Here is a 144179-nt window from a genome sequence, read left to right on the forward strand (position 1 = left end):
GTGGTGTGAAACAGACAGCCACGCTGGCGCAACGTGCTCAGCAGAGCTATTCTGAAGAGTAATGACTGTCAGCAGAAACAAAGAGCTCCTGAAGGCAGTAACGTTAAACTGTGGGTCAACACCCTTTTGTTGCTTTGTAAGCTGAGCAGACGAGCTCAAGCACAATCATGCTTTCAACCTCGGTTTCACAACAACAGCTCCAACTAAACTGCCTGAAGAAACAGTTTACTTCCAGTTTAAATGAGAAGCAAATGCAGCGAAGTGAATACTGAGGAGTTCAGTCATAGAGGTGAGAACATGAAGAAACTGTTGAGGGAAAATATGACAGCATGAATGTTGACAGCTTCAGTGCTTTCCAGACCGTGTCCCAACTGGTTTGGATGGTGGAGTTTGGATAAGCTACCTGCTAGTGAGACACAGTGAATGAATCATGCTGCGACTTCTCCAATCAGAAGTCAGACCAAGTGAGTTCATGAAGCTCATTTCTGGGAAATATCAGCTTTTCTAAAAACAAACAAAAGACAAATGCTTGTGTTTCAGGCTGCACTGACACCAGAACAGCCGAGAAACGCGACTGGCTGCAAAATATTTCACCTCCGTGACCATGCTACAGCCACTTTATTTATTTATTTTTATTATGTCATTGCATTCATGTTTTTTGTTAATTATCTATTTAACATTTAATTGTATCGCCATTCATTCTGGGGGGGGGTTTTTGTGGCAGTTTCCCCTCAATTTTTTCTTCTGTATTTTTTTTTTTTATATTTCTGGAAATAAATGTTTATAATTGGAAACAAATGTTGGCATTAAAGACAAAGATGTCATCAGACTATGAATTGTTTTAAAATTTACTGCTCTGAAGAAGCTGAAAGACCACAGTTCTTTACAATCTGTCCCTGAAAAGTATTTCTTTAACTTTTTGATGATTCTTTGGTGGAGTTTAGCAGGAAGTAGTGAGACATGAATCATTTTAACTTGGAAAGACTTAACCTTTCTTGGGTGTTCCTTTTGTACCCAATCCTGACACCCTAACCTGTTACATTAACATGTGTAGCAGTTTCATACGAGTGTGTTGCGCAACAAGTTCTAGATTTGTTTGTATTTTCTCAACGGGTTGTCCGGTGAAGACTTTCCCACTTTCTTCTTTGTGTGGGTTTCTGATGAGCCAAGGACCCTAAATTAATTTGTATACAGTATCACTGACAGGACGGCCAGACTCTGCAGGTCAGTAATCAAAGGCAAACTAACACAAAGGCTCTTTCTTCCACATTCCCCACCTACAAGGACACAAGACATGCACACACAATGAGAACCATTCAGTAGACATCCTCTCAAAGTGATGCTGCTTCATCCTGCAGTTTCATCATCATCTCATCAGTGACCATAATTGGGGTCAAATGTGTCAGGAAGCAGAATTTCAACCACTTTAGATGTAAATGACACAACAGCATGATGAGCCTAAATAGATGCTGAAAACTAAGTGATTAACAATAACGGCTAATCTTCCATGGTGATTATGATTTAATGGCTCTAAACCATTCAGTGTGTTCAGCAAACTTTTCTGAATTGTTTGTACTACAGGAACAAAACTTTGAGATGATAAATTCAGAAAAGGATTCGTCCAGATTGTTGTTTATTTTTCTGGATCCTTACGCATCACTGAAACTGGATATTTTCACTTTCATAACTTCCACCCAAAGAAGTCTTTTCTTTCTATCGCCATTTGGTTCTGCAGAGTAAATCCTCAGCAGCTGCTGCCTAGGAGTCAGCATTTTTTCCTCTTTCAGGCTTTTATTCCAGGTAAGGTGTCTGGTTTCAGTGCCGTTAAATCAGCACCGACTGAGCTGAAAGCCGCTGAAAGCCAACACCCTGCTGGCCTCCACAAAGGGACGGAGAATCAGCTTTTTCCTTTAAACTACACTGACGGTCGTCACTTCCAAGCTAGGTTAATACAGTTAGCCACACACACACACACACACACACACACACACACAGCCAGTTACTGTACTACTGATTAAGTTTATCTTAAACAGGTCAAACAGGATAAAGGAGACTTTAAACAACTTTAATTTTTACAAATCAGGATAAAAAAAAGACATCTGTTCCAGTTTATTTCAATCTTAATTGGGTATTAATATTGATCCTGTTTCATTATTTGAACATGTGTCTGTGTAAAACTAAGTCTCTTCTTTGCTGCAGCAGCTTGCAGAATCACCTTATCAGCACTGAGCTAAAGTAACACACCTCTGTGCGACGCTATCAGCCATTCACATGCTTGAGGAGGATTTTGCGCCACCTTCTCATTGGTGTTAAAGAGCATATTGCATTTATTCTTTTTAAGGGTAATAAAAAATACACCAATGCAAACTTCCAGCAGGATGATGCACCATGTCACAAAGCTCACAACATCTCCACCATGACGATTAGTTCACTGTCCTCCAACGGCTCCAGAGTCACCAGATCTACATCCAGCAGAGCAGCTTTGGGATGAGGTGGAACGGAAGATTCTCATCATGATGTGGTGGAACGGGAAATTCTCATGGTGATGAGGTGGAACGGAAGATTCTCATGGTGATGTGGTGAAACGGGAGATTCTCATGGTGATGAGGTGGAACGGGAGATTCTCATGGTGATGAGGATGGAATAGGAGATTCTCATGGTGATGAGGTGGAACAGGAGATTCTCATCATGATGAGGTGGAACGGGAGATTCTCATCATGATGAGATGGAACGGGAGATTCTCATCATGATGTGGTGGAACGGGAGATTCTCATCATGATGCGGTGGAACGGGAAATTCTCATGGTGATGAGGTGAAACGGGAGATTCTCATGGTGATGAGGATGGAATAGGAGATTCTCATGGTGATGAGGTGGAACGGGAGATTCTCATGGTGATGAGGATGGAATAGGAGATTCTCATGGTGATGAGGATGGAATAGGAGATTCTCATCATGATGAGGTGGAACGGGAGATTCTCATGGTGATGAGGTGGAACGGGAGATTCTCATGGTGATGATGTGGAACGGGAGATTCTCATGGTGATGAGGTGGAACGGGAGATTCTCATGGTGATGAGGTGGAACAGGAGATTCTCATCATGATGTGGTGGAACGGGAGATTCTCATGGTGATGAGGTGGAACGGGAGATTCTCATCATGATGAGGTGGAACGGGAGATTCTCGTCATGATGAGGTGGAACGGGAGATTCTCATCATGATGAGGTGGAACGGGAGATTCTTATCATGATGCGGTGGAACAGGAGATTCTCATGGTGATGAGGTGGAACTGGAGATTCTCATGGTGATGAGGATGGAACAGGAGATTCTTATCATGATGCGGTGGAACAGGAGATTCTCATGGTGATGAGGTGGAACTGGAGATTCTCATGGTGATGAGGTGGAACAGGAGATTCTCATCATGATGCGGTGGAACAGGAGACTCTCATGGTGATGAGGTGGAACTGGAGATTCTCATGGTGATGAGGTGGAACAGGAGATTCTCATCATGATGTGGTGGAACGGGAGATTCTCATGGTGATGATGTGGAACGGGAGATTCTCATGGTGATGAGGTGGAACGGGAGATTCTCATGGTGATGAGGTGGAACAGGAGATTCTCATCATGATGTGGTGGAACGGGAGATTCTCATGGTGATGAGGTGGAACGGGAGATTCTCATCATGATGAGGTGGAACGGGAGATTCTCGTCATGATGAGGTGGAACGGGAGATTCTCATCATGATGAGGTGGAACGGGAGATTCTTATCATGATGCGGTGGAACAGGAGATTCTCATGGTGATGAGGTGGAACTGGAGATTCTCATGGTGATGAGGATGGAACAGGAGATTCTTATCATGATGCGGTGGAACAGGAGATTCTCATGGTGATGAGGTGAAACTGGAGATTCTCATGGTGATGTGGTGGAACGGGAGATTCTCATGGTGATGCGGTGGAACAGGAGATTCTCATGGTGATGAGGTGAAACTGGAGATTCTCATCGTGATGTGGTGGAACGGGAGATTCTCATGGTGATGAGGTGGAACGGGAGATTCTCATGGTGATGAGGTGGAACGGGAGATTCTCATCATGATGAGGTGGAACGGGAGATTCTCATCATGATGAGGTGGAACGGGAGATTCTTATCATGATGAGGTGGAACGGGAGATTCTCATCGTGATGAGGTGGAACGGGAGATTCTCATCATGATGAGGTGGAACGGGAGATTCTCATGGTGATGAGGTGGAACAGGAGATTCTCATCGTGATGTGGTGGAACGGGAGATTCTCATGGTGATGAGGTGGAACGGGAGATTCTCATCATGATGAGGTGGAACGGGAGATTCTCGTCATGATGAGGTGGAACGGGAGATTCTCGTCATGATGAGGTGGAACGGGAGATTCTCATCATGATGAGGTGGAACGGGAGATTCTCATCATGATGAGGTGGAACGGGAGATTCTTATCATGATGAGGATGGAACGGGAGATTCAGTCTTTTATACCATTAATTAGGCAGTTCTGGAGGGAAAAAGAGGTCCAGCTAGTATACAAAGTGGCAGATGAGAGTATGATGTCAGAATTATATAAATAGATATGCTTTTTAAGGTATTGCAGCGCTTTCAAAAACCTTTTCACCTTGTTTAGACCTGAGGAGCTTTGACTGTCAAATCTGAAGCCATCTCAGCATTTTTCCAGGGCCAATTTGATTTTTCCACAGGGTCAATCAGAAAGTGCGGAGCTGCTTTAATGGGAGAAATGGATCTGAAAATGTCATGGCAACTCCCCCAGACGGATTAAATAAAAACAAGAAAATGCTTCTGAAGGAAAAAAAAGAATAATCTGCAACTCTGAAAAGGTCAGAAGCGCTTCACAAACACATACGGTTGCGTTGAGAAGGTTTATTCAGGGACACAGGTTGATATTCCTCCATTCATATTTCCAGAAAGAGAACAGCTCCGTCACCTTGTCTCGGAGTTTAGAAGGAGTTCTGTCGTGTTCGAACCTGCAGTTACTTTCATCCCCATCCGCTGCAGTGGTAATTCCACACCTCAGACATGTTAAATGCTCCTGCTCGCTCTTTGTTGAAGCTGTGATTGATTGCTTCATGTTATAACTGCTGGGTGGTGTCGCTGTGCTTTGCCAGCGAGCTTGCAGAATTAGTGCAGATGACAGCCAACATCATTAAAAAAATCCCTCTGGAAGTATTTCTGTGTGTTTGGGTGAAGCAGAATGTGTGTCATGGCATGTTGAATATGAATCTTCCACATCTAAGTCACAAAGTTCTGTAACCAGACCTCCTGGAAAGAAAAAGAACGTCCAGGATGGAAGTCTGTGCTTCTGGCGGATCGGTGAAACAGCTTCATCAAGGAATTTATGTCTGAATAAAGCAGAGCTGCTGGCTAACAGCTGGTAATCCATGATGTTGTTCTGTCCAGACTTACAGAAAGGTGAAGTCCAGACTGCAGAGGTCTAGCCAGTCAGAACTGAACTGGTTATTGATCGCTGACAGGTTTCACTGTGCTCCAAACCTGAACTGAATGAATTCTACCGTCTCCCCTTCCATTCCTGAGAGTGTGTCTTCGTTTCTACTGCAGACATGTGACTAAGATGTGTCTGAACATACAGAGAAGACTGCAGCCAGCCTGACCCCTGGACAAACTGTTTAAAGCAGACATCGCCGGTGTCCTGCAGGTATTAGATGGGTCATTAACTTGACAAAAAGCTGTTTAATTTGAATCAGGAGTTTCAGAAGGGAAACATTCAGCAAACTGATGCACCAAAGGGGGAAGAAGACCAAGGAATGACATGTGGATCTCACTGCAGGGTGGAGATGTTTCCAAAGACTGTCAAGCAGCTGAAAGCCGGCGTCCATGCGGACGCAGGTCAGCCCAATGGACTTCTTACATAGTCCCCGACTAAAATCATCAAATCTGTACACTTTTATTCTTTTATTTATTTTTGGAGCTCAAGAAGAGAAAATTTCCATTTGTTTCCATGTGTTTCTGTTTCTAGAGCTCACAGCCTGCTTCACTTCCTCACACAGCTTCTGTTTAAGTCATCTCTTCATTGATCAGGTCTGGAAGTGATCAGGTCTGGACATGTTCAGCGAAACAGAATTTTCCTTATCAGGCCTGGAAAGCTCTGAGACATTTTGTTTCTTAATAAATAAAATCACCTTTTAAACACTGCATTTGTATTTACTCAGGTTATGTTGGTCTGATCAGGAAAGAGGCAAAAGTTTTTTCACAGCACTGTGAGTCCTGCCGCCGGTCATGCAGCTCATTTTGTCTACAAATGGACATCTGATGACTCCAGAGATATCCTACGTCTGCAGACATGAAGGGACAGTTGAGAGACTCAAGTAAGAGGCTGCAGCGAGTGAATCGCTGGGAGACTGTCAAGGTAAGCACTTGGTGCCCACCATGTTTACTACTTCTCTTTTCTTCAATCAGATTCTACTTTGGAAAATACAATGCAAATATCCTCTCCTGGCTGGCTTTGGTAGTGATGAGCATGCACAAGTGACTTACAGTCAGGGAAAAATTATTAGCTTATCTTTAAGGCCCTGTACAACTAGAGGTACATTTGTTATAAAAAAAATTCAGGTGGTCTTATGAAAATTTCAGTGGTTGTATTAATTACAAAAGGGTCTTTCAGTGATAATGATGTGTTTTTATATTTTCCAAGTTTAACACAGGTTCTTTCATATCTATTACATCACTATTATATATTTTATTTGCTATAAGAAACTTTAGTCATCTTAATTTCTGCTCTAATTATTTTATTATTTGGGAAAGATTCATTTTCATTGTATTTTTTATTTTGATTTAAATATTTTAATGTTAAATATTTGATATACTAATCTGAGGTAATACTGGAACTAAACTGTTGGCCAATTCGCTGTGGCTGTTGTTTGTATGTCTGTAACATGTAATTCCTATGTTTTTTGCATGATACAGCTTATTGCTTAAGAAAGTCAAGGAGATCTGGGAGGGGATGGAAACGTTGTGTTTCCATGTTGCTGTCAAACTTAACGTGGTGCAACAAGTCCTGTTGTTATGCTAGTTGTTGCTAATAGACTATGGAAACATTCACATCAGCCTTTTTGATCCGAATCCGACTCCGTTTGCTCAGAAAATCCGCTTCGTTTGGGGAAATGTGAACACGCTAAACGAATCCTTATCCGGACCAAAGAAGCGTACTCGGTCCGGCTATAAATGCAGGTCTCGGCTCGTTTCAAGCGGACCAAATACAGGAAGCGGACTACAAATCAAGTCCCTTCCTGCATGTGGCGTAGCATTGCATTGTGGGTAAATCCATTGTGATGGCGTTAAGGGTCCTCTGCCTCGTCTGGTGTTCATACTGTGTCCATTGTTGCAGTGGATTTCTGCAGGATACTTGCATAAGACACAATAAAAACCCAAAACAGCCATAGTTTGGTCTCCATGTTTAACTGGCAGGTTAGAGTTTTCTTCTTCACACCGGTCTTGTCCTCTCTTCTGCTAAATACTAGTGCAGCGCCACCTCTGGTGGGAATGGGGAGATATTATTCTATTGGTTTGGCTCGTTCCTTTAAGGCAGTGTTTCTCAAATCCAGTCCACAGTTCCCCCTGCCCTGCATGTTTTAGACACGTTCCTCCTCCAAAGCACCAGTCAGATTATTTGCAGCCTGTTAACGAGCCTTTATTTCAGTCAGGTGTGTTAAGGTAGGGTTGCCTATAAAACATGCAAGGTAGGGGGGCCTGAGGACCGGAATTGAGAAACACTGCTTTAAGGGGTCAAACATGAAAGAACTGTTTGTGGTATCGTCCATCTTAACCAACACTGAGGACACAGTGGAGCCACTGGAACCAACAAAACTTTCCCGCTTCATGAAGCTTATGATGGTGCAAAAGAATAAAGACATGATCAAAAAGCCTGTCAGTTCACAGGAGTTATCCTGACGCATTATATTTATTATATTCTGATACATTATATTTGTTCTTCTTTTAGTGAAGAACATATCTTACAGTAACATTCGGTGTGTGTAGTCATGTCACCGCCACTCTTCTTTTTTGCCCTATGGCCTCATAAAACTCATGTGATGCAATACTCACTGTCTGACTTCCTGCTGTCTGTCTACAAAGCATGAGAACAAGTCTGGTCTCGCCTTCAGATGGACTAGTTACATCAAGCCAGAGGCTAAAGGAGATTTACCGTTAGTTCAGGTTCTGTCTGCATGCGGTGATGTATTACTTTCCTGCCCTGAGGTGCTGCAAGTCAGGAAATCAGGAGTCAAACAGAAAATCAGTAAAGATGTAAAGAAAACCACTTCAACACCATTCAAACGTCAGAATTTGCATGTTTACATGAGCACCAGACCACACGCAGTGCGAGGATTTAAAAGAAAATCTGTGTTTTTCCGGTTCACTTCAACAATGTTCTTATCTGTCTGAGAGCAAAACTGGAAGAAAATCTGGTTTTTAATGCGATTTTTTTGCAGCTGATATTAGCGCCTGAAATGTCAGGTTTAAGTTGTGTTGGCATTAAGTTCATAATCAGATTTTAGTGCGAACATAGTAGCAGTAAGTGAAGAGTTAGCTAAGAAGCTAACAGTACAACTGAAAAGTGTCCATGTGTAGCTTCTCCAGCTGCTAAGAAACCAGGGCAGTGTCCGGATGTGCACCCTATACCCTACATAGTGCCATATATATAGTACTCACGTCAATATCTAAGGATGACCGAATATCCAGAAAGAAAAAAAGGAATGCACTAAAAATTACCCACAATGCTTCTTAAAAAGTAGTGAGCATCGATGGTCACGAGACGGGTCCATGTCAACCACAATGCATTGCGGGCAGGAGCCCAAAGCGGTGAATATATATGCAACGAAGAAAGAATGAAATTCAATATAGAAAAAACATTTTTTTCACATGAATTTGGATTGGATTTGGAACAACGTGTGGTGGTTGCTGTGGTGACAGCTGGTAGTCACGTGATCTGCGATGAGGAGAAAATAGCCAGCTTTGTGTTCGAATTGTCAACAAAATGAGTGCACCATGTAGTGTGCTATATAGTTTAGCCCTGCGTAGTAAATGAGGTGTTATGGAATAGGGTGGACATTAGCCATATTGCTATCAACTCCCCTGCACTTTACCATCTGTTTACAAAGAAAGAACATTAGCAACCTGGCTGTAGGCTAACAGTGGGCTAACTGCGGGGGGAGCATTAAGCACCACCTCCTTTCTTGATTTTGAAAGTAGCTGGTTTTGAGTGGAAGGTTTGTGTCTCAGTTAGCATTTTAGTAAGCTTCTCCCATCCAGAAAGGTGATAAAAGCTGCACGACAGCAGGTCATGGTCGATGTAGCCGTGTTAGGATTTTTCAGCTCGGAATGAAGCGTTGCACAAGAGCGCGACAACAACTAACATGATGCTACAAAGAAAAAGTGGAATAAAACAGCTATATCCTGACAGAGTTGAGTAGTCCATTCTGTTGTTAGCAGGAGTCCTTTTCTTTCTTCTTTCCAGCCGATGGAAACAGAGACCTGCTGCTTTAACACGTGCAGCTACCTGTTAGGCTTTTCACCACCATCTGAACCTGAAACGTACCACTGGATTTGAGGTGATGTTAAGCTTGCAAACGTAGAACTTTTGTTCAAGGTTTTTACAACATGTAAGTGCTGTAGTAGTTTGTTGATTTGTGACTGAACAAATGCATGTTTGAGTCCTTTTCAACACAACTCAGCAAGCCTAAAAGGAACTCCATCAGTTGAGACACTTCTGGCTGAATCGTTTGGTTTTCAGGTCTGCGGTTCCTGAAGAGAAAGCTCCTGATGGGTGTAAAGCCAGTCCTAAAGGTACCAGTGATTACAGATTGAATGACTGAAAATGTTGAGGTCTGATCAACTTCAGAGTCTTCAAAGTCGTTTAAAGTCTGACGTTGAAAATCTCAACAATGTGAAGACAAGAGCTCCGGCTCGGATCCCAGACATGACACTCCTCTGATGCTACATGGAAAGCAGATGTTATTTGAGGTCATGAAGGAAACTTTTTTTCCTGCCCTCTCCTGAACCAGGTGTTCCCTCAGTTGCTTCCTCGCAGATATCTTTGTAGGTGAGTAAGTTGTTATCTGTGAGCGTGTGCCTGTGGGGTCCTTCCAGGATGTCCTTGCAAAAACAAACCACCACCTACGCAGTCTACAACAGCTCCTGTACTCTCCATTGTTGTTTACCACAGGGGGCAGTGATACTGGTGACCAGTGTGAGCAGCAGTACCAGTCAGTGAATCTACTGGGAAAGTGTTTCCAAACATTTGATTGGAAGCGTACGTGCAAAGTTTTGACCTGATGCTGCCTTTTAATGTTTACACCACCAGTGTTGTGGAAGCTTGTGGTGCTCCTGAACGTTCAGTTCAGGACTCCTGAAACCTGGAACTAACCAGCTGACCTGTTGCTGGGAAGCCTTACCCCTGAAGGCTGCAGGCAGTGGGTGGCCTGGGGCTGTTAGCAGGGGTCTTGACCTTTTCTAATAGTGTTTTTTTTAACGGCAAAGACTTTCAGATATCCTCTCAAACTGGACGGACTCCATGTCTTCCAATTAGAAGTGGATGACACTGAGATTGTAACTTGCAAGTGGACAAAAACTGTGTAGAAATATTTTTACTATCAGAAATTCTGCCGACACTACGTAATATTCCCAGAAGTAATCATAAGCTAACAAAGCATGTGATGCTAGCAGCTGCTTGCCTTTCACCTCCACTTGCTGTTTTGTACAGGAATGCACCAACGTTGCCATGAAGCGTTGTTGGTTTGTTTTGCTGGAGTGTGCAGTGCATGGTGGGTAACAATGTAAAAGGCAGTGACTGTTACAGGAGGGCTTTCCATAATCCAAACCAGTTCACGTTTAAGGTTTTTATTTACAAATGCGTTGTCTTCAGTTGAGCATTTACAGAAAAATGAAGGTTTTCTTCACTTCAGAATAAGTTATTTTTACAGTTATGTGAAAAATAACTCAACATACATCAGTAATGTGTGAAGTCCATCCTGTTTTACTTCTACAGGAGTTTATTTCATTAACATCCAGGTTCAGATGGGGCTCAACATCAATGTCAGCTGCTGGTTCTGTTAGTTTGCAGGTCTGCAGCATCCTGCTGTGACTCAACACCATGCCAAGGAGGAAAGACATCAGCAATGATCCTAGAGAAGCAACTTCTCCTGCCCATCAATCTGGGAAGGGTAGTAAGGTGACTTCCAAACAAACTGGAGTCCATCAGAGAAAAGATTATTTACATGAAGAGCTTCTTCCTAGGAGTGGCAGGAACACACAGGCAGCCGTGATACGTTCGTGGACACTTTGCTAGCAGGAAGTAGAAGTAAACTTCACACTTCTTTTGCTGTGTGAAGGGCTTTTGGTTTTACTGAAAGAGGTCACAGCCATTATAAGATATTGTTTGAAGAGGTGGAAGTGCTGTGAAACACTGATACAAGTCAAAGTATCGTCCTCCTGAATGCCAGGACCAAAGTCCCGCTGCTTCTCCCAGCTTTTCTTAGCGCATCATTCTGCAGTGACGCTGCGCTCTACGTAACTACATCATGTCCTCTCCTGCATCACAGGCCAGTTTTAAAGCACTGCAGCTTCTGCAGCACGATGACAGGGCTCAGCATGGTACTGCAAACTGGGAGCAATGGCTGGGATTTTATATGACCGAAACAAAAGTTTTCACCTGTGTTCATCTGTTTATCTACCTTCCAGCTGTCAGACCTGCTCAGTCATCCAGCTCTCATACCATGACAGAAAATGCTTCTTCAGAAGGCATTTTATTCACAAGCAAACCTTCACCTGAACTGGTTTATCAGTGAAGAGATTCCCTCTCCTTGTCAAGTCACAATCCGCTTCAGGGGGAAGATCTGAAATCTGAACTTCTTATCACAACAGAATCACCAAACCCTCTAAATCCTGACACGTTTAAGCATCGGCCCACTTGAACCACACTTTGATATTAAATGTCTAAAACATACAGCACAGGTAGATGAACACAGGGAACACGCAGCCAGCTTGGTTTTTTTTGTCTTACCTGTAAAATCCCAGACTCTCCCGGTGCCCTCGTTGGTTTAGTCCAAGCAGCGAAGCACTTCCTACACCTTCCACCTTCCCTCTGTAACAACCCACAAGCAGCTGCCAAGTTAAACGGAGGAGGGAAAGGAAGCACCTTAGCTCCTCCTCTCTTCTCTGAGAGCAAAGTTCAGCTTCCTGGTGTGTAGGATGGCGGGCAGGCCATCCAAGCATTCATACGAGCGCAGAGGAAGGCCCCAGTGACAGGATGGGAGGGGGCTTATACTGGGATGTTTAGCGTGGAGATTATGACAAAGAAACTGGTTCTGCAGCTTTCCTAGCAGATCAGAGCAGAGCTGTCTCAGGTGTGAATGAATACATGAATGAACATACTTAACCCACTTCCACAGGCAGAGAAGCGCTTTTCTTCACACACTAAGGCAGCAGCTCAGGTTTCCTGGTTTTCTCCATCTGATCAAACATGTAAATTAAAACAGATCAATCAGATACACCAAACGAAACTGAACGTATTTCCTCCATGATGCAGAATGATTACCAGTCTGTCGTCAGAAAGCAGACACAGGTTCAGTGATACAGTTTCGTTGCAGATGCAACAGAAATGTCACAGGACTGGAAAACAGTCAGGTTTGGACGAGGATGTGCAACCTGTTTATGACTGAATAAACTCTCATGTTGTCATTTATGATTTTCTTTTCTGTTCCTACAGTTTGCTTGTTATCGTCAGTATCCATGCTCTATTTTTATGTGTTTAACAGAAGTTCATGTTTGGTCCCCGAAAAGCACACTGGTGAAAATTTCAGATCTTTTTTGTTTAAACAAACCTGATTCTGATAAATGAGTCACTAAGCAGAACTTTAAACCAGCTGTGTTAGAAAAGGGACACATAGAAAACCTGTGGGACTGCATGCACACAGACCACAGCCATGCTATGCTAGGTTGTGTTGTGCTATGCTGCACAACACTATGCTATGCTGTGCTGTTCCATGCTATACTGTGCTATTATATTTTATGCTATGCTATGTTATGCTATGCGATGCTATGCTAGACTATGTTGTAGGTTTAATAAAACATCAGGTTTACTTTCATGACAACTGTGGGGGAGTGAATTTTTTCCTAACTCCTCCGTTTAGAAGTCATTTTATGTCAAAATTCAGCATATTTAGGGACGTGTCCTTTTGATTGACAGGTTCCCAATTTCCCACTTCAAGAAGGAGGAATGTAGAATAACTGCTGTTTTTAGCCGGTTAACAACGTGACTTAGCTTTAGGCCGTTTACCTCCGTTAGCTAGTTGTCTCCTGTTAGCTATCGGTTTGTTCAGTTAGCTCTTAGCTACAGGCAGCTCAGAGTTCGCTCGATGTCAATCATCTACCATGATGCTCACAGCCCCCCTATCGGCTCTATCTCTTTGCTCATATTTGTATTTTCCAGACAAGACGACATGCATCACGCTGTCAAGATGGTGATGGTAGGTAGAAGCTAAATACCATTGTTGTTCTACATTCCTCCTGTTTGAAGCAGGAGGTTGGGTACCTGTCAGTCAAAAGGACACATCCCTAAATAAAAGAACAATTAACAGTTATTTTGATAAAAGGTGGCAATTAAAATAAAGTTTTCAATCTTGATTTTGCAGCAGCTGAGATTGGACTTATATGAGCCACTCTCCTGGTCTTAGTGAGGACTTGAGCAGTGTTCTGGACTAACTGCAGCTGTCTGATAGACTTTCAGGAACACCTGTAAGGACAATGTTACAGTAGTCTAGTCTGCTAAATGTAAATGCATGAACAAGTTTTTCTAAATCCTGCTGAGTCATCAGTCCTTCAACCCTTCATAAGTTCTTTATGTGACTAAAGGTGACTTCAAAACTGTTGAATGTGATGCTGAAGGTCAGGTCTGAGTCCATCAATACACCCAGATTTCTGGCTTTGTCATTAGTTTTTAACATCGCTGTCTGAAGCTGATTACTGACTTTAATGAAAACCAAAAAACATTTTTTTAGTTTTATCTTCAGTTAACTGAAGAAAATTCAGGTACATCCAATCCCTGATGTGATCAATTCCTCTGATCAGAGTTTGGATTCAGACTATTAATCCCCTGTTGAGAAGGTTATGTAGATTAGTGTGTCGTCAGTGTAAGTATGGTGACATATTTATTATTTTTTATCATTTGTGTGAGTGGGAGCATGTTGAAAAGCAGGGACCCCAAAAAAGAGCCTTGAGGAACTTCACAGGTTTAGTTTGCTCAGATTTATAGTTACCTGCAGACACAAAGGGGGGAGCAGAATTATCAATAATGCTTCTAGTTTTCCAGTTAAATGATCCATAAGCTGATTAACTGAAGGCCAAGTGAGGAGCAAGGTGGATGAAGACAAAGATGAAGACGATCAGGTGGACGAAGACGAAGACGATCAGGTGGACGAAGACGAAGACGATCAGGTGGATGAAGACGATCAGGTGGATGAAGACGATCAGGTGGATGAAGATGAAGAAGATGAAGTGGATGAAGATGAAGAAGATGAAGTGGATGAAGATGAGGACGATCAGGTGGATGAAGATAAAGACAATCATGTGGATGAAGATGAAGACGATCAGGTGGATGAAGACGATCAGGTGGATGAAGACGATCAGGTGGATGAAGACGATCAGGTGGATGAAGATGAAGACGATCAGGTGGATGAAGATGAAGACGATGAGGTGGATGAAGATGAAGACGATGAGGTGGATGAAGATAGAGACAGTCAGGTGGATGAAGATAATCAGGTGGATGAAGATGAAGACGATTAAATGGATGAAGATGAAGACGATCAGGTAGATGAAGATGAAGACGATCAGGTAGATGAAGATAATCAGGTGGATGAAGATGAAGACGATTAAATGGATGAAGATGAAGACGATCAGGTAGATGAAGATGAAGACGATCAGGTGGATGAAGATAAAGACGATCAGGTGGATGAAGACGATCAGGTGGATGAAGATAAAGACGATCAGGTGGATGAAGATAAAGACAATCATGTGGATGAAGATGAAGACGATCAGGTGGATGAAGACGATCAGGTGGATGAAGATAAAGACGATCAGGTGGATGAAGATAAAGACGATCAGGTGGATGAAGATAAAGACGATCAGGTGGATGAAGACAATCAGGTGGATGAAGACAATCAGGTGGATGAAGATGAAGACGATCAGGTGGATGAAGATGAAGACGATCAGGTGGATGAAGATGAAGACGATCAGGTGGATGAAGATGAAGACGATCAGGTGGATGAAGATGAAGACGATCAGGTGGATGAAGATGAAGACAATCAGGTGGATGAAGATGAAGACAATCAGGTGGATGAAGATGAAGACAATCAGGTGGATGAAGATGAAGACAATCAGGTGGATGAAGATGAAGACAATCAGGTGGATGAAGATAAAGACAATCATGTGGATGAAGATGAAGACGATCAGGTGGATGAAGATAAAGACAATTATGTGGATGAAGATGAAGACGATCAGGTGGATGAAGATGAAGACAATCAGGTGGATGAAGATAAAGACGATCAGGTGGATGAAGATAAAGACGATCAGGTGGATGAAGATAAAGACAATCAGGTGGATGAAGATGAAGACGATCAGGTGGATGAAGACGATCAGGTGGATGAAGACGATCAGGTGGATGAAGACGATCAGGTGGATGAAGACGAAGACGATCAGGTGGATGAAGACGAAGACGATCAGGTGGATGAAGACGAAGACGATCAGGTGGATGAAGACGAAGACGATCAGGTGGATGAAGGTGAAGACGATCAGGTGGATGAAGGTGAAGACGATCAGGTGGATGAAGGTGAAGACGATCAGGTGGATGAAGGTGAAGACGATCAGGTGGATGAAGATAAAGACGATCAGGTGGATGAAGATAAAGACGATCAGGTGGATGAAGATAATCAGGTGGATGAAGATGATCAAATGGATGAAAATAAAGACGATGAGGTGGATGAAGATGAGGACGATCAAGTGGGTGAAGATAATCAGGTGGATGATGATGAAGACGATGAGGTGGATGAAGATAAAGACGATGAGGTGGATGAAGATGAAGACGATCAGGTGGATGAAGATGAAGACGATCAGGTGGATGAAGATGAAGACGATCAGGTGGATGAAGATGAAGACAATCAGGTGGATGAAGATGAAGACAATCAGGTGGATGAAGATGAAGACAATCAGGTGGATGAAGATGAAGACAATCAGGTGGATGAAGATGAAGACAATCAGGTGGATGAAGATAAAGACAATCATGTGGATGAAGATGAAGACGATCAGGTGGATGAAGATAAAGACAATTATGTGGATGAAGATGAAGACGATCAGGTGGATGAAGATGAAGACAATCAGGTGGATGAAGATAAAGACGATCAGGTGGATGAAGATAAAGACGATCAGGTGGATGAAGATAAAGACAATCAGGTGGATGAAGATGAAGACGATCAGGTGGATGAAGACGATCAGGTGGATGAAGACGATCAGGTGGATGAAGACGATCAGGTGGATGAAGACGAAGACGATCAGGTGGATGAAGACGAAGACGATCAGGTGGATGAAGACGAAGACGATCAGGTGGATGAAGACGAAGACGATCAGGTGGATGAAGGTGAAGACGATCAGGTGGATGAAGGTGAAGACGATCAGGTGGATGAAGGTGAAGACGATCAGGTGGATGAAGGTGAAGACGATCAGGTGGATGAAGATAAAGACGATCAGGTGGATGAAGATAAAGACGATCAGGTGGATGAAGATAATCAGGTGGATGAAGATGATCAAATGGATGAAAATAAAGACGATGAGGTGGATGAAGATGAGGACGATCAAGTGGGTGAAGATAATCAGGTGGATGATGATGAAGACGATGAGGTGGATGAAGATAAAGACGATGAGGTGGATGAAGATAAAGACAGTCAGGTGGATGAAGATGAAGACGATCAGGTGGATGAAGATAATCAGGTGGATGAAGATGAAGACGATCAGGTAGATGAAGATGAAGACGATCAGGTAGATGAAGATAATCAGGTGGATGAAGATGAAGACGATTAAATGGATGAAGATGAAGACGATCAGGTAGATGAAGATGAAGACGATCAGGTGGATGAAGATAAAGACGATCAGGTGGATGAAGACGATCAGGTGGATGAAGATAAAGACGATCAGGTGGATGAAGACGATCAGGTGGATGAAGATAAAGACGATCAGGTGGATGAAGATAAAGACGATCAGGTGGATGAAGACGATCAGGTGGATGAAGATGGAGACGATCAGGTGGATGAAGATGAGGACGATCAGGTGGATGAAGATAAAGACGATCAGGTGGATGAAGATAAAGACGATCAGGTGGATGAAGACGATCAGGTGGATGAAGATAAAGACGATCAGGTGGATGAAGATGAAGACGATCAGGTGGATGAAGACGATCAGGTGGATGAAGATGAAGAAGATGAAGTGGATGAAGATGAGGACGATCAGGTGGATGAAGATGAAGACGATCAGGTGGATGAAGATGAAGACGATCAGGTGGATGAAGATGAAGACGATCAGGTGGATGAAGATGAAGACGATCAGGTGGATGAAGATGAAGACGATCAGGTGGATGAAGGTGAAGACGATCAGGTGGATGAAGGTGAAGACGATCAGGTGGATGAAGGTGAAGACGATCAGGTGGATGAAGGTGAAGACGATCAGGTGGATGAAGGTGAAGACAATCAGGTGGATGAAGATGAAGACGATCAGGTGGATGAAGATGAAGACGATCAGGTGGATGAAGATAAAGACGATCAGGTGGATGAAGATAATCAGGTGGATGACGATGATCAAATGGATGAAAATAAAGACGATGGGGTGGATGAAGATGAAGACGATCAGGTGGATGAAGATGAAGACAATCAGGTGGATGAAGATGACGATGATCAGGTGGATGAAGATGAAGACGATCAGGTGGATGATGATGAAGACGATCAGGTGGATGATGATGAAGACGATCAGGTGGATGAAGATGATCAGGTGGATGAAGATGAAGACGATCAGGTGGATGAAGATGAAGACAATCAGGTGGATGAAGATAAAGACGATCAGGTGGATGAAGATGAAGACGATCAGGTGGATGAAGACGATCAGGTGGATGAAGATGAAGACGATCAGGTGGATGAAGATGAAGACAATCAGGTGGATGAAGATGAAGACGATCAGGTGGATGAAGATGAAGACAATCAGGTGGATGAAGATGAAGACAATCATGTGGATGAAGATGAAGTCGATCAGGTGGATGAAGACGATCAGGTGGATGAAGATGATGACGATCAGGTGGATGAAGATGAAGACAATCATGTGGATGAAGATGAAGACGATAAGGTGGATGAAGACGAACAGGTGGATGAAAATAAAGACAATCAGGTGGATGAAGGTGAAGACGATCAGGTGGATGAAGATGAAGACAATCAGGTGGATGAAGATGAAGACGATCAGGTGGATGAAGATGAGGACGATCAAGTGGATGAAGATGAAGACGATCAGGTGGATGAAGATGAAGACAATCATGTGGATGAAGATGAAGACGATAAGGTGGATGAAGACGATCAGGTGGATGAAGATAAAGACGATCAAGTGGATGAAGATAAAGACGATCAGGTGGATGAAGATGAAGACAATCAGGTGGATGATGATGAAGACGATCAGGTGGATGAAGATGATCAGGTGGATGAAGATGAAGACGATCAGGTGGATGAAGATGAAGACAATCAGGTGGATGAAGATAAAGACGATCAGGTGGATGAAGATGAAGACAATCATGTGGATGAAGATGAAGACGATCAGGTGGATGAAGACGATCAGGTGGATGAAGATGAAGACGATCAGGTGGATGAAGATGAAGACAATCAGGTGGATGAAGATGAAGACAATCAGGTGGATGAAGATGAAGACGATCAGGTGGATGAAGATGAAGACAATCATGTGGATGAAGATGAAGACGATCAGGTGGATGAAGACGATCAGGTGGATGAAGATACAGACGATCAGGAGGATGAAGATGAAGACGATCAGGTGGATGAAGATGAAGACAATCAGGTGGATGAAGATGAAGACAATCAGGTGGATGATGATGAAGACGATCAGGTGGATGAAGACGATCAGGTGGATGAAGATGAGGACGATCAGGTGGATGAAGATAAAGACGATCAGGTGGATGAAGATGAAGATGATGAAGTGGATGAAGATGAGGACGATCAGGTGGATGAAGATGAGGACGATCAGGTGCATGAAGATGAGGACGATCAGGTGCATGAAGATGAGGACGATCAGGTGGATGAAAATGAGACGATCAGGTGGATGAAGATGAAGACGATCAGGTGGATGAAGATGAAGACGATTAAACGGATGAAAATGAAGACGATCAGGTGGATGAAGATGATCAAATGGATAAAAATAAAGACGATGAGGTGGATGAAGATGAGGACGACCAAGTGGGTGAAGATAATCAGGTGGATGATGATGAAGACGATGAGGTGGATGAAGATAAAGACGATGAGGTGGATGAAGATGAAGACGATTAAACGGATGAAAATGAAGACGATCAGGTGGATGAAGATGATCAAATGGATAAAAATAAAGACGATGAGGTGGATGAAGATGAGGACGACCAAGTGGGTGAAGATAATCAGGTGGATGAAGAGGAAGACGATCAGGTGGATGAAGATGAAGACGATCAGGTGGATGAAGATGAAGACAATCAGGTGGATGAAGATGAAGACGATTAAACGGATGAAAATGAAGACGATCAGGTGGATGAAGATGATCAAATGGATAAAAATAAAGACGATGAGGTGGATGAAGATGAGGACGACCAAGTGGGTGAAGATAATCAGGTGGATGATGATGAAGACGATGAGGTGGATGAAGATAAAGACGATGAGGTGGATGAAGATAAAGACAATCAGGTGGATGAAGATAAAGACAATCAGGTGGATGAAGATGACGATGATCAGGTGGATGAAGATGAAGACGATCAGGTGGATGAAGATAATCAGGTGGATGAAGATAATCAGGTGGATGAAGATGAAGACAATCAGGTGGATGAAGATGAAGACAATCAGGTGGATGAAGATGAAAATGATCAGGTGGATGAAGACAATCATGTGGATGAAGATAAAGACAATCATGTGGATGAAGATGAAGACGATCAGGTGGATGAAGATAAAGACAATCATGTGGATGAAGGTTAAGACGATCAGTTGGATGAAGATAAAGACAATCATGTGGATGAAGATGAAGACAATCAGGTGGATGAAGATTAAGACGATCAGGTGGATGAAGATAAAGACGATCAGGTGGATGAAGATGAAGACGATCAGGTGGATGAAGATAAAGACAATTATATGGATGAAGATGAAGACGATCAGGTGGATGAAGACGATCAGGTGGATGAAGACGATCAGGTGGATGAAGATGAAGAAGATCAGGTGGATGAAGATAATCAGGTGGATGAAGATAATCAGGTGGATGAAGATGAAGACAATCAGGTGGATGAAGATGAAGACGATCAGTTGGATGAAGATAAAGACGATGAGGTGGATGAAGATAGAGACAGTCAGGTGGATGAAGATAATCAGGTGGATGAAGATGAAGACGATTAAATGGATGAAGATGAAGACGATCAGGTAGATGAAGATGAAGACGATCAGGTAGATGAAGACGATCAGGCGGATGAAGATGAAGACGATTAAATGGATGAAGATGAAGACGATCAGGTAGATGAAGACGATCAGGTGGATGAAGATAAAGACGATCAGGTGGATGAAGATAAAGACGATCAGGTGGATGAAGATGAAGACGATTAAATGGATGAAGATGAAGACGATCAGGTGGATGAAGATAAAGACGATCAGGTGGATGAAGATGAAGACGATCAGGTGGATGAAGATGAAGACAATCAGGTGGATGAAGATAAAAACGATCAGGTGGATGAAGATGAAGACGATCAGGTGGATGAAGATGAAGACGATCAGGTAGATGAAGATAATCAGGTGGATGAAGATAAAGACGATCAGGTGGATGAAGACGATCAGGTGGATGAAGATGAAGACGATCAGGTAGATGAAGATAATCAGGTGGATGAAGATGAAGACGATCAGGTGGATGAAGATAATCAGGTGGATGAAGATAAAGACGATCAGGTGGATGAAGACAATCAGGTGGATGAAGATGAAGACGATCAGGTGGATGAAGATGAAGACAATCAGGTGGATGAAGATAAAAACGATCAGGTGGATGAAGATGAAGACGATCAGGTGGATGAAGATGAAGACGATCAGGTGGATGAAGATGAAGACAATCATGTGGATGAAGATGAAGACGATCAGGTGGATGAAGATGAGGACGATCAGGTGGATGAAGATGAAGACGATCAGGTGGATGAAGACGATCAGGTGGATGAAGACGATCAGGTGGATGAAGACGATCAGGTGGATGAAGATAAAGACGATCAAGTGGATGAAGATAAAGACGATCAGGTGGATGAAGATGAAGACAATCATGTGGATGAAGATGAAGACGATCAGGTGGATGAAGACGATCAGGTGGATGAAGATGACGATGATCAGGTGGATGAAGATGAAGACGATCAGGTGGATGAAGATGAAGACAATCAGGTGGATGAAGATGAAGACAATCAGGTGGATGATGATGAAGACGATCAGGTGGATGAAGATGAAGACAATCATGTGGATGAAGATGAAGACGATCAGGTGGATGAAGATGAAGACGATCAGGTGGATGAAGATGAAGACGATCAGGTGGATGAAGATGAAGACAATCAGGTGGATGAAGATGAAGACAATCAGGTGGATGAAGATAAAGACGATCAGGTGGATGATGATGAAGACGATCAGGTGGATGAAGATGAAGACAATCAGGTGGATGAAGATGAAGACGATCAGGTGGATGAAGATGAAGACGATCATGTGGATGAAGATGAAGACGATCAGGTGGATGAAGATAAAGACGATCAGGTGGATGAAGATGAAGACGATCAGGTGGATGAAGATGAAGACAATCAGGTGGATGAAGATAAAGACGATCAGGTGGATGAAGATGAAGATGATGAAGTGGATGAAGATGAGGACGATCAGGTGGATGAAGATGAGGACGATCAGGTGGATGAAGATGAAGACGATCAGGTGGATGAAGATGAAGACGATCAGGTGGATGAAGATGAAGACAATCAGGTGGATGAAGATGACGATGATCAGGTGGATGAAGATGAAGACGATCAGGTGGATGAAGATGAAGACGATCAGGTGGATGAAGATGAAGACAATCAGGTGGATGAAGATGAAGACGATTAAACGGATGAAAATGAAGACGATCAGGTAGATGAAGATGAAGACGATCAGGTGGATGAAGATGATCAAATGGATGAAAATAAAGACGATGAGGTGGATGAAGATGAGGACGACCAAGTGGGTGAAGATAATCAGGTGGATGATGATGAAGACGATTAAACGGATGAAAATGAAGACGATCAGGTAGATGAAGATGAAGACGATCAGGTGGATGAAGATGATCAAATGGATGAAAATAAAGACGATGGGGTGGATGAAGATGAGGACGATCAAGTGGGTGAAGATAATCAGGTGGATGATGATGAAGACGATGAGGTGGATGAAGATAAAGACGATGAGGTGGATGAAGATGAAGACGATCAGGTGGATGAAGATAATCAGGTGGATGAAGATGAAGACGATTAAATGGATGAAGATGAAGACGATCAGGTAGATGAAGATGAAGACGATCAGGTAGATGAAGATAATCAGGTGGATGAAGATAAAGACGATCAGGTGGATGAAGATGAAGACAATCAGGTGGATGATGATGAAGACGATCAGGTGGATGAAGACGATCAGGTGGATGAAGATAAAGACGATCAGGTGGATGAAGATAAAGACGATCAGGTGGATGAAGATGAAGATGATGAAGTGGATGAAGATGAGGACGATCAGGTGGATGAAGATGAGGACGATCAGGTGGATGAAGATGAAGACGATCAGGTGGATGAAGATGAAGACGATCAGGTGGATGAAGATGAAGACGATCAGGTGGATGAAGATGAAGACAATCAGGTGGATGAAGATGAAGACGATTAAACGGATGAAAATGAAGACGATCAGGTAGATGAAGATGAAGACGATCAGGTGGATGAAGATGATCAAATGGATGAAAATAAAGACGATGAGGTGGATGAAGATGACGACGACCAAGTGGGTGAAGATAATCAGGTGGATGATGATGAAGACGATGAGGTGGATGAAGATAAAGACGATGAGGTGGATGAAGATGAAGACGATCAGGTGGATGAAGATAATCAGGTGGATGAAGATGATCAAATGGATGAAAATAAAGACGATGGGGTGGATGAAGATGAGGACGATCAAGTGGGTGAAGATAATCAGGTGGATGATGATGAAGACGATGAGGTGGATGAAGATAAAGACGATGAGGTGGATGAAGATGAAGACGATCAGGTGGATGAAGATAATCAGGTGGATGAAGATGAAGACGATTAAATGGATGAAGATGAAGACGATCAGGTAGATGAAGATGAAGACGATCAGGTAAATGAAGATAATCAGGTGGATGAAGATAAAGACGATCAGGTGGATGAAGATGAAGACGATTAAATGGATGAAGATGAAGACGATTAAATGGATGAAGATGAAGACGATCAGGTGGATGAAGATGAAGACAATCAGGTGGATGAAGATAAAGACGATCAGGTGGATGAAGATGAAGACGATCAGGTGGATGAAGATGAAGACGATCAGGTGGATGAAGATGAAGACAATCAGGTGGATGAAGATGAAAATGATCAGGTGGATGAAGACAATCAGGTGGATGAAGATGAAGACGATCAGGTGGATGAAGATAAAGACAATCATGTGGATGAAGATTAAGACGATCAGTTGGATGAAGATAAAGACAATCATGTGGATGAAGATGAAGACAATCGGGTGGATGAAGATTAAGACGATCAGGTGGATGAAGATAAAGACGATCAGGTGGATGAAGATAAAGACAATTATATGGATGAAGATGAAGACGATCAGGTGGATGAAGGTGAAGACGATCAGGTGGATGAAGGTGAAGACGATCAGGTGGATGAAGATGAAGACGATCAGGTGGATGAAGATGAAGACGATCAGGTGGATGAAGATGAAGACGATCAGGTGGATGAAGATGAAGACGATCAGGTGGATGAAGATGAAGACGATCAGGTGGATGAAGATGACGAAGATCAGGTGGATGAAGATGAAGACAATTAAACGGATGAAAATGAAGACGATCAGGTGGATGAAGATGATCAAATGGATAAAAATAAAGACGATGAGGTGGATGAAGATGAGGACGACCAAGTGGGTGAAGATAATCAGGTGGATGAAGATAAAGACGATGAGGTGGATGAAGATAAAGACAATCAGGTGGATGAAGATAAAGACGATCAGGTGGATGAAGATGACGATGATCAGGTGGATGAAGATGAAGACGATCAGGTGGATGAAGATGAAGACGATCAGGTGGATGAAGATAATCAGGTGGATGAAGATGAAAATGATCATGTGGATGAAGATGAAGACGATCATGTGGATGAAGATAAAGACAATCATGTGGATGAAGATGAAGACGATCAGGTGGATGAAGATAAAGACAATCATGTGGATGAAGATTAAGACGATCAGTTGGATGAAGATAAAGACAATCATGTGGATGAAGATGAAGACAATCAGGTGGATGAAGATTAAGACGATCAGGTGGATGAAGATAAAGACGATCAGGTGGATGAAGATAAAGACGATCAGGTGGATGAAGATAAAGACAATTATATGGATGAAGATGAAGACGATCAGGTGGATGAAGACGATCAGGTGGATGAAGATGAAGAAGATGAAGTGGATGAAGATGAGGAAGATCAGGTGGATGAAGATGAGGACGATCAGGTGGATGAAGATAAAGACGATCAGGTGGATGAAGATGAAGACAATCAGGTGGATGAAGATGAAGACAATCAGGTGGATGAAGATAAAGACGATCAGTTGGATGAAGATAAAGACAATTATGTGGATGAAGATGAGGACGATCATGTGGATGAAGACGATCAGGTGGATGAAGACGATCAGGTGGATGAAGACGATCAGGTGGATGAAGATGAAGAAGATGAAGTGGATGAAGATGAGGAAGATCAGGTGGATGAAGATGAGGACGATCAGGTGGATGAAGATAAAGACGATCAGGTAGATGAAGATGAGGACGATCATGTGGATGAAGATGAAGACGATAATGTGGATGAAGATGAAGACGATCATGTGGATGAAGACGATCAGGTGGATGAAGACGATCAGGTGGATGAAGATGAGGACGATCAGGTGGATGAAGATGAAGACGATCAGGTGGATGAAGATGAAGACGATCAGGTGGATGAAGATGAAGACGATCAGGTGGATGAAGATGAAGACGATCAGGTGGATGAAGGTGAAGACGATCAGGTGGATGAAGGTGAAGACGATCAGGTGGATGAAGATGAAGACGAGCAGGTGGATGAAGATGAAGACGATCAGGTGGATGAAGATAAAGACGATCAGGTGGATGAAGATAATCAGGTGGATGAAGATGATCAAATGGATGAAAATAAAGACGATGGGGTGGATGAAGATGAGGACGATCAAGTGCGTGAAGATAATCAGGTGGATGATGATGAAGACGATGAGGTGGATGAAGATAAAGACGATGAGGTGGATGAAGATGAAGACGATCAGGTGGATGAAGATAATCAGGTGGATGAAGATGAAGACGATTAAATGGATGAAGATGAAGACGATCAGGTAGATGAAGATGAAGACGATCAGGTAGATGAAGATGAAGACGATCAGGTAGATGAAGATAATCAGGTGGATGAAGATAAAGACGATCAGGTGGATGAAGATGAAGACGATTAAATGGATGAAGATGAAGACGATCAGGTAGATGAAGATGAAGACGATGAGGTGGATGAAGATAAAGACGATCAGGTGGATGAAGATGAAGACGATTAAATGGATGAAGATGAAGACGATCAGGTGGATGAAGATAAAGACGATGAGGTGGATGAAGATAAAGACGATGAGGTGGATGAAGATGAAGACGATCAGGTGGATGAAGATAAAGACAATCATGTGGATGAAGATTAAGACGATCAGTTGGATGAAGATAAAGACAATCATGTGGATGAAGATGAAGACAATCAGGTGGATGAAGATTAAGACGATCAGGTGGATGAAGATAAAGACGATCAGGTGGATGAAGATAAAGACAATTATATGGATGAAGATGAAGACGATCAGGTGGATGAAGACGATCAGGTGGATGAAGATGAAGAAGATGAAGTGGATGAAGATGAAGTGGATGAAGATGAGGAAGATCAGGTGGATGAAGATGAGGACGATCAGGTGGATGAAGATAAAGACGATCAGGTAGATGAAGATGAAGAAGATGAAGTGGATGAAGATGAGGAAGATCAGGTGGATGAAGATGAGGACGATCAGGTGGATGAAGATAAAGACGATCAGGTGGATGAAGATGAAGACAATCAGGTGGATGAAGATGAAGACAATCAGGTGGATGAAGATAAAGACGATCAGTTGGATGAAGATAAAGACAATTATGTGGATGAAGATGAGGACGATCAGGTGGATGAAGATAAAGACGATCAGGTGGATGAAGATGAAGACGATCAGGTGGATGAAGATGAAGACGATTAAATGGATGAAGATGAAGACGATTAAATGGATGAAGATGAAGACGATCAGGTGGATGAAGATGAAGACGATCAGGTGGATGAAGATAAAGACGATCAGGTGGATGAAGATAAAGACGATCAGGTGGATGAAGATGAAGACGATCAGGTGGATGAAGATGAAGACGATCAGGTGGATGAAGATGAAGACAATCAGGTGGATGAAGATGAAAATGATCAGGTGGATGAAGACAATCAGGTGGATGAAGATGAAGACGATCAGGTGGATGAAGATAAAGACAATCATGTGGATGAAGATTAAGACGATCAGTTGGATGAAGATAAAGACAATCATGTGGATGAAGATGAAGACAATCGGGTGGATGAAGATTAAGACGATCAGGTGGATGAAGATAAAGACGATCAGGTGGATGAAGATAAAGACAATTATATGGATGAAGATGAAGACGATCAGGTGGATGAAGGTGAAGACGATCAGGTGGATGAAGGTGAAGACGATCAGGTGGATGAAGATGAAGACGATCAGGTGGATGAAGATGAAGACGATCAGGTGGATGAAGATGAAGACGATCAGGTGGATGAAGATGAAGACGATCAGGTGGATGAAGATGAAGACGATCAGGTGGATGAAGATGACGAAGATCAGGTGGATGAAGATGAAGACAATTAAACGGATGAAAATGAAGACGATCAGGTGGATGAAGATGATCAAATGGATAAAAATAAAGACGATGAGGTGGATGAAGATGAGGACGACCAAGTGGGTGAAGATAATCAGGTGGATGAAGATAAAGACGATGAGGTGGATGAAGATAAAGACAATCAGGTGGATGAAGATAAAGACGATCAGGTGGATGAAGATGACGATGATCAGGTGGATGAAGATGAAGACGATCAGGTGGATGAAGATGAAGACGATCAGGTGGATGAAGATAATCAGGTGGATGAAGATGAAAATGATCATGTGGATGAAGATGAAGACGATCATGTGGATGAAGATAAAGACAATCATGTGGATGAAGATGAAGACGATCAGGTGGATGAAGATAAAGACAATCATGTGGATGAAGATTAAGACGATCAGTTGGATGAAGATAAAGACAATCATGTGGATGAAGATGAAGACAATCAGGTGGATGAAGATTAAGACGATCAGGTGGATGAAGATAAAGACGATCAGGTGGATGAAGATAAAGACGATCAGGTGGATGAAGATAAAGACAATTATATGGATGAAGATGAAGACGATCAGGTGGATGAAGACGATCAGGTGGATGAAGATGAAGAAGATGAAGTGGATGAAGATGAGGAAGATCAGGTGGATGAAGATGAGGACGATCAGGTGGATGAAGATAAAGACGATCAGGTGGATGAAGATGAAGACAATCAGGTGGATGAAGATGAAGACAATCAGGTGGATGAAGATAAAGACGATCAGTTGGATGAAGATAAAGACAATTATGTGGATGAAGATGAGGACGATCATGTGGATGAAGACGATCAGGTGGATGAAGACGATCAGGTGGATGAAGACGATCAGGTGGATGAAGATGAAGAAGATGAAGTGGATGAAGATGAGGAAGATCAGGTGGATGAAGATGAGGACGATCAGGTGGATGAAGATAAAGACGATCAGGTAGATGAAGATGAGGACGATCATGTGGATGAAGATGAAGACGATAATGTGGATGAAGATGAAGACGATCATGTGGATGAAGACGATCAGGTGGATGAAGACGATCAGGTGGATGAAGATGAGGACGATCAGGTGGATGAAGATGAAGACGATCAGGTGGATGAAGATGAAGACGATCAGGTGGATGAAGATGAAGACGATCAGGTGGATGAAGATGAAGACGATCAGGTGGATGAAGATGAAGACAATCAGGTGGATGAAGATGAAGACAATCAGGTGGATGAAGATAAAGACGATCAGGTGGATGAAGATGAAGACGATCAGGTGGATGATGATGAAGACGATCAGGTGGATGATGATGAAGACGATCAGGTGGATGAAGATGAAGACAATCATGTGGATGAAGATGAAGACGATCAGGTGGATGAAGACGATCAGGTGGATGAAGATAAAGACGATCAGGAGGATGAAGATGAAGACGATCAGGTGGATGAAGATGAAGACAATCAGGTGGATGATGATGAAGACGATCATGTGGATGAAGATGAAGACGATCAGGTGGATGAAGACGATCAGGTGGATGAAGACGATCAGGTGGATGAAGATAAAGACGATCAGGTGGATGAAGATAAAGACGATCAGGTGGATGAAGATAAAGACGATCAGGTGGATGAAGATAAAGACGATCAGGTGGATGAAGATGAAGATGATGAAGTGGATGAAGATGAGGACGATCAGGTGGATGAAGATGAAGACGATCAGGTGGATGAAGATGAAGACAATCAGGTGGATGAAGATGACGACGATCAGGTGGATGAAGATGAAGACGATCAGGTGGATGAAGATGAAGACGATCAGGTGGATGAAGATGAAGACGATCAGGTGGATGAAGATGAAGACAATCAGGTGGATGAAGATGAAGACGATTAAACGGATGAAAATGAAGACGATCAGGTAGATGAAGATGAAGACGATCAGGTGGATGAAGATGATCAAATGGATGAAAATAAAGACGATGAGGTGGATGAAGATGAGGACGACCAAGTGGGTGAAGATAATCAGGTGGATGATGATGAAGACGATGAGGTGGATGAAGATAAAGACAATCAGGTGGATGAAGATAAAGACGATCAGGTGGATGAAGATAAAGACGATGAGGTGGATGAAGATAAAGACGATCAGGTGGATGAAGATAAAGACGATCAGGTGGATGAAGATGACGATGATCAGGTGGATGAAGATAAAGACGATCAGGTGGATGAAGATAAAGACGATCAGGTGGATGAAGATGAAGATGATCAGGTGGATGAAGATAATCAGGTGGATGAAGATAATCAGGTGGATGAAGATAATCAGGTGGATGAAAATGATCAGGTGGATGAAGATAAAGACAATTATGTGGATGAAGATGAAGACGATCAGGTGGATGAAGATAAAGACGATCAGGTGGATGAAGATAAAGACGATCAGGTGGATGAAGATGAAGACGATCAGGTGGATGAAGATAAAGACAATTATGTGGATGAAGATGAAGACGATCAGGTGGATGAAGATTAAGACGATCAGGTGGATGAAGATAAAGACAATCATGTGGATGAAGATGAAGACGATCAGGTGGATGAAGATAAAGACGATCAGGTGGATGAAGATAAAGACAATCATGTGGATGAAGATGAAGATGATCAGGTGGATGAAGACGATCAGGTGGATGAGGACGATCAGGTGGATGAAGACGATCAGGTGGATGAAGATGATCAGGTGGATGAAGATGAAGACGATCAGGTGGATGAAGATGAAGACGATCAGGTGGATGAAGATAAAGACGATCAGGTGGATGAAGATAAAGACGATCAGGTGGATGAAGATAAAGACAATCATGTGGATGAAGATGAAGATGATCAGGTGGATGAAGACGATCAGGTGGATGAGGACGATCAGGTGGATGAAGATGATCAGGTGGATGAAGATGATCAGGTGGATGAAGATGAAGACGATCAGGTGGATGAAGATAAAGACAATCAGGTGGATGAAGATGAAGACGATCAGGTGGATGAAGATAAAGACGATCAGGTGGATGAAGATAAAGACAATCATGTGGATGAAGATGAAGATGATCAGGTGGATGAAGACGATCAGGTGGATGAAGACGATCAGGTGGATGAAGATGATCAGGTGGATGAAGATGAAGACGATCAGGTGGATGAAGATGAAGACGATCAGGTGGATGAAGATAAAGACAATCATGTGGATGAAGATGAAGATGATCAGGTGGATGAAGACGATCAGGTGGATGAAGATAAAGACGATCAGGTGGATGAAGATGAAGATGATGAAGTGGATGAAGATGAGGACGATCAGGTGGATGAAGATGAGGACGATCAGGTGGATGAAGATGAGGACGATCAGGTGCATGAAGATGAGGACGATCAGGTGGATGAAGATGAAGACGATCAGGTGGATGAAGATGAAGACGATCAGGTGGATGAAGATGAAGACGATCAGGTGGATGAAGATGAAGACGATCAGGTGGATGAAGATGAAGACAATCAGGTGGATGAAGATGACGACGATCAGGTGGATGAAGATGAAGACGATTAAACGGATGAAAATGAAGACGATCAGGTAGATGAAGATGATCAAATGGATGAAAATAAAGACGATGAGGTGGATGAAGATGAGGACGACCAAGTGGGTGAAGATAATCAGGTGGATGATGATGAAGACGATGAGGTGGATGAAGATGAAGACAATCAGGTGGATGAAGATAAAGACGATCAGGTGGATGATGATGAAGACGATCAGGTGGATGATGATGAAGACGATCAGGTGGATGAAGATGAAGACGATCAGGTGGATGAAGATGAAGACAATCAGGTGGATGAAGATGACGACGATCAGGTGGATGAAGATGAAGACGATTAAACGGATGAAAATGAAGACGATCAGGTAGATGAAGATGATCAAATGGATGAAAATAAAGACGATGAGGTGGATGAAGATGAGGACGACCAAGTGGGTGAAGATAATCAGGTGGATGATGATGAAGACGATGAGGTGGATGAAGATGAAGACAATCAGGTGGATGAAGATAAAGACGATCAGGTGGATGATGATGAAGACGATCAGGTGGATGATGATGAAGACGATCAGGTGGATGATGATGAAGACGATCAGGTGGATGATGATGAAGACGATCAGGTGGATGATGATGAAGACGATCAGGTGGATGAAGATGAGGACGATCAGCTGGATGAAGATGAGGACGATCAGGTGGATGAAGACGATCAGGTTGATGAAGACGATCAGGTGGATGAAGACGATCAGGTGGATGAAGATGAAAACAGTCAGGTGGATGAAGACGATCAGGTGGATGAAGATGAAGACGATCAGGTGGATGAAGATGAAAACAGTCAGGTGGATGAAGACGATCAGGTGGATGAAGATGAAGACGATCAGGTGGATGATGATGAAGACAATCAGGTGGATGAAGATGAAGACGATCAGGTGGATGAAGATAAAGACGATCAGGTAGATGAAGATAATCAAGTGGATGAAGATGAGGACGATCAGGTGGATGAAGATGAGGACGATCAGGTGGATGAAGATAAAGACGATCAGGTGGATGAAGATGAAGACGATCAGGTGGATGAAGACGATCAGGTGGATGAAGAAAAATACGATCAGGTGGATGAAGATGAAGACAATCAGGTGGATGAAGATGAAGACGATCAGGTGGATGAAGACGATCAGGTGGATGAAGAAAAATACGATCAGGTGGATGAAGATGAAGACAATCAGGTGGATGAAGATGAAGACAATCAGGTGGATGAAGATGAAGACAATCAGGTGGATGAAGATGAAGACGATCAGGTGGATGAAGATGAAGATGATCAGGTGGATGAAGATGAAGACGATTAAATGGATGAAGATGAAGACGATCAGGTAGATGAAGATGAAGACGATCAGGTAGATGAAGATGAAGACGATCAGGTGGATGAAGACGATCAGGTGGATCAAGATAATCAAGTGGATGAAGATGAGGACGATCAGGTGGATGAAGATGAGGACGATCAGGTGGATGAAGATGAAGACGATCAGGTGGATGAAGATGAAGACGATCAGGTGGATGAAGATGAAGACGATCAGGTGGATGAAGACGATCAGGTGGATGAAGATGAAGACGATCAGGTGGATGAAGATGAAGACGATCAGGTGGATGAGGACGATCAGGTGAATGAAGACGATCAGGTGGATGATGATGAAGACGATCAGGTGGATGAAGACGATCAAGTGGATGAAGATGAAGACGATCAGGTGGATGAAGATAAAGACAATCAGGTGGATGAAGATAAAGACGATCAGGTGGATGAAGATAAAGACAATCAGGTGGATGAAGATAAAGACAATCAGGTGGATGAAGATAAAGACAATCAGGTGGATGATGATGAAGACGATCAGGTGGATGAAGATGAGGACGATCAGGTGGATGAAGACGATCAAGTGGATGAAGATGAAGACGATCAGGTGGATGAAGATAAAGACGATCAGGTGGATGAAGATGAAGACAATCAGGTGGATGAAGATAAAGACGATCAGGTGGATGAAGATAAAGACGATCAGGTGGATGAAGATGAAGACGATCAGGTGGATGAAGATAAAGACAATCAGGTGGATGAAGATAAAGACAATCAGGTGGATGATGATGAAGACGATCAGGTGGATGAAGATGAGGACGATCAGGTGGATGAAGACGATCAAGTGGATGAAGATGAAGACGATCAGGTGGATGAAGATAAAGACGATCAGGTGGATGAAGATAAAGACGATCAGGTGGATGAAGATGAAGACGATCAGGTGGATGAAGATAATCAGGTGGATGAAGATGAGGACGATCAGGTGGATGAAGATGAAGACGATCAGGTGGATGAAGACGATCAGGTGGATGAAGATGAGGACGATCAGGTGAATGAAGACGATCAGGTGGATGAAGATGAAGACGATCAGGTGGATGAAGACGATCAAGTGGATGAAGATGAAGACGATCAGGTGGATGAAGATAAAGACAATCAGGTGGATGATGATGAAGACGATCAGGTGGATGAAGATAAAGACAATCAGGTGGATGATGATGAAGACGATCAGGTGGATGAAGATGAGGACGATCAGGTGGATGAAGACGATCAAGTGGATGAAGATGAAGACGATCAGGTGGATGAAGATAAAGACGATCAGGTGGATGAAGATAAAGACGATCAGGTGGATGAAGATAAAGACGATCAGCTGGATGAAGATGAGGACGATCAGCTGGATGAAGATGAGGACGATCAGCTGGATGAAGATGAGGACGATCAGGTGGATGAAGACGATCAGGTGGATGAAGACGATCAAGTGGATGAAGATGAAGACGATCAGGTGGATGAAGATAAAGACGATCAGGTGGATGAAGATGAGGACGATCAGGTGGATGAAGACGATCAGGTGGATGAAGATAAAGACAATCAGGTGGATGAAGATGAAGACGATCAGGTGGATGAAGACGATCAGGTGGATGAAGATGAAGACGATCAGGTGGATGAAGATAAAGACAATCAGGTGGATGATGATGAAGACAATCAGGTGGATGATGATGAAGACAATCAGGTGGATGATGATGAAGACAATCAGGTGGATGATGATGAAGACAATCAGGTGGATGATGATGAAGACAATCAGGTGGATGATGATGAAGACAATCAGGTGGATGAAGACGATCAAGTGGATGAAGACGATCAAGTGGATGAAGATGAAGACGATCAGGTGGATGAAGATAAAGACGATCAGGTGGATGAAGATGATCAGGTTGATGAAGACGATCAGGTGGATGAAGACGATCAGGTGGATGAAGATGAAGACAGTCAGGTGGATGAAGACGATCAAGTGGATGAAGATGAAGACGATCAGGTGGATGAAGATAAAGACGATCAGGTGGATGAAGATGAAGACGATCAGGTGGATGAAGATGATCAGGTTGATGAAGACGATCAGGTGGATGAAGATGAAGACGATCAGGTGGATGAAGACGATCAGGTGGATGAAGATGAAGACGATCAGGTGGATGAAGATAAAGACAATCAGGTGGATGATGATGAAGACAATCAGGTGGATGATGATGAAGACAATCAGGTGGATGATGATGAAGACAATCAGGTGGATGATGATGAAGACAATCAGGTGGATGATGATGAAGACAATCAGGTGGATGATGATGAAGACAATCAGGTGGATGAAGACGATCAGGTGGATGAAGATGAAGACAGTCAGGTGGATGAAGACGATCAGGTGGATGAAGATGAAGACAATCAGGTGGATGAAGACGATCAGGTGGATGTAGATAAAGACGATCAGGTAGATGAAGATGAGGAGGATCAGGTGGATGAAGATAAAGACGATCAGGTGGATGAAGATGAAGACGATCAGGTGGATGAAGATGAAGACGATCAGGTGGATGAAGACTATCAGGTGGATGAAGACGAGCAGGTGGATGAAGATAAAGACGATCAGGTGGATGAAGACGATCAGGTGGATGAAGATGAAGATGATCAGGTGGATGAAGATGAGGACGATCAGGTGGATGAAGATAAAGACAATCAGGTGGATGAAGACGATCAGGTGGATGAAGATAAAGACGATCAGGTGGATGAAGATGAAGACGATCAGGTGGATAAAGACGATCAGGTGGATGAAGATGAAGACGATCAGGTGGATGAAGATGAAGACGATCAGGTGGATGAAGATAATCAAGTGGATGAAGATGAGGACGATCAGGTAGATGAAGATGAAGACGATCAGGTGGATGAAGATGAGGACGATCAAGTGGATGAAGATGAGGACGATCAGGTAGATGAAGATGAAGACGATCAGGTGGATGTAGATGATCAAATGGATGAAAATAAAGACGATGAGGTGGATAAAGATGAGGACGATCAAGTGGGTGAAGATAATCAGGTGGATGAAGATGAAGATGATCAGGTGGATGAAGATGAAGACGATTAAGTGGATGAAGATGAAGATGAAGACGCTCAGGTGGATGAAGATAAAGGCGAAGAGGTGGACAAAGATGAGGATGATCTGATGGATGAAGATCAAGACAATCAGGTGGATGATAAGGACGACCAGGTGGATTGGTCACTGGCCCCTCAGCAGTCCCATCATCGTTGTCGCCATCATCGTTGTCGCCATCATCGTTGTCGCCATCATCGTCAGCGTCAGCTTGTTCCATTTTCCAGCAGCCCTGTCTCCTTCCTTGTCCTGCTTCTTCTGCTCTTCTCTCTTGTCTTCACACCTCTTGCCCATCTTTTAAATAGTCTGTCCAGACACTCACAGGTGTTCCCACTTAACAATTAAGGATGAGTTCATTAGGCCTCCAGGGGGGGTTAGTAGTCAAACAGCAAAGATAAAAACACATGCAAGAAAACAATTTCATTTAAAACCCATGCTTTTGACCCCATCACACCAGCATACCCAAAGGGACTTCCCAGAGCCAAAAAACTCAGTCCACCTCGACCCCCTGACAACCGCCAGAGTGCGTAGGTTTGAAACCTTCATGCTGATGAGATTGAGGGCCCTCTTTCCCAACGCCTCAAACTCCCCCAGCTCTGGTGTCTGAAAAGTCAGTAGAAGTTCCTGGTTCTCCTGCCACTGCTCTATTGCAGGAGAAACTACCAGAGCAGGAAAAACATACTCATACTCATCATCCCACTGGTCAGACAAAGTACAGTTCTCAGCAAATGCTCTCAGTGGTTCTGGTAAAGAAGTACAGACCTCTTGTACCAGTCTGTTAAGAAGTCTGTCCGAGTGCATCCGTAGCAGACCAGCCAGAGTAGATGCCGAGGATTTCAGGAGGTGGCCCAGTTTAACACAGCCTGCCTCCCTAAAACGGGAATGTAGAGTGAGCGATGTGAGTATCCGAGAAGAAAATAGCTTGTTTCCAAACAGGGGCTCCTCAAACAACCAGAACCCAGGAGTACAGACAAGTTCCGAAGGAGAAGACTGCAACACTGATCGGTAAAAAGGTGTCAAACCCGTCAGATCCAGAGACTGTGGTTGGAGCAGGAACAAATGTTTGTTGTAGCCAAGGCTTCCTGCCTTCCTTAGCAATAAACAGGCGGTGTCCATCCACGGTGATCCAAAACTATAGAGCAGTCTCTGCGCTGTCTGTAGTCTGAAAGCTGTCACGGGAGACATGATGTCAATCAGGCCCTGTCCCCCCTCCTGGACTGGGAGGTACAGAACCGCTGCTCTCAACCAATGATGCCCCGACCAAAAGAAGTCCACAAGCTTTCTCTGGATGTCCTCCAGCGAGGCCAGCACAATCAATCTGTGCCAGAGGGTCAAGGCAACCAGATTGTTAGCCACTAGGACCCTCCCCCTGTACGACAGTTGAGGCAGGAACCACTTCCAGTTGGACAACCTAGCACACACTCTCTCCATGACGCCCTCCCAATTCTTTTTCTGCCTCCTCAAATAAACACCCAAAACCTTTGGCCCCTGGTTCCCCCATCTGAGGCATTCAGGCAGAATAGGAGTGGGATTGTCAGCCCACTGTCCAACCAGCACAGTCTCACTCTTGCTCTAGTTAACCTTAGCTGAAGAAGCCTGAGGATATAAGTCCAGACTGCTCTTAAGATTATCCACATCCCTCTGGTTCCTGATCAACACCGTGATGTCATCTGCATAAGAGAAGAGAACCAGTGAAGGGCGATGAGATAAACCCGGTAACAAGAGACCCGATAACTGAGAGCGTAACCAATGTAATAGTGGTTCAATAGCGATAGTGTACAGGTGTCCAGACAGCGGACACCCCTGTCTAGTCCCTCTCTGAACCTTGACTGGACAGCTCAGCCCCCCACCCACTTTGATCAAACCAAAAGCATCTTTGTACATCAAGGTCAGTAAAGAGACAAAACCATTCCCAAAACCAAATGCTCTTAAAGTAGAAAAAAGAAAACCATGATCGACTCGATCAAAGGCCTTCTCCTGATCTGGAGAAATAAGACATACATCCAAGCCAAACAATTTACAAGCATCAAACAAGTCCCTGAACAGAAAAAGATTACCCATAATTGATCCGTCCGGTATTCCATATGACTGGTCTCGATGGATGATTAGTCCCAAGGTGTGTTACAGCCAGTTAGCAAGAACTTGTGCACAGCAATGCAACAGGTCTCCAGTTTTTAATCAAAGTCAAGTCACCCTTCTTAGGTAACAGTGAAAGAGCGGCGTGGCGGCAGGAAAAAGGCAGAACTCCATTCCGTGAACATTCCTTTAACACCGCCAACAAGTCTACTCCCAAGAAGCTCCAAAAATATTTATAAAAGTCCACAGGTAATCCATCCAACCCTGGAGCCTGGCCAGGGAAGTCATCTGGCCAACCGCGGTAGTCAGTTCCTCCAGAGAGACGGGGACCTCAAGATGAGTTTTGTCTGCACAGCTCAGCTGAGGAAGCCCCTCCAGCAGTTCCACCATACAGTCTTTCTTACAGTCCTCCTGGCTGTAGAGGGTGCTGTAGAAGGACACAGCATGCTGCCTCATCATCATCATCGGGTCAGTGGTCAAGGAGCCATCAGAGAGGCGGAGACAGGTCATCTGCTTACTCTGAGAGATAGATCTCTCCAGGTTGAAGAAGAAGGAGGTGGTAGCATCCATGTGTCTAACTGTGGTGAACCTGGACCTGACCAGGGCTCCCTTAGCTCTCTCATGGACAAAAGAACCCAGCTCCTTCCTCTTCTGATGAAGGTTATCACTGCCAGTAGTGTTTGAAGCTAAAATACCATCTTCCAGATCCTGAATTTCTTTTTCTAACTCATTGATGACCTTTTTAATTCTAGCTGTAGAGTGACTACTGTGCTGTTGACAGAAGACCCTGATCTGGGCTTTACCCACTTCCCACCACTGACTAAGAGACTGGAAATCTCCCTTCTTCCCCCTCCAAATCTCCCAGAAGTCCTGGAAACTCTGGCAGAAGGAACTATCCTGTAGTCACTTAATATTAAAGTGCCAGTAAGAGCTGCACCTGGAGAAACCTGGAAGTCCAGGGTAACTAAGTGATGGTCAGTAAAACCTACAGGATAAATAAAACTGGTAAGTAACCTGTTTCTGAAACTGTCTGTTAGGTAAAGCCTGTCCAGCCTAGCTGCACTCCAGGTAAACTGCTTCTTCTGTGGGTTCTTAACCCTCCAGGCGTCTACCAGGCTGAACTCTGATAGCAACCTGGATGGAGCAGTGGATGACTGGAGGTGTGGTTCTAGTCCCTTCCTGTCCAGAATGAAATGGACGGTTCCAGTCTCCCCCATCACTACACACTCATTCTGATCACACTGCTTCAGGAAAGTTCTGACTTGATTAAAAATGACAAGCCTGTCAGCTCCCACATTTGGAGCGTATACGTTAAGGAAACGAAAAAAAATATTCTGAATTTCTGCCCTAACTACTAAAACTCTGCCTATAACCAGCTCTGTGGTGGAAATGATGTTGACACTAAGAGCTGGAGAGAAAAGAACAGCGACTCCAGCAGAGAGGTTTGTTCCATGAGACAGAACGTACTGCCCTTTCCACCACAAACCCCAGTCCACCTCCTTCTCTGCATCACGATGGGTTTCCTGCAGACAAACTACATCTAAGCCCTTCTGGGTGATTGTTTCTAAAACAACTGCTCTTCTCTGACGATCCTTCCCTCCATTTGTGTTCAGGGAGCCTATCCTCACCTTCTGCATACAGGGGAGAGAGAAAAAGACGACAGAAGTAGAAAGCAACAGAAGAAGCATCACCCAGTGAATTGCCATGATTCTACTTCCGGAGTTTCAGTTGTTTGGTACCTTGGTCTTTACCGACTTTTAACTGTTTTCGAAATGCTCGTCACAAGTTTACTCAGAACAAACCATTTCTTTTCATCCAACAAGTCCACACCCGCCACCTTCAGCAGAGTCCTCAAGCTCTTAACAAACTTCTCACCATCAGCAAAATACTCAGACAGACTTCCTAAAGGTTTCCTCCAAATCATTCATTTCCTCCAAAGTATAAAGATCCCCACGGAAGATTGTGAACCAGTAACAGATGTACCATCAGAATCAGTATCATAATCCACGTTTTCTCCAGTGTCAGATGAGGCAACAGCCTCAGACAGAGGTTGCTTCAGTGACATCAGAGACCTACTCATCACTCCTGTCTTCATCTGGAACACTCAGAAAATCAGTCTGTTTACCATCCGTGTGACCGCTGTCCTGTCTGTTACACCCCTCTCCTGGGCTTATCTCCCCTTCCTGACACCCAACAGGTTCTGCAGGAACCTCCACCTGTTGCTCCATACACTCCTCCTTCTCCACATACTGCCCACGGTCCACAGCTGACTCTTCAGCTGACCTATGAGGGCAGAAAGCTCACTTATGTCTCACATCCCCACACTAAAAACACTTAATGCTCCCTGTACTAACATAGACCATGTATTGACCATCATCGTGCTTAACTCTGAAGGAAACCTCCAGAGACTATGATGGAGAATTTAGGAACATGAACACCTGCCTTCTGAGAGACTGAACATGTTTCAGTTTCTTGCTCCTACAGCCCAGACCGCCTGAACGGAAAGCACTCGCTATTTTACCGAAACGCTGCAGCTCCCGCTCCAGTGTCTCGTTAGGAATAAAGGCGGGAACCCCGGTGATCGTAACCCGGCTAGACGGCACATGACAAGCGGCCAAACCTGCAGGTAAACCCCGCTGAGCGTGACGCCACTAACTATTAGATCAGTAACAAGCCGCTCTTCCTTCAGAAAAACCACCACAGCTTTATTCATCCTGGAGGCATAAACTAGGTTATCATGACCCACATGTTCCCCCACGGCTAACAGAACAGTCTCCACAGGTGTGGAAGGATCAGGTTGTAGACGAACCCCATGTTTCAACGACAAAGCGGGTGTCTCTATCGACGCCATCCCGGCAGAAAAACTGCCTAACGCCAGCGAAACAACCCAATGACCGGCCGATAAATCGATCAATAACAGTAAATAGTGTAAGAAAGACAGAAAAAGAAGAAACTTTTCAATCGCACTCACCACACTCCCCTCAACCGAGCTCACCGCCACACACAGAGAGAGAAGACGGAGAGACCTTCAGTGGAGGGTGCATGGGGCCATAGCCACTAACAGGTACCTGGCACCCCTCGATCCAAACATAGGGCCTGGGTGTCCTTTTTGTTCCCACTCAGAAACGCTTCACCATCTTTTTGTTCAGTGTTCACGGCTGACGGGTTTGTTTGAACTTCTGAGCGGTTTGGTTCAGAGGTTTGGGGCAAAGTTTTCTCTCAGTTATTTTAATTTTGGTCTTCAGTACACAGCATGCAGAAAATCTGTTCACTCACTGTTAAACCTGATCTTTGGTGAGGCTAAGTTGGCCATTTGGAAGACCAGAAGGAACAGGATCAAAGATCAAGGGTCAGACGCTCTCCTGGTTTTCACCAGGCTGTTGGCGGCTCGGCTCAGGATGGAATTTGATTTTTTTAAGCTCACAAACAGGTTGGAGGAATTTGAGGATCTTTGAGGTCTGCAAAACGTTCTGTGTTCATTTACGGAGAATTGTTTGGTTTTCAATTTTTGTTCCCCTCCTCCCGCTCCCCTTTGGCTGTTGTACATGTAAATTATTCTCCTTTGTTTGTGTAGGCTGAAATAAAAGACCTTTTAAAACGCAACTCAAAACTCTATCTGTCCGTCCGTCCGTCCATCCATCTATCTGCCTACATTGTAGCTGGAATGAACATTTAAGCAAGCTGTATTTAAGCTAACTCAAGAAGACAAAGAGAGGTTCAATCAACCATTTGTTTCATACAGGAGAAATGCTGAATCAAATAAATTTGATGTCTGGAGGCATAGAACATGTCATAATCAAATGTGATAAATATATTTAGATAAAATAGGAAGGAAATTAGAAGGATTCTTAAAATAGGTGAGGACATAAGGAGGTGGTTTAATGCTGTCTTTACTTTATTTAGAAATATCAGAGTAGGATAGAATATCATATTTATACACAGAGGTTTTTTTTTTTTTTTTTAATTATCTTTAGTATAAAAACTAAACTTCTAAAGCTCTGATATTTATTACACACGTTTGTACAGCAGGTGGCAGTGTTCATTTTTCTTTGCGAGCCGCATTTATATCTGAAGAAGAAGAAAAAACGTCTGCAGGCAGCAGCAGAAGAAGAAAGTGCTCCATGTCTATTTATCTGTAACAGTTTTGTTAGACATTCGCCGTGTAGAAGTTACACAGCATATGGGTTAGAAGGTAGTTTTCTCTGAACTCTCTCTGCTTCTGGCGGGTTAATCTGCTGTTAAAACTCAGGCCATGACAGTAACACGTGCGCGGATCTCCTCCTGCAGCCACGGCGGACCTGCAGCTCCCTGTGATCCGGTGTGGAGGTGTGGGATGTCAGCCTAAAATGCCCCTCGCTCCTGCTAACCAGGCCCAGCTGATCCGCTCCAGTCAGAAGGACGAATATTACCGATCCGTGCTGAGAAACAACGCAAATGAAGCTTTCCACACACTCGCTGGTCAGTTTGCGTGGATTTAACCTCCGTGTTTATGTTCGCAGACTCCACGGAAACAGCTGGTTTTCATCCAGGGGTGAAGTAAAGTCTTAAAGTTAGAGATAATTTTCATTTCTGTGCATTAAAAGGAGCATAGCAGAAGATTTTAGCTACTGATGTAAGGCTCTCTCAGCTCATGTCTGTGTTTCTGGAAGGAATTGTGGGAATGGAGGATTTCTCTTCTCATCATGAAGAATGCTCAAGCTGAAGGAGGTGTTGAAACTCATCTTTCCACCTTTAGAGAACTAAAGCATCTCTTATCAGAGCTGCCACTTGAAGGCCATCTCAGTGCTGATTGAACCAGCCATTCCCTTATACCGGATCATCTCTTAGCCCTGCATGTCTTCATCAGACATCCACCACACTGAGTGGCATCAGGTCTGTGGATGAGCTGCTTATCTTCAGCCTGAAATACCTAAAGCGTGTTTCTTACAGGATCCAAGCGATGGCTGGACTGGAGGAGAGAGATCGAGCTGCTGTCAGACCTGGCTTACTACTGTTTAACTACATTCTCAGGTGATTTTCAGATGAAAACCAGCTTCTCTTTGCTGCACCAGGGTTAGGAAGTTACATTTCTCTCATCATACTCTGCAGGTTATCAAACTCTAGGTGAGGAGTACGTCAACATCATCCAGGTGGACCCCACGAAACGTCAGATCCCCTCCCGGGCCCGGCGTGGCCTCTTCGTCCTGTGCCACGCGTTCCTTCCATACCTCCTGGAGAAGGTCCTGGTGTGCTTGGAGAACGAGCTGGAAGGCGAGCAGGGGCACCGTGGCGGCGTGAGCCGGCGCCAGGCGGCGACTGGGTGGTGGAGTCTGGAGTGTTGGCTGAGGCAGTGGGTGCAGAAGGGCGTGGCGCTGCTGACGGACCCCCAGAGGAGAGCCTGCCTGCCTGCCGTGCTGGTCGCCCAGCAGGGCGTGACGCTTCTGCACCGACTCCACGTGGCTCTGTTCTACATCAGCAGCTCCTTCTATCATCTGTCCAAGAGAGCAGCTGGTATCAGCTACGTAAGTCCTCCATGTGTCTCACAGGCAGAACGAATAGCGTCAGGAAAATGCAGGAAGCTGCTTTTATTTCAGAAGAAGTTTTTATCACCAGTATGCTTAATGGTTTATCTTGTATCCTGATGGTGTCAGCAGTGGAGCAGAGATGAGATCTGGCTGCAAACCTGAGGAATGTTGTCAGAGAATCTGCAGTCGTCAAACCTGATCCATGCAGACGCTGCTTGCAGCATCTGCGTGCAGCGACTCGTTACAGCATCTGCTTGCATGCGACTGCTTGCATGCGACTGCGTGCAGCGTCTGCGTGCATGCGACTGCGTGCAGCGTCTGCGTGCATGCGACTGCGTGCAGCGTCTGCGTGCATGCGACTGCTTGCATGCGACTGCGTGCAGCATCTGCGTGCATGCGACTGCTTGCATGTGACTGCTTGCAAGCGACTGCGTGCAGCGTCTGCGTGCATGCGACTGCGTGCAGCGTCTGCGTGCATGCGACTGCGTGCAGCATCTGCGTGCATGTGACTGCGTGCAGCATCTGCGTGCATGCGACTGCTTGCATGCGACTGCTTGCATGCGACTGCGTGCAGCGTCTGCTTGCATGCGACTGCGTGCAGCATCTGCGTGCATGCGACTGCGTGCATGCGACTGCTTGCATGCGACTGCGTGCAGCATCTGCGTGCATGCGACTGCGTGCATGCGACTGCTTGCATGCGACTGCGTGCAGCATCTGCGTGCATGCGACTGCTTGCATGCGACTGCTTGCATGCGACTGCGTGCAGCATCTGCGTGCATGCGACTGCGTGCATGCGACTGCTTGCATGCGACTGCGTGCAGCATCTGCGTGCATGCGACTGCGTGCATGCGACTGCGTGCATGCGACTGCGTGCAGCATCTGCGTGCATGCGACTGCTTGCATGCGACTGCGTGCAGCATCTGCGTGCATGCGACTGCGTGCATGCGACTGCGTGCAGCGTCTGCGTGCATGCGACTGCTTGCATGCGACTGCGTGCAGCATCTGCGTGCATGCGACTGCTTGCATGTGACTGCGTGCAGCATCTGCGTGCATGCGACTGCTTGCATGCGACTGCGTGCAGCATCTGCGTGCATGCGACTGCGTGCATGCGACTGCTTGCATGCGACTGCTTGCATGTGACTGCGTGCAGCGTCTGCGTGCATGCGACTGCGTGCATGCGACTGCTTGCATGCGACTGCGTGCAGCGTCTGCGTGCATGCGACTGCGTGCAGCGTCTGCGTGCATGCGACTGCTTGCATGCGACTGCGTGCAGCGTCTGCGTGCATGCGACTGCGTACTGGACTGGATCAGATCCGTTGGTGGAGACGAAGAGTGTGTGTTTTAATGGGGTCCAGTCCTGGTCTGGAGACCGACCATCCTGCAGAAACAAATGGCTGAACTTTCTCATCGGCCTGCTGACGACACGTTGAGTTGGAGCCGGGATGCATCTAAAAGCTGCAGCATGGTAGATCTCCGCGACCAGAACATCCCTGGACTGCATGGAACCAGTTAAACACAGTAAATCCAGCTGCAGGAGGTGTGGAAGCAGCTCATACGTGGTGCATACACACCACAACACACACCGTAGACACATGGATCAAACCAGTCGTGTTTAAAAAGAAACCGTTGTTTCATCTGAGCTGTGTGTGTGTGTGTGTGTGTGTGTGTGTGTGTGTGTGTGTGTGTGTGTGTGTGTGTGTGTAGTTGCGTGTGATGGGGCCGGGCGGTGACGACGACGCCGCCATCAGGACCAGCTACAGGCTGCTGGGCGCCGTCTCCCTCCTCCAGCTCATCATCACCGTCAGTCTGCAGCTCAGCAGCTTGAGGCGAAGGCAGCGAGCCAGGCAGGAGTGGAAGCTCTACAGGACGCTCAGGTAACGGCGAGCACGTCCGCTCACACACCTTCTGGTCCCACATCACCTCCAGACTTCTTCCACATTCTGAGATTTCTGCCCTGAAGTGAATCCTTTGCTTCGTCAGCCTGAAGAAGTTCATCACAACTTCCTCAAAGCTCCACCTGAACGCTTGATGCTGATCTGAGTGTGTTTCAGTCCTCAGCACGGCTCACGCTCCAACCCCAAGGCGGCCCGCTGCATCCTCTGCCTGGAGGCCCGCAGGCACGCCACCTCCACGCCATGCGGACACCTCTTCTGCTGGGAGTGCATCACGGAGTGGTGCAACACCAAGGTCAGATCAGGAACTTCTGTTTCCTCATAACACCCTGCATCGGTTTAGTCCTCCCCGTGGAGAGGACGGCATCTTTAAATCCAGCCCAGTGATGATCACGTCATGCTGCTGGTTTTTCTGCTTTACGCTGAAGGCTGCAGCAGGAAACTGGCTCTTCAAGCTACGTCTGAAAACTAAGAATCTGTTCAGACTTGATGAAGGAAAACAATCTGAATACGGAGGATTAATGAACAAATAAACTGTTAATGGTCAAATATATCTAATAAATCCATTTAAACCAGTTCATAATCATCATGAATTAATCATTTAACAATATTTTTCATATAGGTGAATAAATTTGTTAAATTATTGAATTTATCATTTTGAATAAATTATAAAAAGAAATATGAGTAAATTAATTCTGTTATAAACATATGAAATAAGTGACTTCAGATTTATTATGTAACAGCAATCTGTTTCACAGATAATAAATAAAAGGAATTATAAAAATGAGATCATTTTGATAAACTGTTAATTTTTCAAATATTAAACACAGTCTAACTAGTAGATTCATTTGTGAATTTATTTAATAAATTAATGCAAAGGAATTAATAGTTTTATATTTAAAAAATTTTAATTAGTTGAAAGACAAATAATTTATTGTAAATAAATCTGAATAATTGTAATTGAAATTATTTTGAATTTACTGTACAATTAGTTTATATATATATATATATATATATATATATATATATATATATATATATATATATATATATATACATATACATATATATACATATACATATATATATATATATGTAATATATATATATATATATATATATATATATATATATATATACATATACATATATATACATATACATATATATATATATATGTAATATATATATACATATATATATATATACATATATATATATATGTAATATATATATACATATATATATATATATATATATATATACATATACATATATATATATATGTAATATATATATACATATACATATATATATATATGTAATATATATATACATATATATATATATATATATATATATATATATATATATATATATGTAATATATGGATAAATAAAAGAGCTGAACCAGGACCGTAGTGCAGAAAACTGCTGTTTCACGCCGGTTTGTTTGTTCATCTTGCAGCCGGAGTGTCCTCTGTGTCGAGAGAAGTTCCCGCCTCATCGACTGGTGTACCTGAGGAACTTCAGCTAAAACCCCACAACCAGGTGTTCCACATGCTGCTGCTGAAGTCCTCCGGAGCCAAACACAGTTTGATCCAGTTTAAATCTCTTTACCTTTCATAAGGGAAAGTTGCAGATTGAGAAATCAACTTTGGTTTGTACTTTTTAAACATGTAAATATAAACAAATCAATATAATAAATAAACAGAGTGTCTTAAAATGTCCAAAGACACGTTCCGTAAATGTGAAGGTTTCTGTTTTCATGAACCATCAGCTCAGATTTCTGCTCCGGGAAAGACATGATGTACAGATTTTGCCTTTTGGACGCCAGTATTCCCAGTACATGGACCCAGCTGGTGCAGGTCATCGCACACAAACAACCAGCTGTGTTTTATTGATGAAAAATGTTTTCAGTCTGAGTTCTTCTCCTCTGAACAGAGACGGTATGAAAACTGAGAATGAATTATCTTTAGTGAAAAGTGATTTTCTGCTTCAACAGTTGTATCTAATATATTCTTTATTTGTCATTTAGACGCTTTTCCTGTTTATTTGTGAACAAAGCTGCAGGGTGTGATGTTAGCTGATAAATAGCGCGTGGTAAAGGTTAACGGTGCAGAATGGCATCAGTTGTCTGAAAGCCTCGTCTCCTGACTGCAATGGTAAAAATCCTGTAACCTTCAGTACTTCACAGTGATGAGGAGGGTTGTTGCTTGGCAGCAGACCTTCAGCTGTGTGAACTGCAGCAGCACGAAGAGTTTTCAGTGTTTCTGCATCAACGGGGAAAAAAGGAGCTCACAAAGCTCACATCATCTCCACCGTGACGATGAGTTCACTGTCCTCCAACAGCTCCGCAGTCACCAGATCTACATCCAGCAGAGCAGCTTTGGGATGAGGTGGAACGGGAGATTCTCATGGTGATGAGGTGGAACGGGAGATTCTCATGGTGATGAGGTGGAACGGGAGATTCTCATGGTGATGAGGTGGAACGGGAGATTCTCATGGTGATGAGGTGGAACGGGAGATTCTCATGGTGATGAGGTGGAACGGGAGATTCTCATAGTGATGAGGTGGAACGGGAGATTCTCATAGTGATGAGGTGGAACGGGAGATTCTCATAGTGATGAGGTGGAACGGGAGATTCTCATGGTGATGAGGTGGAACGGGAGATTCTCATAGTGATGAGGTGGAACGGGAGATTCTCATAGTGATGAGGTGGAACGGGAGATTCTCATCATGATGAGGTGGAACGGGAGATTCTCATCATGATGTGGTGGAACGGGAGATTCTCACGGTGATGAGGTGGAACGGGAGATTCTCATGGTGATGAGGTGGAACGGGAGATTCTCATGGTGATGAGGTGGAACGGGAGATTCTCATGGTGATGAGGTGGAACGGGAGATTCTCATGGTGATGAGGTGGAACGGCAGATTCTCATGGTGATGAGGTGGAACGGGAGATTCTCACGGTGATGAGGTGGAACGGGAGATTCTCACGGTGATGAGGTGGAACGGGAGATTCTCATGGTGATGTGCAGGAATCCTGTGATACTTTATGTCGATGTGAAGCAAAACCTCAGAGGAATGTTTAACACCTCGTATCTATCACACCAAGAATGACGGCAGTTCTGAAGGAAAATGGCGGTCGGCGTCTAAGGAGAGGAAGAACTGAGATCCTGCGAGACCTCCAGATCCAGACCAGTCAGCTGCGGAGCAACCAGACGACATCGTGCTTGATAAAAAAAAAACTTAAGCTGAAAAATAAGTGCTGACGGAGGAAGATGAAGTCATCACATCAAAAAACTTCCCCGCATCGAAGTCCTGACAGACATCTGACCCGGAGTCTGGTTCTGGTCCAACTCCCAGTATGATGAAGGAAACTGGGTTTTCAGTCCCAGAAAGAGAGGCAAGTCTTACCGTTACCATGGTAACGAACTGTGTTGCATTCAGGTTCACCACAAAGAGATCTGGAGTTTCTACATGTCTTGGGTTGTCATAGCAACGCGCTTGCAGCTGAATTAATACAAAGTGATTTAGATGGAGAGGTGGTGCAGAGCCCTCATTCTGGATCTCCTGATCCAGCACGGTAGCGGCAGAATGATGCTCTGGCTGCCATGTTGTACCAGGAGATGCTTCTGGGGTGATACTGGGCATATTTCATTTATTTATTGAGAACAACTGTACTTTACTGAACAGTCAGGACATTAAAAACGAGCAGTGAACAAATGAGGAGGAGAGAGAAGAGCGCAGAGAAACACCAGATAGGACGTAACGGCCCGTCGATGGAACCACCTAAACAAAGTGAACTGCGTGAGCAACACCGCTTTATGGCAGGCTAGAGGCAGACCGGGGGGGGTCTGAGACCTGGGCGACCAGCAGCATCCCAGTCATCACACCACAGAAACCAGCACCTCTCCACCCAGAAGGCAGCAGAGGAAGACCCCGTCGGGACCGGCCAGCTTTATGGATCATACTGTAGGTGTGTCTGAAGCCCCTCCATCACTGGGACCTTTTCTGTTGCCATAGCAACAGAGCTGTTCTGTGCTTGTGAAATCAAGACACATTTGGTGTCCAGCAAACTGTCTTCAGGAATTCAGCAAATTGGTGTGTGTGTGTGTGTGTGTGTGTGTGTGTGTGTGTGTGTGTGTGTGTGTGTCAGGGAAATGCTAGAAGAGCCACGCTGACACACACTAATCCGAGTAAATCCCAGAACTAGACCTAGTTCCACTTCTGTACCAGTAACATGATGCTGGTTGTTGCTGAACAAGGTGAAGGACGTCTGAGAGGACATGTTGGTCCAACAGACTTCAGGTCTACAGGGCCAAGACATGGACTCTGTAGCCCTGCAGGTCTAATGAGTCCATGTCAGAGTGTCCCTGTCTGAGACCTGCAGGTCTACAGGGTCCCAGTCTGAGACCTGCAGGTCTACAGGGTCCCAGTCTGAGACCTGCAGGTCTACAGGGTCCCAGTCTGAGACCTGCAGGTCTACGCTGGGCAAGCAGAAGAGGGAGACGTTGGACAGAAGTGAGTCCAGCAGCAACATGTCGGTAAGTTCTGGTGAAAAGTTGCTGACGGAGATGAAACTGTTTTACATGTTGCTGCTGAACTTAGCAACAAGTCATGTTGCTATGCAAGTCGTTGCTAACGGCCTCAGAGACGAAGGGAGGAAACACTTCAGCTGGAAGATGTGGTGGAATCAGCGCAGACATCTGGACTCAGTTCTGGTCAAGTCTTCCACCGTTAGGAAGTTATCCATGTAGACATCTGCTTAAAATCTGCTTCCATAAGTATCCTGCATGGCAGGGGTCTCCAACCGCCGTCCTCCTGCATGGCAGGGGTCTCCAACCGCCGTCCTCCTGCATGGCGGGGGTCTCCAACCGCCGTCCTCCTGCATGGCGGGGGTCTCCAACCGCCGTCCTCCTGCATGGCGGGGGTCTCCAACCGCCGTCCTCCTGCAGACTTTAGTGTTTCCCGCTCCAACACACCTGACTCAAACCACTGGCTCATTACCAGGCAGATGAAGTTGTTATAGAACCTTTTCTTTTGAGTCAAGTGCATTGTAGCAGGGAAACAAAGCTGCAGGATGTTGGAGACCCCTGCTGTCGAGGCTTCCACCCCCCCAAATCAAGACGTCAACCAATGACGACACGACACTTCAAGTGCAGAGTAATTCATTGTCAAATAGCAGAAAATACAACAGCATTCGCTACAGAGAACAGTGGTTTAAATAACACACACCCACCTCCCAAAGCCCCCCACCAGAGCCATGCAGACCGCATGCAGCCTCTCTCTCTCTCTCACACACACGCACACGCACACACACACACACGTCTTTCAGCCCGCTGCACGCAGCTCTACATGCGACTTGTGCCACAGGGAGACATGCTCTTCATCCACACACCAAACGCCACGCTGGGTCGGGACGAGCACGCCGGTGCAGCACGCCGGTGCAGCACGCCGGTGCAGCACACAGCTGCCAGGACGTCAGATTGTCACCCAGAGAGTTTCGTCAATTCTTTCATTTTAAAACGGGTCAGAAAAATAAGACTAAAATGCTCCTCTTGGTGTCCCGACAGGAATGGTCTCTGTGACGAAACACACACGGTCCAGGCTTCATCTACAGCATCAGCGCTCAAACACTCCTCTGCATAAAACTTCATTTACATTCATGTTAAGTTACAGCATCTCTGATATTGTGTTGACTGGAAAACGTGAAGCTTTGTGCCTTTCGGTGAGAAAATACTCAGACTCTGGATTTAACTGTAAAACAAGCAGACAGGAATGTGAGTCTGACGGCGGCACACTCACGCCAACGTTACGATGAAAATATCATTTCCTTTCCTCAACAGTGTCAGATGAGCTTCCAGCAGTAACGCTGTCCCTGTTCCTCCGGACCGGATCGGTTCTGGGACAGTTCTGGGACAGCCTCGGTTCCAGTCTGGTCACGGTTTAATGATGGAAAACCAGCTGAACTCCTCCTCATTCAACTTTCAGGCCCAGACATCTGATGTTGCTTTATTATCCATTATTGATGATGTTAAATAAAAATGCTAAAGTCAAAGAATAAAAAAAGCTGAAAAAAGCTGAATTCTGTAACATTCAGATAATGTTTATAGAAATTTGAAATATTTGCTGGTTCAAAGCTTTCAAATCTACATTTTTGCCATCTTTGCATTTTAAAAGGATTCTTCTCTTATTCTGTTTTTTTGTGGGCTTGTGTGACGTATTTATAAATAATTAGCCAGATTTCTGCTCATTAAACGAATGTGAATCAAGAGAAACCGCAGCAATGCAGAGGCAATCCCAGCAGTGACCAGCGGGGGCAGTAGAGGCTCCACAGGCTGCTGTTAAAGGCAGCGAATTAAAAAAAGCCGAGAAGGAAACGGAGAAACGTCTTCCTCCGGAGTTTAATCTCTGGAAATATCTGGAATATTCTACATCGACTCGGATCAGAAAAACAGCTGATCTTTGTTTGCTAAAATAATAATAATAATTATGCAAAAACTAAACTTTTAACCCCGTTTACAGTTTCCATTTGCATCTTCTTTAAAGAAAAAAACAAAGAGACAGACCCTGGCTGAGGTTTTACGTCCAGCAGCTGAGGGCCAAAATAAAACACATTAAAGCATAAAAACCTGCCGTTGTGAGGTCGAGCAGTCGGGTCACACATCAACTGTTGGTACTAACCCACCGAGAGAACCGAGACGTCCTTTTAACATGCTAATAGCTGCGTTTTACTCGTTGGGACTCATTTTTCAGATGAAAATCATTTAAAAACCTGAAACCCAACAAACCCAAGGAGCTGGAAGCCTCGTCCACAGCACATACGGTGCTGAAGCTGCCTCCACGTCTCAGGAAAATCTAACAAGATTGCATGGCGCCTTGTGTTTGTCCCGCAAAATGCAGAATTCTCCTATTTTCACACTTCATAAAGAGCAAATCGTGCAAATCTCAAATCTATAAAAAGTACAAACTCCGAGTTAGAAAAGGTTGCAGGATGGAGATGAAGCAGAAACATTCAGCTCAGTCTTTGGTTGGGTGACCGCAGGAAGCCAGCAGCGCTGCAGGAAGCGACGGGAAACATCTGGACAGAATCCCTGAAAAGCACCTGATTCACTTCTAGTGAAAAGAGTCAAAACAGGACAAAGAAGATGTGCTTAGGAAGAGGAGCCCTTGGTAGATCCAACAGAGCGGTGCTGGTTTACGGAGCGGGAATGTAATGATGCTGGTTACGTGGAGAGAAGACGTCCGACTGCGTCCGGCCAGAGGAGAGAGTCCCTGCAGTCCCGCCTCATCGTCGCGTGAGCAGAAAGAGGAGAAGTACCTTCAGAAGAGTGAAACCAGCAGCAGCTGGTCTGCTGAGACAAAGTTCCTATGGAAAGCAACGGGTGATGATGAAGCCCTGCTCCGACGGAGCGGCTCACCGCTCGCAGCAGGGGATTGGAAGACTCAATCGGTTTTGGTTTAGAAGCTGTGCTGATGATGCTCATCTCTTCCCTGACTTCATGTAGGATGGGATGGCTCCTCGAGCGGTCAGGCCCTCGAAGCGTTTGTAGGTGTAGTTGATGAAGACCCAGTCCTTGTTCTTCAGATCCGCCTCCGTCTGATTGGACACCTGGGTGGCTGCAGGCGGAGCAGAAACATGGTCACCGTCATTTCAGGCACAACGTGTGAAGCGACCAGCAGAGGGGGGGTGTACCTGTTGGTGTGAGGATGTCAGAATCAGGGAACTCGTCGAAGTTGGAGGTGTCGTCGATGCTTTTGATGTTGATGGGAATGGCTGCAGGCCTCTCTCTGCAAAACACACCAGAGGTCAGACAAAGTCCCGACACGTGACCTTCAGTCAGCTGTGAAGCTAGCCCCCATGTGACCACATGTCCAACATCCATGACTGAGTGGCCGTAAAGGGACAACACCATAGACTGTATATAAAAGATGGGCGGAGCCTCCGTGACGTCACCCGTAGGTTTCTGAAGAGCTGAATTGAAGCTGGGTGGGCGGTTCCTCCCATCACCATCTTGGCAGGGGCATGCGTGTCGTCTCACCCGGAAAATACAAATATGGGCAAAGAGGTGGAGCTGAGAGGGGAGCTGTGAGCGTCATGGTGGATGATTGACATCGAGGGAACTCCAAGCTGCCTGTAGCTAAAAGCTAACCTGGAGATAACAGGAGCTAACCAGCTAACGGAGGTAAGTGGGCTAAAGCTAAGTCACGTTGTTAACCGGCTAAAAACCGCGGTTGTTCTACGTGCTTCTTACTTGAAGTGGGAGATTGGTACCTGTCAATCAAAAGGACACGCCCCTAAATATGCCGAACTTCGAGATTAAATTACTTTTAAACGGGCGAGTTAGAAAAAAATTCACTCCCCCCACAGTTGTCATGAAGGTAAACCTGACCTATTAAACCTAAAATGGATTTTTGTAAGTCTGTAAACATGTTTATTTCTGCTGTAAACATGTTTATTCTGTAAACATGTTTATTCCTGCTGTAAACATCTTTATTTCTGCTGTAAACATGTTTATTTCTGCTGTAAACATGTTTATTTCTGCTGTAAACATGTTTATTCCTGCTGTAAACATGTTTATTCCTGCTGTAAACATGTTTATTCCTGCTGTAAACATGTTTATTCCTGCTGTAAACATGTTTATTTCTGCTGTAAACATGTTTATTCCTGCTGTAAACATGTTTATTCCTGCTGTAAACATGTTTATTCCTGCTGTAAACATGTTTATTTCTGCTGTAAACATGTTTATTCCTGCTGTAAATATGTTTATTCCTGCTGTGAAGTTGGTCTTTTTAACATGGGAGTCTCTGGGGATTTACTGTTTTGCAGCCTCTAGTGGATGAAGGGGGAACTGCAGTTTTTAGCACTTCTCCAAAGGCTTCACTTTTAGCCTGCCGGAGGCCGCTGCTTGGAAAACACACACTTAATCATTTCTGGACTGAAGGAGTAAAAAATGTCAATGTGAAGAACTAGAGGTATAAATTCCTCCCCACAGGGTCTCTGTTCTGATCTCCATGTTCTCCAGCTGTACGATCAAGTGACTCGCCGCCTCCTCTCTCTTCCAGCAGCCTTCGCCCCTCCCTCCCTTTTACAAGGCTGCAGTGATCTAACAACAGCAGCACGTTCCTCTGAAGACGACCAGGATTCAACATTAACTCTAAAAACAAACAACGGTCGTGTGTGAGGAAGTTGTCGGAAAAAGAGCCAGAACCGGGTCAACGTTGGCCTTTAATGACCCGAGTGGAGAGCCGGGCGGAGCCAACGGGCTGCAGCTGGACAGGTAACATGAACAAGAAAAACTAAATAAAACAAGGTGACTTCAAAGATCTGGGACCAACTTGTCCTCACCTGATGTGGTCGTAGTCCACCCCTTCAAAGAAAGGATTGGATTTGATGTCCTCCACCCCTCCAGCACCGATCCGGTGTTCCTCCTCACAGCAAAACCTTTAGAAACAAGCAGAGACACACACCTGTCACTCGCCTGAAGCCTGAGCGGTAACGGGACTGAAAGTTCGCTACGATGTGACCCGACAGAGCCGTGTTCCTGCCTGAGGATGAGGTCTTTGGCCTTCTCTGAAATTGGCACTTCTGGAGGAAAGATGAGCGTCTCTCGCCAGTTCATCACCTTCCTGTAGGTCTCCTGAGGCGTCTCAGAGCAGAACGGAGGGTAACCTGCAGACCGTCGGACACAAAGGATTCAGATACAGGCTTTACTCGCCGTTAGCTTCACGTACGCATCATGGCTGCCACACAGAACCAGCAGAAGTTTGGTACGGGAGGCCGCTGGCGTTGACAGGAGGTGAGGTACTGCATGAGCTGGTTGCCATAGCAACTTGAGGCGCTGGTCAACAACAGCATGAAGACGAGGTCAGAGGTTTTACAGAGCGCCTCTCGGGTCTTGTCTGCAACTGCCCACATCTTTATAATTCCCCCGTGACAAACGCTCGAGTGGTAACCGTTAGCAACACATCGGTAAACTGTTGTTTACGGAAACGAGTCCCGCTCCCGCCTCCAGCAGCGACCTCTAGTGTCAGGTATTCTGGCGGTGCAGAACGCCGACGTGCACGGCGAGTATATCCCAGCGCTTAGAAAGAGGTTTTGCCACATCTGGCAGTTATTACCTATCAGCATCTCGTACATGATGACACCCAGGCTCCACCAATCGCAGAGCTTGTTGTATCCAGTTTGCATGAAGACCTCTGGAGCGATGTAGTCTGGTGTTCCCACTGTGGAAAAAGCCTGGGGGGGGGGGGGGGGGGGGGGGGGGGGGGGGCGACAGCGGAAAGACAATGAGAAGTCCCAGCTGTGAAACAGAGGAGTTATAAACAGGACTGGTGATGGAACAGCGTTTCTAGAAGCTTTTTACAACTTTCTGAAGCGTTTCTGTAGCCTTCTCTCCTGGTTTAAGTCTGTTCCATCCTCCACAGGAAGACGGAACTGTTCTGGCAGACTGGGGAAATCTGGTGGCTTGTTCTCGACATCAGACAAACAGGACTTCTGTCTTGTGGCTTTCTGAGAAGTGTTGTGTGATTGGTCGGACACTTGAGGTGAGGTTGAATGGATTGGTGTAATAATCAGCCCATCGAGGCGGTCAGAACGTATAAAATGTATGGAACACGCGCAGCATTTAAGGACACAGACGCCGCTGCATACAAGCCGCACCCTGACAGGGATGAAGTTACATGTAAAATAACTGAGTATGTTGTTGATTACATTTAAAAACAGACTAATCCCCTCCGTCTCAAGAACAAGAACGAGGTTCTGGCTTCTTTGGAGGATGCTAAAAGTTTCACCACATCTGGCAGGTATTTCCTATCAGCATCCAGAGAGCTCTGGACGTCTTTAACCTTTAAAACTCTGCTGCTTCGCTGCACGTTCGCTGTGTTTTATAATAGTTATCTGGGAAAGAAGCATTGCAGCATGATTATTGGCTGATGAATGGTTATGAATGGATGAACCAGGAGATGATGTGACACCCAGCCGTGGCTCAGAGCCATGACGACTGTCAGGCCAGGAAGCAGGAACACGTTAAGGTCACAGAACTGCATTCGTCACAACAAAAAAACTTTCCATAAGACACTTTTCCTCTGTAAAAGTCCCCCACACACACATGTTCCGTTTGTTCGAGAGGCAGATAATCCAACACTAAAACTTCCAAACAACTCTGTCTGCTTGACACAACGATGAACACTGTATCTGCTGAATAAACTTAGATGGGGTGAGTTTGGTCTTCCAGCTGTTGATGATAAAATATCTAATAAATATAAAACTGCCAAGGCGTTGAGACGGGTTAAAGCAGGGTTTTACGCTACACAGCATTCAGCTCTGCAAATATATTCTGTCTGTGTTTAACACGAACTCTTTAATAAATGTTAAAACACACGCACACACGTGTCCCACCAACAGAAGAAAGCACATGATTTATACGAGTCCAGGAACGGGATCACATGATGCACTGTGTCTGCTTCTGCTTGTGACAAACAACCCGACCGAGACGTTGGCTGCAGGTGGAAACATTACGACGTTACAGCTGCAGAGTGTTGTGTCCACAATCTGCAGCTCTAACAGCTCTAACATGTTCAACTCGACTGTTTTCTGCTCGATGGAAAAGTCGAGTAGTTTCTGATGAAGGCCGCGGCGCTCTCTCCTGATGTAAACGCCGCGTCTAGTTATATGCACCATGATTTGATCTCATACAGTGTGGGTAATCTGGGTCAGGTCTACGCCGTAAAAGAGATTTTCGTCATGCGTGAATGAAGAAAAGCAGCAGAAAAACGCCATCAGAGCTCTGGTCAGACCTACCAGCTGCCTCCGGTTCCTCTTCCAGGTCTCTGCTTTCCTCTTGGAGTTCATGTTCTGAAAAGCTGCACAGAAAGACAGTTTGGTATCAGAAGAAGCTTTCACAAGGCTCACAGCTGAAACTTGTTATGAAAGCAGCAGAAAACACTGAACCTCAAAAGACAGAAAGGAAAATAATGTACGTTCTTCAACACTTTATAATAAACAACATTTCTAACAACAGACTGAAGCTGAACGTTCGGCTACATTTCCACTGCAGCCTTTCAGCATCCTGGACTTCATGTAGTCTGAAAGGTCTGCATGTCCTCTTGCAGGAGGAGAGTCTGGCCAAACAGGTCTGTCAGGAAGCCGCGGACTGACACGAAGAAATGCAGATGTGTGTGTGTGTGTGTGTGTGAGTGCTGCTTCAGAGGGAGGGAATAATGTCTCTTTTCTTTTGGAGATGAAAGGCTGATCATCTATCCGTCTAAATGATCCTAAACAGCCGTGATGAAGGGCGGTAGTCACAACAAACTCATCGCCAAGCAGAGAGGATGCTCGCGGAGCTGGGCCAGACGTAAACACTGCAGAGCACACACACATCTGCTCCATCAGTCTCCCAAGGTTTTACCTCACATCGAGGAGTTTTACCTCCGTTTCCCACCGGGCCCAGCGGCGCCGCCTTTCCCTCTGACCTCTGCAGAACCAGAATTCACACCTAGAGCAGTGAGGTGCATCTACAGAACTGCATCCGCAAAGTCACAAAGCGCCACGTTGTTTTAACAGGTACACAACGTACCGGCTCCTTCCAGACAGCTCACCGGACTGTCGGTCCTTTTCCATCAGTATCAGCTCAGCTTAACTCGCCTCGGCTCAGCTCGGAGGGTTTTCCACTCGGCTTTTGGACCCGTTTACCGGTACTGTTTCTGTCACTCCTCAGCCCAGGTTCTAAGCGAGCTGAGTCGGGTTGTGTGTGACGTCACCAGACTGCATGCCGCTATTGGTCAGGGGCGTGGCCAATCAGGCCAATCAGAGGTCAGGGAGTGACATCACTGGAAAAGCGACTCCGCAGGTTGTTTACATCACAACAAGCAATGGTGCAACAGAAGTCTGTTCCGTGGTTCAACACCGAGGTGGAGACATTTCTTTGGTTGCTGAGGAAAGGATACAGAGGGAACCAAATGGAGCGACACGAAATGAAATAATCTATCAAGAGCTTTCCGACTCAACGTCTACGGCTAGCAACGGAGTTTCCAGCAGGGTCGTGAGGAGCTGGAAAAGCCCCAAAGTGACCATCGGCGGGTCAAGGACCACGACGGTCGGAGTGGATCAAACAGACGAGACTGGAAGTGGTTCCAACAGATTGATATGATTTATGGTCAGCGACCGGCGAGCCGCAGACCGAGTAGCCGATTGTCTCTAGGTCCTGTGTTGTTATAGAGCTTGTTGTGCACAACACTGATGTCACAGTGATTTCACACAAACCCTGCCCATTTATAGCTGGTACTAAACTGTAATGGAAAAGAAACAGGACCAAACTGAGACAAGTTGAGTTGAGACAAGCTAATGGAGAAGAGACATAACAGGGTCGCAGCATCAATAAGAACATATTTATATGTTTGTTAATCTAACTAACAAGCATGTTTGTATCTCTACCTACACCTTTTTGCTACGGTTGTCATGTTTCTTCATGAGGAACGTCGCTCACTGAGGCCTCCTGACCAGCTGACTTCTTACCTTTACAGGATTCAGCGACCGGAAACCTGCAGGGGGATTTTATTTTGAAATGTACAGGATGTTGACACAGCATCCGTGTCTGATTTCCTGTCCGAGCTGCTGGAAGCGTGCTCCATTAGAAACAGACCTGACACGCGGAGAGCCACAAAGAGGCACTCCTGGGATGCATCTGACCGAGCAACACCTCACCTGGTGTGAAGCAAACCACTGACTGCAACGCTGGCAGCACACACACACACACACACACACACACACACACGCACACCCAGTGCAAACTGGTCTTTCCTGACAGACAGCGGCCTTATTCCTCCCCCAGCAGTAACCATGAATGAATCCTTTAGTATGATGGATCACCCTGAGAACTGTTAACTATCCTTTCGCTACAAGCAACACCATCTACACACAAAGTAATAAATACATTGATCAAAATCATCAGAGGGAATTAAACGCGACACCTCGGCAGCCTTAAATAAAAACAATTTATATAAACATGAGGTTCACAAAATGCACTGAGCAGGCTTCAGAGGTGTCAAAAAGCATCACATGGTAGCTTCATTACTTCAGAGAGAAGCAGGCGGACAGGGATTAGTTACAGTCGCACACGTAATGACACACAGGCATGCGCGGATGTGAGTGTTGGCAGCTGCATGCAAACCACATGGAGAATAAATGGAAGGTGTTGCCTGACTTTGCTTACTGAGGTCACTGGGAAGGCTGTGGTTCAGGTTTTTGTAGAACTCTGTGCGATGGGCCCTCTTCAGCCCCGTGCACAAACCGAAGTCAGAAAGCTTCACGTGACCCTGCAAACACAGAAACACGCCGTTACAGCGGCTAAAAGCACGTTGGAGGATTTCATTCCTGATGAAGCTCATTAATGCAAGAAGGTGTGATGTGACAAGATGAGGGAAGGCCGTGTCACTACAGGTCACGTTTTACACGCCTCCTGCTGTCAGATACATGTGTTAAAGCTACAGTAGGTAATGTTCCTCTGGGTGAAGCGGTTCCTCGTCCTGATAGTAGGCTATACATTCTGTAATCATGAACAATAAGAAATATAGTTAGATCCCTCAGTTTACTGTAAATCTGTAAAAACTCTGACCAATCCAAACGTTCCGACCCAAATGGAGTTGTTCATTTCTTATATTTCGTAGCTTCTTCTCCTGGCTCCCCTCCTCCCCCTCCAGCAGAACATACCTGATAGCCACACCCTGCATATAAACAGCGTGTTAGGATGAAAATACAAAGTAGTGAAGAAGAAACTCAGAAGGCAAACATGGCTGAGAAAATGCAGGAAGGATTTCCCGACCCGGCTCGGTTTATTTGCCTCCTCCTGCTAAACAGCCGAGAAAGAGAAAATCGTTGGTGGAAAAAGCTGCGAATAAAAAAGCCTTGGATCACGCAAGGAGCAGAACCAGAGGGGGAGGAGCCAAGACAGGAGGAGGAGCCAAGACAGGGGAACGTTAATGTTTGGAAAGTTTACGTTTTCCTCTCAGATGTTTCACAACAGACCCAGGAGGAGAAGTCTGAACCGTTTTCACAGATGAGAAACAGATTTTCAGCAGAACTCCGAGTTCTGGTCGTTTCTCTACAGCCGATGCACCTCACAACTGGAGCTGAGGAGGGGCTGCAGGTGATGCTCCGATATACACTATCAGTCAAAAGTTTGGACACATTTTTGGTCCTAATAAATAAACATCCATACATACATCCATTTTCCAAACGGCTTTGTCTGATTAAGGGTCGCGAGGAAGCTGGAGTGTTTCCCAACAATCATTAAGCTAGAGGCAGGTACACCTGGGCAGGTCGCCAGTCCATCACAGGCTTACAACACCGAACCAGGAGGTCTAACTTTCCTGAACTAAGCAGGCCCAACTCTGTTTGGCTTCGGAGTTCAGGTGAGATCACACATCTCTCAGAGTGGTGTGGCCGTTGGGCCGAATAAATATCCACAATTTGTTTAATTAATGTAGCCTCTTTAAAAAAACAAACAAAAAAAAACAAACAAACAAACAAAGACACAATGATCTGGCGACCTCCTGTAATTATCTAAGGACCCTGATGGTTGGGAAAAGTTAACATGAAGCAATCCAACATCATCTCCCTGCTGATGTTCTGGGATTTTACTAAAATTATACCACAATGTCAGGACCATGGACTGTATAGAGAAAGATGGACGGAGCCTCCGGAGGTCTTCCACATAGGCGTCACTTTTTACCGCCAGAGGTTGCCGCTTGGTCAGGACTTCATGTTGCACAGACGTTTGTGTCCAGTGCATGTGTGGAAAGAGCTGAGGAGAAAACCTGCCAGTTCTCTTCAACAAGACAAGTCAAACTGGTTGATTCAGCAGGAATCATCATCGTCTAACAGTTTCATTTGCCTGAAAAGGAGCAGTTTGGGGTTGAACGTCGACTTGAAACGCTCAGAAGGATTTTAAAATGTCTTAGAAAACAAACTCTGTCCAGAAAAACAATGAAACAAGACTGCAAACTGTGTGGTCTGGATTTCCGGGACTCCTTAAGCTTTGTTTTATTAACATTTAATTCAACACAAGTACAAAGAGCAGGAGAGGAAGAGTTTTCTTTCCGTTCTGTTGTGTAGCCGTGTCACGGTCAGGGTGACATGATGAGCAGCTGTAACACAACGTATGACCAACTTCTGCTTTAAGCAAGCTGGATTCATGAGATACAACATGAACAGGAGCATAAAAAGGCCTCTCCAACTAAGCTAAACCTGACCTTGTCATCTCTGCACCCCAGCACCATGAAAACAGGGAAACACAAGGTTTAGGAAATGAAGAGTTAATATTTACATAAAGCAGTTTAAACCCGGAGTGCCCTTCAGGTCCACCACCCTGATCCATCCTTTCTCCAACACACCTGAAACAAACGGCTCATCCACACATCATCCAGCTCTGCTGAGGCCTGGAAACAAGGCTCATTTGATTCAGGTGTGTTGGAGAAGAGCTGCAGGATAACAGACCTCCAGACTTGGGCTCCCCTGGTTTCGACCTTCACCGTGTTAAAGGTGAGGACGTCTGACCAGGTAAAACTGGTGTATGTGTTACAGAGAGCTCAGCATGACAAACATGGAAGTCGAATAAAAAGGGAAATAAAATGTTTGGAGCCACGACCCACCCTGGAGTCCAGTAGCAGGTTGTCTGGTTTGATGTCTCTGTGGATGAAACCCAGCTTGTGGATCGAGTCGATGGCCAGCACCGTCTCTGCTATGTAGAACTGAGTGGCTTCTTCCGTCAGCGTGTCCTTCTTCATGAGCAGGGTCATCATGTCTCCTGCACCGCAACAGCAGAGTCGTGTTAGCATGAGCTGGACAGGGGGAGCAAACTGGATCACAGTATTCTCTGTTCCACAGTAAACACCGGAAAAGCCAGGAAAACAAAAACGTTAAAAACAAATTCAAGAGTAGAAAAAACCACAACAAACCCTGTTTAATAACAATCACAGACATACAGCTGTTTCGTTCTACAACAAGACGGACCAGATAATCAGGAAAGTAACAGAATATTAGTGTTAAAAGAGAGTAGGAGGCAGGAATGTTGACACCGAACCTCAACCTCACTGATATTTTATCATGTAAAAACCGTCATACTAAAACTTTATTTGCAAACTTTGAAAACAACTAACCAATAAAGTCATTTCCTTCTTTGAAAAAACTGTTTTTTTAAACAAAAGAACCCACATTAAGATGTCCTCAATGCCCGACATGAACTCCGGAAATTTCTCTATTAGCAGCCACTTTACCAGGGACACCTTCCAGAACTGGACTGGACTTCCGTTTTCCTCCAGAACGGCTCGATTCTTGGTGTGATGGAGTCAACAAGGTGTTAGAAACGTTCTGATGCTTCATGTCAATATGAAGCAAAATCTCAAACAGTTTCTGCACATCCTGAGAATCTCCCATTCCACCTCATCACCGTGAGAATCTCCTGTTCCACCTCATCACCGTGAGAATCTCCCGGTCCACCTCATCATGATGAGAATCTCCCGTTCCACCTCATCACCATGAGAATCTCCCGTTCCACCTCATCACCGTGAGAATCTCCCGTTCCACCTCATCACCATGAGAATCTCCCGTTCCACCTCATCACCATGAGAATCTCCCGTTCCACCTCATCACCCTGAGAATCTCCCGTTCCACCTCATCACCCTGAGAATCTCCTGTTCCACCTCATCACCCTGAGAATCTCCTGTTCCACCTCATCACCATGAGAATCTCCTGTTCCACCTCATCATGATGAGAATCTCCTGTTCCACCTCATCACCATGAGAATCTCCCGTTCCACCCCATCACCATGAGAATCTCCCGTTCCACCTCATCACCATGAGAATCTCCCGTTCCACCTCATCACCATGAGAATCTCCCGTTCCACCTCATCACCATGAGAATCTCCCGTTCCACCACATCACCATGAGAATCTCCCGTTCCACCTCATCACCATGAGAATCTCCTGTTCCACCTCATCACCATGAGAATCTCCTGTTCCACCTCATCAACATGAAAATCTCCCGTTCCACCTCATCACGATGAGAATCTCCCGTTCCACCTCATGATGAGAATCTCTCGTTCCACCTCATCACCATGAGAATCTCCCATTCCACCTCATCATGATGAGAATCTCCCGTTCCACCCATAGACTGTATATAAAAGATGGGCGGAGCCTCCGTGACGTCACCCGTAGGTTTCTGAAGAGCTGAACTGAAGCTCAGTGGGCGGTTCCTCCCATCACCATCTTGGCAGGGGCATGCGTGTCGTCTCACCCAGAAAATACAAATATGGGCAAAGAGGTGGAGCTGAGAGGGGGGCTGTGATGGTGGATGATTGACACCTGTACTTAAGTGCTAACCCAGAGATACCAGGAGCTAACCAGCTAACGGAGGTAAGCGGGCTAAAGCTAAGTCACGTTGCTGTAAATGGACCTGTACTCGTGTAGCACTATTCTGGTCACGCCGACCACTGAGAGCTTTTACATTTAACACACACACCCATTCACACACACAGTGGTCTGTGCTGTCATTGTCGGCTGAAGATAAAAATACTTCAGAGAGATGAGGGGAGCAGCCTGAGGCGGTACCTTCCGCTGAAGGTCTTACCTCCTGGAAGGAACTCCATGATGAGGTAGAGGTTCATCTTGTCCTGGAAGCTGTAGAACATCTTGACGACCCACAGGCTGTCAGCTTCCACCAGGATGTCCCGCTCAGCTCGGATGTGACCAACCTGCAGGGACAGACGGCGGTTTAAAGATGTCCGAGGTGTGAAAGCAGGTTGGAAGATGTGCATTTTGTTGCTTCACCTGTTCCTTCTCCAGCATGTCCGCTTTGCGGAGGATTTTCATGGCGTAGACATGACCCGTGTCTTTCTTCTGCACCAGGCGAACCTGGAAACAAACAGTTTTCAAATCAACCCCAACAAGGCTCGACGAAGAGACGAAGATTTCACAGATGACACATAAAAAACTGATCTAACTGATATAAACTACATTCATATTCTATGTATTCAGATATCTGAGAGAGAAAAAGCAAATGTTTAGGCGCCCCTGGAAAACTGTATTTTACTGACGTCTGAAGGGAAAAATCCCAGATTTGACAAAGTTCCCTGCAGGACATTGGCAGCCAGGGTTGTTATTCCTTCTGTATGTGTGACGTTTTCAGCAACACGACCGTTCAGATGTCCTGCACGCCTCCAGGCATGACACGTGTTCAGGAGCATGCAGCCAACTTCTTAAACGCTGCAGTCTTTGTTAACGTCTTTAAATAAATGATAAAAGAAAAGGACTTTCCCAGAAATGACGGGGAAGGTTTTTACCTCTCCAAAAGCTCCTCGGCCGATCACCTTCAGCGACTCGAAGTCCTCCAGTCCCAGTCGAGTGCGTTTTAAACGCAGAAACTCTGTCTCTTTCCTCGCATGCTCGGAACGGCGGATACGTTTCTGCAGGTACAGACGCCGTTGGTGTAACATGGTCAAACAGCTGCTAAAAATCATCACAATGTATCTTCAGCATCTCCCAAAGAAAATCCTGAATTAGATGAAAATATGATGAAAATTTCAAACGAATCTGTTTGTGTCTTTTTTTCTGCACTTGGAAATGAACGACTGCATTTACTTAAAGAAATATGAGCTTAGAGCCGCTGTCCTGTCAGATCTACGAAGCTGCTAGGTGTGTGTTGCTCACCTCTTCATCAGCCAGTCCCTCCTGGTTCATCACTTCCTCCAACTTTTCCTGTCTGTAAACACATTCAGATCGTTAAAGCTGCCGTACAGCCGTGTAGTAAAAGGACAAATATATCCCATTAAGCCTATTCCAGGACCAATAAGCTGTTCATCCCATTAACTCAGTGCAAACAGTAAACTTTGTGTTTAGTTGCATCTGTAGCAGATCATCTCAGCCAATCACAGAAGGAAATTCATCACAGTTCAGCAGGAAGTCAAAGTCACATCAATGTGTGTTAAGTTCTGCATGTTTAATCTTCAACAATCCAGCTTTTATCGCCATCTGTGATTATTGAAATTAATCATTATTATGATTGCTGTCCTTATTAGTGTTTCTGCAGCATTTAGCGCCTGGCTGACCCAGCAGCCAGCCGGGTGGGAGAAGTTTTCGCTCCATTTAAAACGGGCATCAGCCAGATGACATTTAACTGCAATCAGACTCTAAACTGCACCGAATGTTTCCGTCTGGTTTTGAGGACTTCAGTTCCATTCAGACGAGTAAGTATGACTATAAAAGGAAAAAAAGTCTGCTTGGATCAACTTCCTAATGCCAGAAAATGTGCTCACTGAGCCGGAGATCGAGCCCAAAGCAGTTTGTGTGAAAGGTCATATGTCCAACTGGATGAAAAGCTACGAAGCACAAACTATAAACCATTATTATTAACCTTTTCTGATGTGGCTCACGGTTTCAACCCAGGACGAGACTCTTTATACAGAAACTCTGTTTCAAGCTGCAACAGTTCAAAGATGTAAACACTTTTTTTAAAAAATATTGTTGTCATGAACAACACAATTGCATATTGATGAATTGTTTTGATCCTGAAAGAAACATGCACAGATGTAATTCATCCTACTGGTTCTTATTCACACCATCATGCTGTTTGCAGTAAAAAAAGAAAAAAAAAGAGAGAAGTTAGTTTATATTAATGTGACACCATTAACCCATTGGCTGCCAAATCCTGTTCTAGCAGAGAGTCCCGACAGCCAGCGTTTTGGGGTGTTTGGGCTCCTCTTTCAGGACAAACAAAACACTGAGTTCTGGGACTACAGATATGGAGAGATGATTTGGCACAAACCCGATATCCAGATACAGAAACAGCAAAAGATTTAACATTTGGATTAGAAAAGACGTCAACTTCTTTGGCAGCCAAATGACAGCTGGCCTAGCATCCAGTCCTACCCAGACTCTGAGACCCCTCCAACCAGTAAAAGTTTGTCCGACGTCGACCCCGCCTCATGGCTTGGTCTGTCTCTTTAACGCTTTCTTGGTCTGATAATGTCTGCTTGTCTAATGTCGCTAAGCTACAGTGTGAGTCTAAAACGACTGGTGTGTTTATATTCAGATACTGACATGTGACGTGGTGCGTAAAGCGAAACTTTGCTGTAAAACCACACAGCATCCTGGAAGCTACAGTGGTGAAGTGGTTTCACAGCCTAAAGATCCAGCTGGGCAGCGATGGCTCCAGAAATGTGTAAAATAAACGTCAATGTGCCCTTAAACGAGTCAGTAACTACAAACGAGTTTTAAAGTTCGGTAATGACGAGTACAATGATGCAACTTGTCACAAGAGGAAGTGGCCTGGCCTTAACTACATGAAGGCATAAGCCACATCCTGATGAAACACATGTTCATGGGTGTGTCTGGTTCTCTGTGGGATTATTGTACTTCATGTTGAATCTTTGTTTCATGACATGTACTCTTGCTGTATTTCCTCAGTTTGTTCTCTTGTTCTCAGTCATTTCTGCTTTCCAACTGCACACCTGGACTCTCTGAGACAAACACAAACTGATGGATGTTAATGATTAGCTCCCATGTATAAATACTCCGTGGTTTTCTTTGTGTAGTCCCATAGCCTTATTTTCCCTGGAACCTTTAGTAGCGACACCTCCCACCTCTCTGTCCTACATTTTGGTCCTTCTGTTGCCTTCATGAACTTCGACATTATCAACTTATTGATGCAGCTCTGACAAGGAAATCCTCAACACGAATGGAGCTAAACTTGAGGATTTTACCTCGTCACTCTCTCCTTATGCTGGTCAATGAGGGTACTGTAGAAGTTCTCCAGGGTCACTTTGGCCATGGTGACCCGCTCCTTGGTGTGGTTACTCATAGAGGAACATGAGCTCTGGCCAGTCATCGCCATGCTTTTCCTGAGAAGACACAAAGATTACAAACAGAGGAATCTTTTAAATGTGTGTTTACCTGCAGAATTTATTCCAGCTACACAGCGCATACAAGATTAGCCAAATGAATGACACAACCTGTCATTGCTCAGCTGCAGTAGATTTTCTAAAAATAAATAAAAAAGGGTGGCTAATCATCTTTAAGGTGTTAAATTAATATTTAAGATCGATGTTAAGGATGTTTGCAGATAATAAAGGTAAAAATGAGACTAGTTTAATTCCAAGGCAATTTTGGGAGGATGTTAGAAAAAAAGTTCTAAATCATGGTAAAGGGGTGCAAGTCCAGTGTGAAAACATTGAAAAGTGTTTTAACAATTACAAGCATGAAATGATGTGACTGCTAGCCAGTAAAAAGAGGAAGGAAAACAGCTTATTGAACACAGCACTGTTGCAAAAAACATGCATAACATTACAGAGACGTTAAGAAATCATTACACAAGCACTGATACTGAAATCCTCCTGAGACGTAAAACAGGTTCAGATGCAACTTGGCCTACTGAATGTTGTCAGCAACTCAAAACAGTAACTTCCAATGAAATGTGGCATCTGCTTAAATATTTAATACAAAGTGTCCTTCACACATGCACTACGTGAAGTAACGGAGGGCTGGTCAGTGGAATTATTGTTGCTTGTTTACAGATATTTGGCTGCTCAGCCTATGTGATCTCTATAATACAGAATACATCAATATACTTTTTTTTTTTTTTTTTTTTTTTTTTTTACTATAAACAGATGTTCCTTTTTGTGTTTGTACTTTTAGTAGTTCTGCTGTTAATTTTAACAATGCTAGAAGTGTAAAGGTATGAATGGAAAACATACCTGAGTAAATGTTTCCATCAGTTAAACATCATCATGACCAAAAACACATCCGTAACTAGCTTTAACTGGTAGTAAACCAGTAGTAGAGTCATGTCTAGCTTAAACTAGTAGTAAACATAATGACCATATACACATCCGTAACTAGCTTTAACTGGTAGTAAACCAGTAGTAGAGTCATGTCTAGCTTAAACTAGTAGTAAACATAATGACCATATACACATCCGTAACTAGCTTTAACTAGTAGTAAACATAATGACCACAAACACATTCGTAACTAGCTTTAACTAGTAGTAGAAGTCATGTCTAGCTTTAACTAGTAGTAAACTAGTAGTAAAGTCATGTTTCTAAAACAAAGGCCGTGAAATTAACGCAACATGGGAACTTATTGTTCAAATGCTGCAGAATTATTTATAACGCTTTATATATAAAGTTCAGTTAAGTTGTAACAAGATCCCTTTTGTTCCAGATGAATTCATTTAGTTTTACTTGTTATTAAAGCTTAAGCAACTAGTCGGAATAACACGTAGCTAGTTTATCTCAACGTAACCAAACGTGCCCCAAACACTGTTCAAAAGTAAATTAGTATAAATAAATATCCATTTAAGTATAAAACTGTTACATCCTAACGTGGATTAATCTTACTTACACATCAAAATATGAGGTTTTCGCAGTTTCCACTGACTTACAACCTCGTAAACAAACGTCTTAACCTGCTAGCATCAGTTAGCTAGCTTGTTAGCTATTAAACTTCCTGACTGCGTCAAGTCGGATGACGTAACGACGTAACAGTACCGGAAACACCCTCCAAAATAAAATCACCTAGATTGGTGGAGGTGCTCTTTCTTCCGGTGTTTGTCAGTGAAACCTTATTTTGTTAACAGGTACATGAAACTGTCAGTTTCCATCACCGGCACCTTTACAAGCTGAAGTTCTTCAAGCGGATAGCTAAGTGAAAGTTAGCTACTAAACGTTAGCTACTTATTAAAAGCTTCAGCAGTTTGTTTAAAACGTCGCCATGAAACGGAGGGAAGCCTCAGATCACTACATTAATCATTTCACACGCAGAAGTTCCACATACTGACTTGTAGTTGGTCCATTTGACCTCCTGATAGTTAGTCTTTGTTCGCTTACCTTGATCGGAGGTGCGGCGTCGCTCCGTCTCGCGCTCGGCTCTCCGTGAGGGAGGGCGGGACGTCACCATGGTTATGACGTCAGCAGACACCTAGTGGCTCAGATGTGTCCCTTCATTCATCTGAAAGCTGTTAGTCTGCCTTCAGAGGCCTCAAAACCCCTGACTGGAGGTGTTTCACCTGTTTCTGCCTCTATAAAAACAGGTGTCTGAAAAACATGCCTAAAAATAAATGAAAACTGTTTTAAAGACATAGACTGTCTATGATGTCTATGCTCTACCAGCAGCTCAGCTAATGTCACCGAATCCACACTGGTGCAGTTAGAGAGCAGCTGCATTAACTTCAGCCTGAACAGGGACATAATAAAGATGCTTATATCTCCAGCAGCCAGACGGCTGCTGCCACTCCTTTTTTTAAAGGACAAAAAATTGAAAGTATACCCATTTAGAGGGTATGTATGTACCTACATAACTTTTTTAGTTCCGTCTTCATCGCTCGACTGAACCCGGTCGGCTCTGCTGGAGCCGATTGGTCTGTTGAGTTTAGGCGTGTCATGGTAACAAATTTCACCATGCGATTAATTATCTCAGAAATTATTGCGATAAACAATAAACTAAGCGATCATTTTGAGACAATTTTCAACTAAAATAACAATAAACTCATAATAATGCAAGAACACAGTTTCAAAGCTCAGCATAGTTTAATTTCTAGAGAACATTTATCTCAATGTGCAGACTAGTTTATGATGATCCAGTCTCCAGTCTGCTGAAACAGGATTTCTCCTGCGGGTTTTGGCAACGTGGTTATCTGGAACATCTGGTCTCTAAACACCATGTAACACAGTTACATAGTCTATGGTCATATAAGGGGACATGTTTGGACTGGACCAGAGGTGGAACGGTAACATTTCATTTTTCATGTCATTGTAAAGTTGAGGAAATGCCGTTTGTAACATGAATGTTTATCCAGACAATTCCTACTGGCTGTGAAATGTTTGCAACATCTTTCTAAATTTCGCCTATTTAACCATAATAAAGGGCAGCGTCGCTTTACCAAGCACGCTGTCTGAGTGCACGCCATGTTGCACCGTCCTGGTTGTGTTTATCTGTCGGTTAAACACTGCAGTGATGCAGACTGTCGGGAAAATGGGGATAGCCTGTTTGTTTAGGTCTTTTTTCCCAGCAGGGAAAACTGCAAATGATGGTTGTGTTTTAAGTACAGATGGAAGCTTGTTGTATTGTTGTGTTTAGTTTGTCAAATGATGTGATGTGTCATGTAGAATCATTTCCTTCAGAGCCATCGCAGAAAGGCGGACGAGCTGATTTCCCCCCCCACACACACACACACACACCACCACCACCACTAGACCAGCGGAACAGACTGAAACTTTGTCAGAAATGTTACAACAGATTTAGAGCACGAGTCTGGTCTCTGGAGACCTACTTCCCAGCGCTTTAGGTGTGTCCCTTCTCCAACACACCTGCATCTGGTAACCAGGCCTCTGCAGAGCCGGATGACACGCAGATGATCCGTGGATAAATGGGTAGATGGACCAGCAGAGGTCGCTGCAGACTCAGAGTCAGCTGCAATGAAAACGTCCTGGTAGGAAGTTATGGAGTCCTCAGATCAGGGTTTATATTTTCTCCAGGACAACAATCCCCTCGAGTGAAACTGCAGGTTTAGGAGCTCGGTTAAGTCTCCATGTTCAGGGTCAGAGCTGTCTGATACAAACGCTGAGTGTAAAACTGATAGACAGCTGTGAAAAATGATCTTTTCACCAGAAGAAACATTGGAAACTGGCAAACATTCAATAAGCTGTACCAGGCAGGTTACCGGTTATTTCTTATCAACAACTGAATTTACTGCCGATCCTCTGAGCTGCTGTGACGTAGAAGAAACTGAACTGGATCCAGCAGGTTGGAAAGTGGATGGATGGAAGAAGTTCTGCTCTGTGCACGGAGAGAAACAGGTTTCAGGTCTAAAGATTAAAACCAAACTTCCCAAAGTCAAGGCCAACAAACCACAACCTGAAGCACCATTAAGTTAAAAAACTAGTCTTTATTTGAAAGGATTTTCCCGCGCGTCAATAGCTGGACCGAGGCTGCAGGATCAGAACCGACACGTGGAGACAGTGTTTCACAGCCGGCTGCAGTGACACACGGACGTTATTTTCACCTCATACATAATTATTTAAAACTAGACCGTCACACGACATAAAACACAGAGCAACATTCATTCCTATGTACTGTTATATACACCCAGAGTCCCACACCAGCAGCTAGTGCTTCTTCGTCTTGTCCTTCTTCCTCTCCTGATGTTCCAGGATCTTTCTGTGAAATATTCCTGCAAGAAAACACGAAACGGTTCTGATCATTTAACTGGATAAATCTGCTGCAGAAGCTACGTACAAACAATACTTTAATATAAAAACATTAAAGGCAGACTGAACACGCGCAAACCAATCACAGACGGGGGATCAGAGGGGCTCGGGGGTGCTGGACCCCCCTTCTGGAATAAACAGACTTCCCAGATAGAACATTTATTATGTATTAAGTTATTATAATTTATTTAGAGGTTTTATAAATAAAATTTAAATAGAAAATATTAATTTAATAAAATTAGATATTTAAAAATATCAAAATGTCTGTTTTTTTTAAATATATTATAATAAAAATAAAAGAAATACTAAATAAAAAAAATCTAAAAAATAAAATGTGTGAATAAATTAGATTTAATAATGTCAGTTTGTCCTGTGATGGACTGGCGAGCTGTCCAGGGTGTACCCCGCCTCTCACACAGAGCCTTCTGGGATAGGCTCCAGCTTCCCCGCGACCCTTCATCGGACTAAGCGGTTAGGATGATGGAGGGAGGAATGAATGAATGACATAAATGTGTGACTGATATATTACATAATATTAAAACTTTACTTATTTTCCTCCAGAGATGTTTATAACTTTTTTTTAAATACAACAGTTTATAAACGTCCTGATAATGTACTTGTGAGGTACTTTGAAGCAAACGTGTGAAGTTTTATTATTTCTGGGTATGCTGCTGCGTTACTGGAGACCAGATGGTGGTCCTGGTCCGAGACGTGATACTGGAGGGGGAACATCGAGACTGAGAGCCGCTGGCCGAAACCAGAACTGAGGTACTGCTACAACGGGATGTGAAGCGAACCTTTCAGTCAGTTTGAGCTAAATGTGATCAATGGTTTGATGAATTAAAAGTTTAACCGACTCCTGGTTTGGTCCTGCTGGGATCCCGGACCCGGATCAGCTCACCTTGCTGGGGTCCAGGCTGCTGCTGCTCCACCTCCTGGATAAACAGATCGAACATCTGCGTCTGGATGAACTTCTTGACGAAGTGTCGAGTCGCCTTGGACTCGATTGCCTTGTAGAAACTCCTCTTCTCAAACACGCCGCACTCTCCCGAACGGCCATATTTAACGTAGGAGGCATAATGGCCGACGGTTTTCACAAAGAACTGCAGGAAGGCTTGAGACACCACCCGGTTCACGTCCTCCACCCCTGGAAGAGACGAGCAGAGAGGTTGGTGCTCCTCTAAAGCAACGCCTGCGTGTTTCAGCTCGCTTCGCTCACCTGATGCTTTCTGCCGTTTGCTTAGCGCTTCTAGTATTTCAGTTTGGAGCTTCGGGGGCAGGATGGAGTCTTCATCACCAATCTGGAAGGAAGATTTACAGTTTAAACAAACCTAAATGTAAAAGTCTCCATCCATCTTCTGCCACTTATCCGGGGTCGGGTCACGGGGGCAGCAGCCTAAGCAGGGAAGCCCAGACTTCCCTCTCCCCAGCCACATTTGCCAACTCTGCGGGGGGGATCCCGAGGCGTTCCCAGGCCAGCCGAGAGATATAATCCCTCCAGCGTGTCCTGGGTCTTCCCCGGGGTCTCCTCCCAGAGGGACGTGCCTGGAACACCTCACCAGGGAGGTCCAGGAGGCATCCTGACCAGATGCCCGAGCCACCTCAACTGGTTCCTCTCGATGTGGAGGAGCAGCGGCTCTACTCTGATCTCCTCCTGGATGACCGAGTTCCTCACCCTATCTCTAAGGGAGAGCCCGGCCACCCTGCGGAGGAAACTAATTTCAGCTGCCTGTATACGAGATCTGGTTCTTTCGGTCACGACCCACAGCTCATGACCATAGGTGAGGGTAGGAACGTAGATCGACTGATAAATCGAGAGCTTCGCCTTCTGGCTCAGCTCCTTCTTCACCACGACAGACCGGCGCAGAGTCCGCATTACTGCAGACGCCGCACCGATCCGTCTGTCGATCTCGCGCTCCATCCTTCCCTCACTCGTAAACAAGACCCCGAGATATTTAAACTCCTCCACTTGAGGCAGCACCTGACCCCCGACCCGGAGAGGGCAATCCACCCTATTCCGGCTGAGGACCATGGTCTCAGATTTGGAGGTGCTGATTCTCATCCCAGCCGCTTCACACTCGGCTGCGAATCAAAATGTAAAAGTGTGGAATAAAAAGCAGAAAAGCCGTTACCGAGACGATGAAGGTCTCCTTTCTATCCTCGGACAGATCGACCACCAGCAGCTGTAACACGAAGAGTTAAATGAGTCTGAATCAATACATGAATGAATGAATGCATCCATAGTTACATAAGCTGTATATGTGTGTGCATATTAACAGGTGTAACTTCAGATCTTAGTGGATTGTGGGTATTTTAGATGGCGGCGATCGGAAACGTGGAGAAAAGAGCTGGAAACATCAGAAGTTCTTCCCCTCCTGTGTGGTCTGTCAGCGTTAACTCACATCTCCCTGGTCGGTGACCAGGTCCAGCAGGCGTTTCTGGACCCCCAGCAAATAGGGGGTGGGCGCCATCACCACATCAATCAGGATTTCTGGAACGATGGAGATGAAGGTGTGCTGCCAGGTGAAAGGATAAAGGAGGGCTGCGACTGCATGAATGACCTGAGACAAGGTGCTGCAGGAAGACGAGACAGAAAACATTCAAACTGACGTCCAGATTTCATTTTAACAAACACAGTTTTACTACTTCTTCCCTGCAAACCAGGGCGGATTCGCCTCCACGACACTTAGCATGTCTGACAGCAGGCGCCGAGGTGGATTGGTCTGAAACGGCGGTGTTCCATCAGGTCAGCAGAGCCGCACAACTAGAGGACATGATGTCAGCGAAACGAACACGAACCAAACACGACAACAGAAAAGGTGTTGGGAGCAGCGGTGTAGCGCTGCCGTTCCATCACAGCAGGTATGGTGAATGGATGTTCTGCAGTGGCTTCGCGGGGACGGTGAAACCTTTCTCCCAGTTTTTGCCACCATTTTCCCACCTGAAGCAGCATCGGCGCTGTGTGTATGTAGCCTGAACCAGCGTCAGCATCACATCCATGGTTACACTGTCCATTTAAAGTCCCGCCACAGAGTTGAGGTGCCTTCTGCTCTCTGACTCCCTCTGCTGTTAGGGGCTTGAACAGTTGGAAAATCAGCTCATGACCTGCTTTTCCATAACAGCTGTTTGCAGAAAAAAGGCCTTATTTCTAAAACTTTACCAAAGTGCCATTGTGATCTGGTGTTTCCACTGCGTGGTGTTTCAGCCGTAGTTCTGCTAAGATCTGTTCCCGCGAGACTTCACTTTGACAAGGATGAGTTACGAAACATTGGAGGGGCACATTCGGTTTTTCAGCTTTTTGTTGTTACACTTGGGTTTTATGTAATTCTAGGGGTGATGGAATAATTTAGTTGGGAAGGAGCAATGAACACACCACCGGAATGTAAATATGGAGCAACTGGGTACACATTCGTCTCCTAAGAACCGTTTGATGGAAGCATGAGAATGTGGCATTTCTGCAAAATAAACTAAATCCTACTACGTATAAAGAACGACATCCCGGGGTTCTACTGGATGGGAAAGCACTGGGTAAGAGCTGGGGAAGGACTGGGAAAGAGCTGGGGAAGGACTGAGAAAGAAGTGGGGAAGCACTGAAAAGCACTGGGAAAGCACTGGGAAAGAAGTGGGGAAGTAGTGGGGAAGCGCTGGGAAAGGACTGGGGAAGAAGTGGGAAATAGCTGGGAAAGAAGTGGGGAAGTAGTGGGGAAGCGCTGGGAAAGGACTGGGGAAGAAGTGGGAAAGGACTGGGGAAGAAGTGGGAAATAGCTGGGAAAGAAGTGGGGAAGTAGTGGGAAAGGACTGGGAAAGGACTGGGAAAGAAGTGGGGAAATAGTGGGAAAGCACTGGGAAAGGACTGGGAAAGAAGTGGGGAAGTAGTGGGAAAAAACTGGGAAAGGACTGGGAAAGAAGTGGGGAAGCACTGGAAAGCACTGGGAAAGGACTGGGAAAGAAGTGGAAAAGCACTGGGAAAGGACTGGGAAAGAAGTGGGGAAGTAGTGGGAAAGAGCTGGGAAAGGACTGGGGAAGGACTGGGAAAGGACTGGGGAAGAAGTGGGGAAATAGCTGGGAAAGGACTGGGAAAGAAGTGGGGAAGTACTGGGAAAGAGCTGGGAAGGGACTGGGAAAGAAGTGGGGAAGCACTGGAAAGCACTGGGAAAGCACTGGGAAAGAAGTGGGGAAGTAGTGGGAAAGAGCTGGGAAAGAAGTAGGGAAGTAGTGGGAAAGAGCTGGGAAAGGACTGGGAAAAGTAGGGAAGTAGTGGGAAAGGACTGGGAAAGGACTGGGAAAGAAGTGGGAAAGCACTGGGAAAGAAGTGGGAAAGAAGTGGGGAAGTAGTGGGAAAAAGCTGGGAAAGGAGTGGGGAAGTAGTGGGAAAGAGCTGGGAAGGGACTAGGAAAGCACTGGGAAAGAAGTAGGGAAGTAGTGGGAAAGGACTGGGAAAGAAGTGGGGAAGCACTGGAAAGCACTGGGAAAGAAGTGGGGAAGTAGTGGGAAAGAGCTGGGAAGGGACTAGGAAAGCACTGGGAAAGAAGTGGGGAAGTAGTGGGAAAGAGCTGGGGAAGGACGGGGAAAGCACTGGGAAAGCACTGGGAAAGAAGTGGGGAAGTAGTGGGAAAGAGCTGGGAAGGGACTAGGAAAGCACTGGGAAAGAAGTGGGGAAGTAGTGGGAAAGGACTGGGAAAGAAGTGGGGAAATAGTGGGAAAGCACTGGGAAAGGACTGGGAAAGAAGTGGGGAAGTAGTGGGAAAAAACTGGGAAAGAGCTGGGAAAGGACTGGGAAAGAAGTGGGGAAGCACTGGAAAGCACTGGGAAAGAAGTGGGAAAGTAGTGGGAAAGAGCTGGGAAGGGACTAGGAAAGCACTGGGAAAGGACTGGGAAAGAAGTGGAAAAGCACTGGGAAAGGACTGGGAAAGAAGTGGGGAAGTAGTGGGAAAGAGCTGGGAAAGGACTGGGGAAGGACTGGGAAAGGACTGGGGAAGAAGTGGGGAAATAGCTGGGAAAGGACTGGGAAAGAAGTGGGGAAGTACTGGGAAAGAGCTGGGAAGGGACTGGGAAAGAAGTGGGGAAGCACTGGAAAGCACTGGGAAAGCACTGGGAAAGAAGTGGGGAAGTAGTGGGAAAGAGCTGGGAAAGAGCTGGGAAAGGACTGGGAAAAGTAGGGAAGTAGTGGGAAAGGACTGGGAAAGGACTGGGAAAGAAGTGGGAAAGCACTGGGAAAGAAGTGGGAAAGAAGTGGGGAAGTAGTGGGAAAAAGCTGGGAAAGAGCTGGGAAAGGAGTGGGGAAGTAGTGGGAAAGAGCTGGGAAGGGACTAGGAAAGCACTGGGAAAGAAGTAGGGAAGTAGTGGGAAAGGACTGGGAAAGAAGTGGGGAAGCACTGGAAAGCACTGGGAAAGAAGTGGGGAAGTAGTGGGAAAGAGCTGGGAAGGGACTAGGAAAGCACTGGGAAAGAAGTGGGGAAGTAGTGGGAAAGAGCTGGGGAAGGACGGGGAAAGCACTGGGAAAGCACTGGGAAAGAAGTGGGGAAGTACTGGGAAAGAGCTGGGAAGGGACTGGGAAAGAAGTGGGGAAGCACTGGAAAGCACTGGGAAAGAAGTGGGGAATTAGTGGGAAAGGACTGGGAAAGAAGTAGGGAAGTAGTGGGAAAGAGCTGGGAAAGGACTGGGAAAGAAGTAGGGAAGTAGTGGGAAAGGACTGGGAAAGAAGTGGGGAAGTAGTGGGAAAGAGCTGGGGAAGGACGGGGAAAGAAGTGGGGAAGTAGTGGGAAAAAGCTGGGAAAGAGCTGGGAAAGGACTGGGAAAGAAGTGGGGAAGTAGTGGGAAAGAGCTGGGAAAGGACTGGGGAAGTAGTGGGAAAAAGCTGGGAAAGGACTGGGAAAGAAGTGGGGAAAGAGCTGGGAAAGGACTGGGAAAGCACTGGGAAAGCACTGGGAAAGAAGTGGGGAAGTAGTGGGAAAGAGCTGGGAAAGAGCTGGGAAAGGACTGGGAAAGAAGTGGGGAAGTAGTGGGAAAGAGCTGGGAAAGAAGTAGGGAAGTAGTGGGAAAGAGCTGGGAAAGGACTGGGAAAAGTAGGGAAGTAGTGGGAAAGGACTGGGAAAGGACTGGGAAAGAAGTGGGAAAGCACTGGGAAAGAAGTGGGAAAGAAGTGGGGAAGTAGTGGGAAAAAGCTGGGAAAGGAGTGGGGAAGTAGTGGGAAAGAGCTGGGAAGGGACTAGGAAAGCACTGGGAAAGAAGTAGGGAAGTAGTGGGAAAGGACTGGGAAAGAAGTGGGGAAGCACTGGAAAGCACTGGGAAAGAAGTGGGGAAGTAGTGGGAAAGAGCTGGGAAGGGACTAGGAAAGCACTGGGAAAGAAGTGGGGAAGTAGTGGGAAAGAGCTGGGGAAGGACGGGGAAAGCACTGGGAAAGCACTGGGAAAGAAGTGGGGAAGTAGTGGGAAAGAGCTGGGAAGGGACTAGGAAAGCACTGGGAAAGAAGTGGGGAAGTAGTGGGAAAGGACTGGGAAAGAAGTGGGGAAATAGTGGGAAAGCACTGGGAAAGGACTGGGAAAGAAGTGGGGAAGTAGTGGGAAAAAACTGGGAAAGAGCTGGGAAAGGACTGGGAAAGAAGTGGGGAAGCACTGGAAAGCACTGGGAAAGAAGTGGGAAAGTAGTGGGAAAGAGCTGGGAAGGGACTAGGAAAGCACTGGGAAAGGACTGGGAAAGAAGTGGAAAAGCACTGGGAAAGGACTGGGAAAGAAGTGGGGAAGTAGTGGGAAAGAGCTGGGAAAGGACTGGGGAAGGACTGGGAAAGGACTGGGGAAGAAGTGGGGAAATAGCTGGGAAAGGACTGGGAAAGAAGTGGGGAAGTACTGGGAAAGAGCTGGGAAGGGACTGGGAAAGAAGTGGGGAAGCACTGGAAAGCACTGGGAAAGCACTGGGAAAGAAGTGGGGAAGTAGTGGGAAAGAGCTGGGAAAGGACTGGGAAAAGTAGGGAAGTAGTGGGAAAGGACTGGGAAAGGACTGGGAAAGAAGTGGGAAAGCACTGGGAAAGAAGTGGGAAAGAAGTGGGGAAGTAGTGGGAAAAAGCTGGGAAAGAGCTGGGAAAGGAGTGGGGAAGTAGTGGGAAAGAGCTGGGAAGGGACTAGGAAAGCACTGGGAAAGAAGTAGGGAAGTAGTGGGAAAGGACTGGGAAAGAAGTGGGGAAGCACTGGAAAGCACTGGGAAAGAAGTGGGGAAGTAGTGGGAAAGAGCTGGGAAGGGACTAGGAAAGCACTGGGAAAGAAGTGGGGAAGTAGTGGGAAAGAGCTGGGGAAGGACGGGGAAAGCACTGGGAAAGCACTGGGAAAGAAGTGGGGAAGTACTGGGAAAGAGCTGGGAAGGGACTGGGAAAGAAGTGGGGAAGCACTGGAAAGCACTGGGAAAGAAGTGGGGAATTAGTGGGAAAGGACTGGGAAAGAAGTAGGGAAGTAGTGGGAAAGAGCTGGGAAAGGACTGGGAAAGAAGTAGGGAAGTAGTGGGAAAGGACTGGGAAAGAAGTGGGGAAGTAGTGGGAAAGAGCTGGGGAAGGACGGGGAAAGAAGTGGGGAAGTAGTGGGAAAAAGCTGGGAAAGAGCTGGGAAAGGGCTGGGAAAGGACTGGGAAAGGACTGGGAAAGAAGTGGGGAAGTAGTGGGAAAGAGCTGGGAAAGGACTGGGGAAGTAGTGGGAAAAAGCTGGGAAAGGACTGGGAAAGAAGTGGGGAAAGAGCTGGGAAAGGACTGGGAAAGCACTGGGAAAGCACTGGGAAAGAAGTGGGGAAGTAGTGGGAAAGAGCTGGGAAAGGACTGGGAAAGAAGTGGGGAAGTAGTGGGAAAGAGCTGGGAAAGAAGTAGGGAAGTAGTGGGAAAGAGCTGGGAAAGCACTGGGAAAGAAGTGGGAAAGAAGTGGGGAAGTAGTGGGAAAGAGCTGGGAAAGGACTGGGAAAGAACTGGGAAAGCACTGGGAAAGAAGTGGGGAAGTAGTGGGAAAGGACTGGGAAAGAAGTGGGGAAATAGTGGGAAAGCACTGGGAAAGGACTGGGAAAGAAGTGGGGAAGTAGTGGGAAAGAGCTGGGAAAGCACTGGGAAAGGACTGGGAAAGAAGTGGGGAAGTAGTGGGAAAGAGCTGGGAAAGGACTGGGAAAGAAGTGGGGAAGTAGTGGGAAAAAGCTGGGAAAGAGCTGGGAAAGGACTGGGAAAGAAGTGGGGAAGTAGTGGGAAAAAGCTGGGAAAGAGCTGGGAAAGAACTGGGAAAGGACTGGGAAAGCACTGGGAAAGGACTGGGAAAGGACTGGGAAAGGACTGGGAAAGAAGTGGGGAAGTAGTGGGAAAGAGCTGGGAAAGAGCTTGGAAAGGACTGGGAAAGCTCTAAGTGTGTGAGGGAGCAACATACCCCAGTTCTTCTGCAATGAAGATGATCCGTCTCTCCAGGACGGCGGCTGCAAACACCAACAACACCTCCTTGTCTGTCAGGCAGCCGAACAGAGTGGCGAAGTTGACGTGTTCCAGCCAGGAATCCAGCGGCCGAGTCAGACTGATGATCTAGAGGAGCGTCACAAACGTCACGTCTTTATGCAACATCACAGTTTGATTCTCCAGCTTCCCTCAGGGAAAACTTCTCTTGTCTTTTCTAGATTTCTGACTTCAAATATGCAGCTTCAGTTTCAGTTCGGGTGGTCGGGATTACTGCACACGTGCAGAAATATACACGCATGTACCTTTAAAATAACCTCTAGATCTGGAAAAGTTACTCTGATCATCATATGAAATACTGGATTTTTCACCTCCAGATTCCTGGAATTAGATGTTTGGTTTGTTCATTCACTGTGATCCAGAAACCACGAGTGTCCACAGTTGGACCTCCAGGGCCGCCGTGCTGCAGGCTTTCAGTGTATCCCTGCTCCAACACACTTGACTCACATTAAACAGATCAAACAGCATATGATGTTCTGCTTAATGACTGATTTATTCGAGTCAGGTGTGTTGGAGCAGAGAAACATGGAAAACCTGCAGGATTGTGGCCCTTGAGGACCGAAGCTGGACACCCCGGTTGTAATTAATGTGTCAATGAGTAAATAAATAACTGCGTATTTATGTAAATTAAATTAAATCAAATGTAAGAATAAAATTTTAAATAAAATTAGAACAAAATGTAAATAATAGGAATATGAATGAAATACTTTGACACATTTATAAATAACATTTACAATATTAAAACATATACTGTATATAAAATTTAAAAAGTGTTATTAAAAGTATGTTATATGTTATGTTATGTTATGTTATGTTATAGAAATATCAAATAAAATACTTTTTTAAATTGAGTCAAATGTCTCCAGAAATGTCTCTCAGGTTTCATTAAATGAAAATTGATCATGTACTTGTACGTTTTTTTAGTAAAACGAAGGATTGGAGGTTATATTGCTGGAATCTTACTGGTCTGGCCCAGTTAAGATGTGACGGTGCTGAATGTCGCTCCTGGAGTAAAAAGAGTTCAACACCTCTGCTTTAGGGGGTACTGGACTGAAAATGACTCCACAGGGGGGGCAGTGGTTTGGGAACTACAGCTCTAAAGTGATTCAGGTTAGTTTTAGCCATAAAATTAAACATCCAGAGCAGCGCCTACACAGCTGACAGGAATAAAGGGCTTTTAGAAGCCACAGAAGCGTGTCGTTGTCCTTTGTCATGCTGTTCACAGTAACGAGCACAAAGCAATGGCCTGCAATGCATGAGCAAATGCTTTGGATGACTGCGAGCTGTTGAAACAGGGTCTGAGGCATAATGGGAAAAGTGTTGAGTTTCTGCTCAGAGGGGAAGGTTGGGTAACTTGGGACAGGTTCAGACAACTCCACACAAACACGCCCAGGAGGAACGGATCATGTAAAGTCAGATTTGCTCTGTGTGATCCAGCTGTTTTACTGTCCCAGTGTAAGCAGCTGCATCTGCGATCATGCAGTTAAATGCTAACAGAGCTGCACTACGTACTGAAACAGTAACTATCCAACGTACACGTTAGTCGCATCGCAGAATGTTCAGCAAACAAGTAAAACTTTGAGGTGTTTTTGTTGCTAAATGCCACAAGAAAACCTGGTTCTTCGTCAATGATGACTCATTTCTGAGAGAAATGCCAGATCACAGACACTTTAGAACAAATTCAGGCAACCTTTGGTACTTCTGGCTCAGTTACACGACTGGTAAGTCTGCAGTAGATGTGGTCCAGATGTCAGTCGCCAGCTTGGATGTGGGTTACAGGAAGAGTCTCATCGGGCCAGATGTGGTCCAAGCAGAAGGAGGAGCTGGGCAGAAATGGCAGCAGGGTGCTTGTGGACCACCTCTGGCAGGCTGGAGGATGAGTTTTGGCTTCCAGACCAAAGACGGACCAAACCAAGCAGCAGAAGTGGTCCGAACATTTTCTCCTGTCTGAGTTTTGTCAGATAGGCTGAAGACTTGGAGTTCAAGGCAAGGTCTTGATAAAGTATTTTAAATGTCTTACAGATGTATTTGTGTGTAGCATGGTTAGCACTGTGGCCTAATAGCATCGAAGGTCGCTGGTTTGAGTCTTGGCTGGTTAGAACGGTTTTTCTGTGTGTTTACATGTTCTTCCTATGTATGTGTTGGTTCTCTCCGGGTACTCCGGCTTCCTCCCACCGCCCAGACATGCATGTTAGGTTGATTGATTACTTATCACATGTAAGTTGCTTCTACCAAATGACTATATAAAAAGAATAAAAAGGAAAGTAATGTAGATGTATTTGTGGAATAACTGTAGATGTATTTAACTGGAAATACACATAGTTGATACACCTCCATGTGAATTACACAACCTCCTCATCTTGATCTCCACCCAACCTCCTCTTCCTCCTCACATCGTGCCGCAATCACTGCCTCAGAAACAGGAAGTTGGAATTCTTTTTAACCTTGTTTTACTGTCAGCAGAAAAATGTGTAGTTTCTAAGTCCAGGACATCATTTACTGAAAACAGACTTCTTAAAACAGAAATGATGATGGACCATGTCACGAATCTCACATCATCTCCACCATGACGATGAGTTCACTGTCCTCCGACGGCTCCACAGTCACCAGATCTACATCCAGCAGAGCAGCTTTGGGACGTGGTGGAACGGGAGATTCTCATCATGATGAGGTGGAACGGGACATTCTCATCATGATGAGGTGGAACGGGAGATTCTCATCATGATGAGGTGGAACGGGAGATTCTCATGGTGATGAGGTGGAACGGGAGATTCTCATGGTGATGAGGTGGAACGGAAGATTCTCATCATGATGTGGTGGAACGGGAGATTCTCATGGTGATGAGGGGGAACGGGAGATTCTCATGGTGATGAGGTGGAACGGGAGATTCTCATCATGATGTGGTGGAACGGGAGATTCTCATCATGATGTGGTGGAACGGGAGATTCTCATCATGATGAGGTGGAACGGGAGATTCTCATCATGATGTGGTGGAACGGGAGATTCGCATGGTGATGAGGTGGAGCGGGAGATTCTCATGGTGTTGAGGTGGAATGGGAGATTCTCATGGTGATGAGGTGAAACGGGATATTCTCATGGTGATGAGGTGGAACGGGGGATTCTCATCATGATGAGGTGGAACGGGAGATTCTCATGGTGATGAGGTGGAACGGGAGATTCTCATCATGATGAGGTGGAACGGGAGATTCTCATGGTGATGAGGTGGAACGGGAGATTCTCATGGTGATGAGGTGGAACGGGAGATTCTCATGGTGATGAGGGGGAACGGGAGATTCTCATGGTGATGAGGGGGAACGGGAGATTCTCATGGTGATGAGGTGGAACGGGACATTCTCATCATGATGAGGTGGGACGGGAGATTCTCATGGTGATGAGGTGGAACGGGAGATTCTCATGGTGATGAGGTGGAACGGGAGATTCTCATCATGATGAGGTGGAACGGGAGATTCTCATGGTGATGAGGTGGAACGGGAGATTCTCATGGTGATGAGGGGGAACGGGAGATTCTCATGGTGATGAGGGGGAACGGGAGATTCTCATGGTGATGAGGTGGAACGGGACATTCTCATCATGATGAGGTGGGACGGGAGATTCTCATGGTGATGAGGTGGAACGGGAGATTCTCATGGTGATGAGGTGGAACGGGAGATTCTCATCATGATGAGGTGGAACGGGAGATTCTCATGGTGATGAGGGGGAACGGGAGATTCTCATGGTGATGAGGTGGAACGGGAGATTCTCATCATGATGTGGTGGAACGGGAGATTCTCATCATGATGTGGTGGAACGGGAGATTCTCATCATGATGAGGTGGAACGGGAGATTCTCATCATGATGTGGTGGAACGGGAGATTCTCATGGTGATGAGGTGGAACGGGAGATTCTCATGGTGTTGAGGTGGAATGGGAGATTCTCATGGTGATGAGGTGAAACGGGATATTCTCATGGTGATGAGGTGGAACGGGGGATTCTCATCATGATGAGGTGGAACGGGAGATTCTCATCATGATGAGGTGGAACGGGACATTCTCATCATGATGAGGTGGAACGGGAGATTCTCATCATGATGAGGTGGAACGGGAGATTCTCATGGTGATGAGGTGGAACGGGAGATTCTCATGGTGATGAGGTGGAACGGAAGATTCTCATCATGATGTGGTGGAACGGGAGATTCTCATGGTGATGAGGGGGAACGGGAGATTCTCATGGTGATGAGGTGGAACGGGAGATTCTCATCATGATGTGGTGGAACGGGAGATTCTCATCATGATGTGGTGGAACGGGAGATTCTCATCATGATGAGGTGGAACGGGAGATTCTCATCATGATGTGGTTGAACGGGAGATTCGCATGGTGATGAGGTGGAGCGGGAGATTCTCATGGTGTTGAGGTGGAATGGGAGATTCTCATGGTGATGAGGTGAAACGGGATATTCTCATGGTGATGAGGTGGAACGGGGGATTCTCATCATGATGAGGTGGAACGGGAGATTCTCATGGTGATGAGGTGGAACGGGAGATTCTCATCATGATGAGGTGGAACGGGAGATTCTCATGGTGATGAGGTGGAACGGGAGATTCTCATGGTGATGAGGTGGAACGGGAGATTCTCATGGTGATGAGGGGGAACGGGAGATTCTCATGGTGATGAGGGGGAACGGGAGATTCTCATGGTGATGAGGTGGAACGGGACATTCTCATCATGATGAGGTGGGACGGGAGATTCTCATGGTGATGAGGTGGAACGGGAGATTCTCATGGTGATGAGGTGGAACGGGAGATTCTCATCATGATGAGGTGGAACGGGAGATTCTCATGGTGATGAGGTGGAACGGGAGATTCTCATGGTGATGAGGGGGAACGGGAGATTCTCATGGTGATGAGGGGGAACGGGAGATTCTCATGGTGATGAGGTGGAACGGGACATTCTCATCATGATGAGGTGGGACGGGAGATTCTCATGGTGATGAGGTGGAACGGGAGATTCTCATGGTGATGAGGTGGAACGGGAGATTCTCATCATGATGAGGTGGAACGGGAGATTCTCATGGTGATGAGGGGGAACGGGAGATTCTCATGGTGATGAGGTGGAACGGGAGATTCTCATCATGATGTGGTGGAACGGGAGATTCTCATCATGATGTGGTGGAACGGGAGATTCTCATCATGATGAGGTGGAACGGGAGATTCTCATCATGATGTGGTGGAACGGGAGATTCTCATGGTGATGAGGTGGAACGGGAGATTCTCATGGTGTTGAGGTGGAATGGGAGATTCTCATGGTGATGAGGTGAAACGGGATATTCTCATGGTGATGAGGTGGAACGGGGGATTCTCATCATGATGAGGTGGAACGGGAGATTCTCATCGTGATGAGGTGGAACGGGAGATTCTCATGGTGATGAGGTGGAACGGGAGATTCTCATGGTGATGAGGTGGAACGGGAGATTCTCATGGTGATGAGGGGGAACGGGAGATTCTCATGGTGATGAGGGGGAACGGGAGATTCTCATGGTGATGAGGTGGAACGGGACATTCTCATCATGATGAGGTGGGACGGGAGATTCTCATGGTGATGAGGTGGAACGGGAGATTCTCATGGTGATGAGGTGGAACGGGAGATTCTCATCATGATGAGGTGGAACGGGAGATTCTCATGGTGATGAGGTGGAACGGGAGATTCTCATGGTGATGAGGGGGAACGGGAGATTCTCATGGTGATGAGGGGGAACGGGAGATTCTCATGGTGATGAGGTGGAACGGGACATTCTCATCATGATGAGGTGGGACGGGAGATTCTCACGGTGATGAGGTGGAACGGGAGATTCTCATGGTGATGAGGTGGAACGGGAGATTCTCATCATGATGAGGTGGAACGGGAGATTCTCATCATGATGAGGTGGAACGGGAGATTCTCATGGTGATGAGGTGGAACGGGAGATTCTCATCATGATGAGGTGGAACGGGAGATTCTCATCATGATGAGGTGGAACGGGAGATTCTTATGGTGATGAGGTGGAACAGGAGATTCTCATCATGATGAGGTGGAACGGGAGATTCTCATGGTGATGAGGAGGAACGGGAGATTCTCATGGTGATGAGGTGGAACGGGAGATTCTCATGGTGATGAGGTGGAACGGGAGATTCTCATCATGATGAGGTGGAACGGGAGATTCTCATGATGATGAGATGGAATGGGAGATTCTCATGGTGATGAGGTGGAACGGTAGATTCTCATCATGATGAGGTGAAACGAGAGATTCTCATGGTGATGAGGTGGAACGGGAGATTCTCATCATGATGAGGTGGAACGGGAGATTCTCATGGTGATGAGGTGGAATGGGAGATTCTCATGGTGATGAGGTGGAACGGGAGATTCTCATGGTGATGAGGTGGAACGGCAGATTCTCATCATGAGGTGGAACGGGAGATTCTCATCATGATGAGGTGGAACGGGAGATTCTCATCATGATGAGGTGGAACGGGAGATTCTCATCATGATGAGGTGGAACGGGAGATTCTCATCATGATGAGGTGGAACGGGAGATTCTCATCATGATGAGGTGGAACGGGAGATTCTCATCATGATGAGGTGGAACGGGAGATTCTCATGGTGATGAGGTGGAATGGGAGATTCTCATGGTGATGAGGTGGAACGGCAGATTCTCATCATGATGAGGTGGAACTGGAGATTCTCATGGTGATGAGGTGGAACGGGAGATTCTCATCATGATGAGGTGGAACGGGAGATTCTCATCATGATGAGGTGGAACGGGAGATTCTCATCACGATGAGGTTGAACGGGAGATTCTCATCATGATGAGGTGGAACGGGAGATTCTCATCATGATGAGGTGGAACGGGAGATTCTCATCATGATGAGGTTGAACGGGAGATTCTCATGGTGATGAGGTGGAACGGGAGATTCTCATGGTGATGAGGTGGAACGGGAGATTCTCATGGTGATGAGGTGGAACGGGAGATTCTTATCATGATGTGGTGGAACGGGAGATTCTCATCATGATGTGGTGGAACGGGAGATTCTCATCATGATGTCGTGGAACGGGAGATTCTCATCATGATGAGGTGGAACGGGAGATTCTCATCATGATGAGGTGGAACTGGAGATTCTCATGGTGATGAGGTGGAACGGGAGATTCTCATCATGATGAGGTGGAACGGGAGATTCTCATCATGATGAGGTGGAACGGGAGATTCTCATGGTGATGAGGTGGAACGGGAGATTCTCATGGTGATGAGGTGGAATGGGAGATTCTCATGGTGATGAGGTGGAACGGGAGATTCTTATCATGATGTGGTGGAACGGGAGATTCTCATCATGATGTGGTGGAACGGGAGATTCTCATCATGATGTGGTGGAACGGGAGATTCTCATCATGATGAGGTGGAACGGGAGATTCTCATCATGATGATGTGGAACGGGAGATTCTCATGGTGATGAGGTGGAACGGGAGATTCTCATCATGATGAGGTGGAACACGAGATTCTCATGGTGATGAGGTGGAACAGGAGATTCTCATCATGAGGTGGAACACGAGATTCTCATGGTGATGAGTTGGAACGAAGTCAGGAAGTAAGAGTGAAAGAATAAGAGCAGAGAGTGGGTCTGTTGTGAGTCATGGATGTTGTCAAGGTGACCATGCCAGTGTTTAGTTTCATTTTCTCTTCCAGATAGCTGACCTCTTTGTGACCTGCCCGATTATCTGAGCTGCTTTTGTGTGACGGATGTTGTCCCATCTTCTTATCTCAGAAGTGGCTTTTACAGAACAATGTTATTGTGGATAAATAATAACGATGTGTAGAAACTTAAACAAAACAAACTCGGATCTAATCAAATTAAACTGACATCAGCAAAAATGGATCAGTTTGTAATTATGTTGAGCAAAGCAGACGGATGTCGGGTAAAAACGTGAACTTCTGTGAGTTGTTCTGGGTTTGGATGGGAGGACTAAATGTGAATAAAGCAGTTATTGGAGCAGGGTGCAGGGTTGGGGGAGGGGTTCTGGTTCTGCTCTGACCTCAGTGCCCGACTCAGGAATGAAGCTCTTAATCTCCACTGTGTGTCCGGGAGCTGGGAATGAAGCCTCTCTCAGCTTCTGCATGAATGGGTAGATCATAGCCATGGAGATCTGCCGCCGCTTCTCCACCTCATCAAATATCTGCACACATGGAAGAACACACTCATAACACAGCTGCACGACCGCGTCCACGGAGCTGCGATGGACAGTCACGCTTCATTCAGCTTCATGTACTGCTTCTTATTGGCTCAATTTAGCTAAAAAACCTGCGGCTCTATCTTTTTGAGTTCAAAGTATTTTCCTGAAATGATCTTTTTAAAGCACAAACTTACATTTACAAGCACAAGACGTCTTACATTAAACTGACTCCATGAACTGAGAATTCTCCACTTGCACACATTTATTCAGCATTTAGAGTCTAACTATGTTCGCAGTGTGTCCAAACCAACATAAAAAGGTGTTTTCTGGAGTTTCTCACCTTGGAGAAGAGGCCGAAGCAGGCCAGGCTGCTGATGATGCAGTAGGCCTCTGGTGGTCGAGCTCCCTTCCCTCCAGGCTGCAGAGAAACACGTTTGGTCTGTTTGAACAGAAATCAAAGCTTATTCTCCACGATGGAGATTTAAATCCACACACTGACCAGTAACCTCCTGCAGTATCCGTTTCTTCTGCTGCCGTCGATTTCAGTCAGAACGAAGGAGAACGTCTCGCTGGAAACGAGAAGAGCAAAAGTCAGACATGACCGCGAGACGAAGGTGGCGGCGCCGGAGGAGTCCTCTACCTGTGGTACTCAGTCAGAGGAGCCCAGTTGATGCCCTCTGGGAAACAGAAGAGAGTGATGGCCTTCAGGGTCTTCTCCTCCTCCTCCTTCTGGAACCGGGCCATCAGGTCTCTCTGCAGGGAAACACAGACGTCCATCTGGCCTCAGAGGATCCAGGCCAGAGACCAGACCAGAGTCTAGACCAGAGTCTAGACACGGGACCAGACCAGAGTCTAGACACGGGACCAGGCCAGAGTCCAGACCAGAGTCTAGACAAGGGACTAGGCCAGAGTCCAGGCCAGAGACCAGACCAGAGTCCAGGCCAGAGACCAGACCAGAGTCCAGGCCAGAGACCAGACCAGAGACCAGGCCAGAGTCCAGGCCAGAGTCCAGGCCAGAGTCTAGACAAGGGACTAGGCCAGAGTCCAGGCCAGAGACCAGACCAGAGTCTAGACCAGAGTCTAGACACGGGACCAGACCAGAGTCTAGACACGGGACCAGGCCAGAGTCCAGACCAGAGTCTAGACAAGGGACTAGGCCAGAGTCCAGGCCAGAGACCAGACCAGAGTCCAGACCAGAGACCAGACCAGAGACCAGACCAGAGTCTAGACACGGGACCAGACAAGAGACCAGGCCAGAGTCCAGGCCAGAGTCTAGACAAGGGACTAGGCCAGAGTCCAGGCCAGAGACCAGACCAGAGTCTAGACCAGAGTCTAGACACGGGACCAGACCAGAGTCTAGACACGGGACCAGGCCAGAGTCCAGACCAGAGTCTAGACAAAGGACTAGGCCAGAGTCCAGGCCAGAGACCAGACCAGAGTCCAGACCAGAGACCAGACCAGAGTCTAGACAAGGGACCAGGCCAGAGTCTAGACACGGGACCAGACCAGAGTCTAGACACGGGACCAGGCCAGAGTCCAGACCAGAGTCTAGACCAAAGACCAGACCAGAGTCTAGACACGGGACCAGGCCAGAGTCCAGACCAGAGTCTAGACAAGGGACTAGGCCAGAGTCCAGGCCAGAGACCAGACCAGAGTCCAGACCAGAGACCAGACCAGAGACCAGACCAGAGTCTAGACACGGGACCAGACAAGAGACCAGGCCAGAGTCCAGGCCAGAGTCTAGACAAGGGACTAGGCCAGAGTCCAGGCCAGAGACCAGACCAGAGTCTAGACCAGAGTCTAGACACGGGACCAGACCAGAGTCTAGACACGGGACCAGGCCAGAGTCCAGACCAGAGTCTAGACAAAGGACTAGGCCAGAGTCCAGGCCAGAGACCAGACCAGAGTCCAGACCAGAGACCAGACCAGAGTCTAGACAAGGGACCAGGCCAGAGTCTAGACACGGGACCAGACCAGAGTCTAGACACGGGACCAGGCCAGAGTCCAGACCAGAGTCTAGACCAAAGACCAGACCAGAGTCTAGACACGGGGCCAGGCCACAGTCTAGACCAGAGTCTAGACCAGAGTCTAGACCAAAGTCCAGGCCAGAGACCAGACCAGAGTCTAGACCAGAGTCTAGACACGGGACCAGACCAGAGTCTAGACACGGGACCAGGCCAGAGTCCAGACCAGAGTCTAGACAAGGGACTAGGCCAGAGTCCAGGCCAGAGTCCAGACCAGAGACCAGACCAGAGACCAGGCCAGAGTCCAGGCCAGAGTCCAGGCCAGAGTCTAGACAAGGGACTAGGCCAGAGTCCAGGCCAGAGACCAGACATGGGACCAGACCAGAGACCAGGCCAGAGTCCAGGCCAGAGTCTAGACAAGGGACTACGCCAGAGTCCAGACCAGAGACCAGACCAGAGTCTAGACACGGGACCAGACCAGAGACCAGACCAGAGTCTAGACAAGGGACTAGGCCAGAGTCCAGGCCAGAGACCAGACCAGAGTCCAGACCAGAGACCAGACCAGAGACCAGACCAGAGACCAGACCAGAGTCTAGACCAGAGTCTAGACATGGGACCAGACCAGAGACCAGGCCAGAGTCCAGGCCAGAGTCTAGACAAGGGACTACGCCAGAGTCCAGGCCAGAGACCAGACCAGAGTCCAGGCCAGAGACCAGACCAGAGACCAGGCCAGAGACCAGGCCAGAGTCTAGACAAGGGACTAGGCCAGAGTCCAGGCCAGAGACCAGACCAGAGTCTAGACCAGAGTCTAGACACGGGACCAGACCAGAGTCTAGACACGGGACCAGGCCAGAGTCCAGACCAGAGTCTAGACAAGGGACTAGGCCAGAGTCCAGGCCAGAGACCAGACCAGAGTCCAGACCAGAGACCAGACCAGAGACCAGACACGGGACCCGACCAGAGACCAGACCAGAGTCTAGACAAGGGACTAGGCCAGAGTCCAGGCCAGAGACCAGACCAGAGACCAGACCAGAGTCTAGACACGGGACCAGACCAGAGTCTCAACACTGGACCAGACCAGAGTCTAGACCAGAGTCTAGACCAAAGACCAGACCAGAGTCTAGACACGGGGCCTGGCCAGAGTCTAGACCAGAGTCCAGACCAGAGTCGAGACCAGAGTCTAGACCAGAGTCTAGACCAAAGACCAGACCAGAGTCTCAATACTGGACCAGACCAGAATCTAGTCACGGGACCAGGACAGAGTCCAGACCAGAGTCTAGACAAGGGACTAGGCCAGAGTCCAGGCCAGAGACCAGACCAGAGTCTAGACACGGGACCAGACCAGAGTCTAGACACGGGACCAGGCCAGAGTCCAGACCAGAGTCTAGACAAGGGACTAGGCCAGAGTCCAGGCCAGAGACCAGACCAGAGTCCAGACCAGAGACCAGACCAGAGACCAGACACGGGACCCGACCAGAGACCAGACCAGAGTCTAGACAAGGGACTAGGCCAGAGTCCAGGCCAGAGACCAGACCAGAGACCAGACCAGAGTCTAGACACGGGACCAGACCAGAGTCTAGACACGGGACCAGACCAGAGTCCAGACCAGAGTCTAGACACAGGACCAGACCAGAGTCTCAACACTGGACCAGACCAGAGTCTAGACCAGAGTCTAGACCAAAGACCAGACCAGAGTCTAGACACGGGGCCTGGCCAGAGTCTAGACCAGAGTCCAGACCAGAGTCGAGACCAGAGTCGAGACCAGAGTCTAGACCAAAGACCAGACCAGAGTCTCAATACTGGACCAGACCAGAATCTAGTCACGGGACCAGGACAGAGTCCAGACCAGAGTCTAGACAAGGGACTAGGCCAGAGTCCAGGCCAGAGACCAGACCAGAGTCTAGACCAGAGACCAGACCAGAGTCTAGACAAGGGACCAGGCCAGAGTCTAGACACGGGACCAGACCAGAGTCTAGACACGGGACCAGGCCAGAGTCCAGACCAGAGTCTAGACCAAAGACCAGACCAGAGTCTAGACACGGGGCCAGGCCACAGTCTAGACCAGAGTCTAGACCAGAGTCTAGACCAAAGTCCAGGCCAGAGACCAGACCAGAGTCTAGACCAGAGTCTAGACACGGGACCAGGCCAGAGTCCAGACCAGAGTCTAGACAAGGGACTAGGCCAGAGTCCAGGCCAGAGTCCAGACCAGAGACCAGACCAGAGACCAGGCCAGAGACCAGGCCAGAGTCCAGGCCAGAGTCCAGGCCAGAGTCCAGGCCAGAGTCCAGGCCAGAGTCTAGACAAGGGACTAGGCCAGAGTCCAGGCCAGAGACCAGACATGGGACCAGACCAGAGACCAGGCCAGAGTCCAGGCCAGAGTCTAGACAAGGGACTACGCCAGAGTCCAGACCAGAGACCAGACCAGAGTCTAGACACGGGACCAGACCAGAGACCAGACCAGAGTCTAGACAAGGGACTAGGCCAGAGTCCAGGCCAGAGACCAGACCAGAGTCCAGACCAGAGACCAGACCAGAGACCAGACCAGAGACCAGACCAGAGTCTAGACCAGAGTCTAGACATGGGACCAGACCAGAGACCAGGCCAGAGTCCAGGCCAGAGTCTAGACAAGGGACTACGCCAGAGTCCAGGCCAGAGACCAGACCAGAGTCCAGGCCAGAGACCAGACCAGAGACCAGGCCAGAGACCAGGCCAGAGTCTAGACAAGGGACTAGGCCAGAGTCCAGGCCAGAGACCAGACCAGAGTCTAGACCAGAGTCTAGACACGGGACCAGACCAGAGTCTAGACACGGGACCAGGCCAGAGTCCAGACCAGAGTCTAGACAAGGGACTAGGCCAGAGTCCAGGCCAGAGACCAGACCAGAGTCCAGACCAGAGACCAGACCAGAGACCAGACACGGGACCCGACCAGAGACCAGACCAGAGTCTAGACAAGGGACTAGGCCAGAGTCCAGGCCAGAGACCAGACCAGAGACCAGACCAGAGTCTAGACACGGGACCAGACCAGAGTCTCAACACTGGACCAGACCAGAGTCTAGACCAGAGTCTAGACCAAAGACCAGACCAGAGTCTAGACACGGGGCCTGGCCAGAGTCTAGACCAGAGTCCAGACCAGAGTCGAGACCAGAGTCTAGACCAAAGACCAGACCAGAGTCTCAATACTGGACCAGACCAGAATCTAGTCACGGGACCAGGACAGAGTCCAGACCAGAGTCTAGACAAGGGACTAGGCCAGAGTCCAGGCCAGAGACCAGACCAGAGTCTAGACACGGGACCAGACCAGAGTCTAGACACGGGACCAGGCCAGAGTCCAGACCAGAGTCTAGACAAGGGACTAGGCCAGAGTCCAGGCCAGAGACCAGACCAGAGTCCAGACCAGAGACCAGACCAGAGACCAGACACGGGACCCGACCAGAGACCAGACCAGAGTCTAGACAAGGGACTAGGCCAGAGTCCAGGCCAGAGACCAGACCAGAGACCAGACCAGAGTCTAGACACGGGACCAGACCAGAGTCTAGACACGGGACCAGACCAGAGTCCAGACCAGAGTCTAGACACAGGACCAGACCAGAGTCTCAACACTGGACCAGACCAGAGTCTAGACCAGAGTCTAGACCAAAGACCAGACCAGAGTCTAGACACGGGGCCTGGCCAGAGTCTAGACCAGAGTCCAGACCAGAGTCGAGACCAGAGTCTAGACCAAAGACCAGACCAGAGTCTCAATACTGGACCAGACCAGAATCTAGTCACGGGACCAGGACAGAGTCCAGACCAGAGTCTAGACAAGGGACTAGGCCAGAGTCCAGGCCAGAGACCAGACCAGAGTCTAGACCAGAGTCTAGACACGGGACCAGGCCAGAGTCCAGACCAGAGTCTAGACAAGGGACTAGGCCAGAGTCCAGGCCAGAGACCAGACCAGAGTCCAGACCAGAGACCAGACCAGAGTCTAGACACGGGACCAGACCAGAGACCAGGCCAGAGTCCAGGCCAGAGACCAGACCAGAGTCCAGGCCAGAGACCAGGCCAGAGTCCAGGCCAGAGACCAGACCAGAGACCAGACCAGAATCCAGGCCAGAGTCCAGGCCAGAGTCTAGACAAGGGACTAGGCCAGAGTCCAGGCCAGAGACCAGACCAGAGTCCAGACCAGAGTCTAGACACGGGACCAGACCAGAGTCCAGGCCAGAGACCAGACCAGAGTCTTGACACGGGACCAGACCAGAGACCAGGCCAGAGTCCAGGCCAGAGTCTAGACACGGGACCAGACCAGAGACCAGGCCAGAGTCTAGACACGGGACCAGACCAGAGTGTAGACCAGAGACCAGACCAGAGACCAGACCAGAGTCTCGACACTGGACCAGACCAGAGTCTAGATAAGGGACTAGGCCAGAGTCCAGACCAGAGTGTAGACCAGAGACCAGACCAGAGACCAGACCAGAGTCCAGGCCAGAGCTAGACACGGGAACAGACCAGAAGCCAGGCCAGAGTCCAGACCAGAGCTAGACACGGGACCAGACCAGAGTCTAGACCAGAGACCAGATCAGGGACCACATTAAATCCAGGTTAAAACGTTTTTCAATAAAATCTGCGCAGCAACTTTTAACTTAATTTGAATTATTTTAATTTAATGTCAGATTTTAGTGATATTGTTGTTGTTTTCATCCTTGTCTCTAGACACTGTGTGAAATGCTTGTTCGGTTTCATGTGAAGCCCTTTGTTCTGTACCCCACCCTGTGCCTGTAAAGCGGACCAAGCGATGCTAAAGCGGCTCCTAAACAACACGACAGCATGGTTCCACTTTGCAAAGCTGCATCTGACATGTTGGGTCCGATGGCAGCAAACCAAACTCAGTGTTCCAGCACAGTGATGGAGGGTTGATGATCTGGACCTGGACACCTTGCAGCCACTGACTGGTCCATGAACTCCTCTGGACACCAAGATACAGGAGAGCAGGAGGGTCCGGGTCCGATCCTTGAGAGCGACAATCCTGCAGGTTGTCTATGTGCGCTGCTCCAACACGCCTGACCTAATGAGTCATTCTGCAGAACTTCAAAGGCTGTTGCATCCATTTAAACTGAGTCAGGTGTGTTGCAGTAGTGATACAGTGAAAACCTGCAGGACCCTTGAGGTTCGGACACCGTTGTTCAGAGTCTAAACGGCGTCCTGCAGCAGGACGAGGATCCAAACGGCAGCAGATCCACAGCAGAAGAACTCAGACTGACCTTAGGGAACTGGTAGGAGATCTGAGGCTCGTAGCTGCTGCCGTCTTTGGTCTTCTTGAGGCTTACCACCACCAGATACTCGAAGAAGTACTGCCCGCTGGCGTAGCGGTGCTGCCTGGACGTGTTGTCGGCCTCTGACGGGGCCAGCACTTCCTCAGGTTCCACATCTTTAGCTTCTGCACAACAACACACAATTACACGGCGCTTCAGTGTGTAAGTTGGGTCATTTCACACAAACGCACATTATGAAAGGCCCGACGCCTAATGTACAGGCTGGAAACATCATCACTGAGACGGTCAGACACGTTTGCCTGACTGGAATCCTTTGGAATAAACTTGTCGAGTTTCTTTTTCACATTTACACTCAGCAGGAATCTGCAGCAACGCCGAGGTCGGCTGAACTCTGCAGGAGACCGAAGGCGTCACTCCGAGCAAAGGTCACCCAACTTCGCCCTCCAACGCTCAATATCACTGATTAACGTTTTTGTTTAACCTGCACACACACACACACATACACACACACACACACACACACACACAAGCAGATGGCAGTTTCACATGAAGTTAGATATAATGAAGGAAAGCCCGTTTGTTTGGTATTTCTGCACACCGCCTCCGTCTGCAGAGAAACACGTTTAAGGAGGTCAACAGGAACTGCATTAAGCCGTAACGGCATCGAAACATCTTCTGATGATCATTCAGGGTCAGAACAACACAGAACTCCTTCCTCTTCTGCAACGGCTTCTATAAACGGGGTCAGCACCTTGTATGTCCACCGTGCTGCTGAAGAGCTGCTCTTCTTCTGTTACTGATAACCACATGAAGCAGAGATGGTGTGTCTTCTCAGTGTGTTTGCAGACGAGGGGAGTGGGGGGGGGGGCACCACACACCTTGCTGTGGTCTACAGGCAGATCAGCAGCAAACCTTTCGGTGAAGCCATTTTACCTTTGGCTCCTCTGAGCGATTATAAAACAGCTACTTTTACACTTGAGTTCAAACTTCAGCTTCTGTAGCGTCTTTTTAAGCCCTGGTGCCTCTAATGTTGGAGTTTCTGACACATCTGCTTCTACAGATGGAAACCGTCCCGTTTCTTCCCCATCAGCCTTAAACTGCTGTGTACAGTAAACCCAAAGTCAGCTGATAGTTGCTGTGGAGGCGTACGGAGCCAGATACTCTCAGGATCCGTGTCTGACTGGACAGAGAAGCAGAGGTTGAATATCAGCTGCAGTTCCATTTCTGCTCCAGCTCATTTCTGACGAAAACAACTAAACACGAGTGTTTTTCTGTGTTTGCCAGTTTCCTCCGCAGACTCGACGACTTCCTGCCTCCACTGCGCTTTGAGGTGCAGATTGACTTTTGGTATCAGTGTACCACCTTTTAACCTCTGAAACTTAAAAAACGACCCAGAAGGAAGTTAATGTGTGTGATGGTTAACAGGAAACTGGCTGCAGACATTTTTCTTCAAGTTGAGATTTTCTCGTCGGGGAAAAACTGTTTTATTGTTTTTAGATTTAATTCTTTATTCTGCATCAATCTCCCGGCCGACTCTGAGTCGACCGGAGCGCTTCTCCTGGAGAGATGACCATTTAAAGCTACGAAGGCTCAGCCCTAGTCCGACAGTGAAACCAAACTGATGAATGTGAAGGATCAGACTCGGCTGTTATCGCATTAAAAACAATGCAACTAAAGAGACTATTTTTATTCCTAGAGATAATCCGGACACTTATAAAATAAAAGAGAGCTGTTTGGGAACAGACTGCTCAGTGGACTACCGGGAGGTCCGATAGTGTTGTAGCGTTATAGTATTGGATCAATGAGTCATCTTACTGGGAAATATTTTGCATCAATCAAATCACAAGACTTTCAGCTTTTCAACCCCATGTAGACATGGTTACACAGCCGACCAGCCCAGAGAAGATCTGAAGAAACCACAGATGACCTGCTTTAAACATCAGCAAAGATGTCTTCATTACAGCTTCTAGAAACTTCATATCTTTACCTGAATCTAAGACCACATGTCCAAACCAACCACAAAGAAACCGCAACAGAAGTTTCCTTTTTACTCTCAGCGACAGCTTTACATGGTCCACCTTCTACCACCAGGTTGGACCCTCTTTTTCTTCCAGAACTGGCTTCATTCTTAGAGACATTCTTCAGAGATTTTGCACCTTCTTTACATAAAAAAACCACACAGTTCCACCTCATCACCATGAGAAGCTCCCGTTCCACCTCATCACCATGAGAATCTCCCGTTCCACCTCATCACCATGAGAATCTCTCGTTCCACCTCATCACCATGAGAATCTCCCGTTCCACCTCATCACCATGAGAATCTCCCGTTCCACCTCCTCACCATGAGAATCTCCCGTTCCACCTCATCACCATGAGAATCTCCCGTTCCACCTCCTCACCATGAGAATCTCCCGTTCCACCTCCTCACCATGAGAATCTCCCGTTCCACCTCATCACCATGAGAATCTCCCGTTCCACCTCATCACCATGAGAATCTCCCGTTCCACCTCCTCACCATGAGAATCTCCCGTTCCACCTCCTCACCATGAGAATCTCCCGTTCCACCTCATCACCATGAGAATCTCCCGTTCCACCTCATCACCATGAGAATCTCCCGTTCCACCTCATCACCATGAGAATCTCCCGTTCCACATCATCACCATGAGAATCTCCCGTTCCACCTCATCACCATGAGAATCTCCCGTTCCACCTCATCATGATGAAAATCTCCCGTTCCACCTCATCATGATGAAAATCTCCTGTTCCACCTCATCACCATGAGAATCTCCCGTTCCACCTCATCACCATGAGAAGCTCCCGTTCCACCTCATCACCATGAGAATCTCCCGTTCCACCTCATCACCATGAGAATCTCCCGTTCCACCTCATCACCATGAGAATCTCCCGTTCCACCTCATCACCATGAGAATCTCCCGTTCCACCTCATCACCATGAGAATCTCCCGTTCCACCTCATCACCATGAAAATCTCCTGTTCCACCTCATCACCATGAGAATCTCCCGTTCCACCTCATCACCATGAGAAGCTCCCGTTCCACCTCATCACCATGAGAATCTCCCGTTCCACCTCATCACCATGAGAATCTCCCGTTCCACCTCATGACCATGAGAATCTCCCGTTCCACCTCATCATGATGAAAATCTCCTGTTCCACCTCATCACCATGAGAATCTCCCGTTCCACCTCATCACCATGAGAATCTCCCGTTCCACCTCATCATGATGAGAATCTCCCGTTCCACCTCATCATGATGAGAATCTCCCGTTCCACCTCATCACCATGAGAATCTCCCGTTCCACCTCATCATGATGAAAATCTCCCGTTCCACCTCATCACCATGAGAATCTCCCGTTCCACCTCATCACCATGAGAATCTCCCGTTCCACCTCATCACCATGAGAATCTCCCGTTCCACCTCATCATGATGAGAATCTCCCGTTCCACCTCATCACCATGAGAATCTCCCGTTCCACCTCATCACCATGAGAAGCTCCCGTTCCACCTCATCACCATGAGAAGCTCCCGTTCCACCTCATCACCATGAGAATCTCCCGTTCCACCTCATCACCATGAGAATCTCCCGTTCCACCTCATCACCATGAGAATCTCCCGTTCCACCTCATCACCATGAGAATCTCCCGTTCCACCTCATCATGATGAGAATCTCCCGTTTCACCTCATCATGATGAAAATCTCCCGTTCCACCTCATCATGATGAAAATCTCCTGTTCCACCTCATCACCATGAGAATCTCCCGTTCCACCTCATCACCATGAGAATCTCCCGTTCCACCTCATCACCATGAGAATCTCCCGTTCCACCTCATCACCATGAGAATCTCCCGTTCCACCTCATCATGATGAGAATCTCCTGTTCCACCTCATCACCATGAGAATCTCCTGTTCCACCTCATCACCATGAGAATCTCCCGTTCCACCTCATCACCATGAGAATCTCCCGTTCCACCTCATCATGATGAGAATCTCCCGTTCCACCTCATCATGATGAGAATCTCCCGTTCCACCTCATCATGATGAAAATCTCCTGTTCCACCTCATCATGATGAGAATCTCCCGTTCCACCTCATCACCATGAGAATCTCCCGTTCCACCTCATCACCATGAGAATCTCCCGTTCCACCACATCACCATGAGAATCTCCCGTTCCACCTCATCACCATGAGAATCTCCCGTTCCACCACATCACCATGAGAATCTCCCGTTCCACCTCATCACCATGAGAATCTCCCGTTCCACCTCATCACCATGAGAAGCTCCAGTTCCACCTCATCATGATGAAAATCTCCTGTTCCACCTCATCATGATGAGAATCTCCCGTTCCACCTCATCACCATGAGAATCTCCCGTTCCACCTCATCACCATGAGAATCTCCCGTTCCACCTCATCACCATGAGAATCTCCCGTTCCACCACATCACCATGAGAATCTCCCGTTCCACCTCATCACCATGAGAATCTCCCGTTCCACCTCATCACCATGAGAATCTCCCGTTCCACCACATCACCATGAGAAGCTCCAGTTCCACCTCATCATGATGAGAATCTCCCGTTCCACCTCATCCCTTTCCATAAAAAGCTTTCAGATACATCTACTGAATGAAAACACTGAAACTCTGCTGTGAGCATGATTCTTAAATAAAGTGGCGCAGGAGACTACACGACTGGTAGCAGGAATGTTTTGATGATGATGATTTAGATTAATATTGCAGACCAGAGACCAGACCAGCTCCAGCCGATGAGCCTCCAGACTTTTGGTGCAACAACAGCTTGCTTGATGTTGCCCCGGGCTTTTCTTGTCCCACAGCGTGATGCCGTGCATGCTGCTGACAGCAGTCCAGCTTTGGGCTCTTTTCACAGCCTGTTTGCACATAAACACTTTAGATGATTGTGCTTTGCAGATTTCCAGCTTCTGGTTCACATGACACAACTTTTATCTTTCAGTTTTTCAGTCTCTGGGACTTCACTGTTTGCCAAGATCTGCTTCCACATTAAAACCGTCCTTCCTGAAGCTTCTACAGCATCAACTGCATCTTATCGTATACAAACAAGGCTGCTGGTGTTGTTTATGTCTTCTTCTTCCACGTCTGCGTCTGTCGAGCAGCCTCTGTTTATAGCAGCTTAGTGGGACATGAAGTCACAAGTGGATGTAAACACAGCGACTGTGACTCAGAACGTGAACTTTCTGCTCGCCGTCTGCAAGAAACACTGATGATGCAGACAGCGGATCAGGTACTCTGCAGGTTAACGGGAAGCTAATGTCACTGGGCTAGCTTTTGTTTTTGTTCCAGAAATCCTGATTCCCCCATGTTTCTCTCCTCTTCCACAGCCAGATGGGTCTTCTTCTGAACTGGTCTTGAGCAACAGACTTCAGACTGTCGTCTTCATGCACACTGGCTTCTTTTTCACTCGCGTTCAGAGGAAACAGTACTGTTTGTTTGGTCAGCCACTCAAGTCTGAGCTATAAATCACTGAAGCATGAAAAAGCTCCGAACCAACAGTGTGTCGACACACAGCAGACAACACGGCCAAGAACCAGTTTAAACTGGATCTTTACAGTTTAACAGACAGAAAACGGGATTTTCCAGCAACAAGGTGATTCTCTGGAAATTTGGCACATCTGACGAAGAACACGGGAAGGACAGAAGAAGAGTCAAGGCTTAAAAACTGTCTGTAGGATCTGAAATCCAACAAAGACCTGGACCAGAACCTGAGAGGTGCATCTGGACCTCCAGCTCAGCTTCATTAGAAACGGTCTCCATGGAAACGTGGCTTCAGGAAGCCAGAAAAGCCTGAGGTCACATGACCCAAGAACTGGACTGAAGATCAGCGGAAACAAGTCTGATAGAGGGACAGATCCTCCACAGAACCCGGATCTCAACGAGTCTGATAGAGGGACGGATCCTCTCCAGAACCAGGACCTCAACGAGTCTGATAGAGGGACGGATCCTCTCCAGAACCAGGACCTCAACGAGTCTGATAGAGGGACGGATCCTCTCCAGAACCAGGACCTCAACGAGTCTGATAGAGGGACGGATCCTCTCCAGAACCAGGACCTAACGAGTCTGATAGAGGGACGGATCCTCTCCAGAACCAGGACCTAACGAGTCTGATAGAGGGACGGATCCTCTCCAGAACAAGGACCTCGACCCGGACCCCCCCCACCTCCTCCTGCCCCCCCATCTGTCCTCAGCCCCCTGGCATGATGAATGCAAGATTAAGTTATTTACAATTATATAAAAATAGACTGAATTAAAATATATAAAAAATATAATATATAATATATTATAATTAGGCTTTTACTGGATGAATACTAAAGAGATAATAAATCGAATAAAATAAATTAATAAAAATGTCAATAAAATGATTTAACGATCTCAAAGCAAAAGAAAAAACTGAAAGTGGTTTTCTGCACGTTTAAACTTGGACCAATCAGAGGTAGAGTAGCGCCGTCTGCCTTCGCTGCGGTGATGAAACAGGAAACTTGTTCACAGCTGAATCACTGCTTATGTGATCTGTGATACAACATGAGCCGTCAGCCAGCTGCAGAGGTTACTCACTCTCTTTCCTCCTTCTGCGGAAGGACGACCACATGACGCTGAACCGCTTGAAGGCCCCTTGTTGTCCATCATCCTCACCTGCTGAAGCTGCACCTGCCAGAGACAAAAACAGCTTCTCAGAAACCACCAAGCAGCGTCGGCTTCGCCACACTTCCTCTGCTACGTGGAAACTCCAGCGTCTGCAAGACTCTGCAGAAAACCGGCTGATGAAACCTCAGCTCGGGCGGGAGTCACATGACACAAAACACTCACATTTCCAACATCCACACAGACCCTGAAGGGATCATTTCTGCTTCCACTATAACTGATTCATGTTACCGCAAATCCCTCGTTTTAAAATCCAGGATTTTCACGATGTTTTTATTTACAGCTGTTTAGACCCGTTCTTCTCAGACGTTTCCACCCACAACCTCCGAGACAACATGCGCTGGTGTTCGCAACCCCACGCCAGAACTGAGTGGTTGGGATGAACCAAATGCAGTCATTCTGTGGATGTAAGGCTGGAAAACTGCCTTAATCTCAACGAAATCATTCGACGACGTGTTCAAAAGGAAGTTTTTCAACTCTGCATTAATGGTTCCTTTTGGACCATCCCAATAAGAATCCCAAATTACAGTTCTACAATTATCTGGCAACCCCCTGAGATGATCTGGCAACCCCAATGGGGTCCCGATCCCCAGTTTGAGCACCATCATTTATTTTTACTGTTATAGTTCACCTGTAAAACAGTTTAGTTTCATAGTTTTCAGCTCAACCTCACTGTGCTATGTTCTAGATGGACTGGTGACCTGGCAAACCCTGCATTTTCCCAGTGGGCTGACTGTTTCTTCACTGGTCTGACTGGTCCATGAAGTTCAGTTATCAGCAGCCTGGGGGCCCATTTATGCTGGATGCAGATAATATACGCAGACAGAGTTTTGTCCATCGCCTGCCGTAGTTACACATGTGATTTGGTCTGTTCTCAAGGAGCTTAGAAAGCAGAGCGATACCAGCAGAAACCACCGGGGGCAGGGTGGAGTCATATCGTTCAATAATCGCAAAATCATTTCAACAGGTTGCCAGATCAGTTTCAATAATATAAAGCCGACATTTATCAAATAAATTTTGGGATATTTAGCAGCGCTACCAGTTTAACCATGAATGCAGAGCGTGTCACAGATCTACACGTCAATAAGCCCCGGCTGCAGGCTGGAAAATGGGGCGTGGTTGGATGTCAAACGGGCGTGGTTGGATGTCAAACGGACGTGGTTGGATGTCAAACGGGCGTGGTTGGATGTCAAACGGGCGTGGTTGGATGTCAAACGGACGTGGTTGGATGTCAAACGGGCGTGGTTGGATGTCAAACGGGCGTGGTTGGATGTCAAACGGACGTGGTTGGATGTCAAACGGGCGTGGTTGGATGTCAAACGGACGTGGTTGGATGTCAAACGGGCGTGGTTGGATGTCAAACGGACGTGGTTGGATGTCAAACGGGCGTAATTAGACGGGCAATGGGTGTTAGGGTTGGAGTTGGGGTTAGCAATTGCCACCAATCAAAATGTTGAGGGGGCGGGGTTGGACATCCAGCCTCGCCTCATTCTCCAGCCTGCAGCCAAGACCGTCTCCCTGAAATCGGCTTCTCTTCTGGACATTACAGCAAATTCAGATTTTTAATATGACGTGTAGTAACGCTGTTTATACGTTAACCTGTTAAAGATTTCACATTTTTATCTCTGCATTAATGGCTTAATTTAGACAGACATGATAAAAATCCCCAACCTATTTGCAAACTGTAGGCACGAGATTTTTTACATTTATCTGGCAGCTCCCAGTTTGAGAGCCAGTTTGGTTTAGACAACATGATTGAGGATATTAATGATGACTTACTGCGTTTTCCAGAAACATCAGAAATGAGCCCGTCTTTGGGTGGCTCACCTGGAAAAAACAAAGATTGAAGCAGTTAGAGTCATCTTTTATTAACTGGTTCCAGTTAAAGTTTGCATTAGAGTTCAGTAAATGAGAGAAAGCAGACTGTCATTAGCGTAAAGCGAAGGTTTGCAGCGTGCTACATAGCACGGCAGAGACGAGGATGCAGCCTGTGTATAAAAAGATGGGCGGAGCCTCCATGACGTCAGCCGTAGGTTTCTGAAGCGCTGAATTGAAGCTCATTGGACGGTTGCAACAGTCACGTCTATCAAACGCCAACCTGCCGGTAGCAAAGAGCTAACATGAGCTAACCTCGGAGCGGATGGGAGCTAAGCAGCTAACGGAGGTAAGCGGGCTAAAGCCACGCTGTTAGCTGGCTAAAAACCGCGGTTGTTATACACTTTGCCTTCTTGCAGTGGGAAATTGGGTACCTGTCAATCGGAAGGACACGCCCCCAAATGTGCTGAATTTCGAGATTAAATTACTTTTAAACGGAGTAGTTGGAAAAAAATTCACTCCCCCCCCAGTTGTCATGAAGGTAAACCTGACCTATTAAAGCTAAAATGTTGTTTGTACCAGGTTATAAACATGTTTATTTCTGCTGTAAACATGTTTATTTCTGCCGTAAACATGTTTATTTCTGCTGTAAACATGTTTTTTTCTGCTTTGAAGTTGGTCTTTTTAACATGAGAGTCTTTGGGGATATGTTCTGTTTTGGAGCTTCTAGTGGATGAAGGGGGAACTGCAGTTTGGCATTTCCGTTTAGGCTTCACTTTGTACCACCAGAGGTTGCCGCTGGGTTAAACATGACATGCGCTTGCAGGGCGTGTTGCAAAGGAACTTATTCCATGATGAAGCGATTTGTTCGGTCTGACATGAAACTTTGCCTGACCAGGATCAGGCTGGTCTGAGGGACTTTGTTTCCATGGTAACTGTGTTCATGAATATCCTGAACAGGAGCCCGTTTTAATAAAGTTGCAATCCAGATGCTAATCCTGGCCTCTGAAGCATGCGTCAGCAGGTACGGGCCGCTTGACCACCCAACGTAGCAGGAAAAGCAGCAACAACACGTTGCTGCTGGAACAAACACGACAACGCCGTTTATCTCCATACAACATGCGTATCAGTAAATCTCATGCGTGGAGAAGAGCATTTTAGTGTTACATGTCGGTAACGGTCGTTGTCAACATTCCCCCGTTGCCAAGCAACAAAGCTACAGCAACACACTTCCTCTTAACTAATCATCTGAGTGTACTGGAACACTCGCAGGCTGCTGAATCTTCTGTTTACTTCTGACTGCGAGGAAGGAATTCTCTCCATCCTGCTGAATTAAGGTGACATGAGATAAAACATGAGATGTGCGAGCAGAGATAAAAAGCAGCTTACAGGAAGCTGGTTTTTGTAGCTTCTCACAGACTAGCACTGGCATGCAGAGATGCCTTGAAGGTTGCCAGACCTGTGTTACCTTCAGGGACCAGCCGCAGGAACTGCATCTGCGTGCTTTTAAAACAGTTTCAGCCACACTGAGATCGCAGCTCTCAGAGTGGTTTAGATTCTGGTCATGCTCGCTACACCGGTGCGGATTCCACACTGAAACTAGTTCAACGTTTTTAAACAACGTTAACACAAGAAGCTGAAGTTCAGGATCGTTCTAAACGTCTATTAACACAGAAGGATACATAAAATCTAAGTTATCTGTTAGTTTATTTCACAAAACAGAGTGGCTCTTACAAAGTTAAAGGTGGTGTGGATTTATGGCCATGAGACGAGAGGTGTGCAATCTTATCCATGTCACAATTACATCTGATTACGATTCAGGAAACAGTTTATTTATAAATTATCAGGATTATCATGCTATTTTTTTCCTTACTGAGGGTTTTTCTATTCTCACTGTGGCTGCATTTATACTATTATTTTCGATATTCAGTTTCCATTAAATCAAATAACCAAACATGTTTATCTCTACATCTTTTATTTATGTGGAAACATAACTAAATCCAGCACAAATCGTTAAATATTTCCCTGGAATGTGGATGAAAGGTTAAAACACCGACTCCAGGTGGCATTGACACAACACCCAGACTGAACACGCTCAGTTGAAGGGCAAAGTTCTGCTGTTCTTTATTCTTTATGGAAACATTCAACCAACCATAACTTCTCACCAAGCAGCAACCTCCGGTGGTTAAATGTTAAGCCGATGTGGAAGTGCATAAACCTGCAGTTCCCTCTTCATCCACTAGGGGCTGCAAAACAGAGCAAATCCCCATAGACTCCCATGTTAAAAAGACCAACTTCACAGCAGAAATAAACATGTTTACAGCAGAAATAAACATGTTTACAGCCTGGTACAAAAATCTATTTTAGGTTTAATAGGTCAGGTTTACCTTCATGACAGCTGTAGGGGGAGTGATTCTTTTTCTAATTCGCCCGTTTAAAAGTAATTTAATCTCGAAATTCAGCGTATTTAGGGGGCGTGTCCTTTTGATTGACAGGTACCCGATCTCCCGCTTCAAGTAAGAACGTAGAACAACCGCGGTTTTTAGCCGGTTAACAACGCGACTTAGCTTTAGCCCGCTTACCTCCGTTAGCTGGTTAGCTCCCGTTATCTTCGGGTTAGCTCAGTTAGCTTTTAGCTACAGAAAGCTCGGAGTTCGCTAGATGTCAATCATCCACCATGACGCTCACAGCCCCCCTCTCAGCTCCACCTCTTTGCCCATATTTGTATTTTCCGGACAAGACGACACCCATGCCCCTGCCAAGATAGTGATGGTAGGAACTGCCCACCGAGCTTCAATTCAGCTCTTCAGAAACCTACGGGTGACGTCACGGAGGCTCCGCCCATCTTTTATATAGTCTATGGTAAACACATGGAGGTTCTGAAACTGCCAAGAAGAGAGACATCGGATTTATTACCCCCCATCTAGAAGACTCATGAACTTCTAAGAAAAGCAGCTAGTGTACATAAAGACTCCACATGCACAGCGATGAGGACTTTAAACGCCTCGCAGGGTGAAGATACTCAGACTGATCGGCCAGTCTCATTTAAGTGTGGGTGGCATAACCAACGTTGCGTGCCGCCATGTTTGTGACTTGTGTCACAATGTGCACCGTTCACACCTTTGTTTATGCTGCAGCAGCAAACAAGCCCTGAGTGCATAGAAAGATTCTGCTGCAGCACTGCTGGGACTGCTGGAAGCTCTAAAGTTCAGACCTCTGGTGGTTCCAGAGGCAGGTTAGAACACATCCCACAGGTGAAGGGAAATGATGCCATTGGCTTGTTTCTAGCAGGTGGACCCAGGTTTAACAAGCTGCTTTAAAACAGGGCTGCACGCTACTGGAAAACTGGCATTCTTCTGATGTTTATTGTGACATAAAAACTACAAAAGCTTTCTAAAGATGATTGCTGGAAGTTCTGCTGCCATGTTGCAGACAGCGAACCTGCACCGACCGTCCATCTGTCTACGTTACAAACATGGTTTTACTTTACTGTGGACAGTCCTGACTAAGTTTCACTCCATCGTGAGCAAACAGGAATAAAACAGAGGTTTTAACGCCACTGACAATAAACAAAGAAACTGATGAGAACATAAAGTTCATTTGCCTCCTTCAGTGCAACAACCTGCGACGTGAGTGGTGCATGCATTGCCATGACGATGCTCCAGCAACATGCCCGGAAGCTGTGGTTTAAATGCAACAGTTTGGGTATAGCAGTGAGAATAACGAGACTTTTACAGCAGCAGGACATTTTATCCAGGTTACAGATATTCAAATGAGAGTAAGTTTGGATGGATGCACCATGTCACAGTGAAGTTCAGAGCAGGTACAGAACACACCAGCAGTAGGAGGAGATATGTGCACGCTGTGGAAAAAGCTGGTGGAAGGTGAAGGTGCTTGTAAAGCGAGGGTCACGCAACCCGGATCAGAGCAAACTCTCCACCACAAACTGCATGTAGCTGCTTTGTGGTCGTTCCTGCAACGTTTGTGATAAATCGCAGTGATCACATGCAGATATGCAAGTTTATGTCACAATGCTCCAGCAGGAGTGAGTGTGTCCTGGAGAAATTACAGCTGGAGCATGAAGGAAAGGAAGAAAATCCCACTGGACGGTTTCCAGGTTTCACTTTCAGCCCGACTAACCCCTCCAATTCCCGACAGCAGCCGGCTGAATCTGCAAGCTGCTGCACAACAAGGTGTTTGCTCTGTGTCAACAGCGATAGCAGTTCTCCCCACCCACCCTGCAACCTCCAGCTGCATTACCAACAGCAAAACAAACAAACACCTTCTCCTAAATCAGGTTTTTGGTTTTATTTCTCGCTTCAACACCACAGCAGGGTTCTGCAGAGCCCACAAGCTGCTGCAGACCTCTGCTGGTACTTGCAGCCTGATGTAGGAGGGTTTTAATAACAGTCCTGACAGCTCTGAGCAGCAGCTTCAGGGCCTGAGCGTGTTGGAACAACATGCTGTCAGGTCTCTGAGAAGAAAGGGAGTCAACACAGCTCTCTGAACACGGCTTCAATCAGGTCCTCTTACAGTTCAGTCTGAAGTTAACCTCCAGAACTGGGTTTACAAACATGTTGAGGTGTAAAAATAAATAAATTAAACTTTAATTATCACCGTTTCTGTGTCAACAGCCACCACAGATGGTTAAAGCTTAGAAACAAACAAAAAAAAAAAAGAAGATTTTTCCTCCCTTTAAATACAACTTTTAAAAAGAAAAACCAGAAACAAGCCGGAGATGAAACCAGGATTCCTCCTGTCCTGGAAGTATGAAGAATAAAAAAATAAATATATGTTGGGAAAAGGAGCAAAGTTTGGAAGGAATAAATGACCAGCTGATTGGAGTATCCGGATAAACAAGCTGCAGCTGTCCACATAAACACACCACGGCCAGTTCTAACGCCAGTTAGAGGGAGTTACTGGTTAAACTGGTCCCGTTCACGTGAAGTTGGTCAAGTTGAAGTGACAGAGCGCAGGCTCGTGGGGAAAGTGCGCAGTACTACTCACTCCATCTGTTCCTCAGCTTCTTCAGCCTGCCTCCCTTTTCCCACCTCGTCACCGCGTCACTCATCGCTGCTGGAGCCCACCGACACCCCGCAACTCTGTCAGCGGAGCCTCACCGTCCCCATCCCCGCAAAACATCCAGCCTGGCGCCGCGCACTGAGAGCGCTCCGCCGCCAGAGCGCATGTCCCCGCGTGCTGCGTTCAGGGCGTGCGGGAAAGCAGGGCCCCGCTGCAGGAACTCCGTTTTATCAGCTGCTGCTTGGGTTCATGACCCTCCACATATTACAGCGGAAACAACCAGAAAAAGCCTAAAAGTGTGTTTCAGTTCCTCCATCATCATCATCATCATCCAAGTTAGTCCTGCCGATTAGTTATGGAGCACCGGTTCTGACAAAATTAAATTAAATTAAATTAAATTAAATTAAATTAAATTAAATTAAATTAAATTAAATTAAATTAAATTAAATTAAATTAAATTAAAATTTAAAAATGTAAAATTTGAAAAAGTTTTTATTTGCTTCATGTCTGGCATAAACCTTATTTGCTGTGGTGGCTCAGTTATATTTTAGGACTTGGAAGGTTTGGACGCAGTAATATTTGTACTTCTTATAGTTATTGTACATATTTTGTTTTATGAGTATATTTATAGAGGATATTATTTAAATAATCCCTCCAGATAGATTCATTTGGTTCAAAACATGTAACTGTGATTCACTTTTGTTAACAGTGTTTATTTAAAGATCGAGTATGTAAGATTTTCAATATTTTAAAAAAAAAAAAAAAAAAACCTAATAAAATAACTACAATCATAATTGGATAGTTTTTTTTAAACATGTAGGTTCCAGTTTGTCCATATTTGATGTGTTATTAAATTACAAGTTTAATTAATGACAAAGATCCTTCTTAAATGTTTGCCTGCCAGTAAAAAAAAAAGTGCTTTTTGTCATTTGTCATTAATTAAACTTGTAATTTAATAACACATCAAATATGGACAGACTGGAACCTACATGTTAAAAAAAAACTATCTAATTATGATTGTAGTTATTTTATTAGTTACATTTTTTTTTTAACTTTTGAAAATCCTACATACTCGACCTTCAAAGCACCTTTAAATCTTGTATGGAATCTGTATCGTGACTTTACTTTTGAAATAGTGGTGTTGCATTACCAGTGTTTCAACACACATTATGTTTTGACCTCGGTAAACAATGCATTGGAGACAGAAAACCAGGTTGTGGCCACAGATTAACACTGCAAAGGAATGAGGTAATAAAGTCATAGTCACACACTACTAACACATCAAAAACTTGCCCAACGTCTGCATATTGTTTAAAATTTCTAACTGTGTGCCTTCATGATGTTGGAGCATATCAATATGATGGACTGGTGACCTGTCCAGGTGTTCCTGCCTCTCGTCCAATCATTGCTGGGACAGACTCCAACTTACCCACAGCCCTGAATTGGACGAAACGGAATAGAAAATGAATGAATGATGCTGGTAATTCTCCAAAGGCACCAAAAAGGCTGAATAATTCTGGAAAGCTGAATTCATCCCTCATGTATCCTACATGTTGCTGTACGTCTTATCTCTGACCTATCGCATCACTTTATGGTCTTCTGCCCCCTGGTGGATGTCTTTTATTACTACTCCTTCTGATTATTCATTCATTCATTCATTTAACAAAAACATTTTATTAAATGTTCAGATAAAGATTTCTGATTTTTTTTTTATTTTATTTTTTTTTAAATCTGCTCAGTATTTTCTCTTGTCAGGCGTTAAGGGAAAATGTACACTGTCAACTGTCAGTGTTTCTGGGAAAACTCTGATTATATCAGCAAAACAAAGTCAAAACACTTTCTCATCACAACAAATTCACTGAAATGTAATGAACTGATCTCCTTGTTGTCAGACATGTCAACCATTAAATAAATCAGCGGAGGAAACTGCTCCCAGTGGCCAAATACCAGTCGATCATAAAGGTGCCGTGACACAAAGCGTAAGTAAATATGATCTTGTTAGTAGACAAACCTCCTGCTTATAACAAATTCATGAAACACAATGTTATTTTTTTAAGTCCCATATTCAGTCCACAGTTCTGTCACTGACTTCATGGTTATGCAGGTGTGTTACTGACTCTCAACAGGTGTTTTATTTAACACTTCACAGCTTTTACAACCTTGTTGCCTTTTTTCTCAGATTGTGTTGGCAACTTTTGGCTTGAGTTGTTATCTTATGAGGCTTCCCTGCATTTTTTGGAAGTATGCTTAAAAAACATGTTAGTAAGATTAAACTGGAGGACGTTCGTGTCTGGAACATTAGAGCACAAAGCAGGAGATGACTCAGACTGAGCCAGTGCAGACCGGATTACCAGAATACCTCCTGCCTTCCAGGGATGCTGCTCAACGTCCATCTTATTTACCAAATCGCTGAGGCTTATGTATCTGGAGTTTTCCACCTAAGTGTTGGTTACATGATAAGTAAGCTGATAGTTAGATGACAGCTCCTGAGGAGAAACGTGACACTGAGGGGTTTTCTCTCTGGTTAAAGCCTCTTTTCTCTGACACAGCAGAAAAAGTGGGAACAGTAAACACAGCTGCACCTTCTACTGCACATCCATTGTGTTGTATTTTTCACAAATTCCCATCCCAGATTCGTAGCGAGTCCTGCAGCCGTATGACTGTGTGAACAATGCAAAAGGAGATGGCGCAGCAACGAGTTTTACCTTCCTCACGTCTGATAGTTGGCAACTCTATGTCGATATGTCCCAGCAGTTGTACAACCTGACGACAAAGAACGGGACAGCTCTTAAATTACATCATTTGTGGATTTTTTTCAACAAATTTACAAATTTAAAAAGTGTCCTCCTCAGAACCAGTGCTGGGTGGCTTACTAACCGGTTTTATATCCTGAAGATATGAATTTATCTTGCACTAGATAACCATAATAATATAGGAATGTGGCACAGCAGGAAGTTGTTTTAGGTAGGACCTTTTACACTGCTGCACCATTAAACATGCGGCGGAGCAGCAGCTGTGTTTCTGGAGATGACGAGCAGTGAAAATAGATGGAGAAAGATCCAAAATTGTCGCTGCAAAGACATTTAACATGGTGACACAGAAAAAGGCATCGTAGCCAGTGGCGTAAATATTGACGGTGCAACCGGTGCCGACATATGGGGGGCCCAGACGACGTCCATCAGGTTTAGGGGAATCTCCATCTCTCTGCCTATCAGGATATCTTGTGTCCAAGTTGCATTTGCCCCATGTGTAACGGCCAGTTTCATTTCTATTTATGTGCACTTTATCATGGTTGATCGCCACCAGAGGGCACTGTGGTGCAAAAGCGGGCTTTAATGTGTAGAGGAAAGGTAATGCTATTAGAAGAAGGCATCTCTGCAGGAACAATGAAGTCATGGACGTGAGTTAAAGCCTCGACAAGAAATAAGATAAGAAAGAAGAAACCAAGGCTAATTCCTCTCTCAGCCAACGAGGAATTGTTTTACCCGTTTCTTTTACAGGAGCATTCAGTTCTGTCAACTATTTTTCTATTTTTCTTTCAAGCTCATTTTTTGTCTTGTTGTCTTTTGGTTTCCATGATGCGTTTATGGATCTAAACAAAGATGAACCAATGATTTCTTTAACTAAGAAAGCCTTTTGTGTCTGTTCCTGGAGAATTTACACCATGCTCACCTCTTCACGATCATAAAAGCCCAAAAGACAGCGTCTGGCGATGGCGGTGTGCACTCTGCCCATCATATGTGAGGGCAGGACTTGGGGGGGGTGAAGTAATGCTAAGTGGCAGGTGGAGCAGAAAAATGAATAAATGACCAAGTTTTTTCACTCAAACTCAGGCAAAAGCTAGCATCCAGCTAGAGGTTAGCGTTAGCTACCTGCTAACTCCACAGATGGAAATGGCGGACTCGGCCGAGCCCACCAGTTGCAGGGATTATTCTGCCCACAGACGGAGGCTCTGCAACATAACTGCCTCCCCACACCAAGATGTCTAAGGCTGATGTAGGCCTACCAAACTATTCCCAGAGCAGAGGAAACAGCTGTTTCTCCTACACACACACACGCACACACACACTACACCACCGCTACCATGGCAGGGATCAGACTTCTGGGATAATGGCTGTAGATTCAGGGATTTTATCAAGACATCGTGGATATTAAAATGATGACATTCTCATGACAACATTGGTTTTGCTGAAACGAAAAGAAAACAGAAAATATGCCGCTAAGAAATGATACATACAGCAGAGAACAGCTGGAAAGAATTGTTCAGGCTGAAGTGATTAAAGAGCAATTCTTTCTGACATTAAATATTTCAAATTGTTTGATTAACTCCGTTTCCACACGGAGGATTCTTCACTCAGCTGATGTTCACCAGCATGCAGATGTTGAGCTCTCCAGCTGGATGGAGCTGGTCAGTGCCACATGATCACACTTAAATTAGAGAAATCCCTCCCAAAAAACACAAATGAACAGATGAATCATGCTTCACTAATACTAAAAATACAAATAAAACTACATAAATAGTACAAAAACCTACTTAAAACTACTCAAATAAATAATACTTCATTGATGCTTGAAAATGTAAAAAAAAGTGGAACAATATATAAAAATACAACAAAAAACTAAACATATACAAAGTAAATTTATTAACAGAAAATGTTTTGGTTAAAAAATAAATGAAAAAAAATACTGAATAAAAAAGATCTAAAACAAATCAAAAGCATTTTATTCATAATGATAATTTATTAATGAAGAGCACACTTCTAAACCAGCTTTAGTTTGCTTTGTTCTAGGTTAGTACAATAACCCGGATGCGTCTGATTGACAGTTATGATCACAGAAACTGAAAGGAAAATATCCTTTTATTGCTTTCTATTTCACAGTAAATACAGTTATTCCTGTTTTATCACAACGGACATGAATCCATTTCACATCCCAGCAGCTGCAACATTCAACACAAATATTTTCAGACCGTTTTTTAAATGAAATGAAAAGAAATGAAAAATATGTTATTAATCCTCAAAGGGAATTTAGTAACGTAAATACAAGAGCAGGAAGTATTATTGAAGTTTTTTTTTTTTTTTTTTTACTAAGTTCTAACATCTAGTACCAGGAAAACTGCATAAGAGAAATAAATGTTTGCATCCTGCAGGTAATAAGTTAAAGAAATTCAGCCATGTTACCTTTCGGTGGTCCTAATTTCCTCAGCTGCTCTCGAACACGATTTAGCTCTGAAGTAAAATCTTCATCTGGGATGGAATCTAGGTGAAGGTAAGGAGAACATCATCATTTCCTCATTTCAGGCTCTTTCAACACCCTGTCCACCTGATGGTCTCAAGCATCTGATCAGGCTGGAGAATCCTCAGTGGCCTCAACAAGACTACGTCCAGCTGAATAATCTGTGGTTCTAAGGAAGGTTCCTACCCAACTGACGTGGGCTGGATGTTGTTTATGTTTAATTTTCTAAATCACTAATGAAGGAACTAAAATCCTTCCCATATTATCTCTTCTAGCAAAAGATGCCTCTTTACTATCTTAATTATAAACCCTGACAATAAGGAAGCATTTCATATTTCACTATACTGACATGATTCATCAACCAGTTTACCACATCCACCTTGTAGTACCTGGTTGGACCCATTTTCCTTCCGGACTGCTGTTTTCTCGATATGATAGACGGAACAAGGTTTTACTCTGGATTAAAATGAAGCATCACAAGGAATCTCTTGTTCCACCACATCACCATGAGAATCTCCCGTTCCACCACATCACCATGAGAATTTCCCATTCCACCTCATCACCATGAGAATCTCCCGTTCCACTTCATCATGATGAGAATCTCCCGTTCCACTTCATCATGATGAGAATCTCCCGTTCCACCTCATCATGATGAGAATCTCCCGTTCCACCACATCACCATGAGAATCTCCCGTTCAACCTCATCACCATGGGACTCTCCCGTTCCACCTCATCATGATGAGAATCTCCCGTTCCACCTCATCACCATGAGAATCTCCCGTTCCACCTCATCACCATGAGAATCTCCCGTTCCACCACATCTCCATGAGAATCTCCCGTTCCACCTCATCACCATGAGAATGTCCCACATCATGATGAGAATCTCCCGTTCCACATCATGATGAGAATCTCCCATTCCACCTCATAGCCATGAAAATGTCCCACATCATGATGAGAATCTTCCATTCCACCTCATCATGATGAGAATCTCCCGTTCCACCACATCACCATGAGAATCTTCCATTTCACCACATCATGATGAGAATCTACAGTTCTAGAACATCATGATGAGAATTTCCCGTTCCACAACATCACCATGAGAATCTCCCGTTCCACCTCATCATTATGAGATTTTCCCGTTCCACCACATCATGATGAGAATCTCCATTTCCACCTCATCACCATGACAATGTCCCACATCATGATGAGAATCTCCCGTTCCACCTCATCATGATGAGAATCTCCCGTTCCACCACATCATGATGAGAATCTCCCGTTCCACCTCATCATGATGAGAATTTCCCGTTCCACAACATCACCATGAGAATCTCCCGTTCCACCTCATCATTATGAGATTTTCCCGTTCCACCACATCATGATGAGAATCTCCCGTTCCACCTCATCACCATGACAATGTCCCACATCATGATGAGAATGTCCCACATCATGATGAGAATCTTCCATTCCACCACATCATGATGAGAATCTCCCGTTCCACCACATCACCATGAGAATCTTCCATTCCACCACATCATGATGAGAATCTACAGTTCTAGAACATCATGATGAGAATTTCCCGTTCCACCTCATCATGATGAGAATGTCCCACATGATGATGAGAATCTTCCATTCCACCACATCATGATGAGAATCTCCCTTTCCACCTCATCATGATGAGAATCTCCAGTTCCACCACATCATGATGAGAATCTACAGTTCTAGAACATCATGATGAGAATCTCCCGTTCCACCTCATCATGATGAGAATCTCCCGTTCCACCTCATCACCATGAGAATCTTCCATTCCACCACATCATGATGAGCATCTTCCGTTCCACCTCATTACCATGAGAATGTCCCACATCATGATGAGAATCTCCCATTACACCACATCTACATGAGAATCTCCCGTTCCACCACATCATGATGAGCATCTTCCGTTCCATCTCATCACCATGAGAATGTCCCAAATCATGATGAAAATCTCCCGTTCAACCTCATCATGATGAGAATCTCCCGTTCCACCTCATCATGATAAGAATCACCTGTTCTACCTCATCACCATGAGAATGTCCCACATCATGATGAAAATCTACCGTTCCACCTCGTCATGATGAGAATCACCTGTTCTACCACATCACCATGAGAATCTCCAGTTCCACAACATCATGATTAAAATCTCAGTTTCCACCACGAGAAATTACAGTTCTACAACATCATGATGAGAATCTCACATTCCACTAAATCATGATGAGAATCTCACATTCCACCACATCATGATGAGCATCTTCCGTTCCACCTCATTACCATGAGAATGTCCTACATCATGATGAGAATCTCCCATTACACCACATCTACATGAGAATCTCCCGTTCCAGCACATCATGTTGAGAATCTCCTGTTCCATCTCATCACCATGAGAATGTCCCACATCATGATGAGAATCTCCCATTCCACTAAATCATGATGAGAATCTTCCGTTCCACCTCATCACCATGAGAATGTCCCAAATCATGATGAAAATCTCCCGTTCAACCTCATCATGATGAGAATCTCCCGTTCCACCTCATCATGATGAAAATCTACCGTTCCACCTCATCATGATGAGAATCACCTGTTCTACCACATCACCATGAGAATCTCCAGTTCCACAACATCATGATTAAAATCTCCGTTTCCACCACGAGAAATTACAGTTCTACAACATCATGATGAGAATCTCACATTCCACTAAATCATGATGAGAATCTTCCATTCCACCTCATCACCATGAGAATGTCCCAAATCGTGATGAAAATCTCCCGTTCCACCTCATCATGATGAGAACCTCCCGTTCCACTACATCACCATGAGAATCTCACATTCCACCTTATCATGATGAGAATCTCCCGTTCCACCTCATCATGATGAGAATCTCCCGTTCCACCTCATCATGATGAGAATCTCCTGTTCCACCTCATCACCATGAGAATCTCACATTCCACCACATCATGATGAGAATCTTCCATTCGACCACATCACCATGAGAATCTCCCGTTATTCCCAGTATAAACTTTTGCAAGGTGTCATCAGCATGTCTACATGACAACATGCTTCCATGTGTTTGGCTGATCAGATATTTGTGTTTGCTGCAGAGAACGCAAACACAAAGCTGTGATGACATATAGACATAATGAAGAAAGAGCTTTGGCGTTCCATCACAACGATACACAGAGACTCAGCACTGTATCAGCTCCACTGTTCAAATGCTGCGAAGTCGCCGTTCTGAACCACCTGTTCTGAACACTCAAAGAAAACAGTTTCCGTACTCATCCCACAGATCTGTCAGGTTCTTCAGGTGTATATTTGTCCACTGACATGTTTGGATAAATCTGAAAGACGACCGTTTACCTTTTCTTGATGACTCTCGGGTTGATGAAAAGGACCTTAACAGTCTCCTCTGCTCAAATGGATTCTCCTCTGTACTGCGGTGCCTCTCTGTGGAAAATCCACATTTACAGCGTGAAAAACTCACTAAGCAAACAGAAAAAGTTAGATTGCATGAAGAAATGTGACTTTATAATTGACCGGTTTACTTTTGATACGCAGAGATGAGAAGGCGAAACTCTTCCGTGTGTTTGGAGACAGCTGGTGGTCCACATCCTGAACGAGAAAAGGTAAAGATCAACAAGTCAAACTATAAATACAACCTGGTATTTTCATGTGTCAGCAACAAACAGGGCCGATGTCTGAGGCAGAAGTCGGCCCCCTGAGAACCAACCAGGATCATCACGAAGCTGTGACAGTGTGACCAGTTTGTACTGAGAGTGGTCAGCAGAAATCCTGGAAGGGGCCCCACCGATTGCAGGGGTCCCACTAGCTTCAGGGGTCCCATCAGCTTCAGGGGTCCCATCAGCTGCAGGGATCCCAATAGTTGCAAGGGCCCCAACAGTTGCAGGGGTCCCAACAGTTGCAGGGGTCCCATCAGCTGCAGGGGTCCCAACAGTTGCAGGGGTCCCAACAGTTGCAGGGGTCCCAACAGTTGCAGGGGTCTCATCAGCTACAGGGGTCCCATCAGCTGCAGGGGTCCCAACAGTTGCAGGGGTCTCATCAGTTGCAGGGGTCCCAACAGTTGCAGGGGTCCCATCAGCTGCAGGGGTCCCAACAGTTGCAGGGGTCCCAACAGTTGCAGGGGTCCCAACAGTTGCAGGGGTCTCATCAGCTACAGGGGTCCCATCAACTGCAGGGGTCCCAACAGTTGCAGGGGTCCCATCAGCTGCAGGGGTCCCAACAGTTGCAGGGGTCCCAACAGTTGCAGGGGTCCCATCAGCTGCAGGGGTCCCAACAGTTGCAGGGGTCCCAACAGTTGCAGGGGTCCCATCAGCTGCAGGGGTCCCAACAGTTGCAGGGGTCCCAACAGTTGCAGGGGTCTCATCAGCTACAGGGGTCCCATCAACTGCAGGGGTCCCAACAGTTGCAGGGGTCCCATCAGTTGCAGGGGTCCCAACAGTTGCAGGGGTCCCAACAGTTGCAGGGGTCCCATCAGCTGCAGGGGTCCCAACAGTTGCAGGGGTCCCAACAGTTGCAGGGGTCCCAACAGTTGCAGGGGTCTCATCAGCTACAGGGGTCCCATCAGCTGCAGGGGTCCCAACAGTTGCAGGGGTACCAAAACAGTTGCAGGGGTCTCATCAGCTTCAGGGGTCCCATCAGCTGCAGGGGTCCCAAAAGTTGCAGGGGTCCCAACAGTTGCAGGGGTCTCATCAGCTGCAGGGGTCCCAACAGCTGCAGGGATCCCATCAGCTGCAGGGGTCGCAATAGTTGCAAGGTTCCCACCACCTGCAGGGGTCCCATCAGCTACAGGGGTCCCAACAGCTGCAGGGATCCCATCAGCTGCAGGGGTCGCAATAGTTGCAAGGTTCCCACCACCTGCAGGGGTCCCATCAGCTACAGGGGTCCCAACAGCTGCAGGGATCCCATCAGCTGCAGGGGTCGCAATAGTTGCAAGGTTCCCACCACCTGCAGGGGTCCCATCAGCTACAGGGGTCCCAACAGTTGCAGGGGTCCCACCACCTGCAGGGGTCCCAACAATTGCAGGGGTCCCGTCAGCTGCAGGGGTCCCAACAGTTGCAGGGGTCCCAACAGTTGCAGGGGTCTCATCAGCTGCAGGGGTCCCACCACCTGCAGGGGCCCCACCAGCTGCAGGGATCCCAATAGTTGCAAGGGTCCCACCACCTGCAGGGGTCCCAACAGTTGCAGGGGTCCCACCAGCTGCAGGGGTCCCAACAGTTGCAGGGGTCCCAAAAGTTGCATGGGTCCCAACAGCTGCAGGGGTCCCACCAACAAGCAAAGGGGCATCTTATGTAAACAAAGAAGTGAAAGTGAGTTCATATATAGTCAGGAGAAGTCATCTGTCTGATGGTGGGAAAACGAAGAAGAAAAAAGGAAGAACAGGAAGTTGTAAAGTTGCCGGTACGTCGTGCAGACAGTAGAGAAGCTGGATGCTCAGTCTGCTGCTACTGGGCCTTACTGGGAGTTCTGGACACAGACAACCTGGACATCAGTTATCCCATGAAGGTTCAGTCAGCTAAACTATGCTAATCTGTAGAATTTACAGGAAAGGCATTTACATGATGCTGCTAAGGTGCAATATACAGACATAAATCTGATCACACATAGATCTGATCACGCATAGATCCTGTTGTTGTAGTCCTGTTGTTTTGGGGACACATCACATCATTCTACGGTAAAATCCTTCATTCATCATTTTCCAAACTGCTTAGTCCAGTTCAGGGTCCCAGGAATCTGGAGTCCCTCACAGGAATCATCATCATCATCATCAGGAGGTGTACCTACCCTGGGCAGGTCTTTGGTCCATCACAGTTTAAAATCTTTGCTTAAACCCCAATGTGCACAACCTCTCCACATAATAATTCTGACTTATCACACATTAATCTAGACCAGTGTTTCTCAACCTCTGGTCTCCAGGAACCCTGCCCTGCACGTTTCTTCACTTTAACACACTCTACTGACATGAACGGCTCGGATCAGGTCTGCTGGAGTCAGAAACATGTCAAACATGCTGGTCGAGAGTCCTGAAGGTTGAGAAACGCTGAGTTACACAGCAACAATTCATGACCGAAACTGCTTGTAATAATCCACACAAAGCTGCTATCTCTTTATAATATGTTGGTAAAGCTTGGTAAAGAAAAAGCGTCAAACTTTTCCAAGGCTCAGTTTGGTTGGATATGTGACCTCGGATTCATTGCAGATGAATGGCAGAAACGGTACCAGGCACGTTGCTGCTCCAGCTGCTTGTGTTTAGACTGTTTATACCATCATAGATGTGAGTCATTGATGACATATTAAACAAACAGCAGTTTCCGTTTATTTTCACGATTATTTAACAGCTCAGTAGGCTTCTGCTTTTATTGAGAATTAAGACATTAATTGTGTCCAAAATACATCATAATCAGTGTCTGCCAGATGAAGGTGACACAGGGTATTGTGACATAATACAAAAAAAGTTCTCGTGTTCCCCTGGGTGCTCCGTATGGAGGTCTCATGCACATTTCCATAGACGTGCAGAAAGGTTGATGTTTACTTCACGTGACTAAAAGAGACTAAAATGTGACTAAATTCCTTCAGTTCTGCTTGTAAAAACAGATCTTTTGCTCCATGCAAGTTTTGTGGTTCTGCAGGTCTATGAAGGACCTTTAGCACACATTCACATCTGTCTTTTTGATCCGAATCCGACTCCGTTTGCTTGGAAAATCCGCTTCGTTTGGGGAAATGTGAATACCCCAAACAAATTCTTACTGGGCCAAAGAAATGGACTCAGTCTGCCTACAAACGCAGGTCTTGGTCCAAGCAGACCAAATACAGGAAGCGGACTATCAAAAAAAAGTCGCTTCCTGCATGTGGCGTAGCATTGCATTGTGGGTAAATCCATAGCGATGGCGTTAAGGGTCCTCTGCCTCGTCTGGTGTTCATACTGCGTCCATTGTTGCAGTGGATTTCTGCAGGATACTTGCATAAGACACAATAAAAACCCAAAACAGCCATAGTTTGGTCTCCATGTTTAACTGGCAGGTGGAGGAAACAGAGTTTTCTTCTTCACGCCGGTCTGGTCCTCTCTTCTGCTAAATAATAGTGCAGCGCCACCTCTGGTGGGAATGGGGAGATATTATTCTAATGGTTTGACTGGTTTGACTAAAGTGCAGCGTGAACATGATCTCGGTCCACATGGATACACCCCCCCTACAGCTGGACCCAGTCCCCAATCGGACCGAGACTAGCGGACCATCCTGATGTGAATGCACCATTAGTTGAGGTTCAGTAAAGGTTTATTTATTTGTTTGCACATCATTAGTATTTGTTTAGGTCCCACTTCTTCTACAAACCAAGCGTTAGCTCTTAAAGGAATTAATTTAGAGAAATAACCTTGTTGGACTACATTTAACATGAGGTTTCTAATAAAAGCGTCTTTTTACACTTTTGGGGGAAAGAAGTGGTTGTCCCAGCTGATTTATTTTTCCTGTTTCCTTCTCATTGGTTGAAAGCTTGATGGCTGGTAGAACTCAGACTGACGGATATAAAATAATTCAGATTTAAACGTTTCAGCCACGTCACATTACAACCTTCCTTCTGATGACGTGTGTTGCATGTAAATAACTGGTTGTGTTCTCTCTGATGTAGCTGACGGCGTTCAGTCTTTATTGCTCCGTCTGAAGAAACTCTGTGAGCTCATCGAAGTCTGAGGGGACCAGACTGTTGCTGCAGCAGCGTTTAGCTGAACTCAGAACACTGTGCTGAAACTCACTGGAGGCTCCGGCTGCATGCATTGTGTTTGAGCATCAGCAGGTCTGGATGGGAAGATGCAACACTATTTATAGCAGAGCAAAATGACAGGACATGTTGTTGCCCTTTGGGAAAACTCCCCTGCAGATAAACCACTTTTGTGCAACTGGAATGCATCCAGGCAGGGTTAGTGGAACAAAGCAGGCAGAGACGTATCGGCGTTATTAGTCCGTTGTTGGTTGTTGTCCTGCATTTTGGCTACATTTTCCTGTAAAAGCACAAAGATTAGCTGTTTAGTTGGCCATTGATCATTCCTGGGAAAAATCCCCCAAAACAGGAAGTGATGAGTTTTATGTTACTTGTTTGTTTTGAATAAATTAGAGAGCGGGCGGGTAGGGAGCATGAGCAGCTCAAGTGCACCACCTACATGACGGCAAAGCTGTTCAAGGGAACGAAAGACAAAAGAAACCAGCTGAGATGTTAAATATTAGCAGCTCAGGGAGAAAGCAGCACGTATCACAAATGCAGACAGAAATATGTTTTTGTATGAGAAAAAAAAAAGCCTCAGATGTCACTGATCCACCTCAGTTTAGATCTGTTACTGTCCTCAACCATGTCTGTTCGTGCCGTTTTATAGCATCATGCTTCACCAGGAAATACGGTTCTATTCAAAGTCCAACAAATCTCACAAGGCTGCTCGCCGCCCTGCCCCCCCCCCACCCCCACCCCCACAGCTGTCCTGAAAGACGGGGACTGAAAACGCTCTTCTTCCATTTAACAGATGATCCTGCAAAGAAAAGATGCATAAAACTGAATCTCTGTCTGCACAGAAGCAGAATGTGCATGCACATTTTCTTCCCTACATTCATAAAGCAGCCTTGTGGAGGTCTACGATGTTGTCTCTGGTGTCTTGGCTGTGTTAGTAGTTGGAGTCGTACTGGTTGTACTGGAAGGACAGGTGTCTTTATGCAGCTAACCACCTCAAACAGGTGCGTCTGATCTAGGATAATAAGTGGAAAGGAGGTGGACTTTTTAAAAGCAGACTAACAGGTCTTTTAGGGTCAGAATTCCAGCTGATAGACAGGTGTTCACGTACTTATTTACAAATAAATAATTTAAAAAATCACACAATGTGATTTACAGATTTTTTTTAGATGTCTCTCACAGTGGACATGCAGCTAAGATGGAAACTTCAGACCCTTCATGATTTCTAAGTGGGAGAACTTGAAAAATAACAGGGTGTTTAAATATACATATGGCTCAAGAGGTAGAGCTGCATGTCTTATGACCTGGTGATCAGTGGTTCAAGTCCTGCTCCCTTAGGCTGATGTTCTCTGAAGGCTGGTCCCAAGCTGGGATAAATGCAAAGGGTTGCATCTGGAAATGTATAAGATATAAAACTTGTGCCATTTCTCTTGTGTAATGATTTGCTGTGGCGACGTCTTCAGAGGACAAGTCAAAAGGGTCATGACAACGTGTGTGTGTTTATCCAGTACCTGTAAACATGCATAAGATTTGTGTTTTTCTTCTGAACTCTACCTGAACAGTAAGGCTGTGAGTCACTGTGGCTGGCTGCTGTTTGCCAGGAATTAGACCCAGCCCAGAGTTTTTGCATGAGAACAAAAAGGAAAACTGTAGTCCAGTTTGTGATTAACTAAACATTCATCCCAAATGACTAAAATATCGATATCTAACATGAAAATCAGTTCTAGAATATAAAGGTCTGGTATCAGAGGTGTCGATGTTTCTGTATCTATCTGAACATCGCTTACAGACTTTTCCGTGACTCACTGAATGTTTCATCATTTCAACTTCACCAAGAAGCCTTTTCTTTTAGAAACTTGCCAAACTGGTTAAACTTTATTATGTTGCACTTGAACAGTTTTAGATGTGATGATAATCATTTCAGTCATCGCCTGTAAGAAGAGTCAGACCTGCTCACAGGTGACCAGTCCCATTTTTAACTAGGTTACAAACACCTTCATTATTTCCAAACAGTAAATAAATCAGACATTAATTTACATGGAACCTAATCTCAGTATTAGTAGTTTCTATTTTTCTGAATCCTTCTACTTATGCATCTATAATTACAGTATTTTTCATACAAAACAAAGTGAAAATGCCTCAGCAGTGATGCACGGAAGTCATCAGCAACAGCCAGACATGCAACATGGTTGGTATGGTGGTTGACGGACTTGAACACAAGCTGACAGGAAGGAAGCAGACAGATGAAAACTAAAGAGACTTTATTAGCAAATCCCAAAACACTGCAATTCCCCGCCTTCTAAAAGGACCAACATGCAGAACCCTGAGTCAACAGGATGGTGATGAGAAAGAGGACTGATCCCTGATGGCGCATCCAGCAGGTGGGGGGGGGGGGTTACAGACTGGTTTAAGCTGAAGGCAGGAGGGAAACTAAATGATGTTCACAACAAAGGAATTTCCAAAGGTAAAACCCAAATACAACACATGCCAAATGCCAAAGACAAAGTTAAAACCCAAAAACCAATCCATGGTGGTCATGTGATTGCAGCCAGCAGACCATGACCAGACCCATAAACCATATCGCAACCATGAAACATGACATAATGAACCTGAAAGTCAAGGATCATGAAGCCATGACCAGTTGCGTCATTAGTGTCATAATCTACCGAACAAAGAAGTTTTACTAGTAAAAGTACTTCTTTTTCCCTAAACTGGTGATAAATGCATCTTTCAGTCTGGAGCCTGGACTTCGTGTAGACTCCGATCTTACTGGGGTCTGTTGCACTTGTCATATTATCGCATAAAATCAGCCAAATATGTTGACTTCTGGAGTCTCGATGAATGATTGAAATGATTCTAATCGCATCTAAAACTGCATTTTGATGTTTAACTTTTAAAGTTTTTCCCAGTTGGGCCTCCATCACGGAAACACGTCTGTTCAGAGAATCTGGACGGCTGTTATCGCAGCTGCTTCTTCACGAACAGAAAGCAAAAAACAGATTATAATCACAGAACAACGTCATACATGTTGTTTTAAACATGGTCATAATCCTGTTTTACAAATGGCTGTTGGTTTCTGCAGAACTGTCACAAAGCAGATACGCTTAAACCATGGCGACATGGCGGTGGGCGAGCTCCACAGCACACATTTAGCATGAATCATTTAGATTTTATCTTCATCCTGGGATTAAAATGCTGATATACAACAGATTTTTAGCTCATATGGAGTGTTTCCTCTCACCTGATATCCTGTTTATAATGAGTTAGCCAACATGGAGGCCTAAGATGGGCCAAAGACCCCCAGAACGCCTGACAGAGGCTGAGGACCTGGCTCTGAACCCAGACGGTTTCCTAATGTTATGAGGAAAAGTCCCATTTCTAGAAGAAAAGACAAACAAGCAACGCAGCTTAAAGCTAAAAACTAGCTGTGATGCTGGATATTATTATTATATTATATATTATTATATTATTATCTAAGTATCTGCAGCGAGACGGTCTGCTTCGGTGACATCATCCGGATATCGCATCTGGTCTAAAGGTCCCGACCTGACGTAGAGCATTAATTCATTCATCTTCCATGTCAACGGCATGATGTTGGCTTGAACGTCTCTTCAGGTGCAACGAGGCCGCTTGATGTTCACGCCAGCTTTTTTACCTAAAACCTGCCAGGTAGCAAGTCACAGAGTCTGTTACCATGGTGATCGACTCACCGCCCAAAACTGCAAATTTTGGTATTAATCCAAAACCAAGTACATACACGGCAAGTATTACCAATACTGACACGATACCGATGTTGATGATACCAATATAATACTAGTATGATACAATAAGGTACTGGTACTTCTGGAGCTGGATTCAGAGCCTGGATTCAGGAGCTGGATTCAGGGCCTGGATTCAGGAGCTGGATTCAGGGCCTGGATTCAGGAGCTGGATTCAGAGCCTGGATTCAGGAGCTGGATTCAGGGCCTGGATTCAGGAGCTGGATTCAGGGCCTGGATTCAGGAGCTGGATTCAGGGCCTGGATTCAGGAGCTGAATTCAGAGCCTGGATTCAGGAGCTGGATTCAGGGCCTGGATTCAGGAGCTGGATTCAGGGCCTGGATTCAGGAGCTGGATTCAGGAGCTGGGTTCAGAGCCTGGATTCAGGGCCTGGATTCAGGAGCTGGATTCAGGGCCTGGATTCAGGAGCTGGATTCAGGGCCTGGATTCAGGGCCTGGATTCAGGAGCTGGATTCAGAGCCTGGATTCAGAGCCTGGATTCAGAGCCTGGATTCAGGGCCTGGATTCAGGAGCTGGATTCAGGAGCTGGATTCAGAGCCTGGATTCAGGGCCTGGATTCAGGGCCTGGATTCAGGAGCTGGATTCAGGAGCTGGATTCAGAGCCTGGATTCAGAGCCTGGATTCAGAGCCTGGATTCAGGGCCTGGATTCAGGAGCTGGATTCAGGAGCTGGATTCAGAGCCTGGATTCAGGGCCTGGATTCAGGAGCTGGATTCAGGGCCTGGATTCAGGGCCTGGATTCAGGAGCTGGATTCAGGAGCTGGATTCAGAGCCTGGATTCAGGGCCTGGATTCAGGAGGTGATTCAAGAGCTGGATTCAGGGCCTGGATTCAGGAGCCGGATTCAGGGCCTGGATTCAGGAGCTGGATTCAGAGCCTGGATTCAGGAGCTGGATTCAGGGCCTGGATCCAGGAGCTGGATTCAGAGCCTGGATTCAGGAACCGGATTCAGGGCCTGGATTCAAGAGCTGGATTCAGGGCCTGGATTCAGGAGCTGGATTCAGGGCCTGGATTCAGGAGGTGGATTCAGAGCCTGGATTCAGGGCCTGGATCCAGGAGCTGGATTCAGAGCCTGGATTCAGGAGCTGGATTCAGGGCCTGGATTCAGGAGCTGAATTCAGAGCCTGGATTCAGGAGCTGGATTCAGGGCCTGGATTCAGGAGCTGGATTCAGAGCCTGGATTCAGGAGCTGGATTCAGGGCCTGGATCCAGGAGCTGGATTCAGAGCCTGGATTCAGGAACCGGATTCAGGAGCTGGATTCAGGAGCCGGATTCAGGAGCTGGATTCAGAGCCTGGATTCAGGAACCGGATTCAGGAGCTGGATTCAGAGCCTGGATTCAGGAGCTGGATTCAGGAGCTGGATTCAGGGCCTGGATTCAGGAGCTGGATTCAGGGCCTGGATCCAGGAGCTGGATTCAGGAGCTGGATCCAGGAGCTGGATTCAGAGCCTGGATTCAGGAACCGGATTCAGGAGCTGGATTCAGGAGCCGGATTCAGGAGCTGGATTCAGAGCCTGGATTCAGGAACCGGATTCAGGAGCCGGATTCAGGAGCCGGATTCAGGAGCTGGATCCAGGAGCTGGATTCAGAGCCTGGATTCAGGAACCGGATTCAGGAGCTGGATTCAGGAGCCGGATTCAGGAGCTGGATCCAGGAGCTGGATTCAGAGCCTGGATTCAGGAGCTGGATTCAGGGCCTCGATTCAGGAGCTGGATTCACGGTTTAAAACTGCGACAACACGCGGACATCGGCAAGTTCTTCCACATCAGCGATCCAAGGCAATGACCAGCAAAAATGTTGCCAAGAGATTTTATCCTCATGTGTTGCTGAGTCATGCAATAAAACACACTTTCTTCTGTCAGCACAGCAACTCCGTATCACGTTAAAATGAGCTTTTTATTCCTAGGAATTTACTTCAGTCTGGACCTGTTCTGTCACAGGCGATATGACAAACTGTGATCACATTCCAGCAGAGCTGGAACTCTTCCAGCAACGGCGTGTTAACATCTGGTGTAACTGTTTACCTGACAGCAGCACAACGTTCAGTAGGAAAGTTAGTTGTTGCCATCCCGGCGATGATACTGGGCATGAGTGGGAAAGCTTTTATGGAGGTGGAATGGTGAATGCTTCGTTGCTGTGTGTGTTGTGTAAACTGTAGTGTGTCAATATAGGAGTGCCAGTGTGTATGTTCCTCGTAAATACTCTACACGACCTATTAGTTGTTCTTTTTACTGTTGTTTTTGTACTTCTGTGCATTATTTTATTATTTCATTTTTGTTCTGTCTTGTGGGACCCCAGCCTGCGGCAGGAAATTAGCCCTTGGCCACAATCCGCCATGTTTTCATGTTTTAGTTTTATCATGTCTGTTCATTAGCGCACTGTCCCAAACAAATAAATAAAATAAATAAATAAGTAAACAAGAAAGATGCAGGAGCCAGGAAAGTAAAAAGCTTTACAGGACATGATATTAACAGTTGGAGGTGTTTCTGTGTCTCAGATAAACTAACTCTTCATGCTTTTGTCATTTTCACCACAGGAAGTAAAACTTGTAAAGATCAGTGATCTGTAATCTGCCAGTCATGTGATATTTGGCAGGAAATGTGAGCATCTCATGTCTTTGCCAAACTCCAACTTTGAGTTTCTTCTTGTATGTTTTTTGCCATGTTAACAACTAGAAGCAGGCTGGACTGGAACATCACACCAGTATGTTTCCATGTAACAGACAGCATGTGTCAATCACAGATCAGAATACTGATGCAAGAGAAAGCGCTCATTACCTTCTCTGATGTCTTGTCCATTTGTCCTGGCTGTGCAGAGACGAGTGCGTCCCCTGGATCCGCTGCGTCCTGCTATGCCTCTGGCATCAGCTTAACTTGGGCTTTTCATTAACAAGTAGAAGTGTGAAAGTGACTGAGCCTGCAGCTGTGTGTCTTACAGTAATGAAACGGCAAGTGTGCGCGTGTATGAGGAAGTGCAGTCGTTGAAATGTGTGGTTGATGGACTTCAGTCTCTGGCTGGGATTTCCTCTTTTCAGCTCAAACCAAAGTACAACGAAACAAACGACAACATGGGTGTACCGAGCACTTGCTGGGAGGAAAACCTGTCCAGCAGGTTCTGAAAAAAGTTTGTCCAAAGATTTGTTTAACAAATAATATTTATATTCACATGGCTGAGGCTGCTTTTGTCAGCAGGCAAGTGGATGGGGTTATGAGCCGTCTGCTGCTAGCATTAACCTGCAGAGAGACACAGCTGAGGTGTTTCAGGTTGTGATCATCTTTAGTTCTTATATCTGTTGGGGGCAGTTCCCTTTCTCCGTTTTAGTCAAAACTTTTACAGTATTAGGACACATTCAGCCCTAAAAAACAGCTCCAGCGGTTGTTGGTTCAGTCAGTAATAACATGCAAGGTCATTGAAAGAGTCTGTGATCTGTGGTGCTCATGTAACCGGCGAGCGTCTGCATTGTGCCGGTTGTGGTTGCCATGACAGCAAGATCTCTTGGAGAAACAAACTCTGTTTTCTGACAGTGACAGTGAAAAAGAAAAAAAAAACATAGTATGTTTCACGCTACGGCTCCTCTCCTGCAGGAGAATTATACAAAAACAGATGCAGAAGGATCTTATAAGGGGATCCCATAAAAAGAAGCCTTTATAACTTAAAGTGAAACTCTCACATGCTTGTTTTAGACATGCTGACAGATTAGTGAAAATATAACAAGAAGTTCAAGTTGCATCAGTAACACCTGTGTGACTGCCTGAAAAGTGAAAACTGGCATTCATAAACTTTTCATTTTTTACTCTTTCTGGAGGAAAAGTTAATTTATCTGGGTATTTAATTATCATTCTTTCTTTCTGTTGCAGAATGTCACAATAAAAGTCATCATAATTGACTTTAAAGAGAAAAGTAAACCAGACTTGGGAAGGATAGTTATCTGGATTTACTGCTGTCCAGACAGAAGAGACTCTTGGATCTACTTTTTGCCTTTTATGGCTCAGTTATCGCCCACATTCAGGGCCGAATGTTCTTTGCTATCTGTGTTGAAGGAGTTCAATAGGACAGGACTCTGACACAAAACCTAATGCGTCATGGCATTAGATAAGTTCACAGCCATCGGGATGCATTAATGCAGCAGTGGAGGGGGGTCAATGGCTTCTCCCCCTACCCTGTGTCTGACGATGTGTTGGCACCTCTCACAGCTGGATCTAGGTTTTTCCTCTTGACAAAAACATGCCGTGGTTTAAGGGTTTTGGTTTAGTTTGTGTTCTTGATAAACTTGTTTCCTGTTTTATTTTGCAGAATTCATCCATTTTGTGCATTATGCAGTTTTTCCTTTCTGTCCTTCTCCACACACCTCACGCTATTGGCTAGTTTGTTTCACCTCTCCGTGTTCTGGTTCTGTGTTCTCTCCTAAGACATTTGTTTGATAAATCGTTGTGATTTTCCCTGTTTTCATCCATCGTGTTTGTTGTTAGTAGTCTGCTTTTTGGTTCTTGTTATTTCTGGTCTTGTTATTTCATTTTCTTGCCTCTGCAGTGTCATGGCCTCCCTTCCTGGCTCCACTTGCACAACCACAACCTGGTCAACCAGATGAACACACTACTGCCCACAATCACCACTATCTCCATAAAGCCAGTTCACTCCTCTACAACGATCATTAGTCTGTCGTCAAACTCTGTTCCTGATTCCTTCATAAACCTTGATTATCTAATAAAAACCTTTGGATTAGTAGAATATTCTGCGGCGAATCCTTCATCAAAAACATGACATGTAGTGCTTTTTGTTAAACGTCGTCTCCTAGCTATCGGCTTTCTGTCTCCAATCATCCTGACAAAAGGTCATATATTTCTCCATTTCCCCTCCTTTTTTTTTTATCTTTCAGAGTGTCAGACTTGTTACAGGACATATTTGTTCATGATTTAGCGACTTTAAAACCAACTAGAATCCTTGCTAGCCTCCTGTACTTATAAACTGGATCATATAGCACTAGCTGAGTACTCAATGCTAAGCTAATCTTTTAGCGTTTTTATAGCTTTTTTCAGCTTCGATGTGAAAATCTTGAAAAACAGACACAACCTGTAGTCTCTAAACACACTCAGTGGAAACTAAATATGACATGGTTTCCCCTCATTAACTTAAAATTAGTTTAGTGCTAGCATAGAGCTGGATTAGCATTCCTACCTAGCTACATGCTAACTTCATTAAATAGCCTTCCATAACAGTAGTAGCTGTGCTTTTACAGGCACTACATTTCTTCTAAAAACATCTGTATTGATAAAAGATTACTATTTCAGTCTTAGAGCCGACCATCCCGGCCGCCCCTCTAGCTCAGCTCAGGCTCGATGTCTACCTGTTTGAAGTTCACCTTTGGACCAGACATTGCTGGGATAGGCTCCAGCTGACTCCTTATTGCACTAAGCAGTGAAGAAAATAGATAAATGAATGAATAAAAACCCAATCTATCGTGTTTGCATTCAGTTGGGGAGCCTTTAATTTCTTATATTGTTATTCACTGTTTCTTCACTACTTATTTCTGTGTCACAGCTGCAACTACATCCTTTCAGTTAATGCAACGTGGCCTTGTCTAAAACTACTCCAGTTTGTGAAAGACAGACTTCACCTGCTTTTCTGAGCTTGGAGGCTCATTTGTCCCCTATTAAATGATAATATAATAAAGCCAGGGCCAGCAGGAGAGTTTTGCATCATTTGTTATTATAAAACAGTTTTCAGCCAGGTTTGTTGTCTTTAGATCAGATCTGCCAGCAGAGCAAAGGAACTTGTGCAAATTTGTGGTTGCTTGTGCGATGAACAGGGTGTGTTACGTTGAGTGGGTGCTAATTCTCATTGCAACAAGCTGCTTAAATTAGACAGAAAACATGTTGGGCATGGACACCGGACAGAGCGGAGCAACAGGTGTGGGTGTGTTCTAGTCTGGTGCTGTTAGCTACTGGTGGGCAATGGACCAGCAGACAGCAGGCAACTGGAGGGAAACGCTACGGAGTTCTGGTCACCAACGGTCTGCTTTCCAGAAAAAGACAAACTTTTGTTTAAATTTACGCATTTTTAAGTTTCCAAACTGAAGACGTTGCTCTGCATTTCACTCAGGGTTCAACAGAAATTCATGACAGGAACTTTCCAAACTTCCAGGTTTCACTGCACAAGATGAGCAAATGTTGATGTTCAGCATCTGCTGATCAGAACTGGCCTAAACAAGTTTCTCATGTTAGACTGTTATTTATTGTCTAAAGCGGAAAAACAATGTTTTAAAGTACATCAAACCATTCTTTGTATTTATGAGGCGTTACCAAACATGAGCATGCTGCTTTAAGACCTAAAGTCTGCAAAGTGGATCCCACATGGAAGAAAGTAATGACGTAAAGATGAAGAATGAGGCCCCCTGCTGGCTCAATCTGGGACTGTTCCCTTGCCCTGTAAAAGCCAGATGAAAGAGAAGCAAGGAATATAAATGACAATAATATTTTGGCAAAGAAAATGTGTAAAATAATATTCAGTGTTTCCTTATTTAATCATACTGGAGTACTTGGAGAGAAACCACGTGTGTGGGGAGAACTTGATCTGTACATATTAAACATATTTTCATGTCTGCCTCAACACAAAAGCAACTGTGCAATTCCACCGTCTGACTTATGATGAAAAAGGTTGTCTTTTTTATTTCTTCAGTCGTGCTTTTTTTTTCAACTCCATCCATTCCACCTGTTTTATTTTTATTTTAACCAGGAACATTTCACAGAAGAACAACGTGGAGAACTGAAAAAACACACAGGCCTTACTTTTAAATCAGATCCATCTTTTAGAACCAGATTGGAGAAATTTTTCCTTCAAAACAGCCTTAATTCATGCTGTCATAAATTCAATGAAATGTTGGAAACATTCCTCAGCGATTTTGCTCCATATTATTATGAAACTTCACACAGTTGCTGCACATCATGTTGAGAATCTCCCGTTGCACCACATCATGATGAGAACCTCCCGTTCCACCTCATCATGATGAGAATCTCCCGTTCCACCTCATCACCATGAGAATCTCCCGTTCCACCACATCATGTTGAGAATCTCCGTTCCACCTCATCATGATGAGAACCTCCTGTTCCACCTCATCATGATGAGAATCTCCCGTTCCACCTCATCACCATGAGAATCTCCCGTTCCACCACATCATGTTGAGAATCTCCGTTCCACCTCATCATGATGAGAACCTCCTGTTCCACCTCATCATGATGAGAATCTCCCGTTCCACCTCATCACCATGAGAATCTCCCGTTCCACCTCATCATGATGAGAATCTCCCGTTCCACCTCATCATGATGAGAATCTCCCGTTCCACCTCATCACCATGAGAATCTCCCGTTCCACCACATCATGATGAGAATCTCCCGTTCCACCTCATCATGATGAGAATCTCCCGTTCCACCTCATCACCATGAGAATCTCCCGTTCCACCACATCACCATGAGAATCTCCGTTCCACCTCATCATGATGAGAAACTCGCGTTGCACCTCATCATGATGAGAATCTCCCGTTGCACCTCATCATGTTGAGAATCTCCCGTTCCACCACATCATGTTGAGAATCTCCGTTCCACCTCATCACCATGAGAATCCCCTGTTCCACCTCATCACCATGAGAATCTCCCGTTCCACCTCATCATGATGAGAATCTCCCATCATCACCATGAGAATCTCCCGTTCCACCACATCACCATGAGAATCTCCCGTTCCACCTCATCATGATGAGAATCTCCCGTTCCACCTCATCACCATGAGAATCTCCGTTCCACCACATCATGATGAGAATCTCCCGTTCCACCTCATCATTATGAGAATCTCCCGTTCCACCTCATCACCATGAGAATCCCCTGTTCCACCTCATCACCATGAGAATCTCCCGTTCCACCTCATCACCATGAGAATCTCACGTTCCACCTCATCATGATGAGAATCTCCCATCATCACCATGAGAATCTCCCGTTCCACCACATCACCATGAGAATCTCCCGTTCCACCACATCATGATGAGAATCTCCCGTTCAACCTCATCATGATGAGAATCTCCCGTTCCACCTCATCACCATGAGAATCTCCCGTTCCACCTCATCACCATGAGAATCTCCCGTTCCACCTCATCATGATGAGAATCTCTCGTCATCACCATGAGAATCTCCCATTCCACCTCATCACCATGAGAATCTCCCGTTCCACCTCATCACCATGAGAATCTCCCGTTCCACCTCATCATGATGAGAATCTCTCGTCATCACCATGAGAATCTCCCGTTCCACCTCATCACCATGAGAATCTCTCGTTCCACCTCATCATGATGAGAATCTCTCGTCATCACCATGAGAATCTCCCGTTCCACCACATCACCATGAGAATCTCTCGTTCCACCTCATCATGATGAGAATCTCTCGCTCCACCTCATCATGATGAAAATCTCCTGTTCCACCTCATGATGAGAATCTCTCGTTCCACCTCCTCATGATGAGAATCTCCTGTTCCACCTCATCATGATGAGAATCTCCCGTTCCACCTCATCACCATGAGAATCTCCCGTCATCACCATGAGAATCTCCCGTTCCACCACATCACCATGAGAATCTCCCGTTCCACCACATCATGATGAGAATCTCCCGTTCCACCTCATCATAATGAGAATCTCCCGTTGCACCTCATCATGATGAGAATCTCTTGTTCCACCACATCATGATGAGAATCTCCCGTTCCACTTCATGATGAGAATCTCTCGTTCCACCTCATCATGTTGAGAATCTCCCGTTCCACCTCATCATGATGAGAATCTCCGTTCCACCACATCATGATGAGAATCTCCCGTTCCACCTCATCATGATGAGAATCTCCGTTCCACCACATCATGATGAGAATCTCCCGTTCCACCACATCATGATGAGAATCTCCCGTTCCACTTCATGATGAGAATCTCTCGTTCCACCTCATCATGTTGAGAATCTCCCGTTCCACCACATCATGATGAGAATCTCCCGTTCCACCACATCACAATAAGAATCTCCCGTTTCATGATGAGAATCTCTCGTTCCTCTCTGAGGACTGTGTTCTGCGTGTGTCTGTCTGCTTTAGGAAATAAATACAAACATAAATTTTCATTTAAAATCTACATGAAATCAAATCTTTTCATTGAAGCACCTCCAGGTGCAGTGATGACTTCTCAGCCCTCTGAGGGAGCAGATGATGTTAGTAAGTCATGTAGTGACAGGCGTGTGTGTGATAATGATGCCGTTATCGCTCCTCAGATTGATGAGGTCCTGCCCGTCGGATGTGATAGTGGACCGACTCGATGGGGACGTCACTCAGAGCCACACAGTCTACATGTGTCCAAGAAACGGGTCACAGACAAGAACTAATCACAGAGTCCTTGTTCTACATGTTAGTTTCATTATGCCTCCAGCACAAAGATAAATCTTTTACATAATGCTTGTCCAAGTTTAAAAAGACAGGAGGGTTTTTATTCTGCTCTTTATCCTTTTGCATCACCGCTGCTTGTTTTGCTGATGCGTTAACAAATGTTTGTTTTTATTGTCTCTACTATCTCAGATATGTTGTGAGACCTTCTGGAGGAAGTATTTCACATTTTTGTTAACATGGTTTCTGTTTGACATGAAATATTCAGGGGTTCACAAACTTTCAATAACTACTCTACATAACCGCTCATTTCCATTGAGTGGTTCAGCTCGGTTCTGTTCGGTTCGGCTTGGTTCGGCTTGGTTCAGTTTGGGCCGATATGGTACACCCTTAAAAGTAAAGGTTCAAGTTTGAACCAAAGGTGTTTATTGTGATGTCATAAGGGAACCTTTCTGTTCTGCAAAGAACCTATCCCATATTTGTTCTTCAAAAAAACATTTATTATTGTGTTCTTTAAAGAACCATACCAGGTTCTTTGTAGAACCTTAAAATGAGTCCCTTTAAGGGTTCCATAAAACAACCATTTGTCAAGAGGTTCCCTGAAGAACCCATTGAGCTGGGTGCTTGACAGAACCAATACATCTTAATAATATTCCTGAGTGCCGGTTGTTCCATGAAAAAATCATGACCGTGTTCTTTGCTTGTTTTGTTTTTTAAAAGACCAGAATGGTTCATTTGAAACCCGCTGACTTAAACCAAAAGAAAAATTTAGGACCATTTCACATTGCATATACATTTTACTGACCCCTCCATCCACTCTCCGCCGCTTTTCCAGGGTCGGTTCGTGGGGGCAGCAGCCTAAGCAGGGAAGCTCAGACTTCCCTCTCCCCAGCCACACCTGCCTACTCTGCGGGGGACCACCTCAGCAACGTCCACCAATGACTTCTGGGATTACGGCCACAACAGGCACCTACGACCTTATGGCCACAGCTCTGACAGATTTTCATCTGCAGGATGAAAATTGTTTCATAAATAAACTAGTTTTTAATTGGATATGAAGACGCTTCTGGTTTTTGATGGAAGTGTCACTTCCAGGTTACCTGAACGCACCATGAGACTTTTTCCATTCCCTGTAGGTTCACAACTGTGTGAGCTGATCATTATTTAACCACATCATCATCTGTCCCAGTTTGTTTAAAGGTTTTACGTGATGACAGCTAAAAAGCGCGTCCCATAGCGACACAGATGTTTTACTGCAGGGGTGTCAAACATGCGGCCCAGAGACTAAAACCGACCCGTAAGGTGAGTTATGTTAAAGTCAGAATGATGTGACGACATCACCCCCTTAATGCCAAAATTCATTTACAGTTATATAAAAGCAAAATGGATACATAAAGATTGAGGAATAAATCAGATAACTGGAATAAATACAACACAGTTAAATAAATAAAAAAAATATACTTTTAAGCAATAAAAATATTTCTATTCTAATTATTTATCAAATCAAATCAAACTTTATTTGCATAGCACTTTTCATACAAAAGCATATTAAAGTGATTAACATTAAAAACATGTTAATCACTTTAACATTTAGAACAAAGTGTGTTCTAAAACACACTTTGTGTGTGTTTTAGAAGTTTTACACAGTTTAAATTAAGAATGAACTTCATTTTGTGTGATGAGGCAATTCAGAATAACTTTGAGTTTTTACTGGAAACATTTGTGCTAAAATAACGGAGGAAATGCAGGTTTTTGTTGATTTGTTGACAGCAGCGCTTGCTGGACAGCAGATTGAGCCGCATGTGAAACTGAAACAAAATAAATTTGACTTGCGATTTTTATTGGAAGCTTTTTACCTGAAAAACATGAAGTTAGATCTTGTTAAAAGAGTTGGTGGATCACCTGCACACAGCTCTCTGGCAGGATATCCTGTGTGGCACTGCCACGTTGCGCAAAGCCTGCTCAGTGACGGGAAGTGGTCACAGGCTATGTTTTCAGTAAAACTGTTGGTTGGTACCAAAAACATTTTGGTTGGTGACAGACATGAAGAAGAGCAGCTTGTTGTCTGTTTGTAGGCCCAGCTGAAATGTAACCAGTACCCAGGAGCTGTGAACTTAACTCTGCGCATGATGGCCAGTATGTCTGAGGTCGTCTAAACAAGCTGCTGCAGCTCCAACTCTCACATAAAGACCCAGTAATACTTACAGACAGAAACATCATGCAGTTTTCATAAAGTTCACAATGAATTACGCTTACGGTTAAGTCCACGTTGCTGTCAAGTCCATAAATAAATAAATAATCTACCCGACAGCTCAGTGAAACTCTGACAATAACTACATTTCACAAATTCATGGTTTGGTGGAAGCGACTGCAACAAAAAAGCCCAACAAGTTTCATATTGACAATAAAAAAATATTATATTAAAATGAAAATAATAAATTATATAAATATAAAAATATTGTGATTATTATAACATTGACTTGAAAAGTAAATCATTTTTATAACTTTTTTTTTATGTTTTTCACATGAAAAGAAACAAAAGGCTTCACACCATCAAAATTCGGCATATTTAGGGGCGTGTCCTTTTGATTGACAGGTACCCGATCTCCTGCTTCAAGTCAGAAGAACGTAGAACAACCGCGGTTTTTAGCCCGTTAACAATGTGACTTAGCTTTAGCCCACTTAACTCCGTTAGCTGGTTAGCTCCTGTTATCTCCAGGTTAGCTCGGTTAGCTCTTAGCTACAGAAAGCGCGGAGTTTGCTTGATGTCAATCATCCACCTTAACGCTCACAGCCCCCTCTCAGCTCCACCTCTTTGCCCATATTTGTATTTTCCGGGTGAAACGACACGCATGCCCCTGCCAAGATGGTGATGGTAGGAACCGCCCACCGAGCTTCAATTCAGCTCTCCAGAAACCTACGGGTGACGTCACGGAGGCTCCGCCCATCTTTTATATACAGTCCATGGTCCCAATTCAAAGGCTTCATCCAGTCCACACTTCAAATCTGCACTTCGTTTGGCTCCAGATTATCTTAAAACGAAGGATACAAGAGATGTATCCTAAGCGCCCCCTTCTATCCCAGAATTTATTGCGCTCCTGATAGAAAAGAATGAGCAGCAGAGCGTCGATGTAGGTACCACACCAGACTGTTTATTTTTTATTTATTTCTATGTATATACACACACACATATTTGTCCCAGCAGACAAGCTGGGAGGACAGCAGCATTTCGTCCAATAATCACAAATAAATTTAATTCCAGTCGTCTTCAAATGTCTTCATCCACTTTCATTTGAGAAAAGACTGGATTTATAAGTCGCTCAATTAACTTACCGGTAAAGAAGGAACAGTAACTGGATTATAATTCAGTAATATAAGACACTGTTTTGTCATTTAATTGGACAAATTAGAGCATTTTTCTGATGAACAGAAGGACAAAATACCTGTCAACAGGTGCCAAAGTCTGACTGGGAGGAACAGAAAACACCTGACTGGAGTGGAAACATCAAAGGATTGTTCATCTAAATATTAGTTTATTAGTGATGTAACATATATTATTTTATCATATTTGTTAGCGTTTTAAGAAAAGCCTACTATTGAACCAGAATTAGAAAATACTGTAATGATTTTCATAAATTTGCAATCTATTATAACTTATGTCTTATTTCCCAGGCAGCAGTTTTTCTCCTTCTTTAATGGGAGGGTATGAATACATACGAGGATGACTGTACACACTCAAAAATAGAGGTACCAGCTTGTACCTAAAAAGGTACAAATGCTTGTCGCTGGGGGTGTACTCTTTTGAGAGACATTTCTGTACCCTTCAGTTCTGGTCTATTTTTGTACCTTATCAAGTTATGTTCTTTTATGTTTTTCACAGGATTAGGCCTGGTCCATGCAACTTATCAATATTATCTTACCTTTAATCTAGAAATAATCTTCAAAAACTCAAAATACTGACCAGCCATACACTTAGTTTGCAGCATCTGACCTTCATTGTCTGGTGTAGTAAATGACTGTTAAGTAGTACTACTGTCATCACTCAACTCTGCTCTAGTTTGTAACATTACAGCCATTAACATCACATTTTTCAATGCTGCAGGTACCCTTATGGTCAAAATGGTACAAATTTCTACTTTATGTCACTTTGAATCCTTTTTCGTACTCTGAAGGTGCTTCTGGCCTCTTAAAGACCAGTATTGTACTTTTGAGAGAACATTTCTTTAAAATGTACCTATAGGTACAGAAATGTCCTCATCTTGTACCTCTATTTTTGAGAGTGTATATGTGTCTAACAAGGATTCATTTCCACTGAAGTTAACGTCAGCTTGACAGGATGAGCTGTCAGCCAGAGGAGAGCTCGTCTAAACCGCCTCCTCCACGTTTGTAATTTAATCACAAAGGTAAATTAAAATGAATAAAATTAAGATTACCAGAGCACTATGGATAATTCTTGTATACTAGATAGGCTGTCTCATTTTACTGACAATTCGGTGTGTTCAGACAACGTAGAACACTTCGTAGGCTACGCAGTCTTCACAGTTGGAAGTGTGCAGACCCTGAATTGAGACACAGCCGTAGAGGTTACATGTGCCAGATAACTAGTGGTTAGCATGCAACGCCTCTGTTGTCGTATTGTGCGGTATACACCTGGGTGTGTATCGTTGCAGACATTCATTGCCCTCTAGAGGCCTGGCATGCACACTACATCCTTCCTGGACCTGTTTGTGTTTTCATTCTCATGTTGCATCATTTTTTTTTTTAACTAAACAAAATAAAAGTTTAGCGTTTTCTATGGACACGTTGTCATGGAAACAGGGCCAGTGGCTGCTCTGAGCATCGTTTGAGAAAATCCTTGTCTCCAGAATTGGCAGAATTGGTTTAACAAGTCCATGAACACAGTAAATTCAGTACAGGTGATGGTCCAGGACTCTCACTACATGCAAACACATGCAAAACCCTGGAATAAAACGTTCGCTATGGAATAAACTACAAATAAACTGATTCATGTGTGGCTGACCAGTCTGTGTCTAGCTGCCAGTAAATTCAAGCCAAGTCCACAGGCTAAGCAGTTTGAAGTAGGCTGGAGCAGAGCTGAGGCCAGAATCCCAGTTATAGCTGGACAGAAATGCAGCAGCTGCAGTAGACCAGTAGCATGGATCTGTTCACTAGCGGCTTCTGCACAAACGTCATACAGGAGCCCAAACACAGCTAAAAGGTTATTATAACAGTAGCCTGACAGAAAAACAGCAGCAGTGTTGGAGGAAGGAAAACAGACCGGGAGGTCTCGTCAGCACTAGTCTCCTTCTGCTGCTCCAGTCTTGTTTTGCCAACAATTGTCCACACCTGTTAGCGCTAGTCAGCTGAGTTTAGCACAGGAGGAAATGTTTCCACCTTCCATGAGTTTAGAATCCAAACCATGCAAATAAAACAGCTGGAAAATGCAATAAGTAAATAAAAAATTATTGAAACAAAAGTTTAATTCTGAGCAGAAAAACAGAAAAGCAACAATAAGACAATGAATCACACTAACTGTTCACATATCGTCTCAAACACAAACATGATGTTTATGTTTGTATTGCAGCAGAGTGACGTCGCTATGGCAGAAACTCCAAACACACATTGTCAAATATAACATCAAACATCTTAACATTTAATAAACGTCTCATCTAGTTGTTTGTGATACTAAAGAGACAAAAGGTTGATAAGTGACTGTACTTAAGTTAGTGTAGCGATGATGAGTTCATGGGACGTGTTGGTGGAGGGCCGGAGTATCCCACAATGCACTGCACTTCGACTGGTGATAGGTTAAAGGTCCTTCACTAAATTAAACCATAGACATCATATTTACATAGACGCCGCATTGTATCACGCTGCCTCTACGAGCTGACGTCTCATCGCGCCGCCATCTTGGATGGGTCTCCATGCGCCTCCAATGCATTTATTTTTAGGGTGTAGGTCCAACCACAACAATAACTTCAACAATTTTTACCTGATTTTTCTCACAGTTTGGTTTGTTACAAAGGGCAGAAATTTTGTTGCAGATCACTGTAAAACATTAAAACTACGTGCTGAAATATTTTTTATTATGCTATTTAACTAAGACATAAGGTAGCCACAATATAAATAAATGTATAAATGAAGTTGATACGAACATGTTTGATTGTTTATTGATGCATTTGAATTTAGCTATTTTTATCTGGTTAAATGAATTATTATTCAACTTTGGGGGGTTAGGGTTAGGGTTAATGTAAATGTAATTCCACACGATCTGCTCTCATATTTCGCCGGTTATTCTAACCGTATGCTGAACGAAATATGGGAATAGTTGCTGGCTTCCTCTTGACTACGGTTGACTCTTTCTTTTATTTACATTTATTAATTTATCAATATAGATATACAGTTGTAGAAAATCTAAAAATAAAGTATTGTATCAAAACGTTGCAATTCAGAAGTTACCCAGAAAAATACTCGAAGAGCATAAACCTCCACCAAGGTCTTTAAAAAGTTCCTGCATCCAAACGGTGATCCAGATCAACACCAAAGTTATTCCTTTTCACGTTTCCAACAAGTCCTGAAAATTTCATAAAAATCTGTCCATAACTTAAAACAACATAAGTTATTTTGAACACAAACAGATAAACAGATAAAGCCGGTAAAAGCTTGGTGGAGGTAATTATGCTACCATGTAGAACTCTCTTTGTGAAGCATCAATATCATATTTTTCCATAAACACCTCATAGGAGTAAAATTTATTATTTGCATTTAGTAGATTATTCACTGTGTTAACATTATTTATAAACCAGTTATGTAGAAAAGTGTTTTCTTTGTGTGTAATATACACGCGTTGTTCCACAGAAAACAGTTATGTGGGGAAACTACGTTGACTCTGCAGCAAGACTTGAAAGCAAAGACCCATCCAATATGGCGGTGACCCATCCAATATGGCGGTGACCCATCCAATATGGCGGCAACCCATCAAATATGGCGGCAACCCATCCAATGTGGCAGCGACACTGGTTCACTCTCCAGCGCTCAGTGGGGTGTCTACGTATGTATGATGTCTGTGCATTAAACGACATCTGTTTATTCCATGTCCACGCTGACTTCCTGCTGCATTCAGGGACTGTCCACACAGACACATCGGAACTGGTGTTTACGCTGAACTGGTGTTTACGCCGCTGCAGGCTTCCTGAGAAGACAACAAAGCTGAGCAGGTGCTTGGAGGCCAGTTTTTCTCACTGTGGGATCAGATGCTACAGACGGAATCACGTGATAACTTTTCCTCACATCAGAACGGATTCACATCAGATTAGACATGTTTGCGATTAAATCTCTGCAGAATAGATCATTGAAATGTACGGATTCACTCTGAAACTCTTTTGCAAAACAATAAATTAACGGAATAAAAATGTTCATTTCACTTGGGGAAGGTATTAAAATTATTAAAGTCTTCATTAATGACGTCTACGATATTTAAAGTTGTGTCTTTTCAGAGCCAGTCTGCTGTGGTAACCATGGCAACCGTCACTCAGGTGACTGATTTGCCTCCTTGGCGTGGCCAGCTGATGATTTGCATGTCCCGATGTCTCTTCCAGACCAGCTTTGTTCCTTTCCAAGTGGTTTTGTAGAAACAGCTGAAACCCCAACTTGTGTCTTTTTCATGACCGTGGAGATGTTTGTGAAGACGACGCAGGTCGAAATGAGCTGAAATCCGAAACACAGGAGATCCAGCCAGCGCAGGTGCGTAGTCAACCTGAAACAGGTGTCAGAAAGGCTCTGACACAAATAAGGTTAACAGGAAATAGAAAAACAGGATGTTCAAACCGAGCACAGTAAAAAATAAATTATTTATGTTTAAATGCCAACTATGTGGGCAAATTGTGGAGTCTCTGAAGTTTATTCATTAGCATATTCACTCAAATTTCTCCCAGTTTTCTTTGACTTTACAAAAGATCCATCCAGGCATCTTCTGCAGCTTATCGGGTCGGGTCGCGGGGGCAGCAGCCTAAGCAGGGAAGCCCAGACTTCCCTCTCCCCAGCCACATTTGCCAACTCTGCGGGGGGATCCCGAGGCGTTCCCAGGCCAGCCGAGAGATGTAATCCCTCCAGCGTGTCCTGGGTCTTCCCCGGGGTCTCCTCCCAGAGAGACGTGCCTGGAACACCTCACCAGGGAGGTCCAGGAGGCATCCTGACCAGATGCCCGAGCCACCTCAACTGGTTCCTCTTGATGCGGAGGAGCAGCGGCTCTACTCTGATCTCCTCCCGGATGACCGAGCTCCTCACCCTATCTCTAAGGGAGAGCCCGGCCACCCTGCGGAGGAAACTCATTTCAGCCGCCTGTATATGAGATCTCGTTCTTTCGGTCACGACCCACAGCTCATGACCATAGGTGAGGGTAGGAACGTAGATCGACTGGTAAATCGAGAGCTTCGCCTTCTGGCTCAGCTCCTTCTTCACCACGACAGACCGGCGCAGAGTCCACATTACTGCAGACGCCGCACCGATCCGTCTGTCCATCTCACGCTCCATCCTTCCCTCACTCGTGAACAAGACCCCGAGAGATTTAAACTCCTCCACTTGAGGCAGGACCTCACTCCCGACCCGGAGAGGACAATCCACCCTATTCCGGCTGAAGACCATGGTCTCAGATATGACGTATACCGGAAATAAACAAAGTTGGCTCCCTGCTTCTTGTTCTTTTCGTCACTTTTAACTCGTCGTTTTTGTTGTAACTTGTAAAAACTACACAATAAGTACCAGTTTTGCCGCTATTTTTATAAATGTGAAGTAGCAGTTCAACACCAGCATACTACTTCACTTTCTGCAGCAACTGAGAAGGAGAAGAAAGACAGACCACCGAACACGGGAGACATTTCTGTTGTTTTCTAGTTAAAGTCCATGTCTGTGTGTGTAATCACTGGTGTTTTATGACTTCCACTAATAATCTGACACATTCTCACAAGTAAAGAATTTTAGATTCGTTTCTATGGACGACGGGTAAGCCGGTAGGGAAGCGCCACGACGGCCTGCCATCTTCAAACTACAGCTGCCTGTAAGGGAAAAATAGCATAAAGAAAGTGGAGTAAGAAAGCATTTCCCTGCAAGCCAGTGCACAGTGATGAAGATGTTGGCGAAGAAGACTGGCGAGAGTTGGGAAATCTGTTAAAAAACGCAGGAGCCGTTTTCACCATCGGCAGCGTGACAAGTGGCTCAACCTTCCCCAGGTGGAAGGAGCTGAAGAAGGAGAAAGACTTTAAAAGAGACGCTGAAGCTTCAACTTATTCCTCCACGAGTCAGCCGTACTGCCTATATTAGCCTAAAGCTGATGGTTTTTATTGGTTGTGTTAGACAGTATTGCTTGT

General features: G+C 45.4%; 3 protein-coding genes across 4 annotated transcripts; 1 reads left to right on the top strand and 2 right to left on the bottom strand.

Moving 5' to 3' along the window:
- Positions 1-41686: 41686 nt before the first annotated feature.
- Positions 41687-46723, top strand: pex10 (peroxisomal biogenesis factor 10). Its single transcript, XM_079239443.1, has 7 exons — positions 41687-41792; positions 41888-42058; positions 42530-42610; positions 42689-43101; positions 44809-44978; positions 45156-45291; positions 46464-46723. Exons 2-7 carry the CDS (start codon positions 41947-41949, stop codon positions 46530-46532), a joined length of 981 nt encoding a protein of 326 aa, XP_079095569.1. The 5' UTR covers positions 41687-41792; positions 41888-41946; the 3' UTR covers positions 46533-46723.
- A 3548-nt stretch (positions 46724-50271) lies between these two features.
- LOC306755265 (serine/threonine-protein kinase 38) lies at positions 50272-68916 on the bottom strand. Of its 2 annotated transcripts, none has more exons than XM_079239590.1 (14): positions 68876-68916; positions 66755-66892; positions 64704-64755; positions 64337-64459; positions 63825-63908; positions 63625-63748; positions 61651-61805; positions 59214-59316; positions 56804-56865; positions 55123-55240; positions 54550-54673; positions 54350-54445; positions 52697-52791; positions 50272-52620 (listed from the first exon to the last, which is right to left on the bottom strand). In XM_079239590.1, the coding sequence occupies exons 2-14, from the start codon at positions 66883-66885 to the stop codon at positions 52484-52486; spliced, it is 1404 nt and encodes a 467-aa protein (XP_079095716.1). In that variant the 5' UTR covers positions 66886-66892; positions 68876-68916; the 3' UTR covers positions 50272-52483. The 2 variants fall into 2 exon arrangements, with proteins under 2 accessions (XP_079095716.1, XP_079095715.1); XM_079239589.1 differs by having other exon boundaries at positions 59205-59316.
- Positions 68917-71141: 2225 nt separating this feature from the next.
- Positions 71142-101786, bottom strand: dennd2da (DENN/MADD domain containing 2Da). The gene is made up of 12 exons (XM_079239771.1): positions 101725-101786; positions 95116-95291; positions 88555-88667; positions 88414-88483; positions 88255-88332; positions 87777-87917; positions 79639-79787; positions 73657-73828; positions 73387-73437; positions 72474-72555; positions 72156-72401; positions 71142-71217 (listed from the first exon to the last, which is right to left on the bottom strand). Exons 1-12 carry the CDS (start codon positions 101756-101758, stop codon positions 71153-71155), a joined length of 1377 nt encoding a protein of 458 aa, XP_079095897.1. The 5' UTR covers positions 101759-101786; the 3' UTR covers positions 71142-71152.
- Positions 101787-144179: the final 42393 nt, after the last annotated feature.

Source organism: Telmatherina bonti (assembly GCF_933228915.1).
Source record: "Telmatherina bonti genome assembly, chromosome: 4".
Lineage (NCBI taxonomy): Eukaryota > Metazoa > Chordata > Actinopteri > Atheriniformes > Telmatherinidae > Telmatherina > Telmatherina bonti.

Coding starts and splice junctions, on each gene's coding strand:
- dennd2da (XM_079239771.1), bottom strand. CDS start 101,758: ATGTGGTCGTCCTTCCGCAGAAGGAGGAAAGAGA. Junction 88,333..88,413: donor GATACTGCAGGAGGTTACTG/GTCAGTGTGTGG, acceptor GTTTCTCTGCAG/CCTGGAGGGAAGGGAGCTCG. Junction 72,402..72,473: donor CAAACGGCAGAAAGCATCAG/GTGAGCGAAGCG, acceptor CGTCTCTTCCAG/GGGTGGAGGACGTGAACCGG.
- LOC306755265 (XM_079239589.1), bottom strand. CDS start 66,885: ATGGCGATGACTGGCCAGAGCTCATGTTCCTCTATGAGTAACCACACC. Junction 64,460..64,703: donor AGGGACTGGCTGATGAAGAG/GTGAGCAACACA, acceptor CTGTACCTGCAG/AAACGTATCCGCCGTTCCGA. Junction 63,749..63,824: donor ACATGCTGGAGAAGGAACAG/GTGAAGCAACAA, acceptor CTGTCCCTGCAG/GTTGGTCACATCCGAGCTGA.
- pex10 (XM_079239443.1), top strand. CDS start 41,947: ATGCCCCTCGCTCCTGCTAACCAGGCCCAGCTGATCCGCTCCAGTCAG. Junction 42,059..42,529: donor AGCTTTCCACACACTCGCTG/GTCAGTTTGCGT, acceptor TGTTTCTTACAG/GATCCAAGCGATGGCTGGAC. Junction 43,102..44,808: donor GAGCAGCTGGTATCAGCTAC/GTAAGTCCTCCA, acceptor GTGTGTGTGTAG/TTGCGTGTGATGGGGCCGGG.